Source organism: Lemur catta, chromosome 1, assembly GCF_020740605.2.
Source record: "Lemur catta isolate mLemCat1 chromosome 1, mLemCat1.pri, whole genome shotgun sequence".
In the NCBI taxonomy this organism is placed as follows: Eukaryota; Metazoa; Chordata; class Mammalia; order Primates; family Lemuridae; genus Lemur; species Lemur catta.
In genome coordinates, this window is record NC_059128.1 from 42646531 (window position 1) to 42772002 (window position 125472).

Genomic DNA, 125472 nt, shown 5'->3' on the forward strand with positions numbered 1-125472 from the left:
TGCTGGCAGGGGGAATGGCATATGCTAGGATGCAAGAGTAAGGATGCGGTGAGCAGGACCTCAGTGAGGTGGGTTGGGACCAGATCATGTGAGGTCTTTTAAGCCATGGTAAGGAGTTTGGATCCTAATCTAAGTGGAATGGAAAGCTGCTGATATGTCTAAAAAAAGAGTAAGTGCTGTGATTACAGATTTAAAGGTTCACTCTGGCTACTGTGTAGAAAATGGACAGGAGGGGGAAGATCAGAGCGCCCACTCTGGAGGCTATTGAATAAGTAATCCAAGTGAGAAGACAATAGCTAAGATTAGGACCTGATGGTGGAGCTGGAGAGAAGTGGATCAATCTGGAATCTATTTTAGAAACAAACAGGACTTAGTGTTAAGTGAGTCTTTGCAGGAGGGAAGTAAAGGAAAGTGGAAAATCAAGGCTGATTCCTAAAACCATTTAGGTTGAGCAATTGGGTGAATGACGGTATCATCTGACAAGATGAAAAATGCTGGAGCAGGAATAGATATCGGAGGAAAAGTCTAGAGTCTTGCATTGCGCATGTTAATTTGAAACGTCTACTGCATGCACATAAATCTACAAATCTGGAGCCCCAAACACAGGTCTGAGCTAAAGATTTGAGACTCATCAGCCAAATTTGGGAATTTTAAGCCTCAAGGTATGAGGAGCTCAGCTAGAGAGAGAATGGGTACAGAGAAGAAAAGAGGTCCCAGACAGAGTTCTATAGGATGCTGAATTTAGACATCAGCTAGAGAAGAAGCTAGCAAGGAAGACTGAAAAAAGAGTACAGAGAGGTAGAAGCAAAACAATGAGATGGCAATTTCCAGACTTAAAGAGGAGTGTATATCTAGAAAAAGAGAGGACAAGTGTCTAAGAGAGGTTGAAGAAGAGGATGGAAAAGGCAGCATTTGTTTTGCAACATGGGGATCATTGGTGATGTTAAAAAACAGTTTCAGTGGTGCAGTAGAAACAGAGATGTTGGGAAAGAGAAACATAGTTCTTAGGTGGGACACCTATAACAAAAGACAGATTAACAAGAGAAAAACAAGTTTATTAACACGTGCAGTGTACAACACCTGGGAGAAACCTCAATGAAAAATAAGTCAGTGGCTTAGAACTCTGGCTTATGTAGCATCTTTAACAAAGAACAATAAATTTCTAGGGAAAGGACAAAGGAAAGCAGTTTTAGGCTTCCAAGGTCGGGACACTGTGGAAAGGTTTATGGGAGGAAATGAATGAAGTAAGGTTCATTTGCAGATTTCTCTGGTGCCATATCTGGGCTGATAACAGTCTAGAATTGTCTCCAGTAAAGGAGAATTTATATCCTGTCTTTAGGAAGAAAAGGGGTTTGATAGATCTTTTCCTCCATTTGCTGCTTCTTAATTGCCTTCAGCTCAAAAATAATTTTTATGTCAAAGAGGCATATTTTGGTTGAGCTGCAGAGCAAGTCTGAAAAAAATGAGGCATAATTTGGAGTGACATATTCTTGTTTTCTTCAGATGCCAATTTGGAGGTGAGTTTAAAAGTAATTTAGAATTGAGGAAGGAGAGATATTACATACAGGCATTTCATTTGAGTGGTTTTGTATTTAAGGGAACCATAGCAGTAAATGTGTAGTGGAGGAATATATGTGATCAAGACAGAAATTTTTCTTTCTTTTCTTCCTTTAAATGGGAGATAGTAGAGTCTGTTTATATGGTGATGAGAATGATCTGGAAGCAAGGAGAGAATCAGATAAAGCAGGAAACATTGATGATGTGGGGATAGGTTACCTCCAAGAGGACAGTCCTAAAGAGAAGATGAGATCCAAAAATCAAGAGTTTATCATTTTTTCTTCAATTTTTTATTATGGTAAAGTACATATAACAAAATTTGCTATGTTAACCATTTTTAAGTGAACAGTTCAGTGGTATTTACATAGATTCACAATATTGTACAGCCATCACCACCATCCATCTCCACAACTCTTGTAAAACTGAAACTCGATACCCATTAAACAATAACTCCCCATTTCTCTTTCCCTTCAGTCTCTGGCAACCATCATTCTGTTAAATATTTTCTGTCTCTATGATTTTGACTACTCTAAGTACCTCGTATGAGTGGAAGCATACAGCATTTGTTTTTTGTGACTGGCTTATTTCACTTAGCATAACGTCCTCAAGGTTCATCCATGTTGTATTAATAGAATATTGCTGAATTTCTATGAAGAGTATATCTTTTAATAAGTGCAGAGACACTTTTTCCATCGGTTTACTAAGTTCTTAATGTATTATTTGTTGCATTTAGTTCAAGAGAGGGAAAAGGTTTACAGTGACACCTCCCAGGCACCAGATGGCAATGTTCAGCTGCTCGTCCCTCTCTGTCACCTGAGAGTACCTTCCCAAAAGCTAGTACATAAAAAGAACTTTTGTCCTTCCAAGTTGGACCAAGGTGGCCCTAGGGCAATTGGAATTGTAGATGACTTTCTGGTTTGGCTCTTTTAGTGGAACTGCCACTCCTGGTTTGGGAAGAATAGAGGGTTTATGCATTTAAAGAGGACATTGCAATACAAAGGACAAAGGGTAGAGAACATTTCTCAGAATGGGCTTTTTACCTGCCACTCAAAACTAGGAGAAACCTGCTAGAAAATAAATAACACTGAAGATCAGGGAGGAACCCAGCATGTTTATTAACATGGAAGCACTGGTCAAGACAGAGTTTCTGTTGTGTTGTAGGATGAAGGCAGTTGTGGGGACTGGCCCTTCAGCCTGTGGCCTTCCAGTGACTCACGAGTGTAGCAGCACCTCTAGGCTGGACAGATTAGCATCTCTGCTGTCACCACTGGTTTTCCTTTATGGGCCTCTGAATCTCTGCCCTAGTTGTACTGAAATAATCGCTCCATCACATCCTTCCTTCCTTACATCCCGGCCCAGATCCGACTTGGGAGCGCGTCCATCTGAGCAGCACAATAACCCAGCCAGCCCCACCCTCTGGTTGACTAACATTGACAGTATTTGCTGAAATATGTTTATGACCAATTTACCCTATCCTGCTGCGCCTTTCCACTTTTATACAGCGGTCAGAGCCTTCCAAGAACCCAATCCTATCCTTGAAAATTGATGTGTATTTCTTCTGGCTTGGCAAGGGCTTCTCCTGTTTCCTCCTGAATCTTTGCAATTATCCTGGTGAGGGATCTTGGTTTTGATTTTAAGCAAACATTTCCCCCTTATATTTTCCATAGTCTTTACTCACGCTCAGATCTCCTTTGTTTTGAAAAGGCATCTTTGCTTCCACTGCACCCCCAGATTACCATCTTATTTCTTGCTTTCCTTTCTCTGCCAAACTTCCCTTTTTCTTCTTTAACTCTTTGAAATCTGTTTTCAGTCAGCTCTAGAATTGTCCTCTGCAAGATTAACTATTCTCCTGAACTTTTCTGTCATTTGATACTGCTGACTAACTACCCTTTCTCTTTCTTGAAATAATTTCTTTCTTTCTCTCCTTTTTTTTTTTTTTTTTTTTGAGACAGAGTCTCACTCTGTTCCCCAGGCTAGAGTGTCATGGCATCAGCTTAGCTCACAGCAACCTCAAATTCCCGGGCTCAAATGATCCTTCTGCCTTAGCCTCCCAAGTAGCTGGGACTACAGGCATGTGTCACCATGCTCGGCTAAGTTTTTGTATATATATTTTAGTTGTTTGGCTAATTTCTTTCTATTTTTAGTAGAGACAGGGGTCTTGCTCTTGCTCAGGCTGGTCTCGAACTTCTGAGCTCAAACAATCCGCCCGCCTCGGCCTCCCAGAGTGCTAGGATTACAGGTGTGAGCCACCGCGCCCAGCCTCTTTCTCTCCTTTCTTCTTTCTTCTTCTTCTTTTTTGGCTTGCCTGACACTGGACTAACCTGATTCTTTTCTTAACTCTGATCCTTTCTTCTCTGTTACCTTGGATGACTCTTCTTCCTGCTTCTGCCTTTGGGGAGCAGTTCCCCAAGGGTCAGCCTCATTTGGGGGTGCTGAGCCATCCATTAAGGCTTGCCTTTACATTAATGATTTCTCCATGTGATCTGATCTTCTCACAAGACTGCCAGACTATTCATCTAAATGCTCTCTAAATGTTTCCACTGGATATGATGCTTTCACCCCAAATTCAATATTTCTTTTTAAAAACTCTTTATCCTTCCCTTGCTCCCTGAAATTGGCTCCTCTCAACTTCTGTTTCCCAGTTCAGTAGCTCCACTGTGACCATTTTTTTTCAAACCTAGGTTTTAATTGCAGTTCTTCCACATACCAGCTACAAGGCTTAAGACAAGTTATGTAACCAAATAACCAATCTAGCCATCAGTTAACTCACATTTACTAAGGATAGTAATAAAAACCTGGGGTTATTGTGAGGAACATTTAAAGTGCCCTGCACTGCACCTGGAACATCAAAAATACTCTGAAGCTTTTTGCTAATAAGTTTTTTGAAATCCCCTGCACCCTCTGCCCTCTATTGCTTACCTTATCAGACAAATATTTTTTCTCACATCTAAGTTATAAACAGATTCCAAACCAACCTTCCAGATTCCAAACTCTTTCAATCCATCCTGCATGTTTTTCCCAGATTAATCTATTTGAACATTGCTTTCATGAAATACCATGCACCAACTTTTAAATGGCTCCCTGTCTTTAACCTCAGAGAATAAATTTCCATCCTTCCTGGTCTGGCCTCACTCTGTGCTCACTCTCCCCCTGAGCATTTCCTTGGCATTTCTTCCTCTCTTCTCCTGGCTGCTGAACACACCATCCTTACTTCTGCCTTGTGATTTTTCCGTACTACTTCTCTTGATGGCCCTGACTCCATCTACTCCTTCAGGTCCACTTGGCTTTATCTTCTTCATAAAACGTTCCACAACTTCGTTACTCACCTTCTTTCAAAGCCTAGACTATGACTGTCCTTAAAATGGATCTGTACTTTAGCCTTTTTGTTTTGCTCCCTTTCCTTCCTTCTGATTTTTTCATGAATCCCTTTTAAAATCACAGCTTTGTTAAGATATAATTCACATGCCATAAAATTCAGTCTTTTCAAGGTACAATTCAATGGTTTATGCTATATTCACAGACTTATGCAACCATCACCACTATCTAATTTCAGAGCATGTTAGCACCCCAAAAATAAACATTGCACTCATTAGTAGTACTTCCCACTCTCTTCTCACCTCTCTCCCCAGTTCCTAGTAGCCACTAATTTACTTTCTGCCTCTATGGTTTTGCCTATTCCGGTTATTTCATATAAATGGAATCATATAATACTTGACTTTTTGTGTCTGGCTTCATTCACTTGACTTCATGATTTTAGCATAATTTCAACGTTCATCTATTTTGTAGCATGTATCAATACTTCATTCTTTTCTTAGGCTGAATAATATTTCATTGTATGGATATACTACATTTTGTTTATCCATTCATTGCTTGAAAGACAATTGAGTTTTCCCATCTTTGTTAGACATTATGAATATTCACATATGTTTTCAATTCTCTTGGGTATCTACCTAGGAGTAGAACTGCTGGCTTATGTGGTGTCTTAGTTCGTTTGTGCTGCTATAACAAAATACCATAAACTGGGTGGCTTATAAACAACAGAAATTTATTTCTCACAGTTCTGGAGGCTAGGAAGTCCAAGATCAAGACACCAACAGATTTGTGTCTGGTGAGGGCTGCTTTCTAGTTCATGATGGTGCCTTCTAGCTGTGACCTCACATGGTGGAAAGGGTGGATGAGCTCTCTTTGGCTTCTTTTATTAGGGCACTAATCCCCTCAAAAAAGGGATTAGTGATCTACCCAAAGGGAGCCCCCCCAATCTAATCAAAGGTCCTACCTCTTGATACCATCCTTTGGGTTTAGGGTTTCAATATATGAATTTGGGGAGGACACAAACATTCAGACAATAATATAGGGTAACTCTATGTTTAACTTTTTGAGGAACTGCCAAACTGTTTTTCAAAGCAACTGACCATTTGTATTCCTACCAGCAATGTATAAGGGTTGTGATTTTTCCACATCCTAGCCAACACTTGTAATTATCTTTCTTATTGTAGTCATTCTAGTTGCTATGAAATGTTATCTCATTGTGGTTTTGATTTGCATTTGCCTGATGATGAATGATGTGGACCATCTTTTTTATGTGCTTATTGGCCATTTGTGTATCTTCTTTGAAGAACTGTCTATTCATATTCTTTGCCCATTTTTAATTGGGTTATTTGTCTTGGGTTATTGTTGGGTCATAATAACTCTTTATATATTTTAGAGACAAGTTCCTTAAAAGATATAATATAATATGCAAATCATTTTCCCAGTCTATAAAGTGCTTTTTCCCATTTTGTTGCTGTCCTTTGAAAAATGATTATTTTGTTATATTTTATTTTATTTTTTGAGACAGAGTCTCACTCTGTTGCCCAGGCTAGAGTGCCGTGGCATCAGTCTAGCTCACAGCAACCTCAAACTCCTGGGCTCAAGAAATCCTTCTGCATCAGCCTCCCAAGTAGCTGGGACTATAAGCATGCACCACCATGCCCAGCTAATTTTTTCTGTATATATTTTTAGTTGTCCAGCTAATTTCTTTCTATTTTTAGTAGAGACAGGGTCTCACTCTTGCTCAGGCTGGTCTCAAACTCCTGAGCTCAAGCGATCCTCCCACCTTGGCCTCCCAGAGTGCTAGGATTACAGGTGTGAGCCACCATGATGGGCCAATTATTTTAAATTTTGATAAAATTCAATTTAACTATTCTTTCTTTTGTTGCTTATGCTTTAATGTCTTGTCTAAGAAGCCACTGCCTTTTCTAAGGTTGCAAAGGTTTAGGCCTATGTTTTCTTCTAATAATGTTATAATTTTAGACCTTATGTTTAAGTCTATGATCGATTTGTAGTTAATTTTTGTGTATGGTGTGAGGTAGGGGTCTAAGTTCATTTTTTTTATGTGGATATCCTTTCTGACATTTTAAATATAGGCCTCTTACATTAGATAGATGTTCCTTAAGAGCTTATGACATGTGTTATGCATTCTACATGTCTGTCTCAATGCCCTACCCTGTGATAAGTTCACAATTAGCTACTATGTTTGTGCAGGGGTGTGTGAACATTTCATATTATTGTGTTGGTTCAAACATTTCACAAGAATCATGATATTTAAACTTAAGTCACAGGGGAAAAATGTATCACCCAGCATGGTTTTCTACAAAAAACTTTCTGTAACAAAAGCAGTAAATGCAAGCAGTGCATTTCTTTCCCCTTGAAGTAGAGATTTCACTGTTATATCAGAGACCTTCTTTCAGGCCATGTAAAAATAGCCCTATTCCTACCAAATGTTCCTTGTTTCTCAGTTTGCCAGTCCTTTTCTTAATTACAATGACTGCCCAGTTCTATCCAAAAAGTGGCTTCTCCATCCTTCCTTTCCATTCTTAGATCAAACCCCAGCCCCCTTGATTTCTACCTCCTTAGTAGCTTTATTGGCATGTTCCATTTGGGGCAATCCCCGTGACAAGGAGGGAATTCTGCTTACCTGGTATTTGACAGAAATAATTCATATTTCATTTTGCTGACCTCATTTGCATTTCTTAAGCCCCCCCACACACACATTCACATTCACACAAACCTTCTCTTATTTTCTTCTGCCCCCAATCTCTCTCCTTCTTTCAAACCCAGTGGTTATATTTTGTATTAACCTGTTAGAAATATAAAGCACAGCGTAAACAAGCTCAGAGAAAAAGCTAAAGTCAACTTGAGGATTACCAAGCCCGAGGGCTGTATTTGACGGCAGATCTGTGAGGTATCGTTTGGTCTAAATCTAAGTTCTGTGCTTGGTACCTTATTTGGATATTGCTGCTTTCAATGCTTGAGCTGTTCTTCCAAACACTGGAGTTCTCGGCTACTTTTCAGTATGATGTAAGTACCACAAGTATTGCATTGTCTTAGTGGTTCTAGTGGGGGATTTCTACATTTGAATACATTGGAAAAGGTGGAAGTAAATATTTAAGAAATGCACTTGAAGGCCTCATTTGATAAACTAGAAAAAAAAAATTTCAGTTTCAGAGATTCGAGTCTGACTCCTCTTTAATCTTCAAAGCAAACAACAGCTTGAAATACTCAAAAAGAGGGTCTAAAGGTTCCAGTTGCACTCATTCTAATCTAATTATTCCTCCAATGGTACTTAACTGAGGGCGCCTGCCTTCCTGTGCATGATATTGCTTAAACATAACTGCTGACTTTCTAAAGCTAGTAAAGCCTCTTATAAAGCTACAATTAAGCTATTTCAAATGTTAAGAAATGGGGTAGTTATTTATAACATTAAAATTCCTCCCATCACTAAATGTAGGGAACATTCATAGAAGTGGATTAAAGATAGCACAGTAGTCAGAGCAGTAGGCACGCGGCGGAGAGTTGTCAGAAAGTAACTCTCACTGGAGAGTGGGAAAACAACTAGAATGTGGAAACTGAGTGCACTTATGATGGAGTTACGTTCCAATAAACCATCATAAACTGAGAACATCATAAGTTGAAAATGCATTTGATACACTTAACCTACCAAACATTATGTTATAGCTTAGCCTAGCATACTTTAAATATGCTCAAAATACTTACCTTACTCTATAGTTGGACAAAATCATTTAATACAAAGGCTGTGTTATAATAAAGTGTTGAATCTCACATGCAATTTGTTGAATACTGTACTAAACATGAAAACCAGAATGGTTGTAGTGGTACTTGAAGTTGTAGTTTTTACTGAAAGCATATGGCTTTCACACAACCATAAAGCAAAAAAATCGTAAGTCAGGGACCATCTGTATTAAAAGGGTTTTTGAGCCACAACAGTCAGCTTCAACAATTTTGTCTGAGGAAAGGGAATATTCTGGAGGGACAAGTATATTTTTGGTTCTATAAAGGCATATTTGAGAAGCCACAGTTATTCAGAGCTTACTGGAGATGTGCAGAGGTCATTAAAGTACAATTCTTAGCTTCATTCCCAGTTTCATTTTAAATCTGCCCTGCCCATTAAACTCCTCAATTCCACCCACCTTTTTTTCTTGTTGTGCCACTTATGTATGCTATCTCATAGTTTATGCATCATTTTACATTGCCATAAATCTTTTGGGGATAAGGTGGGGAAATAAACAAATAAATTTTAAAAGTGGGGATTTTCCCAACAATGAGATTTCTCCATGGGACAGACCTATTGTTTCTTTAACGGCATGTACAGAAAAACAGAGATGCTGGATGCACTTCGAGGTGGTGATAGGAAAGTCTTGTATGCAAAGTTTCTGAGTTTGTAGAAAATAAAGAATAGAAGGAAAAAAAAAACCTCCCATGATCTCACCACACTTCCAGTCTTTTTTCTCTGAATATTTAAAAATAAATAAGCTCGTGATTTTGCAGCTGTATGTCCACTTTTGCACAGTTTTGTACCCTAACAAGCAATTTCCTATTTTATCAAAAACATTTTGCTACATACTTTCAACACCATAATTTACATAAACAACTCCCTCCTCTCTGGACATGCACACTGCTTGCAAGTGAACTATGTGGGACATCCATGGGTAAAAATAATTGGAGGAGTAGGGAGACTAGAGACTGTAGGCATCAATTTCTCCATGATGACTGGCTAAAAACACTGTAGTGGTTTTTCCCTATTTTTTGGTGCCAAACCTCTGGCATATGACAAAATTTCGCTTCTTTCACTCCTTTAAGGGTCTCACCGCTTTCTCGAAGTCTCTAATCTTGTTTCCCAGTTGTGTCAATGAACAAAGGGTTGGTGCCTGGTGGCTTCCCTTTCAAAGTGTTTGAGACAGTTCAAGAAGACTGTAAGACCTTTAAAACTGGGGTGTTATAATTAAGAGGTGTCTTATCTGAATCTTTCTGACCTAAATTTTTTGAGCCGTGCATCTGCTAGCGGGGCAGTTACCCTGGCTTCTTGTTTCTGAACCGAGTCCCCTCAACATAGAACAACAGTAAATGGGGGAAGTGCAAGAAAAGTAGGGAACAGAAGGACCAGTTCTCCATCACTAGTCAGTCTTCAACAGGTAAAGTTCTTTACCTCTTCCCTGTCCCTGCAGGCACCGTTCCAGGGTTATTAAAATTATTCAAGGTGTGGCTGAGGGTGGAGTGGAGGATGTATATCCATCTGAAAGCTTTAATAAACTGTTAGTTCTAAATCGCATGTAAAAATGCTCAAATACGTACAAAAAGCTGGAGAGGCTGGGGAAACGGTTTCTGAGTAAAATTCGTACAACTGAGTTGTGTCTTCCCCCTGCCCCCAAACGAGAGCATCGTAGAACATGTTTGACTAGCATCTGGTGGGAGCTTCCGAATGAGTTAAGGGCGCCTGCAAACTCCTGGGAGTCCAGTAGGAGTTGCTGATAGCGCCGGACATTGCTTGCAAAGCAATTTTTGTGGTTCACCTCCCTCTTGGGTTTTCTCATTTTTTTGTGGGATGTTCACGGAGCTGGCTTGGGCATTTACTTTTTAAAGTTTCTACATCCCAAATTCCTCTCTCCAGCTCCCGGGGTGCGGCACGTCTCACAGCCCTGAGACTTCTGGACTCACTCCAGGTGTGGGGAGGGGGCGGGAGGACTTTGTTCCCCGAAAACGACCTTGCTCTGGGAATTTCCTGCGACCGTTTCTCACGGGCAAGCCCCCTCCTCCGGCAGGGAGCGCAGACACCCACTAACGCGAGCCCCCGCCAAGCCGCAGCCCCGGGCGCGGGCCGGCGTGCCCCGCCGCCCACCGCGCCCCCAGGGGAGGCCGCCCGCGCTCCCTCCGCTCCCCCTCCTCAGGGCCCGCCGCCGAGAGCCCGGATGTTGGATTCAATCCCTGCGCTGGGTCCTTCATTTCCATAAAAGGGCAGCACTCCGCAGGGCTGAGATTGCCGCCGCCGCCGCCGGCACCGCCGGCGCCCCCCGCTCCCCCCCGCGCAGCCCCCACCCGCCGCGCGCGCCGCCCCGCCCCCCAGAAGGCCGCGCAGCCCCCCCCCGGAGCGCACCCGCGGGGGGCGGGGGGGCGAGGCCGGCCGGACCGGCTCCGGCCCGCTCGGCCGGGCGGGGGAGGAGGGAGCAGGCGCGCCCAGCCCCAGCCGGACTCGGACTGAGGGGGCGGGGAGAGAGGGGTGGAGCGCGGGGAGCAGGCGAGGGGCCGCGACGACGGGACTCCATTAGCGGCTCCGGCCCGGAGCAGCGGTTGGCTGGCTGCGGAGCGGGACCCGGGGGACGCGGACGCCGCCGCCCCGCTAGCCGCCACCCTCACGCCCGCTGCCGCACGAGCCCAGGCCGGGAGTGCGAGGAGCGCGCGGTGAGGGGCCGGGGCCCGGGCTGGGATTTGAGGGGAGCGCGGGTAGGGAGAGGAATGTTAAGCCTCCGGCGGCGGCGTCTCCCCCGGCCGGGGTGCGGCCGGCCGGCGGGCAGGTGAAGCCCGCCGCGGTCCGCTAGGCTGGGGCTGCGCGGGGCGGACGGGCGGCGCCGGCACCGCCGCGGGGGTGAGCGCGGCGCGGCCGCCGGGCAGGGGCGCGGGGCGCAGAGTGCTCCCCGCAGCCCGGCCCCACCGCCGCCCGCCGCAGTTGGCGCGGAACCCCCGGGTCCTCCGCTTTCTCCCACCCCGCGGCCGACACTGCGAATTCGGTGGGATTTGCCTGCCTTTGGGGGAGTGACGCTTGCTTACGAGAGCCATTTCCTCCGTGCTCGCAGGAAGGAGCCATGGCTCTGGACGGGATAAGGATGCCAGATGGCTGCTACGCGGACGGGACGTGGGAACTGAGTGTCCATGTAACGGACCTAAACCGCGATGTCACCCTGAGAGTGACCGGGGAGGTGCACATCGGAGGGGTGATGCTGAAGTTGGTGGAGAAACTCGGTGAGTGGCATCCCAGCCGCGTCAAAGTCGCGACTTCCCAGAAAGGAGGGGGAGGAGAGGAAAGAGACTTGCGGCGGGGGGAGGGGCGGATTTTGGAAATCTGGAAATCTTGGCATCCCGCACATGCTTTTTTAAAAGTTTAAAATTTTGTGATATTTAAGCAAATAAGCCTGTTCCCCTTTGCATCTTCTTTTGTTACTCTTTGAATTTTCATAATGTGATTCGAGCCTTCCAATTACAAACTTAATTGCGTAGTTATGGGGCCGGGGAATTCCTTAATTGTTAACATCTACCTACTTCATGTGAAAGAAATGAGGAAAGTATGCAAATGAATGTTGAGAGGGTGATATAGGGTCTGTGGTCATCTGTTTCTTCAGTACTTCAATTTGTTTCTTCAATACCTCAGTGTTGGTGACGTTTGGTATTGAGGATGATACAAAATCCATTTAAGAAAAAACGTACTGGTAAATGTACAACTATTGGCGCCGGTATGAAGTTTTTGTAGCTGTACTGTTACGTGGTGGAGTGCATTAAAATGTTCCAGTCATCCACTCTTACGAGGGGTGGGGCACTATTTGACAAACTTGGTGTCTGCATAGACCGTGCTCGAAGTAAACTATTTCGAGCGTTCAATTTTATATTAATAGCATGCCAGTGAAATAACTTTGTGTTAAAAAGCACTTTATTAAATTAATTCGAAGTCAACAATATTTGCTTGAGTATAAATACATACTGGATAGATTCTGACTCAGTTTTAAATAATCGGGTATCTTACAATACGAAGTATAAGAATGTTGCGCTACACATTTTGTCGTGAATGAAACCATTTTGTGGCTGGAAGAATCAACTAAATAGATCATTTTATCATAAGAGAAATAAGAGAAATGCTCAGAGGATTGTTTTCATGACCTTTAAAGTGCCTTTTGTATATAATGCAGCTGTGGGATAAGGTGATATGTGTGGCATTGTCTTTCTAGGCTGGAATTGTTTTTTGGTTTTGGGGACTTTTTTGAGGGGCTTTCTTTCTTTGGTGTTTTTTTAAACACAGCATTCATTCTTCAAGCCACACTGGAAAAGTAGAGAAGTGGTTATTTATCACCAAATCTATTTCTTATCAGGGGATTATCGCATACCTACCATATAAACTTACTGAAATAGCACTCTAATGCAATTTGCAAAATAAGGCAGAATTCATTTAGGTGGACCTGCCTTCTGCCTCTGTAGGAAGTTTAATTATTGAAGGATCAAAGAGAAGCTCCTTACAAGGTAGCCTCCTCCTAAGACTGTTCATTGTTTGGCTCTGGGAGACATAGCCTAGGAAAGAGAGCCCTCCTAGATAGCCCTTTGGAAATTAGGTTTCCCCCTATTGCTTAACCAATTAACTGGCAGTTAACAGTGTTTTTATCTGATTTGAACAAGTAAATCTCTGTTTGCAAAATGTATATGAACCTTTTTTGTCCAGTACTGGTATGGAATTATTTAAGGATGGCAATATCAAATATGATGTTTATATTTCCTTTGTTCTCAAAGGAAACAAGCATTTGTATCAGAAATTATCAAATATATGATAAATGGACCTTAATACATTGGTCTCAATGAGATATTATTTATATTGCAAAAAAAGGAGCTGTTGAAGGTGACTGAGACAACTTGTAGTTCTTGAAAGCCAGGCTTTATCTAATGAATAAATAATGATTTCTATATTTATTTTGCATTGATTAGAACTGTTTATTACAGATTCACAGTCATAAATAGAAATATGGAGAATAAATTGTGTGCAGACAGAATTGATGTTAATTTTAAGTCACTATAATCTTAATCTTTTTTAATGCTTATGCATTTTAAATTTTTTTCTGCAGAGAAAGAAGCCTAACAAGGTAGGAAGTGCTGTACATATGGGAACCTTGCATCTTTCTTGAATTGAACAAATATGATTCCTCTTGTGCTTTGAGTTCCAAATAGAAAGTACTTTTCAGCGTAATTCTGACTTTCCTGTTTGGTAAAAGTGGAGTTAGACAATTTTTTGCTCCTGGTTTTTAGGACAAGATACTTTGAATAGTAAACTATTTTGTTAACCTGTTGGCAAGTAAATAGAAGAAAAATTCAGCAGGAAAGCATTGAAAACATCCACAAACCAGGCTAGTCAAATGAGAAAAGAACTTTGTAATTTTTTAGAGTTGCCTGAAACTGGAATGGCTTGCCTTTTGAAGCCCTGAGTTATGTCTCCGAAGGTATTAAGGGGCAGACTGGATGACTACTTGCCAGCAGTGGCTAAGGTGGATCAAAGGAGCTTGCATTCTAAGATAAGAGGTGGAGATCACGGTAGGGATGAGATGGCACAGGAGTCTGGCGTCTCAGACCATTGATGGGCAATTAGCACAATCAGGCTACTATGACCTGGGAGCAATTATGGCAGAAGGTACAGCACCGTTAACCTACATCTTCAAACCCCAAACTGCCTGATAACTTCCTAATCTCGTTGGAACCATTGTATGTTAAGTTTGTCTTCCCATTTAATGTTGGTGACAGCAATTATTTCCCTGGAGTTAATAGATCCCAGGATGACTCTTCAACATTGTATTAAAATTTGTGTGTGTGCCCATATGGAAGTTTCTGGGAAGAGGCTTATTTGCTTTCATTGGTTTCTCAAAGAGGACTGTGATCAAAAAGGTTGACTTAGCTCTACAGTTCAGCCCTTGAACATCAGTCTTTTCGGGAAGCTACAGTGTTTATCTCAGACTGAGGCATTTTAATTAAGTAAGACAAAAACATAAATAATGTTTCCTCAGTATGGGTCAGCAATATCTTTGGATTTAGTTAGAATTTTTTTTTCCTCATGTGTCAACTTGAATTAGAATCTTATAAAGAACTTTTGCACCTCAGTTATCGTCATTAAAATATGATTCTTAGATTTATGATTTCAAAGATCTGCAAGTTCTCTTTTCAATCTTAGTATAAAACACATTTGTCATTCTGCATTAACCTTTTAAAAGAAAATAAAGACTATATGCCATGAGGAAGTGAGCTTTAGGGAATTATATTCTGATATGACAGTCTTTTTCATCTGTGATTCAGTCTGTGCTGATACTAGACAAATAATTGATCCCCTCAATGTTTATACCTCATCTTGAAAATGAAAAACTGTTATTTTCACCCATTTATTTTTTGAACATCAAAATTGAAAGCTTTAAACAGAGCTTTTAAAATTTAGTGGGGTTTTTTTAATTAAAAACAAATTTCAAATGTGTATAGTGTTTTTTAAAGAAAAAATATAAAACATTAGGGATAAGGATTATAAAAACAAGACATTAGAGAATGAAACTAAAATAATTGTATTCAAAAATGAATTTTGTAAAGAATTGGGAAAAATCCCAATTTTATGGGATTCTTCTGGCAGCTATTGAGAAGGATTAAAGAAAACCTTTATACTCAGTGGGATTCAGAGTTTAGTCAGCATTGAGGACTCTGAGTACCTAAGAGATGGTTAGCTTTCATACTTGGTGGATGTGTTCAGTGAGTTTTAGTATCATTTTATAAAAAGTATCTTTTTAAAACTTTGACATTAAATTTCTACCTTTCTATAAAAATTCAATTTAGGTAGAGAATAAGGAACTTACTGTAATATGGAGCTCACTGAATGGCAGTGTCCAACATCCAGCTCTGTGAACTTAGAGGGAAAAATAGGCTGGGTGATTGCTAAGTTTCTCCTAGCTCTGATTCTATGAGTATGAGGAATGTAGAAGTTGGGTTAGATCAGATCAGTTAATAATCCAGCGAAAAAAAATGCAAGTTGGGGGACTTGGGAATAAATAAAGAGAAATGTATAAAGTTGCCTTAGAAAATTTGAAGATTATGTTTCTGACTGTGGCCTTTGGAAAGAAGTAGTCCCTGCTTTTAAGTGTGTCATGTTCTTGGCATGTAATAATGAAAAAAGTACATTTATATTGGAGTTGCATGTTAGGATCAAGTTAGGTTGTAAAGTCTGCACACATGACCAAAAAAAGAAGTAGATTTTAGTAAAATTATACTAAAGTAAAATTATACTAAAAATCCTTTAAAGTGATCATTAAGTAGGCTATACATTCATTGAATCTCACAGAAGTAGAAAACAGGTAGTTTTTTCTCTAGGAACTCCAAAAATAAGTCTCTTTAGTTGAGTGCCAAAGAAGTTGGCTTGCATTAGGGGCTTTGTTACACACAAAAAATACTTTAAACACTAGGATCAGAGCTTGGCAAGATGCACACAGGGAGAGAGATGCATATGTAACTGGACAGCTCCCTTCTCAGACGCATGCTTAGTGCTCCCTGGGGAAGGCATATGCTTTTTTAGTGAAATGGTGTCTATGCTGTTGAAATCCTGTTTTTCTTCCTGAGGGCTTATGGAAATTAAACGTCTACATGCTGCATCCTCATTGCATTCATAGTGAAATATATTAAGATTATAAGAAATTTTGAAAAATCTTTGGAGGTGGGGTGGGAGAACCACTTAATGGCAAAATGTTAAAGCGAATTGGGTCTTAGTCAAGTCTGATAGCAGGTTTAGCTAGTGTTTAGAATACTGTTAATGATTCATAGGAACTGCATATTGAATTTTATCTGTTTCTTAGCGAATTTTAAGCTCCTTAAAAATATAGGACAGTACATAAATTTCACTATCATTCTATGGCACCTAATAAAGTTTGAGATATTCGTTGGACATGTTATGGGGTATTTGCTGTCATGTGTGGGTTCGTTTTTGTTTTTTTTTTTTTGCTGCCATGTTTAATACCCAGTTTTTTAAGATAAAAACTGTTTCCAAATAGAGTTACTTATAGAGACACTAAAAGGAATATATGTTTTATTCATTTCCTTACAAAAGACCTTGTTGGAAATGTCTAATAGCTATTGGAGAAAATCGAAAGAAACTAAAGTTTTACTTTTTATCTTCAACACTTAATTTTTTTAAATTTTAAACTTCAAATGTAAGGAGTGATTTAGTGAACACTGTATAATCTTCATCTAGATCACTAGTTAACATTTTGCCATTTGAATTCTCTATATACACAAACACATTTTTTGGAGCCATTTGAGTAAGTTGCAGACATCTTAACCTTTCATCCCTCAGTACTTTAAGTGTGTATCACCTAAGAACAAGTACCTTCTCTTACATAGTTGCAGTACAATGTTCAAATTCAGGAAATTTAACATTGATTCAATATCATAATCTAATATACATCTATATTCAAATTTTGTTAGTTGTCCCAGTAATGGCCTTTGCTTTTTTCCATCTGGGATCTCATTCCACATTTAGTTGTTACCAAATTGGCCTCTTAATCTCCTTTAATACACAGAATGGCCACCAAGTGTGGAACCACAGGAGAATATATAATAAATGGCTTATTGATACTACATTAAGATACAAATAAAATAATAGTGTCTGTTTCCAAACTTCACGGCCACCCTGCACAACAGTTCTTCAGCCTTTGTCTTTCAAGACGTTGTTTTATCTTTTTAAAATAAGGTTCTTTGTCAGTGCATTTCACTTAAGAGTGATATTTTTATAGGTTCTGTTTCATATACTTTATCTTTAAAATTTAGTTTACTTCTTAGCTTTCTATTAGATAAACTGTGGATAATATTTTTTAGACATCATTAGATACAGATTTCCTGTAATATCAGCTGTCCTCAGACTGTAGTGGGTACTAACAGATACACAGATTGTTAAGAAACATGTTGCCTTTTTTGTCAGATCTGAATACAACTTCTGGCACTGCCACTTAACTGGTTTGTATGATCTCTGAGCAACTAATTCAACCTACTGAGTGGGTTTTAACTTCTATGAAATAAAAATTTTAAAAAATTCCTCATAGATTTTGGTGAGATTTAAATGAGATAATACCCATGAAGTTGCTTTATATAAACTATTAGTGCTATACAAATGAGATTGACTACTTTCTCAGTGGCATTGAAAGTTTCTGCATATATTGAAGTGGGGAAAAAAGAAAAAGGGGTTAAAATGTAATCTAGAATATTCAACATTAATAAGTTCCAGCTTTACTGGTGGGGAAAAGTTTGGGATTGCTTTCTGTTCCCATCCCCCAAACAATAAGAAAAATATCTATCATTCTACTCTTCCCCCACTTCCAGACACACACCTACCTCTGTAATGTAACAAAGCTATTTAAGTACTGTTTCACAAGGTTTCTGAAATGCAATGGACCAATAAGTGGATGATAGTATTCCAGGGATTTGAAAAATTTATACCCATAAAAGCATCAGTAGTAAATTAATTCTCTACTTAATACATTCTGTAAGAGCAATAATTTTTATTCATTTATAACAAAGGAATGATATAAAATTGTTTCTTGGCACATGAAAACATTGGGCCTATTTAGAAACTAATGAAAGTGGTTTCAGAAAACAGCTACTGTATGTAGTATTTTTGTTTAAGTATTTTACTGAAATAAAAATGCTAATGTCATGGTACATTAAAAAAAGGTATATATGTCCAGTGTGAGGTAAACATATTTTAAAAATAATTCTTTTTTTAAATTAAGAGATGTAACATTCTGCACTTGGAATTGTGGTTACAAATTCATATTCATTATATTTCATTCTTAAATTATTTGCATAATTATTATATAATTGTTTTTTCCTGTTAAGTTTTTTTCTTTTCTTTTTTTTTTCCCTAGAATTTTATGGTGTTACAAATGTTTTGGTTACATGGATTGTTTTTATAATGCTTGAGTCAAAGTTGTAAGTGCACCCATCACCCAGAATAGTGTATGTATATTGTACCCATTAGGGTATGATTTTTGCCCATCCCTTCCCCCTCCCACCTGCACAATTTCCATGGAGTTTTACTTCCATCTGTGCACATGAGATGAGTGCTGATTGGTTAATTTCAGTTTAAGAGTGAGTACATGTGTTTGTTTTTCCATTCTTGCCATACTTCATTTAGGAAAAGGGTCTCCAGTTCCATCCAGAGTGTTGCAAAAGGTATTTATTCATTTTTTATGGCTGAGTAGTACTCCATGGTATACATATACCACATTTTATTAATCCACTCATGAACTGATAGGCACTTGGGTTGATTCCCCTTCTTTGTGATTGTGAGTTGTGCTGCAATAAACATTCGAGTGCAAGTGTCTTTTTGATAAAATGACTTTTTTTCCTTTGGGTAAATACCCAGTGGTTGGATTGTTGGATCAAATGGTAGGTCTACTTTTAGTTCTTTGAGGAATCTCCGTACTATTCTCCATAAAGGCCGTACTAGTTTGCAGTCCCGCCAACACTGTATAAGTGATCCTTTCTCTCCACATCCATGCCAGCATATATTGTCTTAGGACTTTTTGATAAAAGCCATTTTCACTGGGATTAGGTGATACCTCCTTGTGGTCTTGATTTGCGTTTCTCTGATGATTAGTGACATTGAGCACTTTTTCATGTTATTGGCCATTAGTCTATCTTCCTTTGGAAAGCTTCTGCTCATGTGTTTTGCCCACTTTTTAATGGGGATGTTTGATTTGCTAATTTGCTTGAGTTCTTTGTAGATTCTGGTTATTAGCCCTTTATTGGATGTATAGCATGCAAATAAATTCAGATATCTAAGACTTCTGTCTCATTGTGATTTTGATTTGCATTTCTCCCATTCTGTAGGTTGTCTGTTTGTTCTGTTGACTGTTTCCTTGGCTGTGTAGAAGCTTTTCAATTTAATCAAGTCTCATTTATTTATTTTTGTTGCTTTGATTGCCCTTGGGGTCTTCATAAATTCTTTGACTAGGGCAATATCTAGAAGAGTTTTTCCAATGTTTTCTGCTAGAAATCTTATGGTTTCATGTCTTAGATTGTGTTTGTCCATCTTGAATTAATTTTTGTGAGTTGTGAGAGAGAGAGATCCTGTTTCAGTCTTCTATATGTGGCTGTCCAATTTTCCCAGCACCATTTATTGAGTAGGGATTCTTTTCTCTAGTATATATTGCTGTCCACTTTGTCAAAGACCAGATGGCAATATGTGAATGGTTTTATATCTGGGTTCTCTGTTCTATTCTATTGGTTTATGTCTTTATTTTTGTGCCAGTACCATGCTGTTTTGGTTACTGCACCCTTGTAGTTAGTATAATTTTTTTCTTAATGTCAGGCCTATTGAGGTATAATTTACATGTAGTAAAATTCATCCTGTTTAGTATAATGTTCTGAGTTTCAACATACTCATAGTCATGTAGAACTACTACAATCAAGATGTAGACCTTTTACAACAGTCCAAAAAGTTTCCTTGTGTTCTTTGTAATCAGCCCATCTCAACTCCAGCTTCTGAAAATAGTTTGCCTTTCTAGAAAGAATATCCTATAAATGGAACCATACAATATCTAGCTCCTGGAATCTGGTTTCTTTCACTTCACATAATACATTTGAGTTTCCTTTGTATGTTATTAATAGTTTTTTTTATTGTTGACTAGTAGTCCATTGAAAGGATATGTACCACAGTTTATCCATTCAGCAATTGGGCATTTGGGTTGTTTCCAGTTTTTGGAGATTATGAGTTAAGACTGCTATACACATTTATGTGAATATATATTTTTATTTTCATTGGCAACAACCCAGGAGTGGGATTGCTGAGTAGTGTCCTAAGTACATGCTTAAAGTTATAAGAAACTGCCGTACTTTCCCAGAGTGGCCACATCATTTTGCCTTCAGCATTATGAGAGAGTTGCAGTTGCTCTAAGTCCTCCCCAACACTTGTTATTGTCAGGGTTTATTTTGTTGTTTGTTTTAATTTTAGCCATTCTGATAAACAGCAGTGGTATCTCACTGCAATTTTAGTTGCATTTCCCTAATAAGTAACCTACTGGCTAGGTAGATTTTCAATTTTCAGAATCTCAATATAGGTAACCACAGAGTAAGCCTTCATTTAAGTTTGTTCCCCTCCGTTTGTAATGTGTAATATATTAGGGTTCTTTGAAGATAGTTCTTCAAATAATGGCAGCGCTCTAAACTAGAACATATGTAAACAATATCTAAATCTCTTTAAATAAAAATATCTATTATACAACTATACTCTTGTGAGTCAAAGGGTTAGTATCCAAATCCTAGTCTGCTTTCCTTCTTTGAGAATATTATACATATTTATTCATAGTGGCTTACCTAGAGTTACATAGTAAAATGTTTTGAAAATTAATTGAAAAAAATTAATTGAAAATATCTTCTGATATTCTCTCACCTTCAGTAATTCTGCTTTTAAGTGAATTAGTGTATATGAGATTAAAAAGGAGATAAGCAGTAAATGATTAAGATGTGAGGATTACATCTGCATTTTCATTCATGATTCGGGTTTCAGACTGTACTGTCTAGATATACAAGGACCGGCCAGCATCATTGCATGCTTGGGGCGACCCTTGTACACCTTTCGTGGTTATTGAGCTGATAACTTCCAACCCAGAGGGGTGATATCTACTTTAGAATCTGTAGTCTTTTCTCAGATATTTAACTGTCTTATTTTTATGTCATACTGTAACTAAAAAATACGTATTTTAAAGATCAATGGTAATTTCAAAGCATTAATGTAATGATGTTTTTGATATCTTTTTCTTAATGGAACACTCAGGGTTATGAATAAAACACCAGTAAAGTGCTAGCATTATTGATTGTAGACGAAGTTGTCTATTGGGTAAGTGCTTCCCAGCTTAATGTTCCTTAATGTAGTTCCTGGGTTCAGATTTGAGAATTTTATAACCTTTGAAATTAAAAATAACTTGAAAAAAAGCAAATGATTGTTGTATCAATTTAAAAAGTTTTATGGAAGGTAGTGATGAATTCTGTTGCTCAGATAGAATGCTCTTGTTATAGGGCATAGATTTTGAGAGACAGCAGTTCTGTGTCAGAAATTTGACTTTACCATATTCTAGGTGTATGACCTTGGGCTGTGTGACCAACTGCCTTATCTGTGCTTACGGTTCCTCATCGGAAAAATAGATAAACTATGCTAAATGGAGAGTATTTCTATAAATTTAATATTCTGGTTAGACAAATGCCTTTAGAAGGTGAATTTTGTTAGTGGTTAAGAGCTTAGTCTAAGTAAGACCTGGATACTTTGTAGTTACATATGACCTTGGGCAAATTATTTTAGCTTTTCCTGACACACTATTTAATCTCACTTAACCTGTGTTTACTTACCTGTTTTTAGGAGTTAATGTATTGAATAAATATGATGTTAAAAGGATTAACAGAATCCCTGGTGGTTAATAGAATGACTATACTAAGAGCTCCATAAAATGTAATCCACAGTTATCTTTCAAATACTATGTAAACCTAAAACATAAATTTGAACTGCAGTTTTAAATATTCTAATTGGCTTATTTTCATTTTATTTATATAGTGTTTAACCAGAAACCCCTTCTTATTTTGTCTCTTGTTAAAACCATTTTAGAAGATTTTCTTGCCTTTGTAGATTCTGTTTAATGGTTGTGAATTCTCTAAGTACACTCCCTGGGTTTGAATACTACCTGCACTACATATAAGCTTTGTGACCTTCTGCCAAGTTACTTAACATCTCTGTAACTTAGTTGCCTTTTAAGTAAAATGGAGATAGTGTTTGACTTACCTCATTGGGTTATTGGGTTATTGGGTTATTGTGAGGATTAAATGCACATACATGTGTAAAGCACTTAGAATGGTTTTTGGCACATAGTACTAGTTGTAATAATTATTTTATTGAGGGTCCTGTTGGATGTTGGGATTGGGAAATCTCACAGTTATCTCACCTTATGAATTTGGGAATTAAATGCCTTAAAGAACTTAGAATAGCAGAGAGGGGCCTTAGGATGAGATGGGACATTTCTTGTGTAAACATTTCTGGGTGAAGATAATTCTGCACACTCGTGCTTTATTTTTGGTAGGTTATAGAGGTATATGGCATGAGACATGTGGAAATAAGAGGTACGTGAACTTGACTTGCAGTAGCAAATATTTATGGAGGGCCAAGCATTATATTAGGTAATGGGATGTCCTTGCTCTCCATGTGAGTAGTTTTCTACTAACAAAGTGAAAACAGAAGATTGCTTTGAGGTGATGGTCTGGTTGAGAAGTGCCAAATAAATGGCATTTGAGTACAGGTAGATGATAGAGATTTAGAAGCATGGGTAATGACTGGCCTTATTTGAAGAGCGCCAGAGTGAAAAGTTAGGAAGAAAGGCATTCCAGGTTGGGGATTGCATTGTTCTTGGTGTATTGTAGAATAGCTTGGAGAAATAGAAGATAAGTTTATAGAGAGGAAAGATATAGTTAATAAATGTGAAATATTCCATTATTCCTTCACTCAACCACTTAATATTTTTAAATAAGAACCTATTGAATGACAGAGACTATACTGCAAACTGGAGTGAACAGAATTAACTGCTTCCTTACCTTCACCCAACTTGTAGTCTTAGGGTAAGGATAGTCTTTACATAGTAATTACTATAGTGTGATGAGTGTTATGGTAATTGAAATAGTTATAGGGGTATGTACTGGGGATCCTGACCTAGTATATACAAAAGGATTTCTGGAGGGAAGTGACTTAAGCTGAGACCTGAAGATGAATTAGGTTAGTCAGGAGAAAAATGGCAGGAGATACCCAGGTGAGGGGATGGGATGGCAGAACAACTAACTGGTTGGGGAGAGGCTGAGAATTCCCAAGGTGAGAAGGGGAGCATAGGAGGGTGGCCAGTTGAGGAACTGAAAGAAGTCTAATGATGATGGGGAGGCAGTCCTGGGGAACCAGTGACTTAACATGAGGCTGAAGAAGAAAACAAGTGCTTAAAGTACTTTGTGAACCAGATTTAAAAGATTTGACATTATCCTAGAGCTGTGAAATGCCAATAAAAGATTTGAAACAGGGAGAGACATCGGATTTTTATAAATTTGAAGTTTATTGCATTAATATAAGTCAATAATATAAGATATAAGCAGTGATAAGCCTCTCGGATTTTAAGAAATATTTTTTCCAGCAGTCTACATTCTAGTTCTCTATTAGTATTTTCTGAGATAAATTTAAAATGTCAAAGCCAATTAAATAGTCTTACTAAATTATTTCTTTTGAACTATAGAATAGCTAGTGCCTTTGATCACTTTTAAAAGACAAATCCAGTTAGTAAGTCAGTGAGTCACATACTAACTGGAGAATTTAGCCCTGATGTTACTGTCTTAGAATTTGTCAGACATTTATACTGTGTGGACTCTGGGCCCTATCTTCTAGGAACTAAGCCAAGTTGAACACAATTAGCAATAAGCCTTCAGGATTGGATAGAAAGTTACCCCACCCTCTGGAAATGAATAATTGGCATACTTTCTATTTGTGCACTCTTTAATTGCATGCATGGCTTATATGATTTGATAAAACTTCCCAACAACTTTGAGTTAGTGTATCTTATAGTACCACATAATAAGTTGGGATTGATAGACATTAGCATTTTGGATTTGTAACTTCAAAAGGCTATTTGTAAACTTAGTTGATCTGTTGATTTTGTTTTGAAGAGTGAATTCCCAAGTTTTCAGTCAGTTAGCTCTGTGGAAGAAATAACAATTTGTTATTTTTTATTAGAAGTTTAGTTTCTGTTTGGACTGCCATAAAAAATGTCATAGCCTGAGTGGCTTAAACAATAAATATTTATTGCTCACAGTTCTGGAGGCTGGGAAGTCCAAAATCAGGGTGCCAGCATGGTTGGCTTTTGGTGAGGATCCTATTCCTGGTTTCTTCACATGGGGGAGGGAGAGAGAGAAAAGCCAGCTCTCTCCTTTCTCTTCTTGTAAGGGCATTAATACCATCAGAAGGGTTCTACCCTCCATGCCCTGATTATCTCCCCACAGCCCCGTCTCCAAATGCCATCACATTGGGGATTAGGATTTTAACATGACAAATTTGAGAGGACATAGACATTGAGTCCATAGCAGTTTCTAAATGCTTTCCGTAAATGAACACTGTCTATCTCAGCAGTTGAAGCTTTAATGTAAAAACAATAATTTTCTTAAGGTAAAATTGAATGGGGTACTTTAAATGAAATATGTTCGCAATTTGAATATGTCAATTTTGATGCAGTTTACAGCTTCTACTAACACATTAAAAACTTTTGGCCAGGTGCAGTGGCTCACACCTATAATCCCAGTGCTTTTGGAGGCCAAGGTGGTGGGAGGATTGCCTTGAGACCCTGCCTCTATAAAATAAAAAAAAATTAACTGTGTATGATGTCTTTTTCTGTAGTCCTAGCTACTCAAGAGGCTGAGCCAAGAGGATAAAACTATAGTGTGGGCAACAGAGCTAGACCCTGTCTCTTAAAAATAAACAAACCAAAACAAAATGAACTTTTTTTTTTAATAGTATGACATACCAGCCAGATTTTTGGAAACAACACTTTGCACAGTTTCAATATGCACGTTTCACTTACCACAGTTTAATTAAATAACAACAGTTGTTTAACAACATGGCTCACAATTGCATAAAGTACAAATTTTGTTTGCTAGCTCTTCAGTCCACAAATCACTTGTAAATAACAGATGTTTATCATGATCAGTGACCAGTCATGTCATTTTTTTCAAAGTCTGTCTATGACTGGTGACTTTGTACCTTTATACTATTCATGCACAGACAGCAAAGTATATAGTTGTATTGCCTCCCTGTCCTCTAGTAACAAACTCATGTGATATTTTACAAAAATGGGTAATTGAAAAAGAGAATTGACCAAGAAAGATAAAGTGAAGAATGAAAATGACCAGCAAAGAAACAAAGTGATAATGAAATGCTGGAAATGAAATTCAAATGAAATATAAAGGTAGTTATAGAAGAAATAGCTCACCATGGGAATGGGAATGCCTTTTCCATTTGGCAGACTATAGATATGCAGCCAACGGAATTTAGCGAAGGTGAACTTGTTGACATAAATGAGGCAAGTGGTGTGACAGAAAGGATGAAGATGTCCCAAAGGAAGTGACACCAGCAAAAAAACCCAAAATACAAAAAACCCCTGCCTATTGAAGGAACTTTCAAGAGATATTTCTTGATATTCAAAGTACAAAGGATAAAATGTTAGAATTTGATCTAAACGTAGAAAGGAGTATCACAGTTTGCCAAGGCATAAGATTCTAGCTCCACATCATAAGTTACATGAGAAGGCAAGCACTATTTAAGCTACTCTTGTTACATTTTTACAGAAAAAGGTAACATTTCTCAATGTTTTTAGTGTTTTAAACTATAGTACACTAAATAAACAGTGGCTTTGCTGTTTTTTTCCATTTTCATACATTTATATAATCACAGATATTTTAATGGTTGACAAGAAATCTTATTATGGAACAATTATAGTTTTTCAATTGATTATTCAAATTGCTTACATATTGCCTATATATTACAAATATTTATTGGTTTAATTCCATATGCCAGGCCCTGGTCTCAGCCTCTGAGATACTAGATGAATAAAATCAAAGACTCCTAATCTAGTGGGGAAGTTAGTAACATAAAATAAATTATAATTAAGTGTGATGTATCATTCTAAGTGCTAGAGTCTACCTTGGTGCTTTGACAGGAGGGTCGGTGAAAACTCAGATGGTAATATTGGTGCTGGGTTTTCTATGATTTTGCCATTTTGATAAAAGGGGACAGGAGAAGATATCCAGTCAAGGAAACCTGAAACACCAGCTTGTTCCACAAAGTAGACCAGAGCATGAGCTGCTCCTGGGAATGGCGAGAGCCCCCTGGACAAAGACAATGTGGGACACAGATGCTTAAGGTTTGCATAATCTATTAAGGGATTAGAAGACACTTCAGCAACAGAGAGGCTTGGAAAGTTTTTAAGTAGACAAGTAAAGTGATCAGGTTTGCATTTTAAAAGATAACTCTGGGTAGTATTGTAAAAAATGGAGTTATAGTAGTCCGGGATAGAGATGTTGAGGACCTGAACTAAGGCAAAATAAAGGAGAGGAAGGGACAAGTGAACAGCTCCTTAACAGGTAGACTCCATAGTACTTGGGTGGAAATAAAAACTGAGGGAGAGGAAGAAGTAAAAGACAACTTAGATATATAGTGTACAATTTTGAAGACATAAAGATTAGGTTAATATAATTACTATTTTATGATCTTGGTATAGTCTTCCCTTAATTTGCTAGATGGGGTGGGGGACAATATTATGAAATGTTTGTATGCTTCATTACCAGTATTTCCTTTTTTTATTTTGTTGATTAATGATAACTTGATGCAGGAGAATAAGATTCGGCAGAGTTCAAAAGTATATATCAAGTTAGAGTTGGAGCTTTTATTGAAGCATTCTTTTCCTGTTTTTCATAGCTGTGGAAAATCATTATAGAAATTTCAGTTAAGTCCTGGATGTTAATGTTGTAGATTGCACTGTTGAGAATTCTGTTTCTCCAGAATAAGGGATAGTTCTGGAAGGAAAGGTTACCTCTCTAGAATAAGATTGAGCAATTTAGGAATTTGCTTCTGATCTTTCTAGAATAATCTGATTACCAATGAACAGTCTTAAGGAAGATAGGAATGACTTGAAAGTTACTTCAATTATTTTTTTTTTTATTTTTATTTTTTGAGACAGAGTCTCACTTTGTTGCCCAGGCTAGAGTGCCGTGGCATCAGCCTAGCTCATAGCAACCTCCAGCTCCTGGGCTCAAGCAATCCTCCTGCCTCAGCCTCCCGAGTAGCTGGGACTACAGGCATGTGCTACCATGCTCGGCTAATTTTTTCTATATTTTAGTTGTCCAGCTAATTTCTTTCTATTTTTAGTAGAGACAGGGTCTTGCTCTTGCTCAGGCTGGTCTCGAACTCCTGACCTCGAGCTATCCTCCCGCCTCAGCCTCCCAGAGTGCTAGGATTATAGGCGTGAGCCACCGTGCCCGGCCTCATCCTTTACATTTTAATAAATATTAGGGATAATATTATGGAGGTCACTCAAAAAACTTATTTAAGCATTGATTTTACTTGTAGACCCTGTCTTTTTTTTTTTTTTTTTTTTTTTAGAGACAGAGTCTCACTCTGTTGCCCGGGCTGGAGTGAGTGCTGTGGTGTCAGCCTAGCTCACAGCAACCTCAAACTCCTGGGCTTAAGTGATCCTACTGCCTCAGCCTCCCGAGTAGCTGGGACTACAGGCATGCGCCACCATGCCCGACTAATTTTTTCTATATATATATTTCAGTTGGCCAGATAATTTCTTTTTATTTTTAGTAGAGACAGAGTCTCGCTCTTGCTGAGGCTGGTCTCGAACTCCTGACCTCGAGCGATCCACCCGCCTCGGCCTCCCAGAGTGCTAGGATTACAGGCGTGAGCCACCGCGCCCAGCCTGTAGGCCCTGTCTTTACACACTATTGGGAATACTGTCTCACTAGAACCATTAGAAGAGTTGAATATTTGTTTCAGGGATTGGAAAGGAAGACAAGCTAAAACTCTTCTATTGTTATTAGCTTTGTAGAGAAAAGAAACCCTGGCCTAAGGCAACAAATTGTAGCTGAGAAAAAGGAAGTAGGTTGATTCTTGGCATTTGGGACCCATGGCTAGGGAATAGCCAAGTGTCCTGCAGTTTCATGTGTAGCAGGAAGACCTTGTCTGCCTCACAACTTAGCGCATGCTGTTTCTTCCCCCTGGCAACACACACTCTGCAAGTGCCTCTTAACAGTTTTTCTTACACCTCAAGTTAAAACATGACCATACATTCTACAAAAAGCCTTATGATATGACGGTCAGCATAGTATTGCTAGTAATATACTTTGCGTTATTTTGGTTGGGTAACTTAGAGTCTGATTTGGAACCTAACTATTACTTATAAGGCTTTTCTGTGGTTAATGTGAATTCTAAGACTTACAAATGAACTTTGGGAATGTAATGATTGGGGTTCTCTTGGAATAATTAGGGTTCTTTAAAATTTTCAAAATGAGGATTCGTTCATTTATCAAATATTTGTTGCTTGCTCAGCACTGTGCTAGGTGCTAAAAATATAATGGGGATCAAAATAGACATTGCCCCTGTCTTCTTAGACAGAGTTTATGATCCATTAGGAAAGAAAGAGCCCCCCACCCAACCCTGCAAACAACAGACAAACAAAATGAATACAAATTTGATCAGTGTTACCACAGTGTAGAAAGTAATGGAGGGACACAGGACACTTGAGGACTCGTCTTAGGTAGGGTAGTGAAGAAAGGCTGCTCTGAGAATATGGAATTTAAGGTAAAATCTGGAAGGTGAGAGGGAATTAGGCATTCCGGGATTGGAATAGCATGTGCAAGGGCACTGAGGGAGGAAAGAGCTTGCTTATTAGATGATTTCTGAGAACTAAAAGAAGGCCATTGTGGCTGGAGCAAAGGAAGGGTAGCACAGGATAAATTTGGAGGAGTAGACAGGCCATATTGTGTGAAGCTTTGTAGGCCATGATAAAGGCATTTGGGTTTTATTTAAATGCGGCTGAAAGCTGTTGAAAAGGATTTTCAGCAGGGGAATGACATGAAAGTGTTGAATAGATCACTCTGGCTGTTGTGTGGCGAGAGCTGAATGGAATCAAGGAGACCACTGAAGAGGCTGTTGCAGGCAGTGGTCAGCGGAAGAGATGATGGTGGCCTGAAATAGGGTGGGTGCCAGAGGAGATTTTTGGAAGTGGAATTGACAGGGCTTTCAGATAAATGTAGGAAATGAGTAAAAGAGAAAACCTATGACTTTTAGATTCTTTGCTTGAGCAACTGGGTTGATGGTTCATGCTATTTAGTAATAGTAGGGATGGGAATAAACTGAGTTAAGTTTTAGATATATTAAGTTTGAGATATCCATGAGTCAGCCAGGAGGAGATGTAAGATAGGCAGCAGGATGTGTAAACTGGCACTCTGAGCAGAAGGTTGAGCTGGAGACACAAATTAAGAAAGTGATGGCAAGTAGGTGTCTTTTAAACTGGTGAGAATGGATGAGATACCTAGAGAGCCAGTGTGAGGAGAGAGGAGCATGGTTCATATAGGAGAGCAGCAGAGCATAGGTAGTGGGATCGGTTTTATTAATAGATAGGAAGAGATAGTTCTTTCATCTTAACACAGAGATCGGAGGCCCAAGTGTACAAGTTCAGAGAAGTTTGTAAATGTGGTGAGCATGAAGGTGAAATAATTCCAATCTGATGGCTTCTGTATTTATTTTCTGTGGTAGAATCTATGATTGTCTACTGAGGAGGAGGAGGAGCAGGATTCTCAGAAGTTTGACGAGGATTAGGAAGTTTGAAATACAGTGGTGAACAGAAGAAACATAGTAGGATTCCCCAGTGATACCTTGGGCCCTGTTGACCAGAAACTTTTAGTAATTGTTTCAGTGAAATTAAGAACATTGTGAAATGAAAGGGGTAAAGTCCTCTAAAAGTTTGACAGCTGAGTGACTAGGTGGTATAAGTAAATGGCATGAGCGAATAGTCTGAAAATCTTAATTTGGAAGGCAGGAAGACACTGGCCTGTGATGTTATCTGGTCTAGTCAGTCTGTGTGGTTTGCTCATGAGAGGGTTGGAACCAGCTGCTTAGTAGCTTTGTTACTAGCATGCTAGGATTTTAGTGTTCTTTACCGTCATTAAAGACAGGCTAAATTCTTAATTATGGTAATAATTATATTATCTCATTTGGGGCTCAAGAGGATCCTAAAACAAAAGGAAAGAGCAGAAAGTTTTACGATATTAGCAGAGTGCAAAAATATATATTTACCAGAAATAAGGCATGTCCCCAGTACAATGAAAAGTTGCCTAATCAAAGATTATCTACTGTAATATAAATTTTGCTTCTGGTTTATGGAAGTGTGAAAATGCTAAACAAATTTTTATTTCTTTCCTGAATGAATTCTTTTAAAATATGCAACTAGAAATTTTTGCCATCTATAAGTAACATCTTATCTCTTACTAATAAGATTTATTTAATTATTTTTAGATGTGGTTACTTAAGGTAAGAAAAAATAATTTGATCAACTTTCTGTTTAGCATTTTTCTTGACATTTCAAACAATTAAATTTTAACAATGAAAGCAAATAATTGCATTTTAGAAGCCCATATGAAAACAATCAAGCAGGAATTAATTGGTGAACCTCTTAGGAAAAGATTAAATAGTGTGTTTTTGAGAATGTATCCCTTTGTGCTCATATTTTCTAAAGTGTAAGCTAGCTGTAATTGCATAAAGAGGGGCATGATATTTTCTCCATAGCAAAAAGTTTTGAAATATTTTATTTCTTTGCTTTTTTTTTGTGACTCATGGAGTGGTGAATGCTGTGATACCAAAAGCTATCTGGTAGAATAAGCAATGTTTGTGTACTCAGCCTCCAGTGATGAAACTCCAAACCCCTTCTGTTCCTTAGTATACACAGATGGTACCTTTGTAAAATAAATATACGACCACTTCCTGAATCTGAATAGCATTCTCTACAATCAAGGGAGGAGATTTTCATTGATCCAGTTAATGTTTTAGCAGTTTGCAGTTTTAATGATATGAGTTTGACTGCCTATCAGGTACTGTTTATGTGCAACAGAGTACAGTGTGATTGGATCTGTTAAATAACGGAGGGACACAGGAATAATTCTTTCCAGAATCCTGGCAATGTGTTTTGAAGAATTAACATATTTTACTAAAATTTATTATAAAAGTAAGACCTTTGCTAGGTATATTAAACTGTAATCTAAGTAGTTCTTGACTTCTAAAGAATTACTAAACAAAGCTAAACTTATAAATAAATCATGAAACTCCTTCTTTTCTCCCCCAAAGAAGGAAAATAAACAATGAGTTCCTAACTTTTTACCCCTTAGTCTTTTTTTCTGGGAAAGGTTGTATTTGTGGTAGGTTGCTTCTGAAAATCTAAAATCAAAATTTTAAAAATACAGTATATCAAATAAAAAAAAGTTGCCCTATACCTGGAGGATAACTGAAAATTGTGACTTTGGAGAAATTGACTCTCAGAGCATGTTTTTGAGCATGATCCAGAGCCCAGATTAGAACATGGTGTGGGGAGTTACATGTATGGAAAGTTGTTCCAAAACATATACAGGGAATTTCAGTAGTTATTCCCTTATGTATCCTAATGCCTCACAAGAAAAATAAACCATTATTTTAGTGATCCAATAGCATTTTCTTTTTCTTCCCGTTGTATACATACCCATTTTCCTTTTAAAGTCATCATGTTTTTATGTTTCTACTCAGTCTTTAACAAGAAATATTTAAATGCATGTTGGTATCTGAAATCTATTCTGCACATAATTAGTTATACAAGTTACAGTAGCATAGACTGTTACAGTTGAACTTGCCACTGTAGAGATAAGCTGTGCCATAATACGTTAGATAGCTTAAGAGCTTTCAAGAGTTACTGCATTGAGATATAAAACTTTGCACACCACAGCCCCACACACAATTTGTGCAGTTAAGTGCTTTTTGATGTGCAGTTGGCTCTCATGCTTGCCCAGGTAAGTGCTTCTCAATTGTTGTATCATCATTTTTCTCAGGATTCTGACCAACATATAAAATTTGTTTTTGCTACTAATGAATAGTTTAGATGCATTCTTGTGCTACTCTGAGTTAGAGCCATTTGTGGAACTTGATGTGGAGATACTGTTAGTTTGAGATAAGATACTAACCAGATAATACAAACCCAGCACCAAAGAAAGATGAAATTTTCTAGAAACTGGGAATACACTGCTTTGCCTATTTAAGAGGGCACGATCAGGTCTCTACATAGTTTTCAAGTGACACTCAAATTAAAGAATGATAATGATTACAAATGTGTTTTAAGCATTATGGGATCATTCCAATCACTGTTTAATGCTGCAGTAGCTTTCCCTTAAAAAAAAAAAAAAAAACTAAAAATACTCCTTTGGCCCGCCATCCTCTTTCTGTCTACCTATCATCCATTATTCTGCTCCCTGTTATAGAGAAATATCCAGGAAAAGTTGTTTGTAATCTTATTTCTACTTCCTCACCACCCAACCATTGTAATCAAAATGCATTCGTCACTTCCCACTCTCACCGTAACTTCTCGCAAGGTCTCTTGGTTTCATTCTTGCACACCCGTATCACTGCAGTTCTTCAAGATTATCAGTCATGATTTTGAAACATAAATCATCCCCGCTTGGAAACCAATTTCCAGACCCACACTCCAGAGATTCTTATATATTTGGCTTAAGAGATGTCACCAAGATGGTGGAATAGGAAATACCAGCCTTCATCCTTTAGTCAAAAAATACAGACAGCGGTCCACAAACCAAGATAACCCTGGTATAGGGTGGGGCTAGGCATCAGTATTTTTAAAAAGCTACTCAGTTAATCCTAATGCCAGTCAGGCGGAAAACCTGCTCTAGTGGCTGCTTTCTTACTCATAATAAAATGTAAACAGCTTGCTATGACCTTCAGGCTCTCTGATGCCTTCTCCTACTGCTCTCTTCACCTCCTCCCCTAAGGTCGTGTTGGCCTCCTTCAGAGTTGCTGGAACTGTTTTGTTCATCGTTATATCTCTAGCACTGGAACAGTGCCTTCTTGTACATAGTACATGTTCAACAGCTATTTGTTGAATTAATGAATATTTTTAATAGCTACTGTTTGATGGTCTTATTCTGTAGTAGTGATTACTGTATATTTAGTGCTGACCTGGTTGGTAATGTGTTGAGTCTTCAAGAATGCTACCGAAAGTCTGCTATTTGAACATATATCACAAGTTCTTACAGTCCAACTTATCCATCTTCCAGCACTGTCTTCTACTTTGCTGTCAGAATGCTTGCTTTTCTGTTTTTGTCTCTTAGCATGAGCACTATTGATACTTATCATTTTTTCTGGTGTCCTGTTTCTGCTTTGATTTTGTATATTTCTTCTTTCCTGTTTTGTTACTTATACACTGTTTTCTCTGGATAAAAAAGACTTGTCTTACCAGCATTGACAGTAAGAGAGCTTCTTCTTCCCTTCTGTGGGTAAACAAACCACTCATAGGGTATTTGTTATATAATCTTTAGATCATATGCCCTTCTTGTCTATGTTTATTCTTGCTGAGTGTAGGTAGGCTGTTCCTTCGATGAAAACCATGGCAGAATTGATGGATAGGGTCAGGTTTTAAAGGGAAAGGTAGGCATCAGGGGGAGGTATGTGTTTCTGAGGTCAAAGTTTGAAGCCTGATGGAAAGTTGAGATTTTATTGCAACATTATCTGATTAAGTCCAAGATAACAATGCTTACAGCAGGGGTCTGCAAAGTTTTTATGCAAGAGTCCAGATAGTAGGTATGTTGGACTTTTGGCCCAAAAGGTCTCTCTATGCTGATGTTGTAGTGCAGAATCAGTCATAAACAACATGTGAACAGACAAGTTGTGACCATGTTCCATAAAACTTTATATATGGACACTGAAATTTGAATTTTATGTAAAATTATTTAAAATACTATTCTTTTGATCTTTTTCCCTGCAACCATGTAAAAATATAGTCATGAGCCACGTAACAATGTTGTGGTCAATGACAAGACCACATATACAATAGTAATTCATAAATTATAAGACCATAAAACCATATTTTTTACTGTCGTTTTTCTGTTTTAGATATGTTTAGATATACAAATACTTACCATTGTGTTCCAGTTGCCTACAGTGTTCAGTACAGTAGCATGCTGCACAGGTTTGTAGCCTAGGAGCAATAGGCCTAGATGTGTAGTGGGCTGTACCATCTGGGTTTGTGTGAGTACACTCTGATATTTGTACAATGATGAAATCGGCTAACAATGGCTTTCTTAGAATGTATGTATCCCCATCGTTAAGTGAGGAATGACTGTATAAAAACTGTTCATGGCTAGTGGCCATACAGAGACAGGCAGAAGGCAGGATCTGGTACCTGGGCCAGTCATAGTTTGCCAGCCCCAGCTTAACAGTACTGGTGTCCATTTGTGTAGTTTTGAGAAGTCTGATTCTTGACCAGTAAGTAGTTCTTTTCACACCTCACATTATAGAAACTGTCTTTAAATTTTGTGGTTGGTGGCAAATTGCCTCTTTATCAAAGTTTATCTGTGACTTCTGTCCCAAAGAGCTCCTTACCAGGTTGGTGTCTTTGCCTCTGTGTTTTAGCACCTATTGCTGGGCCGTTGTTTGAATCTGTCCTTTGTTATGTCTATATAGCATTGCTTCTGCCCTGCTACTACCAAAAAACAGCTGCTTTTTTTAAAGTAAGCATTTCTTTCAGGCTTGTAACAAATGACATCGAGGCCCCCTACATTTCACCTGCAGCTGTGGTGGACACATCCCCGACATGCTGACAGCTGCTTTTCCTCAAGCACGGGGATCTCTGAGCTTGTCCTGCCTGAGTGCAGGGCGGCCAGCCCATGGCTGGCAGCTGAGAAGTGTGAGGAATTTAAAATTTAATGGCCCCAGGAACAACCCTTAACCAAGGAAGTGGAGAGGTACCCCATCTTTCTCTTTCCTCAGTGGGACAGTTCTAAGGCATGTTCTGCTTTATACATGATTCCTTAGGAGGACTAAATTCCAGTTGCTCATGGCAGTTAATGAATCCTTAATTGACTTTTTTTTATCTTTCATCTCATTTTTACTGATCCTCTCAAGTGTGCTTCCTGGCATTCCCTTTCCTCAAAATAAGGCTACTTGCACCCAAGTTCTTACCTCAGGGTTGTCTTTTGCAGGACCCCAAATGATGTAAGTCAGCGCCTACGGTCTCAGATTGACTGTTACTACTGTCACAGCTCTTTCCCTCCCTTCCTCCCCCACTCAGATTATATGATGTAGCTTCCATAATTAATGGTTAACACTAGTACAGCAGAAGTGACTAGATAGAGATGTGGGGAAGAAAGTATCACAGGTTGAATCTCCCTCATCTGAAAGTTTGGAATGTTTGCATTATATTTACTAGCATCCCTAATCTGAAATCTTTGGATTTTGGAGCACTTCAGATTTCAGATTTTCAGATTAGGGAGCCTCAACCTGTAATTTACCTACCTGCCAATAATTCAGTTCAGTCCAGCCTTACTCTACTTGGTTACCAACATTCTTTGGAAGTATTCTTTTTCTGCCCTTGCTTCTCTATTCCCGAAAAGTAACAGGACCAATTACCTCATCGTATATGAAAAGGCCCCAACCTTCGTTGTCTTCTATGGTCTAGATCAGAATTTACTATTTCTAAAAGTTAGTTGGCAAATTCTGTAGTGGAGAGTAATTTAAGATGGAGGGTACCATACACAATAAGTATCACAATTAGGTGAGTAGTTGTAAAATAACAGTTACATGTATTTCTGCAGCCAAACTTCAAATACCTTAATTGGCTGGACTTTCCCAAAACAGAACAAATACAAAAATTTCAAAATGGCAGTATAATCACAAGTATCTATAATTCTCCTGTTAAAGTACTTGCTGATTAAAATATATTTTTTTACTGTCTGGGGAATTGAAAGTCTTTTCCTACTTTTTTTCTTCCATAAAGAGAATAAGTTCAATTATATCAAGTAAATTTCACCATTATAGAAGGTGTTGCAGAAGGTGTTTCTGGCATATAATCAATGTGGAAATTTGATTTTTTACTTAAAGGTAGACCAGTTGTGTGTATGTGTATTTTGTAAAGTTCCAGATTAATATATACTTTTTAATGTCTTAAAGCTGATAAACTCTTTTTAAAGCTATGGTTATATTAAAATGAGCTTTATATCAGAGGCGTGATGATAGTTTTAATTTTTATTTGCAAGAAAGTTACTCTCCAGGGTTGTTTTTTTCTTTTCCTGGAAGGCTTTGTCTGGCTGCTATTCTTTTTTTAGAAACATCACTTTCCCCTTTTTTGGCACTTAATAAGTTTAACATAAAATTGATCCAAAAAGTTTTTACTTTTTTGCTACTTTAAAAACTAGTTGGGTTGGTCCGAATGCAGTAGTGTTTACAATTAATTGATCACAACCAGTTACAGATTCCTTTGTTCCGTCTCCACTCCCACTGCTTCACTTGACCAGCTGTGGAAAAAAAAAAACTAGTTGGAGTTGGATTTTATTGCTTTAAGTTTACTGTTATGATCTGCCTTATCTGGAGGTGGACAAATATTGTGTAGATTACATTCAATTTAATTACATAAAGTTAACAGATATTAATGTTTTCTATTATACTTACACCAAAATACATTCAGGGAAAACAGTTGGACTGTGTGACTTTATAAGTTACTTTGAGGGAAATGTATTTGGGAAAGCATGTGTGTGTGGTTGGGACATAGTTTGTTTTTAGAGCTTTCTCTTAGATTATGGAGTATTGCTCATGGGTGTTTTCTTTTCTGTAATTCTCTTCTCCTAGGATATTGTTTTTGTTCACTTTGGTTCCCAGCTTATTTTTCACCACCCCTGTCCACCTTAGCACATTTCTGCAACCTCATAAACCACAGCCTTTTCACCCACTTTATTATCGGAATATTATTATTGTCCATTCCTCAAGGCTGAGCTCCAAACCTACCAACTCCACTCCTTTATTAATGTTTCCTATTCTGGCCCCAGGGCTCTATTTGTTTTCTGATAACAGAGATTACTCTCTCCATGTGTCCCAATTTGTGCCCGACTTAAGCAATATTAGTTACCCTGTGTTTTTTGCCTCAGCTACCTTTTATATTGGCTTTTTAGGGCAAAGAGTATGTTTTCTCAGCTGTTAGTATTTCTTTTGTACCTGTCACATAACAGGAACTTAGTACTTGTTTGTATTAAATACTCAGTTATTTAGTTTTCTACTTTTAATTTCTCTCAAAGTTATCTTGTTGATTTTTAAATGTTTTATTTATTTGTTTTTTATAGATGTAAAAAAAGATTGGTCTGACCATGCTCTCTGGTGGGAAAAGAAGAGAACCTGGCTTCTTAAGACACATTGGACCTTGGATAAGTATGGTATTCAGGCAGATGCTAAGCTTCAGTTCACCCCCCAGCACAAACTGCTCCGCCTGCAACTTCCCAACATGAAATATGTGAAGGTGAAAGTGAATTTCTCTGATAGAGTCTTCAAAGCTGTTTCTGACATCTGTAAGACTTTTAGTAAGTATTAGATAAATTCTTCAGTAAAATATGAGTTATGTGATATGCATATAACTGATGACTGACATTTAGCTATTCCAAGGAGTTTGGGATTGAGGTGAACTATCTATTATGTACGTGTGTGAAATTTCTACTGTATTATTTAAGGTTTTTAAACCTGTATTATTTAAGGTTTAATGGGTTAAGGTGGAGCAGGAGGAATCTAATAGAGATTCTTTCCTTACTAGGATTATATTATATATTTATTATTATGTAATACTTTATTCTGATGACTTTTTTTGTGGGGTGGGGAAGGGAAAAGACATTTTCAGAGGAACATGGCTTTTCCAGTGTTTCCTTCACATAAGTCACTATTTGATTTTAGCTATTCAGGAAGATTGTGTCACTTCCTTCATTGAAGGCCTGACACAGCTCCTAAGGAAATGACTATGAGTGTTGTCTTCCTTAACCAGTCTACAGTTTGAACACTCTTGTAGTAATTCTATTTATGCTGTCTGAAATGAGATGTGGATTACTTTTGGCTGACCCAGTTATGTCATATGACAGGAAATATTCAGCCATCAGAGAAAATGTGAACTATTGTCATTACCACTGGTGCCCAACTTTTGTATTTGTTCCTTGAATAAAAATTCTTGGGTAAAGTTACATTTAATGACTTTTCATACTTTAATTCCAAGTAGAAAAACTACATCTTTTTATGCATTTTTTTTTTTTTTTTTTGAGACAGTGTCTCACTCTGTTGCCCAGGCCAGAGTGCAATGGTATCATCATAGCTCCTTGCAGCCTCCAACTCCTGGGCTCAAGTGATCCTCCTGCCTCAGCCTCCTGAGTAGCTGGGACTACAGGCATGTGCTACACACCCAGCTAATTTTTAAAAATTTTTTGTAGAGACAGAGTCTCAACATTGCCTAGGCTGGTCTCAAACTCCAGCCCTCAAATGATCCTCCTGCCTTGGCCTCCCAAAGTGCTAGGATTACAGACATGAACCACCATGCCCAGCCATATGTTGTATTTTTAAGTTACACTAGTAATTTATGATTATAAAATTACACTAGTAATTTATGATTATAGTCTGTTGGGAAAGAATCAAGCAATACAGACATACTTAATAGGTTCCCCCTTCCCATAAGTAACTATTGTTGATAGTTTGATGATTTTCCATGGATTAATTTTATCCATGTAGATTGGATTTTTGTTTTTTATAAATAGGAGTATTTTATATGTATTTTTGTTTTACTCAGCAATGTCTTAGAAATTTTTTTCATGTGTTATGTATACACTTTATTCTTTTAAACTATTTCACAGTAATTCAGAGTATAGATGTAATATTTATACCCAGTCACTTCTTGACCTTTTGGCTAAGGTAAGTGCAATTTATACCCACATTTCGCTATTAATGGACATAATTAGGTTGCTTCACTATTAGAGCAAATGCAACATTTTCAAATGTTTTAAATATTGTTGAAAACATTTGAAAAATTTTTAGTTGGTATAGCTACTGGAGCGTCCAGACTTCCTTGCTTGTGTCAGCACTCACACTCACTGCTAGAGCCTGGGGCAAGTACTGCTTCTGTACACTGTCTCAAGCTCTAGCCAGGGACGGTGTGGAGGGGCTGGAGCTGCTTACCCCTTAATCCAGGGTCCCTCCTGTTCCTTATATTTCTAGACTTTGAGCTTGGAGGAGTCTCTGGATTCTCATTCATTTCTAATGTATAGTTCGGGTTATGTCTTCTTTTAATCAATCCAATGCCAAACTTTCTTCTGTCTTTCAAAAATCACTTATTTTTTACCCTGTTACTGTATTTTTTCTAGCAATGTTATGGATATTTATCTTCCCTCTCCCACTCTCCAGTTTTTATTTTTTGCTGTCATTTGAAGATATTTGGGGTGTATCCCTAAAATACTCTGCATGAGGAAAAAAAGATATTTGGGGTGTAGGAGAGGAGATACAGGCAGATGCACCTTACCATTTTGATCTTATACCTCTGGAATTAATATTTTTTTATTTTAATGGGGTTTTTCAGAAAAAATTAAAACGTGAAAAGTACAAAGAATACCTAATTCCCATTATCTAGAACTAATAGCTGTTGGTATTTTGTCATTTTTCCAAATTTTGTTTAAGTCAAAGTAATACCGGTAAAGTTCTTGAGTCTCGTTCTTCTAAGTTCCTTTCACAAAGCAACTATTGTCATGAATTTAGTGTTTATCCCTCCGGTACCATTAAAATCCATACACATGCATGGCTGCATTATCTCTATCCATATATATGTGTATATATATATATATCCATAAATGATATATGTTATTGCCATTGCTGTGTGGGTATTTTCTTACACAATTTTGTATGTGTGTGCAAGAATTTCTCGAGTATCCACCTAGAAGTAGAAAGGAGAATTACTTTGTTTTAAGTGTACACCTAATTCATTTCAGAGTACTGTTCAATTGCTCTAAGTGGTTGCACCAGTTTATGTTCCAGCCACCAATATATGAAAACCCATTGCATCAGATTCTAGCACTTGAATAATGTCTGTTTTTATTATTTGTTTCTCTGAGTGAAAAAGACAGTATTTCTTTTTAGTTCATGAAGTTAAATATGTTTGCCTATTTATATCATTTGTCCATTTTTGAAAAATTCATAAACTTTAGTTTTTAGAGCAGTTTGTAGGTTCACAGCAAAATTGAGCAAAGCTGCAGAGTTCCCACATAGTCCCTGCCCTCACACACAACCTCCCCCACTATCAAAATTCTGCAGTAGTGTGGTGTGTTTTTTATAATTATTGAACCTACATTGATATGTCATTATTACCCAAAGTCCATAGTCTACATTAGGGTTCACTCTTGGTGTTGTAGGAAAAATACTAATATATACTGATATGCATCTACTATCATAGTATTGTAGAGAATAATTTGTACTAAAAATCCTCGCTGCTCTGCCTGTTCATTCTTCCCTCTTCATAATCCCTGACACCCACTAATTCTTACACCCTCTAAATAGTTTTGCCCTTTCCAGAATGTTATATAATTGGAATCATACAGTATGTAGCTTTTTTAGATTGATTTCATTCACTTAGTAATATGCACTTAAATTTCCTCCTTGTCCTTTCATTGCTTGATAGCCCATTTCTTTTTAGTGCTGAACAGTGTTCTATTGTCTGAATGTACCACAGATTATTTATCCACTCATTTACCAAAGGACATCTTGGTTGCTTCCAAGTTTTAAATAAAGCTGCTATAGACAGCTGTGTACAGGCTTTTATGTGGTCAGTTTTCAGTTCATTTGGTCCATTTGTCCATTTTTCTTTTGTTTTATCTTTTACTGATTTCTAGTTCTTTATAAATTCTAATTATTTGAAAGTAATATGTGTTATAAATAATTTCTCTCAGTCTGTTTATTGTTTTTAACCTTTGTTCATAATTGATTTTATTCCTTTTTTTAATTTAAAAGAACATTTGTTTTGTTCATTCAGAATTTATATACCAAAATTCCATGTTGCATGGCTCTGTTTCTCTGTTCTCTCCTCCTTTCTGTTGATACATTTGTATGTTCTTACATGGATACCACACTGTTTGAATTTCTGTAGCTTTATAATAAATCTCTATATCTGCTGGGGCAAGTACCCCATCCTTGTTGTTTTTCAAAATTGTCTGGGTTGTTTTTGGAATTTTATGTTTCCATTTGAAATTTGGAAGAGATTGTTAATTTCTAGGAAAATTTCCATAGTGATTGATTGGAAATGCATTGAATATATACATTAACATGGAGAGATTTTATGTGGAATCTTTCCATCTCTGAATAAAATCTGTTTGTTCCTGTAATCTTTTATGTCCTTAAATAACATTTTATTTTGTCTAGAAAGATATTACACTTTTTAAAAAAGGCTTGTTCCTAGGTGCTTTATACCTTTTCTAATTGGGTACCGCTATTAAGAATGCTATTGATTTTTTTTTCTTATAACCTGTTACGTAATGCCTTGCTGAATTCCTTTATAAATTCTAATGATTTAACTCTTGATTCTCTTGGATTTTCTATGTAAGTGATTATATTCCTTGTAAATATTAACTTTTCTCTCTTCCTTTTCTATTTTTTGTATGTCTGATTTCTGTATCTTGTCTTACTGTGTTGGATTAGACCTCTAGTACAGTATTGAATAATAGCAGTAATGATGACTATTGCTGTGTTGTCCTGACTTGGATGGAAATGCTTTTAACATTTTACACTGAGTTTAATATTTGTTGTTGTGTTTGTGGGACGGTTCTTTGTTTAGTTTCGTTTTAATTATTAATGGCTTTAACTCATGAACACGTGTGAAATTTTAATCAAATGGAGCTCAGGAAGCGACTCACCCAAAATCATACAGAGAGATACAAGAACTAACCAAGTGCCCTAAGATAGAGCTTTATGCTGTACTCCCCTTTCCATTGGCCACGTGTTGTCATCAAATCTTGTAGATTTTTCTTCCTACAAAATGTTTTATGCATTAATCCCTCATTCCACATTGTACTGTATAGAATGAGGTTAGATGTTGAGAGGATTTTCAAGTTATTACATTAACATTACTTATTCCACCTTCCTAAATACACTTGTGGTGTGTGTTGGTCTTTTATTGCTACTGCTACTACTTTTGGCTGCCTAGCATCTGAACTTCTGGCCCTATGTTTTAGAAATTTCAAACCTTATGAGTTGTGGTATGAGATGAAGCCCATCTCCCTGTACAGAAACCAAAAAGTTCAGATAATTGTTTCCCAGCCCCCCTCACAGATAGGGTGCAGGCAGTTGGGTCTAGGTCACGTGCACATCAGAAAATTCTCCTAGAACTTTGAGTCAGGAGCTAGTGACTCAAATAAGCCAGGACAACAAACAGCCCATTCCAGTGGCATAAGTGGCAGCAACATCCAACTTCTAAGGACAGAGTAGCCATAGTCCAGTGAGAGTACTTATCCATGCACTGGGTATATTGGCCCATTTACCCTGGGGTCTCTAATAATGTTAAAATTTTCAATTTTTTTTTTTTTTTTTTTTTTTGAGACAGAGTCTCACTCTGTTGCCTGGAGTAGAGTGCCATGGCATTAGCCTAGCTCACAGCAACCTCAAACTCCTGGGCTCAAGCAATCCTACTGCCTCAGCCTCCCGAGTAGCTGGGACTGCAGGTATGCACCACTATGCTCGGCTAATTTTTTCTATATATTTTTAGTTGTCCAGATAATTTCTTTCTATTTTTTCTAGTAGAGACAAGGTCTCGCTCTTGCTCAGGCTGGTCTCAAACTCCTGAGCTCAAAGGATCCACCTGCCTCGGCCCCCCGGAGTGCTAGGATTATAGGAGTGAGCCATCGCGCCCGGCCAAAATTTTCACTTTCAAAGTTTGAAATTTAGATTATAAGAAAGTGCTGTGTGATAAGTATGCCTATATTATCATCCCATTTATGTCGATACATCTGCATAGAGATACATTGGAGGAGTTTCACTGGAATGTTGACAGAGGTTATCTCAGTGGTAAAAGTTAAAGTATGCTCTTTTTATTCCCTATTCTTTTCTTATACTTTTGGAATCTTTTGTGTTGTTACTGTTCTTAACAATCTAATGTGTAATATTTGTATAAACAGGAAAAGAAAGCTATTTTCCATTTGGAGAACAAAACCGCTTTTAGCTTTTGATGCTTTTGTTTACCTCTAGAGCATAAACTTCTTAAAGTAAGAGCCATGTGTTTCCACGTTTGTATTGTCAGCATAGGGCATGCATGGCCTTAGAGAACATTAATTAAATGAATAAGAGGGAAAAAAGATTGAATAAGTGATTGAATAATGAGGATCAGTTAATCATACTACTGGGATTATATGGAAAGCAGTGATCTCTTACAAGATGTTTGGGGGTATTCTGCTTCGTTGGGTGGTTAAAATTATATTTCCTCTCAACAGTCTTAACAGTTAAGGGTCTATAAGCTATCAGTATTAATGGGTATAAACTGACGTTATGTTTTGATAGGTTGTGAGACCGCAAGTCTTGCTTGCAGAAAAGAGAGAGTCTTAATGAATGATAATTTTATTTGCAGATATATTAAAGAATGCTCCAGGAACTAAAGCACTTGATTATGAAATTGTCTAAAACAAAAGGGATTGGGCTTTATAGACTGTACCAAGGACACAGTACAGAAATCTAAGAGGCGCAAAAAAATTTAGACAATCACAGAGTTTGGTGAGAGTCCAAATAAGTTTGTTGGGTTTTTGTTTGTTTGTTTGTTTGTTTGTTTGTTTGCTTTTAAGAGACAGAGGCTTCCTCTGTTGCCCAGGCTGGAGAGCAGTGATGTGATCATTGGTCACCGCAACCTCGAGCGCCTGGCCTTAAGTGATCCTGCCTCAGCCTCCCCGGTAGCTGGGACCACAGGCTCAAACCACTGTGCCCAGCTAATTTTTAAATTTTTTTTTTTTTTTTTTAATAAAAATTTTTTGAGACAGAGTCTTGCTTTGTTGCCCAGGCTAGAGTGAGTGCTGTGGCGTCAGCCTGGCTCACAGCAACCGCAAACTCCTGGGCTCAAGCAATCCTTCTGCTTCAGCCTCCCGAGTAGCTGGGACTACAGGCATGTGCCACCATGCCCGGCTAATATTTTCTATATATTTTTAGTTGTCCAGCTAATTTCTTTCTATTTTTAGTAGAGACGGGGTCTCGCTCTTGCTCAGGCTGGTCTCGAACTTCTGACCTCGAGCGATCCTCCCGCCTTGGCCTCCCAGAGTGCTAGAATTACAGGCATGAGCCACCGCACCCGGCCTAAATTTTGTGTAGATGGCATCTTGCTATGTTGCCCACGCTGGTTTCAAACTCCTGGACTGAAGCAACCCTCCTGCCTTGGCCTCCCAAAGTATTGGGATTACAGGCATGAGCCACTGTACCTGGTCCCAAGTAAGTTTTTGACATGTGGGAATAGATAGATGTCTTTGTTGGCCTCACAACAGGAAAGTGGGTGAGAGCAGGCTCTGTGCTGCAGTCTGCTTAGCATCATGGAGAATTTAGGGGTAGGGTGGGGGTTGATAATCACAGAGCAGGGGTCCTAAGATGGAGTCCCCAATTGTAGGAAACCAGGAAGAAATTAGTGCATCAAGATCCAATTAAACAGTTATGAAGTTGAGGTTTGGTTATAGAAATAAAGAAGAAAATAGCTAATTGGCCTTAAATAATATTTTAATATATATTTAATAATAATTTAGCACTGTTCTTATTGCTATAAAATATTCCTTGGAAATACCATAAAATTTTTGTGTGTATATTAGGAAAGAGGCAGGGGTATTTGATTTGCAAAGCAGTTAAATCAGGTTGGCAAAACTGGTTCACTGCCTACTTTGTGTATAGCTCATGAACTATAAAAGTTAGACTTTTACATTTTTTAATGATTGAAAAAAATAAAAAGAATATTTTGTGACATGTGAAAATTACAGAAATTCAAATTACCATGACTGTAGGTAAAGTTGTACTGGAACACAGCCACACTCATTTGCCTAGATGTTGTCTGTGGTTGCTTTTGCATTACAACAGCAAAGTTGAGTAGACCTGGAAATCCTAAAATACATACTATCTGGACCTTTACAGATAAAGTTTGCCCATCTCTGAATTAAATTATTTAGAGACACTACTCTAGTAGTTTATTTTCTTTTCACTACCGGAAACTGAACACTGAAGTGACAGTGTGTAACTTTTCCCAGAACAAATTGAGTTTATTTCCTGTTAATTATTTTAGGTGACTTAATATTCAACCCAAGTAATGGAATATTTTCCTCGTGTTAAAATGAATTCACTTAAGTATTGGTAACCATGATTTAATTAATTTAACTCCCTTGTGTCTACTCCTGTGGCTCTTGTTTACTTACTATAAGAACAGCAGAATTAAAACTAAGAAAGATGAGGACATTTCCATTGCTACCAAAATACATTGTTACCTAAGATTACCAATTAATGTGAAGGGTATGCCAACCACTAAAAAGGACAGTGACGCAAGGCCAGCCTAACACTGTTTTTACATAAAGGGAAATATCTGCTTTTGCTGAACACTGATAACCTTTCCAGGTTTTTTATATGGTAAAAATTATATTTCTTTTTTAATTTAACTCTTAAGAAAATGATTAAATGAAGTTTTAGTTGGATTTTCCTTTTCTCTTTTGAAAGAAACACTGTTGGCAAAGAATGCAAAATTCTTTTGTGTAACATGTATTCCAGCACACACAGGCTTTGCAAATGAAGAACCTTTATTAAGAGTAAATGGAAATTTTTCTCCCAAAGTCTGACAACTAATATAGAGCTATTATAAAAGAATACATTCTGTGTTCAGAGCTTGTTAGCCTTCTGTATTATCATTATCATGTAATTTGGGTCTTTCTGCATTAGACATATGCTAACTCATTGCCATTTTTTTTCTTCTACCCTTGTGAGGAAGAATCTGTACTTGGTAGGGATGGAGAAGCACACAGTACTAGTGAACAGAATTCAGATTAAATGAAGCTCTACTGTATTTAAAAAAGCTTTTTTTTAAGATTATAAAAGTAATTTGACTTAGGTAAATTAAGCTATATATAAGAACTCTAATACAAAAAGTTTGTTTTTGTGATAACAATATTGATTTTTTTTTTTAAATAAAGATGAAAAGGAAATGAAGAATCACTTAAACTAGTTTTTTGTGTCTTCGTCCTTTCTCTGTTTGTACCCTCAGGGAGAGATTATACTTTCCCTTATTTCTGAAAATTCTGCTTTATATTACTTTATTCCCAAACTATTTATCTCCATATATTTTGTCTATTACCAGTTAAGAGTGTTTTTGCTACAAGTAACAGACATCCAAATTTAAATTAGGGCCCCCTTTTTCACATAACAAGAAGTTACATGAGAAAACTAAAAGTGGTTGCTGAAACTGGGTTATTTGTTGTGTCTCCAAGGACAGGCTCTTTCCATCTCTCAGTTCCCCACCCTCAACATATTGGATGGGCCTCGTGTTTGTTAAATACCTTCTAGAGTTCCAGGTATGTATAGGTTAAGTATCACTAATCCAAAATTCTAAATGCTCCAGAATCTGAAATTCTTTGAGCTCCAACATGGTGCTCAGTGGAAATATTAATTGGAACATTTTGGATTTTCAGATTAGGGATGCTCAACCTGTAGCTACATCCAGGAGGTAGAGTATCTGCTGGGCTCTCTTCTCATAACTGCGTCCAATTAGTGAAGCAGAAACGTCCCACAAGCTCCCCTCACCATCTTATTGGATCATATGGCTACCTTTAGCTACCAAAGAGACGGGAAAAACATGAATATTTAACTTTTCCAGTTTCCTTATACTAGAAGCAAGCAAGAGGGTTGAGAAATGGCTGGTGAGTTAGCCCATCAGCGGGTCTGCCACATGCCCCTTTCTTAAGCATGTAGTCAGTAAACTGAGCAAAAAACTCAAAGTTTAAAAAAATAAAAAATGAAATTTTGATTAAGAAGAGTACCTAAGGGCTTACGTAGGTGGTGGCTTTTAATTTTACTTATTAGTCAGTTTTATTAAGGTATAATTTAAGGTAAAATAATCTTAATGGGTAAAATTCAGTGCGTTTTGACAAATGTACCACCAGAATGATACAGGACAGTTCCATCACCCCAAAAAGTTCCCTTGTGTCCCTCTGCTGGCAATCCTTTTTACCCTTTTGACCCTTAGGAGCCACTGCTCTGCATTCTATCACTGTTCTTTTGCCTTTTTGGAAATGTCATAAATGGAATCCTACAGTATGTGGTCTTTTCTGTAAGACTTCTTCCACTTAGCATAGTACTTCTGACCTTCATCCATGTTATTGTGTTTATCACTTCTTATTACTAGTAGTATTCTGTTGTATGCATATACTATAATTTGTTTATCAATTCACCAGTTGAAGGAAATTTGTTTTTTTTTTTTTTCCAGTTTTTGGCTGTTACAAATAAAGCATCTATGACCATTCACTTACAGGTTTTGTGGGAACAGTAGTGTTGCCTTTTTTTCTGCTCACCACTCTGATTACTTGGAATCAATTGGATACCTTTGATTCTTGCTTTCAACCTTTATTAGGGTAGATCCAGAGACACTGTTAGCCTTAGGGCTAATTTAGCCTCACTACTAAATTGATAGTCTTCTAGGGATTTTCCTCAATACCCTGTGTATGTGCTCTCCCTGCTGGGAACATTAACTGTTTCAGCCATCCCCACTCCACCCCCCCAACCCCAGGGTTGCACAGATAAGGATTCAGCCGGCCTCCAGGGAACACCTCTGCAGACCTCCAGAGCTCTCTCTCTCTGGCTTTCCCTTCTTTCCTGATCTCTGACCCACACATTCCAGCCATCTTGGCTTCCCTGAAAGCCATCTCGCATCTCTCACTCAGTTCAACAAGACCTGGCTCCCCCCATGCCTCTAGGAAGTAAGCTAGTGCACGCAGAGGGCTCATCCTGTTTGTGTCGCTTCTTGTTGCCCAATGTCTGAAAACCTTTCTTTTCCTTTATTTCTTATTGTTTAAATGAAGCAGGAGGGTAAATCAAGTCCCTGTGTACTTCATCTTAGTTGAGACCCTCCATTCTCAATTTATCCGAGATTTTCTTCTAGCCTTGTACCTTTGTTAGAAAGCCATCCTTTGCTCATTGAAGCATTACTTATAATAAAAAAACCATTTCTTGATCTGAAATTTCAAATTGAACATGTTCAAAATTGAGCTTGTAGTCTTCCTTTCCAAATCTGTTCTCCCTCCTACCCCCTTCCTTCCTCTCTCCTTCCCTCCTCTCTCCTGGCACATGAGTCTCCATATCAGTAAAAGGCTCCACCATCCCAGATACAAATACCAGAAACGTAGGAATCATCCTTAGCACCACTGTCTTTCTCACCTACACGTCTCATTTGTTACCTAGAAACGTTAATTTTGCCTCCAAGATGTATCTTGAATCTTTTCACATCTCTCCATCCCCACTACCTCTGCTGCTTTGATAGTCCACACCACCACCTCTCCCCTAGATTATTCCAGCAGCTTCCAAAGTAGTCTCCTTTATCCATTCTTGTTCTTTGCAATGTATTCTTTACACAGTAAGCAGAAAGATTTTTGAAATAATTTTTTAATGAAAGCAATAGATGCACAATTAAAGTAAAAAAGTCTTATAACACAAAACCACATTTGTGTGCCCTATTTCTCCCCAGCCCATAATTATATTCCCTGCCATTTTCTACTCTTTTAGTGTTTCTGACATTTATTTTCATAAATCTGAATATATGCTTATTGTTATTTGATTTATCAATTTTAGATATAAGTTGACATCTTTTTGCTCAACCTTTTCTTTTCCTCATTATAACTATTATAACTTTTGACTAAATCATTGTCATTGTTTACCATTACATTTTTACTTATTGAGCCAAAATGTATATTTTTATCTTTCCTGTATCATAGGGCTTTTTGTTTACCATTTGCTTCATTTGCAGCATGTACTTGTTACTGATTCTTCTGCTTTCTATTCTCTATAATTTTCAACATGATCAAATACATTATCAGATTATAATCAGTCTCCTTCCTACTTCTTTCTGTTTTTTCTTCCTAGACACTCTCTAAAGTCCCTCCATCCTCCTCCTGTCTGGAGTGGATATTTTCTAGGCCAAGGCACATAGTCATAGCCCCAGGACATACCTACACCATTGTCCAAGAATAATGTCTTCTCTTCTATTGCATCTGATCCTTGACTTTTCCTGAGTTTGATTTGCTCCCTTATTTTGGTGGAATATATTCTCCATCAGTGTAGTAAGAAAAAGGTGAATGGGATGTAAATTTTTGAGATATTATATTTGAAAATGTTTAATCTGCCCTTTGATAGAATTGTTGGATCAAAAATCATTTTTCCCTCAAAATTTGGAAGTTAATGTCCTTAGCTTCCAGTGTTGTTATTTATAGCCCTGATATTGTTCTTAATTTTTATTTTTGCCCTTCCTTTGTGGACTTTTTCTCTCTGGAAACTTAGGATCTTTTCTTCTTCCTGCCATTTTGAAATTTTGTAGTAGTGTGCCCTAGTTGAGGTTTTATTTTCATTCACTGTGGAGACTTCTGACCAGTGGATAGTTCTTGTAATTTATGTGGAATTTTTTCATATTGTTGCCTTGATAATTTCCTCCCCTTTGTTTTCTCTGTTTTCTCTGTTACTATTAGTCAGACATTGTTTTTGGATTGATCCTGTTACCTGACTGTTGTATATCTCTTCTATTGGAGTTTTTAAATTGTGGCTCTCAAATTTTAATGTTCAGTGTTTTATATTTTTATAAATATAAAATTTGGATGTTTGTTTCACAGGTATTCATGAAGACATTTAAGATTTGTGGACATTATTTAAGTTATACTTTAACAGAATAGTGAAAACAAATGGAAAGGACCTTCTCTCTACCATTGTTAATATCCAAGATCTCCTCATCTCTGATTGTTCTTTATAGTATCCTGTTCATCTCTTATAGATGTTAATGTCTTACCTTTGTCAGCATTTTAATTAAGGATATTTTGTCCTCTGTACTATGCACTATATTCCTTAAGTAGTTTTTTTTTTTCTTTTTGTTTGGTGTCCTTCATGCTAGAAGCTCTGGTGGTGTTACATTGTTGCCATAACAAATTACTGTAAATTTAGTAGCCTAAAACAACACATATTTATCTCCTAGTTTCTGTAGGTCAAGAGTCTGCATGCTTACCTGCGTGGCCACTGCATAGCTCACCTGCATCCTCTGTATAGCGTCTTAAAAGGCTGAAGTTAATGTGTCAGAATGGCTACGTTCCTTCCTGAAGTCTCTGGGAATGAATTTTGCATGGTAGAATTTGGTTCCATGTAGTTGTAGGACTAACGTACCCCCTGGCTTGTTTGCCAGGGGTCATTCTCAGCTTCCAGAGACCTTCCACATTCCTTGTGTCTCCCTTCCATCTTGAAAGACAGTAACAGCAAGTCATGTTCTTTGTGAGTTTATCTGACCTCTGGTGTCTCGTCTCTCCTCTGCCTCCCTCTTCTGTTGTTAAGGCCTGATGTGATTACATTGGGTCCATCCAGATAACCCAGGATAACCTCCCTAAAACCAGTTGATTAGTAACCTTAATTCCATTTGCAAAGACTCTTCCCAGCAGTACCTAGATTACTGTTTGATTGCGTAACCATGGGTAGGAATCTTAAGGAGATATCTTTTGAATTCTGCCTTCCCCGGAGGCCTTTCTTAAGTTGTGTGGTAGTTGTGTTTACTTCATATGGTACTGCTGAACTGTTTAAAAAAAAAAAATCTTTTTACATTCTGCCAGGTGGGTATGAGAATTCCAGTTCCTCTTCCACATCCTCACTGACACTGGGTATTATCAGTCTTTTTAATGCTGACGTCTCTGATGGGGATATAAAGCTATCTCATTGTGGTTTTAATTTGTATTTGCCTGATGACCAGTAATGTCAAGTATCTTTTCATATGCTGCTTGGCCATTTTTCTTTGATGAAGTGCTTATCCCAGTCTTTAGCCCATTGGTCTTATTATTGAGTTGTATGAGTTTTTATACATTCTGAATACAAGCCTTTTGTCAGATATACATGTATGTGTTGCAAACATTTTGTCCCAATATATGCTTACATTTTTTATTTTCTCAACAGTGTCTTTCAAAGAGCAGGTTGGTTTATTTATTTTTTTTTAAATAAAGGGCAATTTTTTGTGGTTCTCTTTTTTTGTGTGTCCTATCTAATGTCTATCTTATGTTTTCTTCTAATTTATTATTTTGGCTGTTAAATTTAGGTCCGTGAGCTATTTAGAATTAATTTTTGCATATTGAATTACTTAAAGGTTAATGTTCTTTTTAAAAAAATATGAATCTGTCAGTGTTCACTGTTGAAAATAAATTATTAAAAAATTATTAGGCCGGGCGCGGTGGCTCACGCCTGTAATCCTAGCACTCTGGGAGGCCGAGGCGGGTGGATCGCTCGAGGTCAGGAGTTCAAGACCAGCCTGAGCGAGACCCCATCTCTACTAAAAATAGAAATAAATTATCTGGACAACTAAAAATATATATAGATAAAATTAGCCGGGCATGGTGGCACATGCATATAGTCCCAGCTACTCGGGAGGCTGAGGCAGTAGGATCGCTTAAGCCCAGGAGTCTGAGGTTGCTGTGAGCTAGGCTGACGCCACGGCACTCACTCTAGCCCGGGCAACAGAATGAGACTCTGTCTCAAAAAAAAAAAAAAAAAAAAATTATTGGCCACCTATGTCTAGGTTTGGGCCCTCTCTTCTCTTTCATTCATCTATATATCTTATCATTTAGCCACTAACTGCACTGTCTTGATTGCGGTAGCTTTATGAGTCTTGAAATCAGTCAGTGTAAGTCCTCCAAATTTGTTCTTCTTAAAAATTACTTTGACTATTCTAGGATTATTCTTATTTCCATATAAATCTTACAATCTGCTTGTCAATTTCTATAGAAAATCAAGTTGGAATTTTGACTGGGATCCCATTAAGTCTTTAGCTCCATTTGGGGAGAATTGACTTCTTAACAATACTGAGTCTTGCAATTTGAGAACATGGTGTGTATTATATATAATGTAATTTATGTCAATTTATTTTGGTTATCTTTAATTTCTTTTGTTATTGTCATTTAACAATTTGCTTCTTATCACACTCCTCAAGTGAAAATAGGTAGATACAGAAACTTGTAGCCATTCAATGCAAGGCAGAAAAATTTGTTCTTGTTTTCTTTTGTTTTTGTAGACAGGTTCTTGCTCTGTCGCCCAGGCCAGAGTGCAGTGGCATGATCAGAGCTCACTGCAGCCTTGAACTCCTGGACTTAGTCCATCATCCCACATGAACCTTAGGCAGAAAAGTTTGAATCAATTAAAATTTGAGATTTGGTAATGATGTGAAAGTATCATTACATTTGCTTCGTGTATCATGTGTACTGTATAACATAGACAATGAGTGAAGGATGCCATATACTATAAAGCTTAATATCTTTCTTCCAGTTTTAGGTAAAAAATAAATATATAAATAAATTAGAGTTCTAATATTTTCTTTATGTACCCCAGTAGATTGTCCTCTCTCCACCTTGTGGTCATTACTTTCATTAGATAGTTGTTAACGATTTAAGAGTGCTTTTGGTAGATTTTTTTTTTTTTACAGTGTCATATATCAGTCTTTTGCATGGCATCAATGTCTGGCAAAACTCAAAAATATGCATACACAGAAGGCAATTATAAATTTTTATCTTGAAACAATTAACAAATTTACTAAGTGTAAAGCTTTTAAATTTTCATTTATTCTAGTAAAATAATCTATTTTCTTATCTTAACAGATATCAGACACCCTGAAGAACTTTCTCTCTTAAAAAAGCCCAGAGATCCAACAAAGAAAAAAAAGAAAAAGCTAGATGACCAGTCTGAAGATGAGGCACTTGAATTAGAGGGGCCTCTTATCACGCCTGGATCAGGTAAGACTTTGACTAAGCAAGGAGCTCAGAGTGGGAACTGTGGACTGCGTGCCTGTGTTTTTCTGACAGTGGATAAATGGATTATGTAGGTCAGGAGAGTGGGCAAGGTTTAAAAAAAAAAAAAAACACCTCTCCTTCAGCATGTTTTCCCTCAATCATGAAATCAGCATCCGTGTCATTAGTTTCTATCATGTGCATATCATCGTGTCAGGTGTTAATAGTCGAATCACTAAAGAGGAAGCCTGGTTCTCTTGCTCAGAGAGTCAAAAAGGGATAGTACCATAATTGGACTCAAGCAGAAATTGGAAATTTTTTAGTATTTAGATTGTGAAAAACATCACTATTTGGTTAATGTGTTATTACTTAAAACCTTAATTAAATTATTAATACTTTAAAAAAGAAACCCTCTGTTTTGCATATGCTAGTTCCCTTGCCTGTCTACCTTTTTTACTTTAAGGTTTTGCCCCTTTGAGAAGCTTCCTCAGATTCCCTTTCATCACTTCCCCAACCTGAATTAGTCATCTTCTATCATAAGTCGACACACTTTGCTGTGTCTGATGTTATACTGCTTGTTCTCCCCTAGTAATTGTGAGCTCCCTGCATGAAGGGACTGTCTCACCTTTTTGTTGCCAGAACCTAACTCGGCATATGGCATTGAGCAGGCACATAGGTAATGTCTGCTGGGAGGCTAGATGACTAATTAATGAGGTTCTGTAGTTCTTCAGTCCTGGGCATATGCATGGACTGAACTTACAGTTTCCCACATTTCCATTGGCTACACATTTATAAATCTATCAGGATGGGTCCCTTCAGCAAATATCTAAACTAATACTACTAATTTAGTTCATTCTGATTTTTAAAATTCTGAAATAATGATGTATAAAGCAAACACAGAGCACTTACTGTTTAGAGCCCACAACTGTTTCATGGGTATGTACTTTACCCATAGAAACCCATTTAATTCTCACTGCAACCCTTTGAAGTGTAGATTCTGTTACTACATTTTAAGGATGAAGAAATTACGGCACAGTAATGCTAATAAAGTCTAAAGTCATGGACCTTGTAACTTTTCTGTAACTATGTACTAATTGCATTTGAGACATACAAAGAAATAAGACAATCCTTGCTCTAAGTTTGTAGGTTAGTAGAAAAACACAGTTACTATATTCAAGGAGGTAATATATAAACTAAATGACTATTGTAGAAAACCATGTTTTAAGAATTCAAAACAGAAAATAATTCCAAATAAAGTGTATTCAATTTTATGGGTTGGGAAATTAAGTTTGTGAATTAAGCTTTTAAATTCCAGTGGCTAGAATTTTGATGGAAAGATAAGGCAATCCAAGCAGCAAGGATGATATTGACAAAGAACGTCCTGGCCAAAAAAAAGTACAAGACATGAATAAATCATATGAGCCAGTTTATGTGGGAGAGACCACGAGGGTACTTCAGGATCCCATGGGGAGGGTATTTAATGCCTGGCTACAGAGTAGACTATTGCACTGTAGAGCCATTTGTTTCTGGACATGTTACAAAACAAATCATTACTTTAGAAAGAGCATGAGATTTACTTTCAGTCAATAATTGTGGAGGAGAGAATGTGGGAGGGAAAGGGCTGCTAGAGGGAGCCCACAGATTGAGGAGGTAAGGGAGAATAAAAGATTATGTCCGTGTGATATTGTGACATAATGAGAAATATATACTGTCATGTACTGCATAATGATGTTTTGGCCAACAACAGACCACATATATAACTGGTCCCATAAGATGATAGTGCCATATTTTTACTTTTTCTATGTTTATATCCAGATACACAAATGCTTACCATTGTGTTTCAATTGCCTATGCTCTTCAGTATAGTAATGTGCTGTACAGATTGGTAGCCTAGGAACAGTAGGCTATACCATATAGCCTAGGTATGTAGTAGGCCATGCCATCTGGGATTGTATGAGCACACTCTATGATGTTTGCACAATGACAGTTGCCTAATGACACATATCTCAGAATGTATCCCTGTCATTCCTGTTGTTAATTGACAAATGACTGTACTAACTTGCTCCTTTGTGATTCCATCGTTGGGGTTTTTTTGGTTTTTGTTTTTTGGTTTTTTTTTTTCTTGAGACAAAGTCTCTGTTGCCCAGAGTAGAGTGCCGTGGTGTCAGCCAAGCTTACAGCAACCTCGAACTGCTGGCTCAAGTGATGCTCCTGCCTCAGCTTCCCGAGTAGCTGGGGCTACAGGCACACGCCACCACACACGCCACCATGCCCAGCTAATTTTTTCTATTTTTAGTAGATATGGGGTCTCTTGCTCAGGCTGGTCGCAAACTCCTGAGCTCAAATGATCCCCCTGCCTCAGCCTCCCAGAGTGCTTAGATTACAGGTGTGAGCCACAGTGCCCAGCTGGGCTGTTCTTGTATTGCTGAATTTTTGGCTAGCTTGTACCCAAGGACGGCATCCTTACCAGTTCTTGCCCTTCCCAATCACGGGCTCCCTGTTCTTACTACCACCAGTTCCCTTTTCACCCAGGCTGCAGCTGCTGTTTATTTCTGGTCTGTGTATCATTCCTCACTTCTCTCTTAGAGGCTTGCACTTTGGACAGTTTTGTGTGCCCTAAGGGGGGACGTATGTGGACTATTTCTTCGCAAGGGATCCTTTTCAGAAAGGAAAACCAATGTTTTTTATTAAAAGGTTGCTATTACTGACAACCACATTTATTGAGCAACTTGTTGTCCAAAACACTACATGTAATATATTTAATCTTCACAATTAAATATATTTATTATAATTGAACAATTCTGAAAAATAGGTAGCACGGGAAGAGAAACTCGGAGTGGCTGAATCACTTGCCTAGGAGCAAACACCAAATAAATGGCAGCGCTGAGCTTTGAGCCCAGGTCCGTGCTGCTCCAGAGCTGGAGCTTTGATCATCCTGCTGCACTCGCACCCTCCTCCTTCCCTCTTGTGCTCTCAGTGAGTACACACAGACCCTTAATTTTAGCACATGTGTCAGTGGTCAGAGATGCTACAACTTAGCTTTTACTTAATTTTTATAGCTTTGTTTACCTTAAAGAAAAAAGAAAAAAACAGTTAATTTAAATTCTCTGAGAAATCTTTACATTGTACTGTGCACGTGTAGTGGCAATCAAAATAGTTTCATATCGAAATTAGAACCTTATAATGCATGTTATTGTAAGTCTTAAGAGAGTTAGAATTTGGGAAGCTGAGGCAGTTTTGTTGCCTAAAAATCATAGGGAACATTAATGATTCTCATACTTAGTCCAGTTGTTACATAGAATTATGATAAAGTATCCGAGTTCTTAAATACCTTGTGTTATATGCCTGTGTCCCGGTGGCATGCTCTTGAATGCTTTGCTATTCCTGGCTGTAACCGGGTAAATATCTAATCTCTAATTACCTGTGAGGAAGGAGTCAATAGGGCTATTCTAGACTGATCCTAGGTCTGGAGAAAACTTTTTTCAAGGTAAGAATAAATTTTATAGTATAGTTACAGACTTAACAAAGAAATTTAACTAATGTCGGGATTTATTGTGTAGACAGAAAATTATCTCAGTAGAAACTTCTCTAAAATATCTTTTTTTTTTTTTTTTTTGGAGACAGAGTCTCGCTTGTTTGCCCAGGCTAGAGTGAGTGCCGTGGCGTCAGCCTAGCTCACAGCAACCTCAAACTCCTGGGCTTAAGCGATCCTACTGCCTCAGCCTCCCCAGTAGCTGGGACTACAGGCATGCGCCACCATGCCCGGCTAATTTTTTTTTCTATATATGTTTTTCTAATTTTCTTTCTATATATGTTTTAGTTGGCCAGATAATTTCTTTCTATTTTTAGTAGAGACGGAGTGTCGCTCTTGCTGGTCTTGAACTCCTGACCTCGAGCGATCCACCGGCCTCAACCTCCCAGAGTGCTAGGATTACAGGCGTGAGCCACCGCGCCCGGCCTCTAAAAAAATCTTAAAGGCTGCTAGACAAAGGAAAAATCTGAGTTCTAAAATAATACAGAAAATGATCAGTACTTCACTTGCTTGGCACTGTTGGGAAAATCACTTATGCAGGATCATTGTTCCTAACTAGAACCTAACCGTTTTAAGCATCAAAACATTTTTTTAAAAACTATTCTTTAAGTACAAAAGTAATGCATGCTTAAATATTACCGAATTATGTATTTTTTTATTTTGTTTTTTTCCCCCCAAAATTGGGACTGTGTTATATACATTGTGTTTTCTCACTCAATTATACATACTAGTGGACTTCATATATATTTTTAATTACAGAAGTCACTAATACAGTCTAATTCTCATAAACTCAGTTAATACTTATAAAATGTACTAAACTAAAGGTGAAAATTTCTCCTAAACTTACTCCCTGGCTACTCCTCAAGAGGGTAGCCATTTCTTGATTACTGTGTATAACTATGTTGTAACAGTTTGGAGTCTAACTTGATAATACCCTTTCTATGTGTTTATATACGTGTGTGAGTATATACTTGCATGTCTAGTTGTTTTAAATAACATAAATGAGATTCTAATATATATTGTATATTCTATAATTTGATTTTTTTCAGTGAACCATATGTTTTAATGATCTTTCTGTGTCAGAACAGAGAGGTCTCCCTAGATCTTATAAATGACTTCTAAGTTCCATATATGACTTCCAGATAGAAAATCTGTATTTACCTAATCATCTGCCTAGGTGTATCTAATTTTTCCATCAAATATACTCCAGAGGCCAGATGCAATGACACGCACCTGTAGTCCCAGCTACTCAAGAGGCTGAGGCAGGGGGATCACTAGAGCCCAGGAGTTCAAGGTTGCAATGTGCTGTGATCATGTTTGTGAAAAGCTGTTGTACTCCAGCCTAGGCAACATAGTGAGGCCCCATTTCTAGAAAACACTAGTATGGCTGAATAATATTTTATATATTTATTAGCCATTCTTATTCTGTTAATTTTCAAATAATAGGCTCTGTTTTCTTTTATATTTTTGTTTTTAGTGATACTAATCTTTTTAATATGTTAGACAGTTTCCCCTATGTACTGGCATTTTGTTTGTGGCCTTTTTAAACCATATTAAGTTTTACATTTTTAGGTAGTCAAATACCTGTTAGTCATTTACTTTTACAGTTCTAGGTTTTTACTCTTGCTAAAGAAAATTTTCTCCACAAATACTACAAAAATAACATAAAAATCCTTTTTAAAAAGTATGGTATAAGATAGGTATTTTGATGGAAAACTTTAAAATGTATTAAATACTTTAGTATTTTTTGAAAAAATATATAAGAATTTGTGATAACTGAGTTATGAGGGTTATGAGGCAGATTTTACTGTGTTAAAATATAGCAATACTCTGGAGCTATTCATTTACATGAAATTTTTAATATCTATAGTAGGTGGCCTTAGACTATAGTGCTTTTTGAACTCTTCATTTCTCCTCAAAGTTTTTAAGTTTTCTTTCCATGTTATTCAGCTGACTAAATCTGCTACTTCATCTTACTCTTTATTGGTTTTTTGCTTCAGATATGTTTTAAGTCAGACAATCAGGAAAACAAGCTAGTGGGGATTGCCTCTGACCTGAGACTGAGGAATTTAAAATGCCCATACCCTCTGACCGAGCAATGCTGCTAGAATTGGGAAATAAGTACAAAAATGTATATTGAAATATTGTTTGCAATAGTGACATTAGTAACAAAATTCTAGACAGATCACTTGGGAATGGCTTAGGTAAGTTACAGTACATGGAGGCAGTGTACACAGCTGCAACTAGACTGGCTGATTTATAGCTTGGCTTTGCAACTTACTGGTTCTTGACCTTGGGACAAGTTATTTAACCTTGTTTTGCCTCAGAGTCCTCCTCTAAAATGAGAATAATAGAGTTGTTGGGAACACTAAATGAGTTACTACCATGTCGTGTCCATAGAACAAATAGGAACAGTGAAGTGACAAAGTATGAAGTGAAGGGTATACAGACTTCAGTTGAAAGGGAAGAAAGACATTTGGGTAGGTGACTGATTCTATTAAAATGTATGATTTAGGGAGAACATATTTCTATATTAGAAACTTCATAAAGAAAATTGTCAGTCCTGACTTCACTCAATTTTGGATAGTAATTATAGATTCATACTAGGAACAAGCTTTCAGTATTCCAACATTCTTAAGTAAAAAATTTATTTAATCTTTGAAATAAACAGATTTTACCTAGAAGTTGATGATTTTTCATATCTTATTTACATGTATACTCTCTATAGCAGAATTATTCTTTGCCCAGATGACCAGGAGTAATGTTTTCAGCCCTTTTAATTAGTGTGGGGTACCCAATTAACCCTTTCACAAAAGTGTCACACAATTTTAAGTTTGAAAAATACCCATCTAGTTTAAGGTTTCAGCTTTTAAACAAAGCCCCAAGAGTAACTATCTCAGTGTTCTTTTTTTTTTTTTTTTGAGGCAGAGTTTTGCTCTGTTGCCCAGGCTAGAGTGCCGTGGCGTCAGCCTAGCTCACAGCAACCTCGAACTCCTGGGCTCAAGCAATCCTACTGCCTCAGCCTCCCAAGTAGCTGGGACTGCAGGCATGCACCACCATGCCCGGCTAATTTTTTCTATATGTTTTTAGTTGTCCACCTAATTTCCTTCTATTTTTTTAGTAGAGACGGGGTCTCGCTCTTGCTCAGGCTGGTCTCGAACTCCTGAGCTTAAACGATCCACCCGCCTCGGCCTCCCAGAGTGCTAGGATTACAGGTGTGAGTCACCACGCCCAGCTTCTCAATGTTCTTTAAATATTGATAAAAGGAGAGTTTACAACTTTGCTAGTTTTTTAGTACTAACATTGGAAGAACACATATCAAGGACATCAAATCAGATATACTGTGGCTAGCAAGAGATCACATATTTTCAGTAAAAAAAAATTTTTTTTATTTTGCCTTCTCTTCCTAGACTAGGTCATGACACCTATAAAAATCTCTAGCATTACCACTTTTTGACAGGTAATTGTTTCTATCATTAAGTTTAAGAGAGAAAAAGAGAGGGATTCCTAAGCATATTCCTAAGTTGGGGAATAGAAAAGCCATTTTCTTTCCATCATCCATTAACAATGTTATACTCATTACACATTTTAAAAGTTATGACTATAGGACAGAATGTAATTTACCTGAGTTAAGACCTGGTAGGGGTGAGGGGCAAGCTGCTTTTACTTAATGTCATTCTGAACTTTTTAAAATGTCTTAAATCTAATCTCCTTAATTTTTGTACTTTATTTATTTATTATTTTGGGGTTTTTATTTTTTATTTTTTATTTTTTTTGAGACAGCATCTTGTTCTGTCACCTGAGCTGGAGTGCAGTGGCATCATCATACCCCACTGCAACCTCAAATTCCTGGGCTCAAGCAATCATCGTGTCTCAGCCTCCTGAGTAGCTGGGACTACAGGCATGTGCCACTACACTTGGCTGATTTTTTAATTTTTTTGTAGGGACGGGATCTCACTCTTGCCTTGGCTTCCGAAAGTGCTAGGATTACAGGGGTGAGCCACTGTGCCTGGCCTAATTTTTGTAGTTTAAATGAAGGAGACTGTATCATTAGATGACTCATTTAACATTTTCATTTACGTACCCTCTACCGAATGCCTAGCCCTATCTTACTGAAGAATTGGAAGATAAGACAGTATCCCTGTTTTCGGGGGGTTAATTATAAAATGTATCTTTGTTAGCCTCTTTCTAGGGCAAACTTTTATCCACCCTTCTGCATTAATACTTTATTTGTAAGTCTGTTGAAACCAGTTTAGCTATTCACTGAGAAAACATTAACATAAAATTATTCTCTTAATTTATGTGAATTTACTCAATTACATTGAGTTATCTTAAAACAGTATGGATTTCAAATGGTGGTAAACATTCTAGACATGTTTATCACTATATGCTTGACTAAAGCGCAGCTTCGTGCTTTTGAATTGGACAAGAAATTTGTTTTTCTTAGGTTGTAGTTTCTAAGGTTCTTTACTCTGAAATCTACTTGAAATATGTACTTCAGTTTATCATTCAAAATTAGGAAAAAAATCTGTTTTTTCTTTTTTCCATTTCCTTTTCATCCTTGTTTCTGTCCTCTTATTGTTGCCTTTCCTTTACCTTCTGAATTCCTTTCTTTCCTTTTCTATAGGCACCGATGTTCTTTACATTGGCCCTCTGAAAGGTGAGCCTTGCCACAATTTACACACAAAAGTGTTTGTCTGCTTCAGCTATATCCTTATTTCCTAATTCTCTTGAACTCATTTTTCCCCAGAATTTCTGCCAATTTAATTATACTCTTAAAGCTCTGTTATTATGTTTTAATCTTATGCAAATGAAGTTAATTTCACGTTTTCAAAACAGGTAAAATAATATACTAAGCTTTCCTTTCAGGATGAAACTTGTGTTTTACAATGTGCTTTATATCATAGTATACATTATTACTGAAAACTAAGATTCTGTACTTCATACTCACTACCTATTTTTCATGTTACTTATTAGGAAGTATATATTCAAGCCCAGGACTTTATAGTAAAACAATGACCCCCACTTATGATGCTCATGATGGAAGCCCCTTGTCACCAACTTCTGCCTGGTTTGGTGATAGTGCTTTGTCAGAAGGCAACCCTGGTATACTTGCTGTCAGTCAACCAATCACATCACCAGAAATCTTGGCAAAAATGTTCAAGCCTCAAGCTCTTCTTGATAAAGCAAAAATCAACCAAGGGTAGGTTTTAAGATAGAGAAGCAACTGAATTTCTTTATCTAACTAGAGGTAGACTTATTTTATTAATTCTGTCTTGCTTTGTTCCACTGTTCTTGTTAATTTGTTCAGGTGGCTTGATTCTTCAAGATCTCTCATGGAACAAGATGTGAAGGAAAATGAGGCCTTGCTGCTCCGATTCAAGTATTACAGCTTTTTTGATTTGAATCCAAAGGTACCGAGGGTTTAAAGGGATCTCTCTTTTTTTTTTTTTTCCTTTTTGTTTGTTTTCTGTTCATTTGGATGTTAGTTTTTGGAAGTTGGTGGGGTAAGGAATTGTTTGTCTATGGCAAGTCTTGAATAATATTAAAAACCCAGGCCAGGCGTAGTGCCTCCTGCCTGCAATCCCAGCACTTTGGGAAGCTGAAGTGGGAGAGGATCACTTGAGACCAGGACTTTGAGACCAGCCTGGGCAACATAGTAAGACCCTGTCTCTACAAAAAAAAAATTTTAAAAACATTAGCTGGGCTTGGTGGCACATGCCTATAATCCTAGCAACTCAGGTGGCTGATGTGGGAGGATGGCTTGAGCCCAGGAGTTTGAGGGTATAGTGAGGTATGGTCATACCACTGCATTCTAGCCTGGGCAATGAAGACCCTATCTCTAAAAAAAAAAAAAAAAAAAAAATTTAAATTAAAACCCAAAGCTTTAGGCAAAGACATTTGAATTTTAAATAAACCTGTTGTTTTAGTAGGTTGAAAGCATAATTAAACCATCTTCTTTTTTGTCAAGATAATTACATTTTTGGTTGATTTGTATTTTAAAGGTACTAGTTTGGTACTGGAGAATTGGTAAAGGTTTTTCTTAATTTAACATCTCTCTTAAACTATATTTTAAGTAAAACAAAAGTTTTAGAAAGATTACCTTTTCAGTTACTTTTTGATAACTATGAGTCAAAAGATCTTGCTTTAAAAAAACCTTTTTTTAAGTGTACCTTTTTACCTGTATAACAGACAAACATCTGCTTTTACTCTGATTGGTATCATCTGTGCTGCTGTGGTACTTTGCTTTTCTGGTAAGATTTAACTTTGCTGTAAAGATCTGGATGTTTTCCTCCCAGAAAACAGTTGGCACAGAGGTTTGGATCTTTTCCTTCTCTGTCATCCTGGGAAAACCTCTCTTGGCTATACTGTCATCCTTTTCATGTCTGGATTTTAATGTATATATTTATCGTCTTATGTGCTTAAGTAATTCTTCATACAATAGTAAAATGTACATACTAAACTATAAAAAATAATTTTAATTCATTTTCAGGCCACATCATATCTTTTAGTAAAACTAAAGCTATTTTGGGAATAGTTACATTTGTGAAGAGAGGAGAGAGATGTATTGTATTAACATTCTAAGGTACAGATTGACCATCCCCAATCTGGAAATACAAAATGCTCCAAAATCAGAAACTTTTGAGTGCCAACATGATGCTCAAAGGAAATGCTCATTTCAGATTTTCGGATTAGGAATGCTCAACTAGTATATTACAAATATTCCAAAACCTGTAAATATTCTAAATCCAAAACAGAAAGTCCAAAGCATTTCAGATAAGGGATACTTAACCTGTAGTATTATTAATGCATTCCTATTGATTTTTATTAATATAATTAAATGGATAATTCAATAACATGTAAGTAAATCTATTTTCCACAAGTATTTATGTACCGTCTATTTTGGATACGTAAAATAACTACTCTTTCTAAGGACCTGCCACTTTATGCATCTCCGCAGAGATGTTCTCCCAAATAATTAGTTTTCTGATTACACTTTAGTATAGCAAGTTGCAACAATACTGAAAAGTAATCAGTAGTTCTACCTTTAATGTCATCAAATCAGATTTCTTATATTACAGGCTATAATATCTAGTGATTATTTCCCTGGAAAATAATATACAGAATCTTTTTGTAGTATTGAAAAATCAGTTATCTTCTGTCATATTTTAATGTCATTTTCTTTTTTTCTTTTTCTTTTTCTTTTTTTTTTTTTTTTGAGACAAAGTCTTGCTTTGTTGCCCAGGCTAGAGTGAGTGCCGTGGCGTCAGCCTAGCTCACAGCAACCTCAAACTCCTGGGCTTAAATGATCCTACTGCCTCAGCCTCCCGAGTAGCTGGGACTACAGGCATGTGCCACCATGCCCGGCTAATTTTTTCTATATATATTTTTTAGTTGGCCAGATAATTTCTTTTCTATTTTTAGTAGAGACGGGGTCTCGCTCTTGCTCAGGCTGGTCTCGAACTCCTGAGCTCAAGCAATCCACCCGCCTCGGCCTCCCAGAGTGCTAGGATTACAGGCGTGAGTCACCGCGCCCGGCCTTTAATGTCATTTTCAATGGAAAATTAGATGAGGGTGTATGTATAGGTCTATCTAATTCTATAGGTATCTTTCTTATAATTCAGTATTTGATAGTAAATAAAAATCCTGGGAAAAAAGTGAATATTTAGAGTTTCAAATTTTTCACTGTTAAAGGTGATATATTACAAAAGAACTGTTTCTTTTGCTGCAGTATGATGCAATCAGAATTAATCAGCTTTATGAGCAGGCCAAATGGGCTATTCTCCTAGAAGAAATTGAATGCACAGAAGAAGAAATGATGATGTTTGCAGCCTTGCAGGTATTGAAAGATTTGGTAAATGGGACTTGTTGGGGGGGAAGGGTAGGAAGTCATTCTTAAATAGTTAAATGGCATAGTAATTCCAGTAGTATTTCATAGACAGTATTTATTTTTTGCCATATAGAAAGTGAATAGACACTTAGGAAAGCGAAACAAATACATGAATTTAGTTTAATTGTTTATCTCATATAAAAGTTTAGTGGCATATTTAATAGTTACTTTTGTGTGTTTTGTGGGAAAAAATTATCCTCTCACCCCCAAATGTATATTAGCTTAAAGCTATGCAGTTTTTCCCTAGGAAAAAAAATATGTATTAAAAATCAGATCTGATCCAGAGCTCACCCGCATAATTTCATAAACAGCTGGGGATGATAAGACACACTATATAGGCTATGGCAGAAATGATACCATTTTGGGTGATGAAATTTTAAGAGACTAGTGAAACTAAACATAAATATGCTTTTAGAATGATAATCCTTAAGAAGTAGGTAGCTAACATTTTCTTTAGATTAAAACTACTGTTTTGCCATATGTGGTACTTGTACATCACTTACTTCTAAATTACAGTGGGGCTTATTTTAAAAATCATCTAGTTCATTATTGATACACCATCTAGTAAAATAGCTTTAGGGTGGCATCTACAAATCCACATTCTTACAGATACTGAAGTCTGATGACCACCAGATTAATTCATCTTTCCTAAATTTCAGGTACCTGAGTAAGGCTTTACCAGGTGTTCTCAGATTATGATGAGATTCTCATTTCACCTGAAGTCTTGATAAAGTTGGTCTTCAAATAACAGAAGTACAGGAAACAAAGCTGACATTTAGTTTTGAAGAGCTTTCACTGTAAATGTTTTTTTCACTGAAAAAATTTCATTTTTTCCTTAGAACACAGACAAAAATGCTCTTGGTCTTCCAAATGCTTTTTGTATGTGCCCAGAAAAGTTTTCAGTTACAACTCAAAAGGTTGCTGTTAGGGAACAAGAACAGCTTAGTTTATGTGATCAAAGAAGGGAATTGAAAACAAGGACAGATGAGGAAAATCCTAGGTGACAGATGGATTAATCAGTTATTTTCTAGACACTTGCTTAATCAACTAATAAAGAATCCTGCATTGTGTTTCTGGGTGAATCAGACTATTTGAAGGATTTCTTGAATTAAATTCTGGAGCAGTTTTTGGGAGTACCGTCTACCTACATCTTTTTCACTTTGAATACAAACTCACAATTTTCTAGTGGAAGTTTTGCTGATGACAGAATAATAATACTTGTAAAATATATGTGTGAAAGACCACAGATTTTATTGTATAGTATTGCTTTTTTATCTTTTTTATTATAGAAATGCATGTTTATCATTGTTGTTTTTTTAAAGCCAACAAATGCAAGTGCCTGGCACATAGCAGGTGCTCAGAAAGTATTTGTTGAATGACAGGAAACAGTCGTGTTCTCACAGAAGTGGCATTATTCTGCAGCCCACCCCCTCCTAACGTGTAGTGGATATTCCATATCAGTACAGTAGAAACACCACAGAGACCATGGATTTTAAATCATGGAAACTGTCAGTCTCAGAGCAGATACAGTCCTCTTGGATCATTTTAAACTCTAGATTTAATGAGAGAATTTTGGAGTACAAGTCCCCTGAGTTGTTGGAAGCTTTCTCAGATACTGTCCCTCAGGCTGTGGGGAGCCATCCAGCACCAGAATAAGGACATTTTGGAAGTATGGTGAGGAGATGCCTAGTATGTTTTCTTTCAGAGATAGAGCCTATACTGTGAAGTATCCTCTTCTTGGGGTGTCTGGATCCTTGTGTAAAATAAATTTATAATAGTAAAAAGAAACAAAGTAATACAGAATAAGAAGCTGTGGATAAAAAATAAAGTAGATAAGTTGGTAACATTATTTGTTTTTAAAAGCATTTAGCTCCAAGTATGTATTACAAAATTTAATAGATATCCTATGCACCTTACACCTTTGAAAGCAAAGCTGGATTTTATGACAACTCCCATTCACAGTCAAGATTTTTCCAGTATGTCTCATGAAGACTTTTTGCATCGTAATCACCTAAGGCACTTAGTAAAAATGCAGAGTGCAGGCTGGACCCGAGATTTGCTGAATCAGGATCTCTGGGTGTGAACCTAGGGACCTGTATTTTCAACCAACTCTCCAGGTGATTCTTAATACACTCTGACATTTGGGGCCACTGCCTGAGGGCCTCAACATACCTCATTCTTCATAATTAATGAACATGGAAGTTTCTACCACTGTATGGATTTCATTTCATCACAATTGAAGGTATAGCCAAAGACTTTTCATTACTAATTTACTAAATCTTAAAAAGACAGAGGAACACTGATATTAATAATTGGCCTGAGATTAGTTCAGTAAGTGTTCCCATGAATAGATTTTATTAAGTAAATGAATACTTCAGAAATTAGGAGTGCTACTTATTGCTTTGAAAGGTAACTGATTAAGTTAGATTTAAAAGTTTTGCTGACCTTTGCATAAAACTTCTTTAAGGCTTAACAATCTAATGAAGTATTAATATTTCTTCTGAGTCATTTACCCAAGTGTATTTAAAATCAATAACTAGTTACTCTGTACCCCGAGATTTTCCAATCTACATATATAAGTAGATTGAGCATGCACGCGCTGCCCCTCCCCCAGTATAATCTACACATACAGACAGGTGTACGTGCATGCTTTGTGTGTGTACTCACATATAAACATAATCTCACATAGCTGAGAATATAGAGCATCAAATTGAGGATGGGGGGGCAAGTGGAGCTTTTGCTTTCAACATAATGGTGATCACGTTTTCCTTCTGGGTAATAGTAGTAATATAAGGTATTCAGTGTTAATCCGTTTCTACAAAAGACTTCATGCCTATTCTGTGCATTCATTGAATATTCAGTGATACCAGGCCCTGTTCTAGACGTAGGGAAGACTATACTGGAAAAAACACTCAAAAATTGCTGCTCATGTGGAGCTTAATTGAGGACCAGGTAACTCTCTACTCTTAGGACTCCCAAACTATGAATTCATTTGTATATATCCAAAGACCCTACTTCTTTTGGATAAATATTTATTGGCAGGTTTAGAATATTGATTTCAGGTGCCCTGCCCTTTATTTTGCTATCATTCTATTAATAGTTTCTGACACTTTTAGCCTTTCAGATTAGGTGAAGAAAAGCATTCAATACAGATTCAGATAGTAATTTCATTTTAGAGTTTTACAGTTTTAATGGTCATTTTAATAAAATATTTCTGGTTCCAGTATCATATTAATAAGCTGTCAATCATGACGTCAGAGAATCATTTGAACAACAGTGACAAAGAAGTTGATGAAGTTGATGCTGCCCTTTCAGACCTGGAGATTACTTTGGAAGGGGGTAAAACATCAACAATTTTGGTAGGGTGAATCTTTTTACTTTCTAATTTAGTTTGAATTGATGCATTCCTTTTTATGCACTTTTACTCACAAAGTACTTGGGGATATTGGAGAAATATTTAATGCTTTAGAGAAGTCAGATATTAATTTTTTTCAGGAACTTCCAGGGAAGTTCTTTTTTAAAGTAATATTTTACTAATCTCTAGTACTTTCAACACAGTAAAGACAGATCTTTGATACACTACACATTCTTTTACAAGTGGTGGGAAAGCATTTCTGCAAGGAAACCATCTCAAGTTATAGTAAAATTCATTTAGTGATCTGAACATATGAAATATTACAAAAAGAGAAAAATATATCTCAGGAAAATGTTTAAATGCAAAGTTTGGTTTTAAAGTTAGAAATTAGGCCGGGCGTGGTAGCTCACACCTATAATCCTGGCGGGGAGGGGAGGATTGCTTGAGTCCAGGAGTTCAACACCAGCCTGAGCAACATCGAGACCCTACAAAAAATATTAATTGGAACAATTAGCTGGATGTGGTGGTGTGCACCCTGTAGTCCCAGCTGCTCAGGCACTGAGGGAGGAGGATCACTTGAGCCCAGGAATTTGAGGTTCCAGTGAGCTATGATGATACCACTGCACTCCAGTCTGGGCAACAGAGTGAGACTTTGTCTAAATTAAATAAATAAATAAGTAAGTTAGAAATTAGTTATCACTGAAGAAACACTTATCTCAGGGCTCTAATGATTTACAAATTTTCCATATGCAGGTACAAACATTTTCAACTATATTAGAAGTAGTAACATAATATATTCTTGTGGATTGTATAAATTGCCATTTTCATCAAATTTTTATAAACTTTTTATTCTATATGGAAATGCCTTCGTTCCAAGAAAAATATGTATGTATGGTCCATAAGACCGTGTAACATGATTATGTTTTTAAAATTTTTGTAATCTATATTGTATGTAATTCTGTTTATTAAGCTGGTTCTTGATATCATATACCCAACATTAGAAAGAATTTTTTTTAAAAATAAGAAAATGATTGAACTCTCTCCCTAGGGTGACATTACTTCCATTCCTGAACTTGCTGACTATATTAAAGTTTTCAAGTAAGTACAAAAGTGGGAAGGATTCCAAATATTAATAAGGTCGGTTTTACAGTCATGTTCACATTATTGAAATTTACTGTCAGTTTAACCAGCAAATGCATCTGTAAGAGGATTTACCAGTTAAGGAAACACTAAATTACAATGAGAGAAAATAACCACTTTAACCAAATTATTAAATCACAGTGCTCAAAAATAACCTTTTTTCTTTAAAAAAGATTGTGAAACCTAGATTGCATCATGTAGATGCTGAGATGCTGAAACTTAGTAATGTGTTGGCACAGCCCACTGGCCTCAGTTGAAAGCAGTACATAATGAACTGTTATCACCAGTGGTTATTTCCTTGTTCAGAGCCCCAGATTCTGTTGAATTCTGTTCATTTGTTCATGGAACATTTTATATAAGGTTCCGGCATATCTTACCTAAATTTTAAAACAGTCCAGCTACATTCCACCGAATCAGAAGAGCTGGGCATTAAGGCAGGGAGGGGAAAAAAGAAAGGAGAGTGATGCAAAATATACTTTTTTCTACTCTGTAAGACATAAAACTATTATAAAATAAATATAGCTGAACATATAAAGTTCAGAATACACAGCATTTCTGAGATAGGGCAAGATTTCAGATGCTACTGCCCTGCCCCCTCATCTCTCTCCCATGCACACCGTTTTCATCTTCTGCACCTTTCCTTATGCATCCTCTCTCATGATTGCTCTGTCCTCTTTCTGCATTCGACACTGGAGTGGCAAGTTAATGTCACCACTGGAATATATCCCTGGGGGAGAGGAGCACTTCCCTCACTTCCAGTCATGCTAGTTAAACTTGCTTCTTCATACAGCGCCAAAGGCAGCCCTACAGACACCCATGAACCCGCAGATAATCCTGGAACCCGGGAATCTTCCAACTATTGACATTTACTTCACCTTTCTTTTCCTATCCTTTCCATGTGACCTGCTAATGATAGATGAGGGGGCTACAACTGAGGAGTACTGGAATGTACACCCTACTGTCCTCTTCCTCTCCCAGCTCACTGTGATTTTCCGGAATAGGTTGAGAGGGGAGGGGTATAGTCAGTGACAACACTGACTATAGGACACTGGCCAAAGGGAACTGATTTCAGCATGTGTAAAACTTGGCCTCAGACTTTTAACATTGTGTAACTTTGCTACTAAAATATAACGTTGATAAAATTACATCAAAGTGCTTCTTTTACTTCTATTTGATATGTAGGCCAAAAAAGCTGACTCTGAAAGGTTACAAGCAATATTGGTGCACCTTCAAAGACACATCTATTTCTTGCTATAAGAGCAGAGAAGAATCTAGTGGCACACCAGCTCATCAGATGAACCTCAGAGGTAAGGAGAGCCTTGCGTGACTGCTGTTGATGGTGGAATATCTGTTGACCTTAATTAGTCAGTGAACTTCACTTCCTGGGATTAAAAAAGTTTAGCAGTCTCTGTACTGCTTTGGGTACTTTTTAAATGTTTAGATTCTTTTTTTTTTTTACTTAGTTCTTTTCACAGTTTTGAGTATTCAGTTCCACATGAATATTTTGTTGTAATCTGCAGATCTCACTTGAAGTGTATGCGTCTGCTTTTCTCATTTGTCAAATAAATTTATGGTGTCTCTTTTCTGATCTCCAGCATTTAAGGACATTTAGGTTTTCCTTATTCTTCAGGGGCTGCCGCCTCATCTGTTTCAGATTCTGCCTTATTTTCAACCATGGTTTAGTTATCTCCTCCTGGGCTTTGCTGGTTTCTCCCTTCCCCATTGGCATCCCATTCTTCTTTGTCACCTTCACTGATGATAGGCTCGTCTCACTCAGGGTCTTTAGCCTCTTAATTTTCTTGGCTCACCAGGGTTTGGCCATGTTGTCCTCCTTCCCCAATACTTCTTCCTCATGCGGTTTTGTCGTCTTTACTCTGCCCTTAGCCTGGCTCCCAGGGCAACCCCAGGATATCCCTCTGAGTCTCCTAGCTAACGGTGTCGTTGACTTCCTCTTGTCTTTTCAAATCCAAAGCTGTGTCAGAACTAGGGGCTGGTATTTGGATTGCATGTTCCCTTTCCCTTGTGTCAACTTCGGCAGGCCTGCTTCCAGCATCCTGGGTGAGCCTGGATGAGGGCTCACGTGTTGGCTTTAATTTTTTTTTTTCATTCAAGTCTATGGAGCTATAGCTTCATTTCCTATTTTGATGACTTCTTCTGTTGGTTCTACACATCACTCCTTCACTTTTATCTGATTCATGCACTGGTTCAGATGGTAGGAAAATTTCCTCTCCAGGTTGTTCTGGTTCTTCTGCATATGGAGGACATCCTGCTGCTGCTCTCACTTCTTTGCAGAGCCTTTAGCTGGTCTGGCAGGGTGTAAATGAGCTTCTCACTTGTGATGATAATTTTCACTAAAATTGCCTGGTTCACTCTTCCAGTTTAGATACCACTTTGTCTAGGAAGTGAGACCTACTCCTTGGCACTTGGCATGCTTGGTGGAGGATGCAGTAGACTGGCTCCTCATTTTCTATTCCACAGTCCTCTTACGTGTCTTCCCTTAGAGCAAAGGCCAGAAACCTAAAATAATATTTTCCAGACTCATTTCCAGTGAGATTTAGATTCTAATCAGATGCATTCATGTGAGACTTGAATTAGGATTTGAGTTACGGGATTAGAGACAGAGAACTGAGAGAGGAGTGAGGTATGTCTGAGCTCTGTACTGGGTGTTGCCATCTGCTTGATTGTAGCAGAGGTTCTACCTCCCTTGGGGGCCAGTTCTGAGAGTTATTCCTAGTGGCCCAGCTTGTCTCACCTTTGGGTACATTTTGTATGTGCCTGTATCATTCTTTGTAAAGCAATATGCCTTTCTAATTAAAATACTTGTATTTGGACAAAAGCACCAAAGAAAAGGGTTCCTGACTCATTTTGCAAGAATGATTCCCAAAATAATTTCACTTGACACAACACAGAGGTGATCTATATTCCTGATCTATATTCTGAATTTTACTTAGTACAGTTATGTATCATTTAACAACAGGGATATGTTCTGAGAAATGCATCATTAGGCACTTTCATTGTTGTGTGAACATCAGAGAGTGTACTTACCCGAACCTAGATGGTAGAGCCTGCTGCACACCTAGGCTAGATGGTAGAGCCTATTGCTCCTAGGCTACAGATATGTACAGCATGTTACTGTAGTGAATACTGTAGGCAACTGGAACACAATTGTAAATATTTATGTATCTAAATATTTTAAAAGGTACAGTAAAAATATGGTATAAAAATGTTTTAAAATGGTACATCTGTATAGGGCACTTATGAAGAGAGCTTACAGGACTGGAAATTTCTCTGGGTGAATCAGTGAGTGAGTGGTGAGTGAATGTGAAGGCCTAGGACATTCCTGTACAGTCCTGTAGGCATTATAAACACTATACACTTAGTCTACACTAAATTTATTTTAAAACTTTTATTCAATAATATATTAACCTTAGCTTGCTATAACTATAAACTTTTAAATTTTTTGAAGACTTTGACTCTTTTGTAATAACACAGCTTAAAACAAACACATAGTATAACTATACAAAAATATTTTCTGTTGTCATATTATTCTATAGGCTTTTTTCTATTTCTCTTTTTATTTTTATTTATTTATTTTTTTACTTTTTAAACTTTTTTTTGTTAAAAACTAAGACACAAACACACACATCAGCCGAGGCCTACACAGGGTCAGGGTCATCAGTATCAGTGTCTTCCCCTCCACATCTTGTCCCACTGGAAGGTCTTCAGGAACAATAGCAGACATGGAGCTGCTATCTCCTATGATAACAATGCCTTCTTCTAGAATACTTCCTGCAGGGTACGTCCTGAGGCTGTTTTACAGTTAATTTTTTTTATAATTAGAAGAAATATACTCTAAAATAATGATTAAAAGTATATAGTAAATACATAAAGTGGTAACATAGTCATTTATTATTATCAAGTATTATGCACTTTAAATAACTGGATTGCTGTACTTTTACACAACCGGCAGTGCAGTAGGTATGTTTACACCAGCATCACCACAAACACATGATTAATGCATTGTACTACAACATTATGATCACTTGAGGCAAGAGGAATTTTTCAGCTCCATTAGAATCTTACGGGACCACTGTTGTAATTGTGGTCTGTCATTGACCAAAATGATATGTGGTGCATGACTATGGATTGTACATTAGGATATTTTAGTATATTTCAACAAAATGTCCAAGTCTGTGACCTAATAGATGAATTCTGCCTGGTAGCCATCTAAACTGTCACTGTACAGTTATACACATTAAAAAATAGAAAACCTCACTCAGTCTTGGGTAGAGAATTGCTGTTCTCATATGTTGGAATCCTGTAGTTTAAATTAGGCTCATTGCCTTCCTCTCATGTGAGTTTCACTTTTGGGTCTCTCAGAATCCGCTGTAGTTTTGAGTTTCACTTTTGGGTCTCTCAGAATCTGCTGCAGCTTTCTTCTTGATTCTCTCTCCAGCTGCCCAGGACCAGCTTGGATGATCTACTGTTGACTTAGAGAGTAGGTTGGTCTTCTGGCCCCTGTCCTCACTGTCCCTATTACATTCCTAACTTTCTTCCTATATGTCTAAGAGGTCAGGTCCTGGCATGGAAGTAATAAACTTGTAAGCTGTTCTCGGTTCTCATCTTGTCTCTCCCAAGTCCTCTCAAGGAGCACTTTCCCCACATATCATACCGATAACACTAGACTAGGAATCAGATGGCCTGGAATCTGCTCTGCTACTAAACAAGCCCTGTGATTGTGGAAAGATAGCCAGTCTGGACCTCAGTATCTTCCTCTAAGAAATGGGGGACTTGATGCTCTCTAAATCCCCACAGAAATTATAATATGAAGTTTTTAACAATTCAGTTCAGCTAATACTAATTAAACTCTTATGCTGAAAACTGTACTAGGTACTAGAGACACAAGGAAGAATCAGTTACATTCCCAACCCTCAAAGTGTTTAGGGCCTGTTGGGGAGATAAAGAATTACAATTTGGGCAATAAATAGTACTTTTAAAAGTAAGTAAACAGTCAAAGGAACAAGGGGTAAGGTTGCTCTTCAAGTCAGTCTGCAGTGAGGGTGGAGAGACTCCATGGGAAATGATGTCTGAGTTAAGGTCCAAAGAGAAATTGAGATCTGTGGAAGGAAGGAGGAGAATTAATAAAAGAGCCTTCCAGGCAAAGACTGTTGTGCAAAAATGCATAGAGAGCAGGGCATGGTGGTGTGCACCTGTAGTGCCAGTCAATCGGGAGGCTCAGGCCAGAGAATCGATTGAGTCCAGAAGTTTCAGACTAATCTAGGCTACACAGCAAGACCCCATCTCAAAAAAAAAAAAAAAAGAAGAAGCCCAGAAGGAGAAAAGCATCAGCAACTGCAGGGGGTTTTGTGCTGCTGGAACATAGAATATAGAATTGAAGGGGGAGGATAAATACTTTCTTAATAGCTATTGAATCTGATTCCTGCTAACATGAGGGGTAATAGCAGAAGAAACTGGCAGAAATTAGATGATAAAAATGATAAGGAGATTATTTTTTGAACTGGCAGCAGTGAAGTGTCACTGAAAGATTATTAACAGCAAAATAACAGGATCTGTATTTTCTGCCAGCTGTGGTATAGAGTAGTAATTTTAGAGAGATGATAGTAATCTAATTTAAGGGAATCAATATAGAAGGAGAAAGGGGGGCAAGTTGAATAGATACTGAGAAGTTCAGTCAACAGATTGGGTGATTTATATGGGAGGAGGTTGTGGGGGACGCATATTTCTGGTTTATGTAATTGGATGGGTAAGGTGATGTTGAGATTAGAATGTAAAAGAAAGCTGAGTGTGGGGGAAAAGATGATGAGATTATTTTGGGGAGTTTTTAAATTTGAGATGCATGTGGAATATCTATTTGGAGATAACCTATAGACCATTGGGGTCAGGGGAGAGATACAGGCTACAAGCCCTGATAGGGTAGCAGTTAGCATTAATGTAAATGCAGCCATTGTAATGGTTGTTTATGAGAAGAAAAGGCTAATGGAAGAACCCTGCAGAACACCCACATTTAAGGGACAGGGCAGGGAAGAGGAGCTTATGAAGGAAACAAAAAAAAAAATGCATAGGAAGACCATGAGCATGAAGCATGATGGAAGCTAAAGTAAATGTTGTTTCAAAAGGTATAGTCAATAGTGTCAAATGCCACAGAGAAGTGACATAGTTAAGCCTCCATTGTATGTAGCCATTGCGGAAGTGGTTAGTGACCTTGATTAGAGCAAGCAGATTTCACGGCTTTTTGAGTATGGGAGCCAGAGTATAGTCATTGAGAAGTAAAGTCACTGAGACAAAGACAGCTCTTTAATGAACTTTATTCATGACAAGGAAGGAGGAAAGAGGGCAGTAACCAAAGAAGGAGGTATAAAGTGGAGGAGAGAGGAGTATGTTGTGGTGTAAGATGGGAGATACTCAGGATATTAGATGCTGACAGAAATGTGACAGCAGGAAGAAGGAAATATTCGTATCTGGGGGAGAGCAAGGATTTCAGTGATGGAGCAAGGTTCCTGGGATGGTGAATAAACAGCCCATTTGGACAGGAAAGCTGGAGGAGGGAGGGACACCTCTTCCACTGTGTGGAAGCAAGGGCAGCTAGGTTTAGCTTGTGTGGTGGCAGGAATCTGAGGGACTTCACTTCTGGCTTTCAGTTCCTTGGAGACAAAAGAGGTGAAGTTGTCCCCTGGGAATGAGTGGCATTGTAGGGTATCTGAGAAGATTTGAAATAGACATTGTTGAAAATGTCTGTATAAACACAAGGGTTGGAAGTGTGAAGGGCCAAGTTCAGATTGAGGTCCATGAATTTCTAGTGAAACCTATCTGCTCAGTTTTGTGATTTCTTTTCTTTCCTTGTCCCTTCCCCTCTCACAGTACTAAGCAGCCTAAGTGTAGGCAAGTAAAAGATAGATGGAGTGAACTTGGGCTGAGGTTTTGCTGAGTGGATATATAATATCAAGACAGTGAGTCTAGAGAATTGGAGGTGATAGCTGGTGAATGAGGTCCAGTCTAGACCGGGGGAGAAGGGAGAGGTGAAAACACGATGCTAGTGGGGAGAAAGTCAAGGGGTCGCAGGATAGCGTCTCTCAGAGAGTGTGATGAAAGTTAGGATTGGAGATTGTGATCAGAATGGGTTGTTTGCATTTAACCTTTCAGAGGTATACTAATTGGGTAACTGACAAAGTCCAGCTATTGCCATGGAAGTAGGTAGCCGAGGTGGCATGGAATGGATGTCTGAGATGTGGCCCAGTAAGTGCCTCTATTCCTATGCTAGTACCTGGGTTACCACTCACTTTGTCTCTCCCTTTTTAGTTATCCTGGTAAAAGAGGCCTAATTATTATATGATTATATACTCTAAATCCTCTTGAATTATTAATGATATTTGTGCAAAAGATTGTGTGTCTTCAAACATCTGTTTTAACTTTGCAGGTTAAACAGATCACCACATAACTTTGTCCGTTGTTTTTAAAGCTTGTATGAGAGGAGTTATAAAAGAACTATTTATATGTAGTAAATATTTTAAAAAGAAAACAAAGGGGGTGGGGCAGGGAGTCCACCAAATTCATGAAAGGAGTTGCTTCTAAAGAGAACAAAAAGAACTTCTCCTTTATCTAAAGTGTTCTATTTCATTTATTTAATACTGTGGAGAGAGAAAAATGACAATTTTAACATTGATTCTTTCTGGGTATAGGAGTGTTTATTATGTTATTCATTGTACTCTCTGTGCCAAAAGGAATTGCAATAGCAAAACCTACTAACAATTTAAAGTTTTCCTTATAGATCTTACTGGATGATCTTATGACATTGAGGGTGACATGAACTAAGTGCAGAACATTGGAACACCCTTTAGGGAGCTTTGATATGCACATTATCTTACTTATCCTCATAGCATCCCTGTAAGGTCGGGAAATTTGGACTTTAGATGTTAAATAAATTGCCCATAATTATTGCTTCTTTACCACTGGGTAAAGAAAGGTCTGGAACCCAAGTCTTTCTGATTGCAAAGCTCTTCTCTACTATATTATACTGGTACTGCTTATTTACACCTAGTGCAATTAATTTGTATGCACTTCTGTAAAGCCTCCAGCTAAAGCTTAACAGAGTTGATTACATGGATTCTTATAACCCATAAATGTCTTCCTGAAAACTTGCCTATAAAGTGAAATTCTGAATACCAGTTATTTTCACACCCACTTTCCAAGTATGTAAGTGTATGTTACCTTCTGTAGCAGATGCATTCCTAAAATACAGTGGCAAAATTCAACACGTTAAGATGCCACAAAATGAGGACTGCTTGCATTGGCTTGGCATTTCTTAAAAGTAAATTTAACTATTTTAATATTAAAATTTTTTTATTACAGGATGTGAAGTTACCCCAGATGTAAACATTTCAGGCCAAAAATTTAACATTAAACTCCTGATTCCAGTTGCAGAGGGCATGAATGAAATCTGGCTTCGTTGTGACAATGTAAGTTTTCAAGTTAAAAGTACACCTCAGTTTTCTTTGCTTTTTATGTGAGTTGATCAGCCATCCTTAAATTTTATACTTGAAAGACCCACCACGTGATACATTTCATACCTCACTATTTCTTTCAACAGGAGAAACAGTACGCTCACTGGATGGCAGCCTGCAGATTAGCCTCCAAGGGCAAGACCATGGCAGACAGTTCTTACAACTTAGAAGTGCAAAATATTCTTTCCTTTCTGAAGATGCAGCATTTAAACCCAGATCCTCAGTTAATACCAGAGCAGATCACAACTGATATAAATCCTGAATGTTTGGTGTCCCCTCGATACCTAAAAAAGTATAAGAACAAGCAGGTACTTGATTCATTTTACTTCATCGGTTTTCTGCTGGTTTGTTTTATAATTTTGTATATATACTTTAAATTTAGTTTCTCCTCTTAAAACTTTTTAGTCTTAATTGGTAGTCTTTTATATCAAGTGGTTAGAATATAAAATACAGGTTGAATATCCCTAATGTAAAAATCTGAGATGCTCCAAAATCTGAAATTTCTAGAGCGCTGACATGACTCTCAAAGGGAGATGTTCATTGGAACATTTTAGATTTCAGATTTTCAGATTAGGAGTGTTCAAGCAGAAAGTATAATGCAAATATTCTGAAATAAAATGCTTCTGGTCCCAAGCATTTCAGGTAAGGGATAGATACTCAATCTGTAGGAAATAAATAGACTTTAGTCAGTTTAAATTGGTCATTTAAAAGAAAAATCTTTATCATTTTAATAGAATAAATAATGAGGTGGAATCGTAGAGAACATTTATTTTAAACAACTTGAAATCATTCATTAACAGGATGTTCTTTCAAACATTTCAGAGAATTGAACATGTTCTTAATGCTTTGTGTTCCTTAATTCATTTGATTTTATTCCTTATATAATTAAGCAGATGTGATACAAAGTACAGCCAGCACTTCCCAACAAAATCTGTAATACCTATTCTTGCTATTGAAGTGGACTTTTCCAGCTTTAGAAAGAAACTTTACAAGGGTAGGAACAGTCTACATTTTAACAGTGTCTTTTTTTAACCAAAATTTTGCACAAAGTTACAAAGTTTGGTAGATTTTCATTGAAATTCACTCTTTTGTCCACTGTGTTTAGAATGCCTTTCCTGGAAATTAATACCGTAAAAGGATTGCTATTTAGGAAAATGGTTCTCTGGTACAACATAAAAGGTCCTTTGCAGGGGAGTTTCACTTGGGATAGCCCTGGTATTCTCTATGCCAAAAGTCAGCCATAAAAGGAAAAGGCTTCAGTTTAGATGTGGGGTGGTTAGGGGAGAAGACCTTTAAAATAAATATTTCATTTTTATCTAGTTTCACTTTTATCTTTTAGCAGTAATTTTAAAACATACTGAAAAGGCTCAGTGAAATATTCAGAACATTTATTAATTCCTTAACTTTAAATATAGTGTCTATTATATGGGCCTGAAATCAGTTAGAAATGTTCAGAAGTTTTAATCACGAAGTATTTGTCTTTAAATTTCAGAGGTGGTGTAAGCCTAGAAGTTGTTTATCCCATAGTCATACGATGTGGGAGTAGTAAGGAATGGAGGAAATGCTGCCCTGGGGAACTTTGTGGAATGTAGGTTGTAAGTTAAAAGGGAAAGTAAAGCAAGTACTGATTTCATTTCAGTTTTTATTCTTAGTTATTTTTAAATTGTTTGTAAAGAAACTTGTTTCTAAAGTTTGCCTTCAAAGGCAGTGAATAATTTCAAATCTTAGCAATTTTATCATTTCACTATTAGGTATCAGGAAAAAAACTTTAAGTATAAATGTGAGGACTGCCAAACGTTGGTTTCCCTGTCAACTCTGTATTGAGTTGTTTTCTCAGAAGCCTTTAAAATGACAGTTTTCTACTCCTGAGTTCTTGACTAGAAATTGTCAACTTGAAAATTCCCTTGAGGACAAAAAATGATGTTTCACTCATCTTTAACTGACAGGAGAACAGTATGTGTGTGGTCCGTGGTTAGGAATCCTTCTCATGTGTCTTCCACATTGGCATCTTACCAAATGCACATTCCTTTTAAACCCTCCTTTCTCTAACTAGGCTTTAGATTGTTCCCAGGTCAGGAGGGACCATGTGTTACTGCCCTGACACCTAGTAAGTGCTGATACTCAGAAGTTTTAGTTGCTACTGTGTGTCAGGCACTGTGCTACTCACTGGACATAGTGCTCAGTAATTGCTGAACTGAACTCCATGACATTCTGAAGTCTGCAGGTAGCAGGGTCGTGCTTCCTAGCCAGGACGTAAACACATGGTTTTCCTTTGGGTCTATTTAATCTACTTTAATTTCCTACAATTATACGTATATTAACTAAACTTGCTATCCATGTCTTAAAGTAAATATGACTTTCAAGCTGGATTTTAATTGAAAAAAATTTTTTAAATTAGAAATAGGGTATCACTGTGTTGTCCAGACTGGTCTTGAACTCCTCTCCTCAGGCGATCTTCCTGTCTTGGCCTCCCAAAGTGCTGGCATTATAGGCATAAGCCACCACCACGCCTGGCCATGGATTTTTAAATTTTAAAGAAAAGAATTGTTCTATATGTTAATCCAAATTGAAATGTCTAATGCGTTTATAGCCACAATTTCTAGTATAGTGTACAGCATCTCTTTATTTTTCCTTCCAGGAAAAAGGATGCAAAAAACAGATGGTAATTGAGGGGTTTGCTTTTCTTGTGTAAAAAAAGAAATAGTTTGGGCACTGCACTTATTTATGCCTTCAGCTTCTTATTTCTGAAAAGCAGTGCATGGATATTATCTGACTAAATCTGAGACAACTCTAAAGGCTTTTTGAATATTAATTTTTATTTTGCTACTAAAATAATTACCTTTACCCTAACCAGTAAGAACCTGGTATGTATATGAGGGGGCAAGGAGGTATTTGCTCTATTGTCTCCCTACAAATTTCTACCCTTAATTTTTTAGTAACATTTAACATTCTAAAATAATGTGGAATGTTTCTCAGTATTCTAAATGGAAAATAATTACTGCTTTCTCATTTTCATTCTCGCATTTACTTTGCTTGGTTTCTACCTGAAGTAATATTTTGCATGGTTTTTGGCTGGAATTTTGGTTTTCAGGTTACCGCAACTTTTTCTTTGCTTCATTGCCATTTTTTCTGATTGCCTCTTTTTTTTTCTTTCCGCTTCCTTTTTCTTTCTTCGCATTGCCATCTACAGCCAGGCTATATAAGAGATTTGGTAAGTTGTCTATATTTACCAAAAAAAAAAAAAAAAAGTTAATTAAAAATTTAAAATCCATAGTCACAACCTTCCCTTCATGGATTTCATTCCTGGTGAGCAGTTGTCCCAAAGTGAGCATAATTTAAATAAATAACTTTTCTAATAATAATTCCTTTAGAAATTTTTAATTATTATGGAGATTTCAAGTACTTTAAAGCTGCTAACATATATTCCTGCTAGAAACTTATATTCCAGGTGTTCATTCTGATCATATATATTGGCGCTAAATTTAATTAAGGTTCATTGTGTATATGTGTATTAGAATATGCTGTTTTATAATAGTACCATGTGTGTACTTAGAATATGTTTCAAGTATAGCAATTATGTACTCTTGTTAGTACTTTTTGTTTCTTGATATAATTTTGAAAGTCATTATTATTAAAATCCCCAAATGTAGCTTCAGATATTTTCTAATTTCAACTCTTGCAGTGTATGATTTGGGGGGGGAGGGGATGCATAATTCAATCTTTTGAAATCTTTTTTGTCTTGATTCTACCATGAAAGAATAACGTCTAATGGTAAAGGTGATGTTTAATTATGTTTAGATAACGGCAAGAATCTTGGAGGCCCATCAGAATGTAGCTCAGATGAGTTTAATTGAAGCCAAAATGAGATTTATTCAAGCTTGGCAGTCATTACCTGAATTTGGCATCACACACTTCATTGCAAGGTCAGTGGTTCTACTAAGCATCTATGTGTAAACTTTAATCTGTACATTTTTGCTTTATCTGTTAATACTTCATGTAATTAGAAGTTAAACATTTAAAGCATACATACATAGACCCATTAACCTGTTTTACAGTAAAATTTAAAGAACGTTAGATTTTCTAAACTTTTTCACTTTAAAAATCCAAAGTAATTGCATTTCTGTTTTTACTCGTAAGAGAAGAGCAGTTTTTGTTTTTAGGGTCAGAGAGCACTTATCTTGAAGAAAACCAGACCAGCAGGATGTTTCTTTCCCCTAACATGTTTTTAAGTATTCTTTAATGTTGTAGGTTCCAAGGGGGCAAAAAAGAAGAACTTATTGGAATTGCATACAACAGACTAATTAGGATGGATGCCAGCACAGGAGATGCAATTAAAACATGGCGTTTCAGCAACATGAAACAGTGGAATGTAAACTGGGAAATCAAAATGGTAAGCTAGTAATGCTATATTTAAATATAGTCCTTCAGATAAACATCAGTAAATTAAGAATAAAAGGCCTATAAATTCTGAAGATGATTTGTACCATTACCTCTCCAAGTACAAACTATGGTTGGCTATTCATTTCTCACTTAAATTTGCCTGTTTCATAACTAACCCAGTTATTAAAATTCTAAAGACGTAATTTATTTAGAATATTGCTTGATTTTTTTAAAGTTGTCTGTCTATAATAGATACATCCCCTCTACTCACAATAGTAGCTACTATTAATACTTGGTGAATATTTGCTCTGTGCCAGGAATGATACTAGATGTTTACATTTGTCCCCTATCTGTTGTAAACATTATCATAGCCTTCTATGGTAAATGGATTACCAGTACTTTACAAATGAGGACACTAAAAGTTAGAAACCTAGGCGGGAGGATCACTTCAGGCCAGGAGTTCAAGACCAGCCTGGGCAACATAGCAAGACTCCATCTCTACAGAAAAATTTAAAAAGTAGCTAGGCATGGTGGCACGCTCCTGTAGTCCCAGCTACTTGAGAGACTGAGGCAGGAGGATGGCTTGAGCCCAGGAGTTTGAGGCTGCAGTGAGCTATAATCATGCCACTGCATCTAGCCTGGGCAACAGAACAGGACCCCATTTCCTAAGGAAAAAGAGGCCTCAGGGGCATCATTGTCCATGACCACGTACCCAGTAACAGAATCCGGATTCAAACTAAAACCTGGCACATTTACCACTATATATAATGCTGCCCTAGTCTTGGAGTATATAAGTATCAATTAAAATAAATAGAACCTTTTACTAATAAGTCATTTGATTTAGGATCATAGTGGATTTGTATTAATTCCTATCAACTAATAGAGTCTCATATTTCTAAAATATTCAAACATGATACCTAAAGGTTAAATATCTAAAGCAAGTATTAAATAAAACACAGGAAGTAGGTTTTCCTCCAGGACTTGAAGAGATACATTCTCATTAATTGAATCACCAGAGACCATTTGGGAACTTAATGACCTTAAAAACCCTTGCATTGCATTCAGTCTTCCTTTTTATAACATAAAATTACCAGCTCTCCTCCCACCCCCTTTTAAACTGTTACTATTCCTTTGGACTTAAAGGTCCAAGTTTAGGATTTACAAAGAGTAACTATTTGAGGATAATGAAGTATTTTGTGATAGGACACATCTTAAGCAGCATAGTAACTTCTCTTGGACCCAACCACCTCAAGTTTTCTGATAGTTCTTTGTCTTCGTTCCAGGTTACTGTAGAGTTTGCAGATGAAGTACGATTGTCTTTCATTTGTACTGAAGTAGATTGCAAAGTGGTTCATGAATTCATCGGTGGCTACATATTTCTCTCAACACGTGCAAAAGACCAAAATGAAAGTTTAGATGAAGAGATGTTCTACAAACTTACCAGTGGTTGGGTGTGAATAGAAATTTTGTATAATGAAACTCCACGGCCATAACAATATTTAACTTTAAAAGCTGTCTGTTACATGCTGCTTAATAAAGTAAGCTTGAAATTTATTTTATCATGAAAACTTTTTTGCCTTATCAAACAGTTAACATGTGCACTAAACAAGCACGACTATTAATCTGCTATCATGATACAATAAATGGTCTGTTGAATTTGGCACGTATCCGTTACGGCCATGGATCAAAAACTGAGATAGTGGGCAAATCAGGAGCAAACCGTCACTGATTTAAGCTAACCAAACTGTAAGAAACAAGCCATCTACTTTAAAGCTACCCAGGGGCTTAACCTATATGAAGTCTATTTATCATGTCTAATGCATGTGTTTTAATGTATGCTTAATTTGACATCATGTTTTGAAATATCCTACTTTTGGTAGCCATTTGATTCCTGCCACCCCCCAACAAATCAGGCCTGCAAAAGATGCCTAATTATTTAATAGTGTCATTGTTTGACCTTGAAGGAAAATGCTATTAGTCTGTTATGCTTGGTTTATTTTTGTCCTTGAATAAGCATGTATGTATATTGTCTTGTGTTTATTTTTACACCATATTGTATTACAACACTTTTAGTATTCACCAGCATATTCACTGTCTGCCTAAAATATGCAACTTTTGCATTACAATATGAAGTAAAGGTCTATGAAGTATTCATTTTGTGTAACTAATGTACAAACACAAATTTTATAAAATTGTACAGTTTTTTTAAAACTACTCACAACTAGCAAATGGCTTAAATGTAGCATCTTGCATTAATTAAATGCTTTTAAAAGATATAATATGCGATTTTAATATCTGCTAAATTAAGAATGACTTAATTATGGTCATGATTTGCCACAATGTCCTTAAACTATAATGCCTTGACTGGCCTTGTTCTAGTCTGTTGTCCTGTTACAATCTGCCTTGGTGCTAGTCAGAAAATTCTTAGCTCACATATCCCAAAAGGGTGCCAGCGAGGAGTGGATTACCAGTATTGTCCAATAACTCATGGTTTAAAGACTGTATAAATGCATTTTATTTTAAATAAAAGCAAAACTTTTATTTAATGTTTCTTTTTGTACTCCTTGTTTCTAATGTTTACACAGCACTAATTTTGTAGGAATGAACTTTTGCCTTTGGGAAACACTTTGCCTACATGTGTTGTGAGAACTGGCTAGTACTACAAAGTTACCAGATAGATAGAAGAAAGACTCTGAGAAAGTATCTCTAAGTTGAGAATCCCTCATTCTTCTTAACACTTAAAAAAGGATGTATAATATCTAAATGTTAGAAATGTAGTTATAAACAGAAGTTGACTAGGGCAGAATTTGTTTTAAACAGCAAAATTATCTTGGTTTATAAAAAACAACACATAGGGCCGGGCACGGTGGCTCACACCTGTAATCCTAGCACTCTGGGAGGCCAAGGCGGGTGGATCGCTTGAGGTCAGGAGTTCGAGACCAGCCTGAGCAAGAGCAAGACCCCGTCTCTACTAAAAATAGAAATTATCTGGACAACTAAAATATATATAGAAAAAAAAATTAGCCAGGCATGGTGGTGCATGCCTATAGTCCCAGCTACTCGGGAGGCTGAGGCAGCAGGATCGCTTAAGCCCAGGAGTTTGAGGTTGCTGTGAGCTAGGCTGACGCCACGGCACTCACTCTAGCCCAGGCAACAAAGCGAGACTCTGTCTCAAAAAAACAAAACAAAACACATATTTATGAATTTACTGCCAGTTACTGCTATCATCACTCAGACTCAAAATTTCAGTCCTTTACCCCTTGCATTTAATCAGGCCAATTCCTGTTGATTTTTCCCTCACACAGCTTTGCATCTTTCCCTTGTCATTGCTGTCACCATCACCCAAATTCAGTTCTTTGTCCTGTGCCTGCTCTGGTGTCACATTCTCCATGGCCTTTCTTTGTACTGTAAAGCCATATAACAGGCCTTGCTCCAAAATTTAAGAATTCCTTCCCATTAAAGCTTTTTTAAATAATGTACTCCCTTCCCTCATCTTAAGTACAGGTCACCAACGTGCACAGTCACTTGCTAAAAAGCTCCAAAACATATTTGAGACCACAGCATACTTGCGTCCTCTCTAGTTCCACTGCCAGCACACAAGTGAAAACAGCCTCTGTACTGATTTCTCTGCCTTTGGTTTGCCCCCCCACCCTCAGTGATTTTGAGATTAACACAGCCTCAGCGCAGCACCGGCTCCCTTTCACTCTAATGACTCCTTGCTGTCTACAGGAATAAAAGCCAAAATGTTCAGAGGTCTTTTGTGGCCTCCCAACTCACATTTTCATCATTGTCTCCCAACAGTCTTCTTCCAAACTGGGCAGCTCACGTTCTCCAGACACTTGGCACTCACACATCTCCATGTCACTCCCCAAGCCTGGGATGTCTTCTACCTGTCCAAACCTCGTCTCTTTAGCATTTTAGAAACAGCTCAAGTGCTCTTTCTTCCATAAGCTCTTTCAAGTTTCCTTAAAGCCAAAAATGTTCTATTCCCTTCTATGAACTGCCATTGAATTTGATCCTTTTGTGGAACTTAAGAGCAATCATCCTTATTATAGTTGAGTATATCCTATTGCCCCTAATAAATTATTGCAACCTTGAGGACTAGATCTGAGCACCATGAATTCTACTTAGAGGTCAGTTAACACATTTGTTTATTGTATATAATATTGCTTATTTTAGAAATCAAGGAATTAGAACTTTGAATTTTTATAGTGGTCAGCATAGTTTAATACAGAGGAAATGTTTTTTGCACACCAACTATGCATTAGGAACTATGTTAAGTGCTATTATATTCTCTTAAGGATTCATACAGTCCAGCCCCCTCATTTTATAGATGAGGCTCAGAGAGACCAAGTGACCTGTTTGAAGTCACATAGCTATAATTAGTTCCAAAAGAGAGCTAGAAGTGGAAGCCAGGTTTGCATCTCCCTACCCAGTAGTGTTAAACCCTTCATGAATCCTGAGGGACCTTACTAGTAAGTATAGTGGCCTTTTCTACAAAGGTAAGACTGGCTAGGGCATCCAGAGACCTAGATGCAGGTTTCTGCTCTGTGTGACTGAAGTTCACGTGGACATGAAGGTGCTGGTAACAGGACATCAACCAAGCTTCCTTCCAGCTTTTTCTCTTAAATCAGCAGGTTAGAGACCTGGTGGAAGCCCCTGATGTAGTTAATCAGTAATCTTAGTACAGATTTTTTACACAACCTTGAACTTCAGTTGTAGTATATGTGCTGCCAAAATGAGCACAACAGCCTTGAACTTCAAAAGTATGGAGCTAGGGATGTGAACTTTGTAAAAGAAAAGCCATTTGCAGTTCTTGATCCTCCGTTCTTACATGGGCCAAAAAGCAAAGATGTGGCAGAGTGTGCTTTTTTCATTCTGTATACTGTAGTTTTTGCTCTTTTTTTAATGTTAAAAGTCTTAAGATGCTTTTAATTAGTTATCAATTAGTGAGATCAAGCCAACTTGGTTCTCTGACCCATAATTTATCTAGGGGGAAAAAAAAAAACAGGGTTAAATAAGATGTTCAGCTGGGTGCGGTGGCTCACGCCTGTAATCCTAGCACTCTGGGAGGCCGAGGCGGGTGGATTGCTCGAGGTCAGGAGTTCGAGACCAGCCTGAGCAAGAGCGAGTCCCTGTCTCTACTAAAAACAGAAAGAAATTATCTGGCCAACTAAAATATATATATATAGAAAAAATTAGCCAGGCATGGTGGCACATGCCTGTAGTCCCAGCTACCCGGGAGGCTGAGGCAGCAGGATCACTTAAGCCCAGGAGTTTGAGGTTGCTGTGAGCTAGGCTGATGCCACGGCACTCACTCTAGCCTGGGCAACACAGCAAGACTCTGTCTCAAAAAAAAAAAAAAGATGGTCAAACTCCTCAACACTAGCTACATTGAATATAGTAATTTTTCGGTAAAATGTTAGGGCTTTTGTTTTTACTCAAAACTTTTTCTTACCCTCTGTACATCCTACGCCTTTCATAACAATTTATATACTCCCTATAATTTTGACTAGGGATGCAGCTGTTTTTAGACTAATCATTTAAAACATGATAACATCTACTCACCACTTTGGTAACTCAGAAAAGTATAAGCATAGGGCTTTCTGAAATCCATCCGTTTGTGACATACTATTGTGAACAAACGTGAGCCTGAAAGAGCCAGTCTTTCAAGATGGATCCTGAGTGGCAACCTGGGCCAAAATGTAAAGTACTGCCAAATGCCCATTTGCGGAGTTGGGGTTACACACGTTGATTGAGCTTCCCTAAAACCAGCACCTTTTATCTTTGGGCTTCGAAACTAACCAGTCAGAGCTCACCTGCCCTGGCAAACCAGGGCTCAGCTGTATCAACCAACCAGGGTTCAGCTGCAGTGACCAATCAGACCCAAGCAAGTTTCAATCCTTCATTTCCATAAACAGACCTGATTGGGAACCTGCATGGGATCTTTTGCTATAAAATTCTAGTCATCCCTTTGGTGTCTAGAATATGCACCTTCCTTTTACACCGGAGGCTGACTTTTCACAGATTTACATACTGTTCTCTGAAATATGGTCTCTTTCTTCCAAATTCCTTGTCACAGAACTTTTGTTCATGCTATCATCACTGATACTGAATGCTTAACCATGCACAGATGCCATCTATGCTCTGCTTTATTCCAAAAATGTAGATGCTGATTAAAAAAAAAAAATCTTGACACCCCACCCCCCACCCCCAAACGTTTTTGTAGCTATTTTCGTCATCCTCTCTTTTTGTAGCCATATAATTGCTCCAGAAAGGCAAGGCTGGGCTGACTGACCATACGGGTGCAGACCTAACGGACATGGCACAATAAGAAGCTGAGCCAACTCTTATTCCACTGGTAGCGTTCCGGTCATTGCCACAAAGTAATATCCAGGAAGAAGCTGTTTACTGGAGAGTTCTGTGCCTTTCAACAAATTAACTGCAACTTTATCTGTTTGAACTGCCTAGGTCTGGGAGGTCAAGAATGGGGGAGGTGGTAGAGACCACTGACAGGAAATGGGAAATTTGCCATCTGGGGAAGGGGAATGAAATTCTCAGAGTGCATTGCAGAGCCACCCAGAACAGGAAACAGAGTAGCCAAAAACCTTATCTGCTGACCTTATTTCCCACTGCTGATTCCGCTCTTGTTTGCTCTGCTTTATTTAATAAACAATACAAAGTTTCCCAGGCTGGATGTATACATTAAAAAAGTCCCTATTCCCTTAGTCAACAGTTATCTGCCTACACACACACACACACACACTCACTCCCGGTTGAGTTTCCCTTCTGATATTTGTGCATGGGCCTGCGTATTACTAAAAATTACAAGCACTTAAAATAATTTGAGACCATTATTTCATGAAATCTAATTATAGTCTCATGTGGCTTCATTGGCCAGGCATTATCTGTATTACTGCTCAGGGAAGTGGTCCAAGTTCAATGTTAATTAAATTTGTGATTAAAAACAGCACAACCAACCAAACGGGTTTAAATTCATATCTGTATTAATATGGTTTATAGATACTGGATGATAAAAAGAATACTTTTTATGAGCATAAAATTCTCATCTCAAATGTAAATTTTCTGAGCTTCATTTGTATGACCAAGTAAAATTCAAGTGAATACATTTACTCTCAGGTTTACAGATCACAGTATCTAAACAACCTTGCTTCTATCTTCCTGCATAATGGCAAATTCAATTAGGTCTTAGAAGAAACATTTGGAAAACAGGAGAGCAAAGGGCCAGGAACAGCCAAAACACTCCTAAAAAACAACAGGTGAGGGGAATAGCCCTACCAGATAGCAAGTAATATTTAAAAAAAGAAAAAAACTACCTTGAAAGTGTAATGTTGGCACAGAGAAAAATAAAATAACCAAAGAGTCCAGAGACTCCAGAAGCACACCTGCACAAGTGCAGTCACTTGGTTCTGAGAGGCGGCAGGCATATTGCAAATCACAAAAGGGAAGGGTTTCCCAAAGAATGGTGCTGGTGTTTATCTTTATGAAACAAAAGAATTTGGACCACTACTTCATATATTATACGTATGCAGCACTCCAAATCAATTCCAAATTCATCAAATTCCCTTTTTTTTTTTTTTTTTGAGACAGAGTCTCACTTTGTTGCCCGGGCTAGAGTGAGTGCTGTGGCGTCAGCCTAGCTCACAGCAACCTCAAACTCCTGGGCTTAAGCGATCCTCCTGCCTCAGCCTCCCGAGTAGCTGGGACTATAGGCATGTGCTACCATGCCCGGCTAATTTTTTTTTCTATATATATTTTTGGTTGTCCAGATAATTTCTTTCCATTTTTAGTAGAGACAGGGTCTCACTCTTGCTCAGGCTGGTCTCGAACTCCTGACCTCGAGCGATTCACCCGCCTCGGCCTCCCAGAGGGCTAGAATTACAGGCGTGAGCCGCCTCAGCCTTTTTTTTTTTTTTTGACACATAAAGTCTCACTCTGTTGCCCTCAGTAGAGTGCCGTGGCATCAGCCTAGCTCACAGCAACCTCAAACCCCTGGGCTCAAGTGAGGCTTAGCCTCCTGAGCAGCTGGGACTACAGGTGAGTGCCATGACACCCGGCTAATTTTTCTATTTTTAGTAGAGACGGGGTCTCACTCTTGCTCAGGCTGGTCTCAAACTCCTGACCTCAAGTGATCCTCCTGCCTCGGCCTCCCAGAGTGCTAGGATTACAGGAGTGAGCCACCGTGCCCAACCTTGGATTAAATTCTTATATGTGAACAGCGAAACCACAAAACTTTTAAAAGATGACGGAGTATTTATATAACATTAGGAAAAGATTTTGTGTGTTAAGACACAAAAAGTACAAACTGATTACATTAAAATAAGAACTATAAAGCTGCTATAAAGAGTAAAAGGCAAATCAAATGGGGAGAAGATATTTGCAAACACATAATTGACAGAGGATTAGTATTCAGAATATAAAAATGGACAAAACACTAGAATAGGCACTTCACAAAAAGCAAACCTGAAATGGCCAATAAACCTATGAAAAACTGTTTAACTTCACTGATATTCTGGAAAATGGGGAGGGGGATTTTCAATACAATTAGAGTACAGTTTCACACGTACCATATTAGTAAAATATTGAAAGTCTGACAACATCAAGTATTGGCCAGAATATGGAATCATTGGAATATATTAATATATTGCTGGTGGGAGTATAAATCGGAACAGAGCACTTCAGAAACACTTTGACATCATCTGGTAAAATTACAGATGTATCTTATGACCCCAGAATTCCACTGCTAAGTATGTACATACCCTGGAGAAACTTGCCCATGCACACCAGGAGACGAGCACAAGAATATGCACGTGCACTACTTATAATAGCAAGAAACTGGAAACAATCAAATGTCTATAACGGTCAAATGGATAAATTATTATCCAGTCCTACCCTGGAATTAAAATAGCGATGATTAAATTCCATTATACAAAACAACATGGATGAATCGCAATGTAATGTCAGCCTTAAAAAAAGTCTAGTTGCAAAAGATACATGGCATGATTAAAGTTTTGAATGTGCAAAATCTTTAAACAAAAAAGAAAATAGAGTAAAAGCTGTGTTTTTGAAAGATAGACTACTGATGATTCCGCAGTCCAGTGTGAAACAGAGTGGCCGTAGCCTAACGGAAGTGAGGGAGTCTTGCTCTCCACAGCTGTCACTCTGCTCTCTTGATGTGCTGTCCTGGGTCTGGCCCTGCCACCAAGCGAATGACTAATTGGCTGACTGTGTGGCTGCCAGAGTTTGGAAAGGAGCTAATGAGCCCAAGGTCAGAGGTCTAGTTGGCTTTGCTCTGTTTCATACTCAGGCTGTGCCACTATCCTGTAAATCCCACAAGAGGGACTGAACAAGACAAGAACAGATCTATCAGCTCTATGAGAAAACCAAACTAAGCTCAAAGGTCTGGTCGGTAGACAAATCACAGCATTGCTACTCATTAGCAATTATGAAAATGTCAACACAAATCTTAGTAAACCGCCCAAGGCATAGCTGAGGAGTCAAGGCGCTTAGTGGACACTGTCTCTTGCAGCCTGGATTAGTATCAAAGTCTTTCATGTACTTTAGATCCAGCCTTCTGCTAACACTAACTTTATGAAATAGGAGTTCTGCAAATGATGCTGCCCGTCAAGAAATCACCCTACACTCTCATGATTTGAAAGTGCTTTATAACTGTATGAACATGAAGTCAACAGGATAGGAAAGCTAGATAAAAAATCTATTGCTATGTAGCAAGACAATCTTGGAAATACCTAGAATCTATTTTGTTTGTTTTAAAAATGCCCCCGGTTTATATAGAGAGGACCAGCAAAAGCAGTGATTACAGGCAGGTAAAACCATTAGGCGGTTTTATAAAAAATTATTCAGTAAAACTGGCTCAGGGCGGCTTCGGTGAGGACGGAAAAGATCGACAGTATCATCGACTGAAGGAGGCACACATGGGTTTGTCTACTAGGGTATACTTTGAAGGAAAAGCCTCCATTTTTACAAGGGGGTGACAATCCCAGTTGATCTGTACCAAAGATGGGGGAAAGGAAGTCAGTTCTTCAAAAACAGTGGCAACGGAAGAAACCCACTAGCGGAGGAAAGAGCAGGTAGCAAACAGGAGGACACCACTGTTGGATTCATTTTTGTCACTCAGGTTTGACCTTTATTTCTAAACCTCATACCCAAGAATTAACTTTGCATAATCAGCCCAAATGTCTCCATGGAAGGTTTATAATGCCTCAGTTTCAGGAGTTCTCAGAAGAGGCCTGTGTTGTTCTAAGCGTTGTTTCTGATTGGGCTTTAGTCTCTGGTTTCAGTGTTCTAAGTACTTGCCATATGGCAGCAGTTCAGAAACTTCTTACCTTCTCATAGATTCTGTTAAGAGCAGCCACATAATGAAGAGTAAATGCCTCCTTATTCTTAGCAGGAAGCCGGAACTAAGTTCCTTGCAGTGCCCCGTCCAGACCTTGCTGTGCTATGGATGAGGCCTAACACTGTGAACTTGACCTTTTCACATGCCCAGAATTCCTCCTATGAAGATATTTAAAGAGGGAACTGGACAGATGTTTTCTTTAATCTTCAATAGTTAAGACAAATCTGTAGAATGTAGAGCTTCTAGAGGGTTTTTATTGTTGTTGTTTTTAGGCAAATAACATAAATTAACAATGTCTCCTCTAGTCCCAAGAAGTATGAGATCAAATTATGTTGATCCCGAAACAAAAATGACTTCTAAACCTGTAAGATTTGATTATAACCTTTGTTCTTGGTTTATATTCTGAGAAATTGAGCTAAGAAGCTGTGTTCATAAAAGCCTGGGGCAGAGTCTTTTGCAATCTGTTAGGCAACTATTTTAAAGGGGAGGGGGAGGTGTATAATAACTAACTGTTTGGTACTTAACTAATTGAGTTCTGTCTCTAAGACAGAGGTCACAAGTCACTGGAGGCCAGTCAGTGCATTTTGTTCCAAGAGATCTACAAATTCAGAGCCACTCCTCAGCCTGCGTCCACACCAACAAGGCAAGTAGAGCTGCTCGGTTGACTATTCTTTTGAGAAACAGAAGAAATTTCTGGGAGAGCTGAAGACCAAAGTATGTTAACTGAAGCTGAAGGTGGATAAATGGAAAGCAAGGGGCTGTTATCTTTTTAATAAATCTCATACTTCGGCCAGGCACGGTGGCTCACGCCTGTAATCCTAGCACTCTGGGAGGCCGAGGTGGATCGCTTGAGGTCAGGAGTTTGAGACCAGCCTGAGCGAGAGTGAGACCCCCGTCTCTAGTAAAAAAAAAAAAAAAATAGAAAGAAATGATTTGGACAGCTAAAAATATATATAGAAAAAAAAGTTAGCCAGGCATGGTGGCGCATGCCTGTAGTCCCAGCTGCTCGGGAGGCTGAGGCAGGAGGATCGCTTGAGCCCAGGAGTTTGAGGTTGCTGTGAGCTAGGCTGACGCCACTGCACTCACTCTAGCCCAGGCAACAAAGTGACACTCTGTCTCAAAAAAAAATAAATAAATAAAAAGTAAAATCAATCAATCAATTAATCAATCTACTTTGAGCTCCCACGAGGCATAGAACACTATAGTAAGCGATGTGGGGCCCAGAGATGAAAAGGCTCACGGAAGGCCCTGGGAAGACGGTACACGAGGAGTCTGACACATGTCACGCGGATGTTTATGACTAACAGCCAAATGGGTGATGAGGTGATGAGTGTTCACGAGGCAGAAAGAACAGCTGTGGCCACAGCCGCCCGGGAAAAGTGCCGGCCTCGGGGGACGCCCGCAGGGCCTCGAAGGTTGCGGCAAGCGGCCCTGGGCAGAGGGAAGGGAGCGAGGTTCCAGGTGAGATTATCCCAAGCCTGACATGAGGATATGGTCGATACTCAATAAATATTTGTGAATCAAAGAAGGATTTTATTTTTAAAAAAGAAATTGGATAAAATACACAAACAGAGCTCCTGCGGAGTACCGCGGGAGGTGTGAGTTCTTCCCGTGGAGCTGCCCGTAGCCAGCGTAGCTGCAGCGCAGACGGGACAGCGGGACGCGAGGGAGGCCGCCCACGGCAAGTCATCCCGAGGAAACGCGGGCAGCGCCAGCTACGGCCTAAATTCGATTGAACGCTTGCCGTTTTAAGAAGCAGTGCAGGAACAAAAATGAGAAAGCAACAAAAAAGGATTCACAAACCATAAAAGAATGCAACACACTGAAGCTTTCCCAAACAAGAAGTCCCGGAGAAGACCCGTGGGAAGGCCAACCATCCATTTTCAACGATGCTCCTGACATGCAGGGCGAGGAGAGCGCTGGGCCGGAAGCAGGCACGGGGACGCGCGCCCTCAGGGGAGGACGCGGGAGGGGACGAAGCCAGGGACAGGCGTGGGAACCGCTCTGCGCCGCGGTAAGGCCAGTGCAGAGACCTTAGACCCCGAGCAGATGTGCCTGAAGCTGCACAGAGACACTTCTGTGAGGGGATGTGGAAAGATGACTACCGTAAATAATAAGTCTTCAAAGATAGCTTTTTCTAGCAAATTCCATCTAGGTCCTCTAAAGAAAAATGACCCCAATATGACTAAGTAAAGCAAGAAAAAGAGACCAGCAGAGTCCTTCTCCTCCGACAGGGTCTGTGTTCACGACCTTGCAGAAAGGCCTTCCCTGACAACCCTCTTAGGTGTCCCCGCAAGGTCCTCACCGTTACCCAGCGCGTGTCTCCCAGCCTGCACAGGAGGGCCCTGCTCATCGGCCCCAGTGCCTCAGGGGCTGGCCCAGAGCAGGTGCTCCATACGTGTTCCTTGAATGAAGGAAGGAGGGAATTCCAGCAAAAGGAAAAAATTAGCCTTTAACAAAGTGAAAACATGGAAGTGAAAGTTGCTAATAAAAGAAACTCAGAGGGAACTGCATTCCAGGCCTGGGATTGAATATAGTTATATATTTTGTTTTTTATTAGCCAGCTGGAGTTGCTTTTTTTTTTCTTTTTCCTTTTTCTGCTATTTTTAGGTCCAAAAATCGTAGCCTTTTCTACTACTAGCTGTTTTGAAATCAGGAAGTGGAGCCAATTTAAATATTGGCCCAATCAAAACAACCCTGAGGTAGTTGCTCTCCAAAGAAAAACAAGTAAGTTCAAATTCAAAAAGCAAATAAACAAGAAAAAAAAATTCAGGATTGTCTGCGTTATCCATATATACATTTTATGTTAGGAGATAACGTTCAGGCGTTAATTCTCAAGTCAAGCACAAAGTAGAAGAGTCCCCTGCAAGGACAGGAGCCCCTTTCTAATTTCTTCTCAGCCAAACCTCCTGTAGTGTGACCCTGTCATGCCGATTCCCCAAATATCAGAGACAGTCATGTTTAAATTAAACAGAGAAGGATTTTTCCAAAGCCAAATAAGAATACATTCTTTTAAAGGTGATCTCTGCCACAATTTCCCTCCACCAGCCATAACTAACACTTACTGCACAAGTAGTGCATTGCAGACCACGTGGAGGGTTTTGCCCCCACCTTGGTTTTGCCTCATTTAGAATTTATATAAGTGGAACCACACAGTATATACTCTCATGTCTGGCTTCTTTTGTTCAGCACGTTTTTGAGATGTATCAACTATTGTCAAATGTATCAGTAGTTCATTTCTTACATGAACACATAACCATTTGTTTATCCATTCTCCTGCTGATGTCCATTTGAAATGTTTCCAGTCTGGAGCCATTATGAAGAAAGCTACTATGAATGTTCCCATACAAGTCTTTTTTGTGTGAATATGTGTTTTCATTTTGCTTAGGAGTGGAATTTTTAAGGCTAAGGGTAGGTAGGTGTACATTTGATGTTTATGTAAAATTGCTAAAACCTTTTCCAAAGTGGACTTTTAAAAAAATTTTATTATTTTTTTTGGAGACAGGTTATCACTCTGTCGCCCAGGCTAGAGTGCCGTGGCATCAGCATAGCTCACTACAACCTCCAACTCCTGGGCTCAAGCGATTCTTCTGCCTCAGCCTCCCGAGTAGCTAGGACTAGAGGTGCATGCCACTATGCCTGGCTAATTTTTCTATTTTTTGTAGAGATAGGGTCTCGCTGTTGCCCAGGCTAGTCTTGAACTCCTGACCTCAAGCATCCTCCCACCTCGGACTCCCAAAGTGTGGAGGATTACAAGCGTGAGCCACCATGCCCAGTGGTCCCTAATTTTTAAAAGTGGGTTGTCTTTATTAGAGTTCTTTATATATTCTGGACACCAATACTTTGTTAGATGTACGCTTTGCCACTGTCTTATTCCAAGCTATGGGTTGCTTATGTTTCTTAATGATGTTTTGATAACTAGAAATATGTAATTTTGAAGAAATTCAGGTACACCAGTGCATTTTTTTCACATCTGGTTATCTAGGTATTTCTGCACCATTTGTTGAAAACATTGTTGATTCCCTAGTGACTTTTCTTTTTAACCAAAAGGGAAAAATGCTCCCCAAAATGTAAATAAAGGAAACATATATGAGCTAATCTAGCAAGATGTCCACTACTGTGTTAAAATATGATTTTGAGGCCAGGCGCAATGGCTCACGCCTGTAATCCTAGCACTCTGGGAGGCCGAGGCGGGTAGATCGTTTGAGCTCAGAAGTTCGAGACCAGCCTGAGCAAGAGAGCAAGACCTTGTCTATACTAAAAATAGAAAGAAATTGTATGGACAACTAAAAATATGTATAGAAAAAATTAGCCAGGCATGGTGGTGCATGCCTGTAGTCCCAGCTACTTGGTAGGCTGAGGCAGGAGGATCGCTTGAGCCCAGGAGTTTGAGGTTGCTGTGAGCCAGGCTGATGCCACGGCACTCTAGCCTGGGCAATAGAGTGAGACTCTGTCTCAAAAAAAAACAAAACAAAACAAGAAACAAATAAAATATGATTTTGTTTGTTTGGTACATAATTTTTTTTTCTGTAAGCAGTATATTAAGGGGATGTCACACATTCTACCTGAGGGTAGGGGAAGTTAGTCACAAGATTTAAAGCCCTGAAGCATTGGACAACATAAGAAAAAAAAGAGATGTTGGATGAAAGATAAAGGAAAGTGAAACCCCAGCTTCCTAGTGATAGCACAAGACAGGCTCTCTCGTTAACTTCTTAAAAATAATTGTGTGATTTGTCAGAGAAAAGGCATTGGCTAAGTGATTTGTGATATCTTGCCTAGTGTCACAAGTCAACTCTTGCAACAGTACAAAGACCAAGAAGAGGGAGATAATTGGTTCTGTAATAGAAAAGGGCAAACCCTTAGCAAGGAACAAAGGGAGTATGGTTTTGGCTTCAGTGGTACTTTTTTTTTCTTTTTTAATTAAAGAGATGGGGTCTCTATGTTGCTCAGGCTGGACTCACCCTCCTGCCTTAGCCTCCAGAGTAGCTGGGACTGCAGGCACACAATCACAGCCGGCTTTCCAGTGCTTCTTATGAGACTAACGTTCAGCAGTGGTTACGTCCCACGTGGCTGAATCAATGAGATTAAGGAGGCATTATTGAGATACACATTTTGAATGTGATCAGGTACATCTTTTCCTTTGTGAATGAATAAAAGGTGTGTTAGCAATAACTAAACCAAATTTTAAGGCTACTTTACTGTGCAGTAGAGATGGTTTTGGCTAGAAACAGGAGCTTATGGGACAAAAAGTCCGGGTTCATTAATTTAAAAAACATCCTATTCTTGAAATATATGAATAGAACTATTAAAATATCTAGTACTCACCAGACATATCCCAGCATCAATGATACAGTCTAGATTTTAAATATCTGCTATTTAAATGAATGCAACCAATTCACATTAGAATCATTACAAAATCATGCCAGATCCCAAAAAGAGATAGTTGTGTGTGTACATGTGTTAGAGGTCGAGGTAAGTGTCACAGAAAGAAAATCCTCTAGTTAGGAGTTTTTCAGCACTGTAGACTTTTCACTTTTCCCTTTAAGGGCGGATTAGAAGACAATATCTAAAAGAAACGTCGCCAGGCCTGGAGAAATGTGTCCTGCTGCCAGGCCAGCATTAAAGTAAACACGCACAGGCCAGTCCTGGGCATGCACATCTCTGGATTACTCATGCTCACTTCCAGGGCCTCTCCCTGGCACAGCTGTGAAGTAGGCAAAATGTATCTTTAGACTCTCCCACTTCCCCTTCTGCATCTCGGTCCTCGCTCCTGGGCCCATCCGAGGTGCCGGATGCCTCACGCTCTCCAGGCCGGCACCACACCCAGTCCTGCCCTCCCTGGAATGCGGCCTTGTCCCTGAAGCAGTTTCTTCCTCTCCCTCTCCCCAACCCTGCAATGATGTTCAAGTTAAAATTCCTTCTTCTCAGCTAAGCAACTGGGAGTTAAGTAATGTAAATGAATTCATACTGGCATGTAACTAATATTTTTTATTCTTCCCATATGTCGTGGCATTTTAAAAATTTAAGCTAAAGGAATGTGTTCCTTAGGGGAAAAACTCAATCTGTAGGATACCCAACAAAGATAATTTGGGGAGGTCTGAATCTCCTTGAACCATCCAAGTGCCATGGGGCTGGCAGAGTCCTCCACCAGACCAGGTCTCCTCGCCCTGATACAGGTAAAGTCACTACCCTCATTGACTCCTGAGCAAAGGGGCTGGTGAAAAACTGTGGCAGAAGCATAGATTTTGAAAACTTATTGAAAAGTGAAATATAACTCTAAAAGATGAGACGTAGTTCTAACAGTTTCCTTTTCTCAATGTAAAATGACACTAAATGATCACCAGGCATGGTGGCTCATGTCTGTGATTCTGGCACTTTGAGGGGGGCTGAGGCAAGAGGATTGCTTGAGGCCAGGCGTTAGAGACCAGCCTGGGACCCCTTCTCTACATACATACATAAGTACATAAATACATAAATAAGTAAGCTGGGCATGGTGGCATGTGCCTGTAGTCCTAGCTACTTTGGGAGGCTAAGGTAGGAGGATCGCTTGAGTCCAGGAGTTCGAGGTTTCAATGAGCTATGATCAGGCCACTATACTTTAGCCTGGGTGACAGAGCAAGACCTTGTCTCTAAAATAAATAACTAAAAATTTAAAAAAAGAAAACTAAATGATCAACAAAGGTGTTGAGATCATTTAATGGTGGGAAGGATAATCTTTTCAACAAATGGTGCCGGGAAATCTAGATGTCTACATGCAAAAGAATGAAACTGGACCCTTACCTTACACCAAGTACGAAAATTAACTCAAAATGGATCAAAGACTTACGTGTAAGAACTAAAACTATAAAACCCTCAAAAGAAAACATGGGAGTAAAGCTTCATGACATTGGATTTGGCAATGAATTCTTGGATAGGATACCAGAAGTACAGCAAGGAAAAAAAAACAGATAAGCTGGACTTCATCAAAATTTAAAACTTATGTATCAAGCACACTCTCAATATAGTGAATGGGAGAAAATATTTGCAAATCATCTATGTCATCAGAGATCAATATCAAGAATATGTAAAGAACTCCTACAACTCAACAAAAGAACGCCATTCAAAAATGGGCAAAGAACTTTACACCTTTTCACAAAGAAGATATACAAATGGTCAATAAGCATGTGAAAAAATGCTCAGCATCACTAATCATTAAGGAAATGCAAATCAAAACCACAATGAGATACCACTTCATACCCATTAGGATGGCTACTATCAAAAAACCTAGAATATAACAAGTGTTGGCAAGGATCTGAAGAAACTGGAACTCGCGTGCATTGCTGGTGGGAATGTAAAATGGTACAGCCACTGTGGCAGGCAGTATGGCGGTTTCTCAAAAAATTAAACACACATCAAATGATCTAGCAATTCCACGTCTAGGTATATACCCAAAAGAACTGAAAGGTACTGGAAGAGATATTTGTATGCCCATAGCAGCATTATTCACAATAGCCAAAAGGTAGAAGCTACCCAGGTGCCCACTGACAGATGAATGGGTAAACAAAATGTGATACATACATACAATGGAATATTATTCAGCCTTAAAAAAAGGAAACCCTGACACATGCTAAAACATAGATAAGCCTTGAAGATATGCTAAGTGAAATAAGCCTGTCACAAAAGGACAAATATTACATGGTTCTACTTACATGAGGTACCCAGAGTAGTCAAATTCATAGAGACAGAAAGTAGAATGGTGGTTCCTAGGGGCTGGGGGGAGGGGAGGTTGAGGGGCTAATGTTTAATGAGTACAGAGTTTAAGTTATGGATGATGGAAAAGTCCCAGAAATAGTGGCAAATATGATTGTACTTAATGCCACTGAATTGTACACTCAAAAAGAGTGAATGGTAAATTTCATGTTATGTATATTTTACCACACATACACAAAAACCTGCATGAGCTTTTGAGATAATTACCTTACATACCACACAAGATCAGGTTTACAATCTAAAATGCATTTTCAAGCTGGGCTTGGTGGCTCACACCTGTAATCCCAGCACTTTGGGAGGCCGAGTGGGAGGATCGCTTGCTTGAGGCCAGGAGTTTAAGAATAGTTTGAGCAACATAGTGACACTCCGTCTCTACAAAAATGTTTAAAAGAATTAGCCAGGTGTGGTGGTGCATGCCTATGGTCCCAGCTACTCAGGAGGCTGAGGCAGGAGGATATAGCTTGAGGCAAGAGTTTGAGGTTACAATGAGCTATTATGACACCACTGCACTCTAGCCTGGAAAACAGAGCGAGACCCTGTCTCAAAAAACAAACAAAAACATGCATTTTCAATATTTAATAGCTAAAACTAACAAAAGATTATTTGATTCTTCCATTTTGACTCTAGAACATAAACAGTCAGAACTCCCAAGTCTCCCTGGATCCAGTTTAACAGGAAATTGTTATCCTGGACTGGGTGTAGGTGGGAGGTTGTGGGTACGAGGCCTGGCAGCTCTGGCTGCCACCCCGGCCTCAGCAGCACTGTGGCTGCCCTTCAGGAGGGAAGTCCTGGCCCTCACATGGCAGCTGTGTGTGTATTACCTCCCAAGCACAAGCCTGAAACGGGCTTTTCCCCCTCTCAGATTAACTGTGCCAGAGCCTTCTTTCCCCTCTCTGGAGTGGACAGCCAGACTTAGTACACATGACAACGATCCTCTCCTTGACCAAACTGTAGTCAGTCTCCTCTGAGTCCTCTTCTCAGCTAGGCCTCGACCTTGGCCCCTGTCCTGTTGGGCCTGCATAACCCCAGTTTTGGCAAGAATCCTGCTAAGTTTAGAGAGAATCCCCACACTCTGATCTCGTTCCTCATGCCCAGCCTCTGATGTATAAGTCCTTGACCTGCCTGTAGCAAGAATCCCCATACCCTTGATGTCTCAGTAATTTTCCACCCACTGACCCACTCAGCCTGCTCGTTGGCTACAAATCCATGGCTGTCTTGGTTGTACTGGGAGTCGAGACCATCTCTCTCTCTCCCTTGTTGCAACACTCACATTGCCATAGTTCTGAACAAAGTCTCTCCCCCACCTTAACAAGTGTCAGATTAATTTTTTCTTTAACACATATCATCAGGAACCTTGACAGTTTTTTAAATGTTAGCATTTCAAAAGCAATAGCCCCACCGGGGTCATAGTTACGGGCAAAAGCCAGGTACAGTGGCACATGCCTGTGATCCAGCTACTCAGGAGGCTGAGGCAAGTGGATCCCTTGTGCCCAGAAGTTGAGCCCAGGCTGAGCAACAGAGTGAGACCCTGTCTCTAAAATAAAAAAATAAAATACAATAAAACACAGTTACTGGCAAAGTAACCAATAATTTATCTGATCATTTAATTGTGTTCTGGCAAATCAAATCCCAACAGTATTTGCCCATGTGAGCCCACAGGTTCATAACCTTCTAAATGCTAGACAGTCTAATGATCCCATTTAAGCCCTTTTAAATTATTCAGGTAATTTAAAAAGCAATGCCCAAGGCTTGAAATACTGTTGCAGACAACAAATCCTAGACCCATTTGCTATCTGCACCAGCCTTCCCCACCCCAGAAGCGCCACATTCACACCCCCCGTACACACACCTGCTGCTCTTGTGGTCAAACAGGTGACACAGACATAACGGTCCTCAATTACCCCCATGTCCCTCCCACTCCATAGGCTCCCTAGACACAGCCTTGGTTCCTCAGGGCCATGGCACCAGGCAGTCTGCAGCCCACTCTGAAGATACTGTAGGTGACGTGGGATACTGGTGCATCGCCACCCTGTCTGTGCTTAGAAGAGAACACGCCCAGCTGGAGCGTGTCTGTCTGCGTGACTCATCGGAGACGCTGTCTCCTTGGGAGGAAGTGTGGAGCGGCCTCTCTGAATTCCATTTAGGTAAATTAAGGGGTGGAAAACCACTTGACAAAGCAGGAAGGCAAAGGCCAGAACGTTTCCCTGGGCATGTGACTGCTTTCTCCCTTCAGCCGGTACAGATTCATTCGGAAGGGAACAATTTATTCCCTCTGAACAATAAGTTTGTCTTTGTCCTCTGTCAGGGTGTCCCAGGGAAGCATGGGTGGCTCTTACTAACGAAAATAACTAACATGGAAAACATTTTAAAACATTTGTGTCTGAGATGCTTCTTTTACTAACATTAACAGACTCCCTTTGGCCCAAGGCCACCTGGATTTCCAGAGGGAGGAGCTGTCGCCTGGATTAGGTAACTGGGCCATTTGTCCTCATCAACTTTATTACCAACTTCCTGACTCTGGTTATAGGCCCATAATTAGTTTGCTTCTAAGTGAGAATGGCATTCCGGTTTTTTAATGGCAATTATTTTATTCATCAAGTTTTCTAAGTAACACAAAAAAAGTTTTTCACACAAGTAACGCCTGCTACCTGATGATTTCTATTTGGTAATCAGCTAATTGTATTAGATTCCCCATAATATGTATTCCTCCACCCAAATTATAATTTAACATTTTTTCTGTTTAAAAAAAAAAAACCCTAAGTTATTTTCATTGGTCACAAGAAAATGCCTTTAAATAAATTCTGTTTCTTAAAAATGCCTAATAATTCAGAAGTCTCCTTCATTGTGTTCTTTCTGCCTTGTTATCCAGACACTTTTTTCTAAAGTATGACATGAAGCATCTCTACCTCATCTGTGGCAAATATCATGCCAACATAATGAGTCAGCCCAAATGAAAATGTTACATGACACACTATATGACTTCCATTTTTGGACCAGAAAGTTCCATGACAGTGATTTTAACCAGACTATATGACAGGGCATAAAAGTGTATTGTAAAATAAACTCTTTCCCTCAGTTATCTGTATCACATGGTGTGATTCTTTGTTTCCAATTAACTATTCAATGTTATCTGGCTTTATGCATCTAATGGGTTTTCCCCCATTGAATATTTTCAGATGAACAGTAATTTAATAAAATGTTCCCCTCTGTATATAAAAAAAAGCCAGAGCTTGATATGAACTAAGTCTAGCTTAATTATATTAGTTTTTTATAAAATACGTTAAAGCTTAAGAGAATGTATTTTGGGAAACCTGTTCCCAGTGACTGCAATGTCTTCTCATCAATTTTTTTAAAAACTCAAGCTCTTACTTTTCACTTATGTTATGAATTAATTAGCTAAAAACCAGATCTGGTTCTAATTCCCAAGTCCAGCTCTAATTCAGAATAAGCTCTCAGTCACAGAACTTCAGACGAAAAGTCTGTCTTACCCACTGACTGTGCCCAAGGCAAAGAGGAAAACCTAGATTAGGAAAGCACATTAGAGAACTATGGGACCATCAGACTTATTTAGTCAGGCATTATTAGAGTATGTGTTTCATTTCCACAGTTCTGTGTGATCCTAATGAAGTCCTAGTAGGAAAATTACATCTGATATTGATTTATCTCTGAGTTTTATGAAAACTGGCTTTACCTCATCAATATCGCTAGAAATTTTGCATCAAAATTCATGGGACCTAGTGGTCCCCAATCCTTGTGGCGCCAGAGACTGGTTTAGTGGAAGACAATTTTTCCATGGACGGGGTGGGGCAGTAGGTGGAGCTCAGGCAGTGACGTGGGCAATGGGGAGTGGCTGTAAATACACTCACCCCCTGTCGTGCACCCCCCTTTTCCTAAGTTTCATGGAAGACAATTTTTCCACCAATGGTGGGCAGGAGGCTGGGGTGGTGACACAGAGCTTTGCAGCTGGTCCCTAACAGGCCACTACCAGTACTGGTCCACAGCCCGGGGTTGGGGACTGGGGTCATACAAGACAAGGAAAGGCTGTGGAAATGTTCCAGATAAGACAGACATGATAACTTGATCCTGTATAAAAGGGGAAAAAATACTTTAAAGGAGAATATTAGACCAATAGATACTATCGGAATACAGATTGTCAATGTTGAATTTCGTTGTTAAGTGGACTGTATTAATAAGCAAATATCCCCTATTAAGAAATACATACTGAAGCATTTAGAGGTAAAGAGTTATGGTGTATGCAGCTGACTTTCAAATGGTTCAAAAAAACATGTGTGTGTGTGTGTCTGTGTGTATGTGTAAGGAGAGAGTGTGTGCACAATGATAAAGTAAATGGGTAACCTAGGTGAAGTTACGTAGAGTGTATACAAGTTTTCTTTGTATTATTGTTATTCTTGCAACTTTTCTGTAAGCTTAAAATTATTTCCCAATAAAAAGTTTTTTTAAAAAAGTCAGGCCAGATGCAGCAGTGGCTCATGCCTATAATCCCAGCACTTTGGAGGCCAAGGTGGGAGGACTGCTTGAGGTCAGGAGTTTGAGACCAGCCTGGGCAACACAGAGAGACTCCATTAGCTGGGCATGGTGGCATGCACCTGTAGTCCCAGCTACTCAGGAGACTGAGGCAGGAGAATCCCTTGAGCCCATGACTTCGAGGCTGCGGTGAGCTCTGATTTTGCCACTGCACTCTAGCCTGGGTGACAAAGCAAGACCCTGTCACTAAGAATCAATAACAGTTGAATTTAGTCTGGTTTGGAGATAGGAACAGTAATTGACTGGCTAAATTCTTCAAAGCTCCTTCAAGATCTATCACTTTTGCAAATTGATAACCATATGATAGTTTCTTCAGGGATTACTATAAAAATGATACAGCCCAGTGAAATCTTACAATCTTATCTATCCTTTAATGTAGATTTTTCATACTTCTATTATTAGCCAGTATACTCCAGAGAAAAAGAACCAATAGGACGGATGGACACACACACACACACACACACACACACACACACACACACACACACACACACTGATTTTAAGGAACTGACTCACATGCTTTTGCTGGCTGGCAAGTCTCAAATCTGAAGGGCAGACCAGCAGGCTGGAAATGCAGGGAAGAGTGGACATTCAGTCTGGAGGCTGAATTCTGGAGGGCAGCTGGCTAGAAACTTGGGCAGGGTTTCTATGTTGCAGACTTGAGAGTTCCTTCTACTCCGGGGAAACTCAGTCTTTGCTCTTAAGGCATTCAACTAATTGAATGAGCCCCACCCACATCTTGCGGAGTAATCTGCTTTACTCTCTGCCCACTGGTCTTAATGTTAATCACATCTAACAAATACCTTCAAGACAACCTCTTGACTGGTGGGTTTTTGGGTTTTTTTTGAGACTGAGTCTTGCTCTGTCGCCCCGGCTAGAGTGCAGTGGCATCTTCATAGCTCACTGCACTTCAAACTCATGGGCCCACGTGATCATGTTGCCTCAGCCACCCCCATCACACACACCCCTGAGTAGCTGGGACTACAGGTGCGTACCACCACGCCCAACTAATTTTTCTATTTTTCGTAGAGACGAGGTCTTGATCTTGCTCAAGCTGGTCTCAAACTCCTGACCTCAAGCAATCCTCCCGCCTTAGCCTCCTGAAGTGCTAGGATTACAGGTGTGAGCCACCTTGCTGGCCTTGACTAGTGTTTGACCAAACAACCGGGCACCATAGCTCATCCAATTTGACACAGAAAATTAACCATGACACTGCTGGAAACGATATTCAGGGATCAGCATTTTTAAGTTGCTGTGGGAAGATGGAGATAAAAACCTAGAGTGCCAAAAAAAAAAAAAAAAAAAAACACCTAGAATGCTCCCAGACTCCTAGACAAGCAAACTCTAGAGACAAGCCTGTACTAAGTACCCATGAAATAACCACAGAACAACTTAAAAGGACATGAAAGCCCCAACGCCAAGCTACTAGGCTCAAGGGACTCAGAACAGGCCGAAGTGTCCAGAAAGGGCCCGGGCCCAGAGACAAAGGAGTGGGTCAGATTTAAGGATGAGAAGGTTTCCTTTGAGTGATGGGGCTGGAGGTTCTTCCAGGTGAGCTCAAGTAACCCTTTTCTCTATTCTTTTAACTGTCTGGAAGTATTAAACAAAGAAACATACCCTCAGTAAGTAGCGTTATGTTATAGGGCTTTATGCCCCACTAAATGAATGTGCCCAGTTAATAAATCCATCAGATTTATAATGGATGGAGCTTTCATACTACAAAGAGCTACAGAATTGAAAGCCTGGTTTACAGGTTTTTAATTGTCTTAATTATTTAAATATGTGGAAAACTTGTTTGCCTTTAATATGAATGCCACATAATTCAATTCTCTAATTTTATATTTTTTACTCAGTAAAAGTTTTTTGACCTTTGAAACTTTGGTATGAACTTATTATTTTAGGACTTTGCCGTGGTTTTCTTAATTGAAAACTCAAGCATAATTTTAAAAGAGTCTAATCACTATATCTCATTACAAAAAAGTTAAGTAACTGACATCATTTAACTTAAATACAACTTTTAAAACTAATGATTCACAGATGGACAGGAAGTTGCTGTTAGAACAGCTGGAGTTGAAAGAAGCTGATGTCATTAAAGAAGCCCTTTTTAAAATCTCAGCTTAATCTATGCTAACTTTCCAAACCGCATTTATAAACTCAATTTTAAAATATTAGGAAAATTTTGGAATCCTAGGCCTTTCTGCTTTTTTTTTTTTGTCAACACTGATAACACTTTCACAAGAGAATTTAAAATTTGTGTCTCTGAGGAGACATCAAACTCCCATTAAAATCTAGAGCAACTTCATGAGCCAATGGGACTCATTGAGAAATGTTCTGATACTACTTTTCCATTTACAAGTAGAGCAAAACCTTACACTACCCAGTGCCTTGCCTGAGTTAATTATTTGTTCAGCAATCATTTATTATGTGCCTAGGAGGAGCTAAACTTTAAATAAATGTTTGTTGGACTGAAATGAGTTAAGTAACTAGATGTTCCAAGACCAGGTGAATATATTAAGTTTCGTAGGGAGGCTTTGGAGCTGTCGGGGAGGGCAGTGGGGAAGGTCTCCACAGGGTGTCTTCCAAGTGACAGGCCTGGAAGTCACAGTGCCAGGTTTCACTGACTCAGAAAGTGGCATCTTTCAGATACTGAGGCTGCATTTGACACTTTAATCACATTTTCTTCAAAATTCTCTTTCCCCGCAGCTTTTTTTTTTTTCCGAGACAGGGTCTCACTCTGTCGCATGGGCAGGAGGGCAGTGCCGTCACGATAGCTCACTGCAATCTCTAATTCCTGGGCTCAAGCGATCCTCCTGCCTCAGCCTCCTGAGTAGCTGGGACTACAGGTTCACCACCACATCCGGCTAATTTTTCTTATTTTTTGTAGAGGGGGAGGTCTCATTATGTTGCCAAGTCTGGTCTTGAACTCCTGGCCTCAAACAATCCTGCCACCTTGGACTCCCAAAGTGCCAGGATTACAGGCGTGAGCCACTGTGCCTGGACTCCCTTCAGCTTTTCTGATGCCATTTTCCCCTGGTTCTCCTGTCCCTGGCTTCTTTCTCTCAGCCCACCCTTTGTCACGGTTAGAATTTTCCAGGCCTCCTTCAAGAGCCGCCTCTTCCTCCCATCGCGCACACTCTCCTGGGGCACTGTCACCCACGCCCATTACCTCACCATCCCCTAGAGGCCAGCAGATGACTCCCAGCTCCCTACCTTGGCTCGGGCGTCTCCTCCGCATGCCAGTCCGGGTGCTGGGATCCCACTTCTCAGGCATCTCAAACGCCCAAGTTCACAGCAGAACTCATCACCACCTTCTTTCTCTCTCACCAGCTGCCAACACTTCTTCCCCACCCCCACTGTGAAACCAAATCTACCCAATTCTGGAAGTTTCCCCATTGATTCCTCCCTCTTTCAAAGCCCAGCACCAGAAATATCTAGGCAGTCACAAAGAAGTCCTTCAAGTCTTCCTCCTAAATATTTCGGGAACCCATCCAGCCCTTTCTATCCCCTACTGCAGTTCAGGACCTCCCCATTCCCTGTCTGGATACTTCCTTCACCTGACACTGTTCCTCCTCGTTCCAGGCGCAGCTCCTTGCAGCCAGTCCTCTGCACCAAGGGCTCTTTCTAAAATGCACTCTCAGCGGTTCCCTATCACTGCCAGCATTAAGCCTTTATACGTATATATACAACAGCTACTGTGCATATGTGAGTGTGTGCATGCAACACCAGCACTGGATCTCCAGGGACAGGCCCCAGGGTAGCAGAGAGTTTAGGTGCACAGACTCTGGAGTTTGAATGCCTGGGCTCAAATTTCAAGTTTGTAATTTATGATTCACGTGACCTTGGAAAAGTTACTTAGTATGTTGATTCCACATTGTCTGTATCGGTCATCTAGTGCTGCCTAACAAATTACCTCAATTTAGTAGCTTAAAATAAATAACAGTTAACCTCTGAGGGTGTTTTTGCACCGGGAATTTGGGAGCTGCTCAGTTAGGTAGTTGTGGCTCAGGATCTCTTGTGAGGTTGCAGTCAAGGCTGGAGCTGCCGTCATTTGAAGTCTTGACTAGGGCTACAAGATCTTCCCCAAATGGCTCCCTCACATGGCAGGTGTCAGAAGGGCTTAATTTCTTACCATGTGGGCCTCCCCAAAGAGCTGGCTTAAGTGTCGTCAGGATGTGGCAGCAGGCTTCCTCCAGAGTGAAGGACCCAGGAGAGGGAGAGCAAGAAGGAGCCTGTAATACCTTTTATTACCTAGTGTCAGAAGACACAAATCATCACTTCTGCCGTATCTTATTGGGTAGAAGCAAGCCATGAAGTCCAGCCTACACTCAAGGAAAGAGAAATTAGATCTAGTTCTTAAAGGCAAGAGTATCAAAGAATCTGTGGGCATATTTTAATGCCACCACCATGTTCTTCTTCTGCAAAGTGCAGATAAAAATAGCGATTACTTCATAGAGCTAAATGAGGATTAAATGAACTAATACATGTTAAGTGTTTAGAAAAGTGCATGGCACATGGTAAAAATTTAGTAAGTACTAGCTATTACAATCATTCCCAAGTTTACATCCCATCAACTCCCTCAACAACTCCCCTTACAAATCCTGTCCCCTAGCCTTTCTGAACTGCCTGCCTTTCCCTGAATAAGTTATACAAACACCTTTGTCCCCTGGCCCTCGGCTCTGCTTTCCTGGAAAGCTCTCTAATGCCACATTTTTCCTCTAACCCTTACTGGGTCCTTTTCCGAGCACCTTTCCAGAACCTCTTCGGCTGGGCTAGATGCCCTGCAGAGAGCACCCAAGGGTTCCCTCAAGCCAAGCATTTATTGCACTCACCTGTCTTCCTCCCTAAGTCACGATGGCAGGTGTAGCTCCCTCAGGTGTTCCTGCCTCAGGCAGGTCTTCCCTGACATTCCCAGGCAGAACCAGGAGCTGCTTACTATGTGATCTCTCGGAACCTCAATCCTATTTCTGTTTGTGTAAATTATCTTGTAATTGTCTCTGTCTCCCACTGACACTGAAAAGGACTTTGTTTTATTTAATTTTGTAGCTTCAAGCCCAAGCACAGAGGGTGTCCAACAGATAATTTGTTGAACAAATGGATTAAGTATTTAAAAGTTCAGAGAATACTTTTAAAGCACAGAAGAGGAATCACAGAATAATAAACAAAACAGGTCAAATAAATGACAAATCTCCCTAAGCAAGTGCCGGCCAAACAAGGTTACACTGTAGAATCTATTTAGAATGCTCAGAATTCTGTTTTCTCAGGATCTACTTTTGTCTTCATTGCTAATTAATATCAGCTAAATTTAAAATGATAAATTTATATTGTAAGCTTATAATGTCACTATGTTTATAAACTATGAATAGCTCTAAGAACTTTGAGAGAAAAATAAAGCCCATTCATTGTTTACAATGTACAAGACCATAGCATAGAAAAATTCCCCTTTATTTAATACATTTCACAATCTCTTGTTTAAAATTGAATTATTTCACCATTAATGCATTTAAATGTAGTTATAAAACAAAGCACCCAGAGATAAATCTAAGAAGTTTGCCTATAAACACACTGATGGCAAAAAATGGAATATGACTCAGACCAAAGAAATCATTTAAAAACAGGCACAAAGTAAATCTTAACCTGAGATCTGTTTTTCAACAGCAACTCAAACATGAACAGGCAAACTGAGCGATGATTTTGTGACTTACCATTAAAGCAGGGTACACGTGGCAACACTGGAATGAACAGAGACATGTAAAATGGGAAGATGTTAATGTGCTGTTCACGGTGTTAACAGCAGATGCCCTTGGCCACTGTCAGAGCCACTGTCAGAGTACGTCATTTCTTAAAGTCTCATGGTAGCCTCAGCAAAGTTTTTGTTTGAACTTGACCTACTCTGAGTATAGTATTCCTGTTCTCCATAGGTTAGACTTCTTTCCACTTTTTGAGAGATGTCTTTATAAAAGATTGTAGTAACTTTCAAGAGCCAAAGTTAAGCACAATAATGTTGGACTAATAGGCAATGGGGTAGGTATTTTTGGATGAAAAACCCTGTCTGGTGTCCTTTCCAATTATACCTTGTAGGTATCCACCTATGTATCCTATCTACCTTAAGGCAGGCCCTGGATGGGAGGATTAGGGAGAATGCAGGAATTTTTACACTGGAGTTTCTGGTAACATTTCCCTGTGCAAAACAAAAGTGTATATGTAGTACATATGGCTGTGGCACCCTTCTGGATGTGTTTATGGCTGTGACTGATCTAAGACATTATTTTAGGAGTTCAGTAGCAGCTTCTATGCCCCTAGCTTTAACATTTAAGCAGTGTTTTCTCTGAATAGCTAAGTATCTTAGTCTGTTCAGGCTTCTATGACAAAATACCGTAAAGTCGGTGGCTGATAAAGAACTACCATTTATTTCTTACAGTTCTGGAGGCTGGGAAGTCCAAGATCAAGGTGCTGGCACATTTGGTGAGGGTCTGCTTTCTGGTTCATAGATGACACCTTCTAGTTGTATCCTCACATGTTGGAAGTGGGCAAATGAACTCTCTGGGTCCCTTTTATAAGAGCACTAATCCCATGATAAGGGCAGAGCCCTCATGACCTAATCACCCCCAAAGGTCCCACCTCCTAATACCATCATCTTGGAGATTAGGATTTCAACATATGAATTTTAGCGGGGGACAAAATCATTCAGATCATAGCAGTAAGAAAATGGAAGCAAACATTGGCTTCTAAACTGTGGGGTCTGGGAGCAATCTTGGGAGACAAGGGCCCAGGATGTTCCTGCTATGGACATTGTTATGAAAGGACAATGAGCAGAAAGTATTTCAGAAAAAGAAGGGATCTGAAATGTGTGGGAGCCCTGTGACCCATTTTCCAATGCAAGCACAATTTCAAATATTCTGCCCCTCTGTCAGATCATGAGTCAAAGGTCATCTGGGCTACCACCTTAATTTTACAAGGCAAAGAAACTGAGGACAAATAATTCACCAAATATTATGCAAGTAATTAGTGCCAGATGTAAATGCTAGACTGTTATTTCCTAACTGTCCATCTGACCAATCTCCAGGACAAATGTCAAGGTCTCTTGCAGTTTAATTCTAGACTTTTTAAACTGCATACACTGAATATGCTTTTTATGATTTTCATCATTAAGAAGACAATTTAAATTTAAAAAGGAAGTTCCAGATGAGCTGACATTTTCTTCTGCAAGAATGAATGGTTTTAAGTTGAGTATTGAGGGCTAGCAAGAATCTATTTCAAATAAACTAAGAACATTTTCAGTAACCAACTTTAGGAGCAGCTAATAAGACAACTGAATGTGTGAATTTCATAGTACTTAGAAAGTATAACATGAATTATAATGCATAAAATTAAATCTTTAAAACTGAGTCAATAAAAACCATAGAGTAAAATGGAAAAGGGAGAAGGACATCTTGAAGAAGTAGACAACATATATTCAGGGAGCTTAGTTTAGACAGGATTATTCACTGCTGTCTAAAATAAACTTTAGACTAGAGTTTAAAAATTTTCCCAATCATAATCAGGGAGGGAAAAGGGAAAATAAGTCAGACATCATTATTCTGACTCCGGGAAATAATGCTGTATCTTAAAATTTCAATGAGTCTTTGTTCATCTGTAAAATAAGATGGGTAATCTTAAGAATCTTTCCCATTTAAAAACTAGGTATCACTTGACCAGCCTAAAATAAATAAATAAATAAACACATACATAAATAAATAAAAACTAGGCAACTTGTGCTTACGAAAAACAATATGCAGCACCATCTAGAGGTAAAAAGAAATATTTTATGCATTTTTCACTTAGTTAAAAATGATTCTTAAGTCTTAAAGCCAAATTATCAAATCAATATATTTTATATTTGCAGAAAGTACCTGGGTAAATGTATAAGAATTTTAATAGCTCTGTCATCTAGGATAAAACTTTTTTAATGAATCTATCAGAGTGGCTGCAAGAATTCTTAGCTCCTATATGAATCTAGGTCATTTTTTTTCCTACCATGACTTTTTAAAGAAGCAAACATCTTCTTTGGCATTCCTTAAGAAAGTTAGTAACACTATCTTAAGTCTGACACTAAGGACGACAGATGCCATGTTACCTACTACTGTGATATATTGTGTAACAACATACAGGGTACACTAGACACATTCTTTACCCTTGGGGCTTTGTGGACTTGCTGAAACTATGGTCAGAAAACACAGCCCATGGTTAAATACACAAAGTCACTCCTAGATTTCAACTTCAGTGAAAGAATGGCTGAATTGGAAATGTGGATAACAACAGAAAATTGCAATGGGAGCACTCTGAACCTACTTGAACTTGAAGAAAAATTTAATCTATGCAGAGATGTGAAGTCTATGGATGTCCAGTGGCTGTTAACATCTGGATGTACAACAGATTTGTTTCCACGCCAATGCTGGTGATAGCTTCCTCCTTATAATCACTTTTAGAACTATACTATTTTAATTTGTAGTTCCTAAATTGTTTTGAGCGTGTTGTTCAGTTTCATCATGTTTTGCCTTCCAATTACATTTTAAACTCACGAGTATGTTTTGTGCATCTACTAATCATCTTGGATCCACTCCCCACCCCCGGGCATGTCACAATGTGAACATTTATGTGGACTGTGTAGTGCCAGTTCCTTGCTAGTAACTATGAAATACAAGTCCTCTGACAAAGGTGAATGTACAAGGTAAAACGGAGTTCAGACAAATAAAGGCTCAATATTTGTTGTGACAAAGTTCATGAAGAGTGTTGCCTCAGATCTGCATTTCCCTTGAGTGATGTAACTTAGATTTAAAAGAAAAACAACAAAATCATTTCTGAAACTTTCCTTAAATTTGTATGATCTCCAATTTCTCATTCATATTTTAGAAATACATTCTCTTTGGGGAATTACATAATCATACCTTTTTTAACAGGAAAGAGTAAAAAGAACTAAAATTTTTTCCCAACTCTTTACTTTGAAAAATTGCAAACATCCAGAAAAGTTGAAAGAATAGACAATGAGCACTCATAAACCCACCACCTACATTTAGCTATTATTAACATTCTTCTTAATCTAACTATATTTATTTCTGAGCCATTGAAAGTTGCAGATTTCATGACTCTTTTTTCCTAAATTTTCCTCAAGCATCATTTAAGAACAAGGGTATTCGTCATAGCCACAAAGTCATTGTCACACCTAAGAAAATTAATAATGCCCTAATGTCTAATATCCAGCTTAAATCCAAATGTCTGTAATTGTCCCAAGGATGTTCGTTATAGCTCTTTTTTTAAAAAAAAAAATCAGTATCTAATCAAGATTTACACATTGCATATGGTTATTTCATCTTTGAAGCTCTCATTTATTGGGCACTTAGTATGTCCTAGACTACGCAGGCCATTCTATTTATTTTCATAAGAATTTGAGATAGTCAGCCACAAAAAACAATGGTGATCTAGCACCTCTTGTATTATCCTGGATAGAGCTGGAGACTATTCTACTAAGTGAAGTATCACAAGAATGGAAAAACAAGCACCACAAGTACTCACTATCAACTTGGCATTAACTGATGAACATGCATGTGCACACACAGTAGTAACATTCATCAGGTGTTGGACAAGTGGGAAGGAGGGGGAGGGGATGGGTGTATTCACACCTAATGGGTGCGGTGCGCACGGTCTGGGGGATGGACACACTTGAAGCTCTGACTCAGGTGGAGCAAAGGCAGTATATGTAACCTAAACATTTGTATCCCTGTAATATGCTGCAAAAAAAGAATTTGAGATAATTTTTGTTATTATGTACAATGGTGATAAAGTACTTACCTCTAAATACTTTGACGTATTTTAGTTATTCACCATTACATTCACACAGCGTAGCACAGAGGCTTGCACCTATGCAGGTACTAAAATATAGCTGTGGGATAAATGACACTTGGTGTGCTTTGCCATTCTGGTGGGAAAACTACAACAAAAACATGATGGTAAATGACCTAATTCGTTGTAATGATACACTGAGGTAGCCTGTCATCCTCACTCTCCTGCTTCTCTGGGTACTTGAGCGGAAAAGTCTGAGAAGTCCAGCATTAGCTGCTTGAAGGATAACAGGCAGGATAGCAATTAAAATTCATGCCAATTTTGAATCTATTTAACACATCCATTTTTTTCATTTTCATATTTAAAATGATTTTAAATTTAACATCAAGGAGGAAAAGAGTATCACATTTGTCTTTCTTGGTTATTGGACATTGAAATAAAGGGAGCTGATGCCAAATATCAGGTTTACCATCTGGGCAACTTCTTTTCTCTTTCTTGGATCATAGGATTTTGAGAACCCAGGTTCACATAAAGATATAGATAAAAAGAGCAATAATATTTTAATCTTTTGGAGTTATGCCAGGCTAATACCTGACAAGATATGCACAGAATATTGCAACAGAGGTGGTACAGGAAAAACATTTCAGCCTAATTTTGGTATATGTCTTGCTAAGTATTACCTGGTAGAAAGGTATGTCATTTATGTCATTTATCAAGCTAATTTGTTCTCTGCTTCTTTGTCAGTCTCTTTTAGAATCTAAGAGACATATTTGTCAAAGGACTGTTTTAGGAAAGATGTCTGATGAAAATGATTTTTACCAGGACGACTATAATTTCTATGACATGTAAGGGAAGAGTCTCAACTTATAGTTTCTACGATAAATATTAATTAAAGCAATTTTGTACAGAAATGTATCGTGTTGCCTTCTCGTTGTTAGCTAAATCTGCTAAAAAAAAAAAAAAAAGCCAGCTGGTCATTCACCTTATTCAGATTTTTATAATTTGTTGTTATATCTTCTTGCTTCTCTATGAGGGAAAATAATTTGCACTTGAATGCAAAGAAATTCCTGCCAGTACCTTGCCCCATGCCAGCATACTTCTATCCAAAAACAGCAATTTTCAGTCACTTCTTTGTGTTACTAGTTTGTATAAAATGACCAGTATTGATAAGACTGAAAATTTCATCCTTCTTTTAACCATCCCACTTCACACACTGTGAAAGTAAAGAGGCAAGTTCTCTGGGGTGAGGCATTTGCAGGAAGAATGCATGTGGACAAGTGTGTTCAGAGTTTGCTGAGTCTGTGGTAGCAGCCTGGTCCCCTCCTGCAGTTTCGCCTGTCACAAATGGGACCTCAGTTACACAGACAGCCATACCTTTTTTTCCAGTCAATCCTCTGCTCACTAAAACTACCTCTATTGAAGATTTTTTATCACCAGCAATAAAGCATTTTTCAAATGAACGTGTCTTCAGAAATATTTTTAATGTAGAGAATAAAGACCAATAAAGAATCAAATTCCATTAATAATCGAAAGCTCTCAGCAGTTTTTAGCAAAGCATTGGACCCAACAAAAAAATAACTACAGTATTTTCCTTTTAATAGACCAGACTTTAAATGTTGTAAGAACAAGGACTTTGCGTATTTGGATCCCTGCTAAATCCACAGGACTAGCATGTGGTAGGCATTCAATAAATATTTACTAAATGGATATGTTGAATGTTTCAACTCTTGAGACAGCTGGTAGGCTCTGAGAGGACCATGGGCCACCAGCAGACCACTCAGTCTAAGCAGTGCATGAAATGGGTGCTTCTGAGCCACACAGCTACAACCTGAAGCATCCCCAGCAAGCGAGTGGAAACAACACGTTTGAAACTGAGCCCAGCAGGACTTGAAGACACAAACAAGGCAAAAAAGCAGGAGGCTTACACTCTCAGCCTGCACACCCTGCCACGCTGCCTCTCCTCTTTCAGCCTTCACCTGCAGGACTGTGGGGCGCTCCCCATCACCAGCACTGAGGCTAGGAAAAAACCAAACTTACTAGGTGGAACGATTTGTCTTACCAGACATTAAGAACTCTTTTCAGGCCTTAACAACTAAGACTGCTTTCTGGTATAAGGATAGATAAACAGACCAAAGAAGCAAAACGGATAGCTGAGAAACAGGCTTATATTAACAGAGATACTTGAAGTATGACAGGTGGTATTCAGATCAATGTGAAAAGAATGGATTCATCAATAAATTATTTTGGGACAATGGGATATCCATGTTGGAATAAATACAGATCTGCACCACACACCTAGACACAATTCCAGGGGAACTAGGGACATACTATAAAAAAATCACTTTAAAACTCTTAGAAGGACACATGCTCTAATGAAACTTGAAGACATGCTAAATGAAATAAGCCAGTCACAAAAGGACAAATTCTATATGATTCCACTCACCTGGAATAGTCAAATTCATAGAGACAGAGAGTAGAATGGTGGTTGCCAGGAGCTAGAGGTTGGGGGAAAAGGGGAGTTATTGCTTAATGGGCACAGAGTTTCAGTTGCGTATGATGAAAAAATTCTAGAGATGGGTGATGATGATGGTTACCCAACAATGTGAACATACTTAATGCCACTGAAGTGTGCACTTAAAAATGGTTAAAATGGCAAGTTCTATGTTATGTACATTTTATCACAGTTAAAAAAAACTCTTAGAAGACAATGTAGACAACATCTTCCATCTCAGTAATATGGCACACTCAGTAATATAGTGTCTCCCACTCATAACTAAAAATAATAATCATTTTAAATATTTTTTAAAACATAAAATCACTGACAAGGTGGTAAAATTATAGGTCAAAATCTAAACAAAAATGGGAACTCAGAGCAGAATGCAAGAAAAGGTGTTTTGGTGTTTAGAGGTTTAAGAGGGGGAATAAAAACACATTCCTAAAAAATTATAACTAAAACCTGAGCCTCATGTGGGTATTCTGACCAAATTTGCATCCACTGATGAGTCCCAAAGCTCAAGCTACAGTTTTAAAGTGGTCCTGGGTTGGTAGAACTCTAAGCACCTAGTAGAAATAAATACGAATGCTCTTTGAAGGAATTTGCCTTCATCTGAGGCCTCACAGAATCCCCACAAATAATTTTCTAAGGGAAATGAGTAGCTCATAGTTGAAAAAAAACAAACAAACAACAACAAAAAAACCACACATACAAAAAACAAACAGAAAAAAACCAAGCACACAAGAAATGAGGCACTATAAGCAAGAAATGAGACAACAGATAAAGACTCACAAAGACTGTTATCAATGGAAGGATTAGTTTGGATATTCCAAGATGCAAAAAAGAAGTAGCGAATGTATTGGTAATAGCTGAATGTTGATTGTATAAAATAATAATAATGACTTATGGAGTAAAATTTGAAAAGACAGAATTAAAATACACAGCAACAACAACATAAATCAGGAGGAAGATAAATGGAGTTAAAGTGTTCTAAGGTTCTTATGTTATACCACAAGTAAAAGTATTGCTTAGCTTGAGACTTTGGTAAGTTAATATACATGTTGCAATTTCCAGTAACCACTAAAAATAGGAAGAGTGTACTATATACAGTAGTCCCCCCAACCTTTTTGGCCCATGGACCAGTTTCATGGAAAACAATTTTTCCACTGCTGGGAGTGAGGGGATGGTTTCAGGATGATTCAAGCACATTACATTTAATGTGCAGTCAAATCTCTCTGCTAATGACAATCTGTATTTGTAGCTGCTCCCCGGTGCTGGCATCACCGCCTCAGCTCCAACTCAGATCATCAGGCATTAGATTGTCATAAGGAGTGCACAACCCAGATCCCCACACGCACAGTTTACAGTAAGGTTTGAGCTCCTATGACAATCTAATGCCACTGCTGATCTGACGAGAGGCAGAGCTCAGGTGATGACGCAAGTGATGGGGAGCAGCTGTAAATACAGATAAAGCTTCGCTTGCTCACCCTGCCAGTCACCTCATGCTGTGCAGCCCCGTTCCTAACTGGCCACGGATCAGTACCAGTCCACAGCCCAGAGGTTGGGGACCGCAGTGCTATAAGATTCAAAGGGGAAAACAAGGACTGATTATTCCAAAAACTTCAATCAGTCCAAAAGAATTCAATAAAGGAGGGAAAAATTAATTGGACAAATGAAAATCATAGATGGCTTATCAGGCAAATTCTATCAAATATTCAAGATATAAATAATTGCAAAATGTTCAGGGGCTAGTGTAACATGTTAGTGCAAACCTTAAAAGAAAAGGAAAAAGGACAATTATAGGATAATGTCATAGATTGCACAAACAAAGATGCAAAAATCCTAAGCAAAATAATAGCAAATCAAATCAAGTAACATATAAAAAGGAAAAAATAATGTAATCAAGTTGGGTTTTAGAAGTACAATGTTGGTTTTACATTTTAAAAATGTAATGCATTCCAACCCATGGGGCAGCAAAAAGAAAAAGAAATAAAAAGAAGATAAAAATGTAATGCACTACCTTTACAGATTAAAGTGAAAAATCATACAAGTATCTCAATAGATACAGGAAAAAAGCATTTGATAAAATCCAACATCTATTTATGACTTAAAAAAAAAATCTTAGCTAACTAGAAATAGATTCTTCAATGCTGTGTGTGGAAATTATACCAAAAAAAAAAAAAAAGAAAGAAAGAAAGAAAGAAAAAAATAGACTCAACCAGTGAAACAGGGCAGGAAAAAATATATATGTAAGGACTGGAAATAAAGAAACAAAACTATTGCTATTTGAAAATAATATAGATAATCCAAAATAATTTAATACTCTGTTAACAAAGTTACAAAATTACTGGATAAAAAATCAATATGCAAAATTTGTTTTTTCCTTTATACTAGCAACTAATAGGGAGAAAATAAAATTTTAAAATGATACTATTTGTAATGGCATGAAAGTATGAAGATTTGGAAATAAATATAACACTAAATGTATGCATGGGGAGAATTTTAAAACTATTCAAAAAGATCAAATAAGACCTAAATAAATATACAGGGGTTGGAAGATTCTTCACTGGAAAGATGCTGAGCTCCACGACTGACCATGAAAAAGTAACTGTGCAGAACTTGCTCCCCCACAGTAAACAACAAGGAAACTGGAGGAAAGATATGTCTGTTTTCACACATTGTGACAGCAGGCAGGAAAAGATCTTTGAGAGAAGAAAACAATTAAGATAAGCCTTACAAATTGCCCCAGCCCCCTACCTGGTGCAACTTTGAGCTTACAGGACCAGGAAGGAAAGCCTAAGCAAAGCACACTAAATTAAGGAGATAGAGATTTGGGGGAGGTGAGGGAGCTGGAAACTGTGGGGCAAGTGCCAGAGAGGAGGAAGCTAGGCAGAGAAAGAGCTCCTTAAATTGGCACAGAGGTCTTCTGAAGTCTCTGGCTGAACACCAGTCTGCACACTCACAGAGCAAAACTCCACCAGGCTGGGCAAAGAAGTTATCCACTGAACAATTCTCAGAGCACACAGACAGCTAAGAGGTGTTGAATTCCACCCAGCCAGAGTAGCGAGACCTCACTGAGTCACAGGGCAATCAATAGCAACTCCAGAAGGGTTATGGCTTAGTATTAAAGCTAACCTCACCCTACAGGAAAGGCTATTCCAGACACACTCTAACAAACCTTAAAAATAATCCTCCAGACTATCAAGGTGATCGGCAACTAACCTAACCACTAACCTGTGTGCTAAAACAAACTTCAAAACTCTTTGAAAAAGGACAACAAAATCCAAATACTCAACAACGTAACATATTTATAATATCCGATATTCAATAAAAAATTATTAAACATAGAAAAGAGCAGCAAATTGTTAACCAGAAAAGAACTTTAAAACTATACTTATACATAGATATTTAATAATAGTATATATAATAATGTACACTGTTCAAATATATGTTATATATATACATACACATATTTCTGTTCCAGTGCTTTTCACTTTGGCTTCACTTCTATGCTAATTAATGCCCCAGGTGAGAGATGATACTAGTTCAGAACAGCATCGTGACAATAAAGATGGAGAAAAGTAGGTGGCTTCAAAATACAGTTCATGCTGGATTGGGGAAAAGGGACATCAAGATGGGTTGCAAACTTCTCCCTCACCTTTTTTTTTTTTTGAATAATTGAGACATCTGACATGGAGAGGAAAAATTTCAGGTCAAAAGCTCTCACTAGCTGGGCACAGTGGCTCATGCCTGTGACCCTAGCTCTCTGGGAGGCGGAGGTGGGAGGATTGCTTGAGGTCAGGAGTTCGAGACCAGCCTGAGCAAGAGCAAGACCCCCGTCTCTGCTAAAAATGAAAAATTGGTCAGGCTTCATGGCCCGTGCCTGTGGTCCTGGCTGCTGGGGGTGCTGAAGCAGGAGGATCACCTGAGTCCAAGAGGTTGAGGTTGCAGTGAGCCATGATGATGCCACTGCACTCTACCTGGGGTGACAGAGCAAGACTCTGTCTCAAAAAAAAAAGAAACTAATAAAACTTAAAAAAAAAAAAAGCTCTCAGTACTACATAGTACTAAAAAAAAAAGTTCTAGGCCGGGCGCGGTGGCTCACGCCTGTAATCCTAGCCCTCTGGGAGGCCGAGGCAGGTGGATCACTCGAGGTCAGGAGTTCGAGACCAGCCTGAGCGAGACCCCATCTTTACTAAAAATAGAAAGAAATTATCTGGACAACTAAAAATATATATAGAAAAAAAAAATTAGCCGGGCATGGTGGCGCATGCCTTGTAGTCCCAGCTACTCGGGAGGCTGAGGCAGTAGATTGCTTAAGCCCAGGAGTCTGAGGTTGCTGTGAGCTAGGCTGACGCCATGGCACTCACTCTAGCCCCGGCAACAAAGTGAGACTCTGTCTCAAAAAAAAAAAAAAGTTCTGCATAGTACTACATAGAAGACTCATCCAAATGCTGTTGAAACTTCTGGACATGATTATGCTAAAATAGCACATCTCCCCAAACATGTATTACAAAGTCATCTATTAACATCTTCTGGGATTATCATTCCCAATCACCCTTCCTAGGTCCTGGGATATTCCCTCCCACTTTAAGTGGGACTTGTGAAATACTAATAATCAGAACAGTGCTTTTCAAAGCTGGTCCTGAGGCCAGCAGCATCAGCATCATTTGAGAGTTCATTAGAAATAAAAATTCTTGGACTCCATCCCACATCTACTGAATCAGAAACTTGGGAGCACATTCCAGTGGTCTGTGTTTTAACAAGCCCTCCAGATGATTCTGATGCTTGTTCAGGAACTACTAGATTAGAAAATATTCATATTTTAATATTTAATTTAATATTAATTAATTAATTAATGTATTAGAGGACATTAACATCATGGATCCAGGATCCTTCTGAGGGAATTTTTCAGGAAAATAAGAAAAAGAATATAGAACAACTTGAGCCAAACAAATAGAACACTTGGAACATCAAAAATAGGCCATTTGAGCATCTGAGATGATGTGCACAGGCAGCTTTCACCACCACGGTCTGTCTTTTCTTTGTACTGCTACTATGGCAAGAAGCACAAAGCAAAGTAGAAAAGAAACAGGAAGATTTATCTTCTTTCCTTTTAAAAAAATTGTTTAATAATTTCCAGCTGAAGTCGATATTTGATATTTGCTCTTTGCACCTGTTCTCCTAGCCATAATTAGGAATCAAGGGTAGGAGGATGGAAGAATATGAGAGTCACCTAGGGAACTTTTTCAAAATATAGATCTCCCACCCCCTCCCCCTGAGTTGTTGACATAGGAGTGTGGGTGGAATAGCACACATATGCTGAAAAATCTTCTATGATTCCAGTCTACTTCCATCTCACCTCTTCCCACACCCCACCAATTATCGTAGCCTCTTGTCAATGCAGGGGGAGTTATCAGTATCAACAAATTTATCTTACAACCCTCAGTACTTACTAACATGCACCAACTATGGCTTAGCACCATGCTGAGATGTGAGTTCTGCCCTAAGGAATTTTTTTTAAATCTCTTTGGTTTATTTTCCACGTAGCCCTTGTCACGATTAAAAATTATTTGCTTGTTTATTGTCTCTATTAATTACATGAATGCTTCACCTCTATTTCATGCTCCATGAGGTGGGGGGGGACATCGCTTGTTCACCGCGGTGTCCCCAGCATGGAAGAGCCCTCTGCACACAGTAAGCACTCAATAACTATTTACAAAATGACTGTTGCCCGTCCAGTGCCCTAAGCCTGGGAGTGGGAAAAGCCGCACAGGGTGAAGTGTGGGAGGAAAAGCGTGTCCGCCGGGGAAAAAGCGTGCGGGGAGCCGCGGAGGTGGGGAAATCCTCCTCCAGCGCTGGCGCTCCGCCGCCTGCAGGCGTGAGGCCGGCTCCTCCCAGGGGAAGCCCCCACCTCGCCGGGCCTCCCCACCCTGCAGCCCTGGCTCTGCGCAGCCACCCCGACTGCGGCATGCGGGGTCCAGGGGGCCGCCCCGCACGCCTCCCATCGCAGCCGAAAGGGACCGGGACCCGGGGCCCCTCGCCCACCCGGACACTCCCCAAGCCGGCGGCGGGTCACAGCCTCAGCCCGGTCGGATTGAGGACCGAGCCCCTCCACAGTCCCCGCCCCGCGGCCCAGGCCGCCTCGCCCTCTGCCCTGAAGAATTTTATATTGTAATTCACTACACAAAAGAAACAACCAGTGAAAAGTGTTAGACTAAACGTAATCGAGAACTATATGGTGGGATAGAGACTTTAAGACTATAGAATCTGGAGAACAAGATGTAGATTTCCCACTCATTTTTACAATGACTCTTCTCATCTTGGAACCTTTGGGGTCAGATGGTATAAGCTGCCAAAGTGACAAATACGCACTCATTCCACTCATGCATATGAACAAAAAATAAGTAGAAGGGAAGAGTAACAGCAATTACTTTGTGAAACACACCTGAAAATTACAGATGTGGTAGGGCCGAAGTCACCTAAGAACAAAAACAAGAAAGACCTTTGATGTAGAGCCACTGTTCTGCTCATGGTTCTTTCATGTTTCTCCATCCTTTTCCTGTTGCCCGATTCTCAGCTTCATTTATTTTTGCTCTTGTTTATTCTTTTCAGCAGTAAGTAGGACAGGGGAAATGGTAAATACATTTTAGTGCAATTTATCTGGTACTCTTTAGGTTTAGTGATGAGAAAATTTCAAAGTATTGACTCAGCTTTATGTAAGGATATAAAAGTGAATTCCAAAATAAATTGGTAAGTGAAAAAAAAAGGTGAGAATAGTGTATATGCACATTTCTGTTAAAAGGGGAAAAATTATATTTAACATAAACATTTTTGGACAGATACACAAGAAACTGGTACCATTAGTTGCCCCTGAAAAGAGGAATTGGGTGGCTGACGGGCCAGGTAAAAAGGAGTTTTCACTGGATGCTGCTCTTTTGTATTTCTTGAATTTTGAACCATGTGTTTGTATGACCATTTGTTTTTAAATAAATAAACATTTTTAAAAGTATTGGTTAGGAGGAGATTTTGGAATCTCAACCCTTTCTTCTGAGAGGCATCATGGTGTAATAGAAACAGCATTGTTTTTGGAGGAAAAAAAAAAAAAAAGACCTGGTTTCAAAACCTGGTCTGCTATTTACTAATTCTGTGACCTTGGCCAAATTCCCTAAGTTAGATGAATCTCAGTTTGGGCATTAATGAAATCAGTACAACAAAAGCTGCTTTGTGAGGATTAGACATTATATAAAACTGCCTTGTGCTAACTAAATGGTAGCTATTATTCTGTGGATTTCAATTATCCCTGCTATCTGTTACCACCAATTATGAGTTGGATGTTGATTAAGAGAACCAGAGTTATGAACAGGGTCTAAAGGAGTCTTAATTTCCAAATATCAACTAACATCTGTGGGGGGAGACCAATCTTTTTAAAAAATTGTATTCAGGTATTTTTAAGTGTTCAGGTAAGTCCAAGGGCTTCTTAAGGCTTCTTAAGAACCAAGAAGACTCCCAAGAGATAAAGCAATCAGTGGCATTTAAAGATGGCCAGCTCCATAATTCACTTTCCTATTAGTTCTCCCCTCTCTGCTTCACTCCCCTTTTCCTACTCTTGTTTCTTGGAACTGCTCTCCCTAATAAAGTATAGCACATACGCCTTTTGCCTCAGGCTATGCTTTATGGGGAAACCCAAGCTAAAACTAGGACCTGCCTAATCTCACTGATAACAGTCTGGGACTGTATAGCAGATGCTATTGGTCCCCTGCCCATGTGGCATTAGGCCTTAATAGGGCTTGATTTCCTGATTACCATCAGTATTTGCAACTTCTGATCTTTGAGAGGGCTTTCTTTGCCACCCTCAACCAATATTTTCATCCATTCTGTTCATTGTCATTTCATTTTCTTGATGGTGTAGTTTGTAGAATGAAAGTTTTAAATTTTAATGAAGACCAATTTATCAAATTTATTTATTTTTTATCACTTGTACTTTTGGTGTTATATCTAGGAAGTCAGTACCTAAACCAAGGTCACTAAAATTTACTCATATGTTTTCTTCTAGTAGTTTTAGTGTTTTTACATTTAGGCGTATGGTCCATTTCTAGTTAATATTTATTTCTGTATGGTTGAGGTAGGTGTCCAGATTCACTCTTTTGCATGTGGATATCCAGTTGTCCCAACAATAGTTGTTGAAAAGACTATTCTTCCCTAGTAATTGTTTTGGCAACCTTTTGGAAAATCAATTGACCATAAATATAAGGGTTTATTTCTGGACTCTCCATTTTATTCCATTGATCTATGTGTCTATCCATATGCCAAGTACCATGCTGTCTTTATTACTATAGTTTTGTAAAAGGAGAAACAAACCATTTTTCCTCTCCATGTGACACACTCACAGCACACTTCTGTGACCAGGTATGTGGGGTTCTTCC

General features: G+C 38.4%; 1 protein-coding gene across 2 annotated transcripts; it reads left to right on the forward strand.

The window, feature by feature from the left end:
- The first annotated feature begins 11066 nt into the window (after positions 1 to 11066).
- On the forward strand, positions 11067 to 84610 carry FERMT2 (FERM domain containing kindlin 2). 2 transcript variants are annotated; one of them, XM_045567003.1, is made up of 17 exons: positions 11067 to 11292; positions 11685 to 11850; positions 37585 to 37818; positions 53119 to 53253; positions 61757 to 61982; positions 62091 to 62193; positions 64512 to 64619; positions 67895 to 68029; positions 69074 to 69123; positions 70348 to 70472; positions 77533 to 77639; positions 77771 to 77992; positions 80323 to 80346; positions 80875 to 80895; positions 81483 to 81607; positions 81933 to 82074; positions 83348 to 84610. In XM_045567003.1, the coding sequence occupies exons 2-17, from the start codon at positions 11694 to 11696 to the stop codon at positions 83519 to 83521; spliced, it is 2088 nt and encodes a 695-aa protein (XP_045422959.1). In that variant the 5' UTR covers positions 11067 to 11292; positions 11685 to 11693; the 3' UTR covers positions 83522 to 84610. The 2 variants fall into 2 exon arrangements, with proteins under 2 accessions (XP_045422959.1, XP_045422964.1); XM_045567008.1 differs by lacking the exons at positions 80323 to 80346; positions 80875 to 80895.
- The last annotated feature ends 40862 nt before the right edge of the window (positions 84611 to 125472 follow it).

Coding starts and splice junctions, on each gene's coding strand:
- FERMT2 (XM_045567003.1), top strand. CDS start 11,694: ATGGCTCTGGACGGGATAAGGATGCCAGATGGCTGCTACGCGGACGGG. Junction 62,194..64,511: donor TTTTTGATTTGAATCCAAAG/GTACCGAGGGTT, acceptor CTTTTGCTGCAG/TATGATGCAATCAGAATTAA. Junction 69,124..70,347: donor GACTATATTAAAGTTTTCAA/GTAAGTACAAAA, acceptor TTTGATATGTAG/GCCAAAAAAGCTGACTCTGA.